Raw genomic sequence first — 143,932 nt, forward strand, 5'->3', positions numbered from 1 at the left:
ATGTAAACTACATATGTACGTCAACTTTTATTTATTTCTACCTTGTAATATTTTTAATTAAAGTTCAGTATGCTTTTTCTATATTAACGTAGTATAGAAAGTTCCTGGTTTAGTGTAAAGTTTTTTGGTGCATTACATTTACAGATCTAGATTATACTTATTTATTTATTTTGTAAGTATTATTTTCGAGCAGGATACGTCCGCTTTATTATGCACAGGCACTTAGTTCTGGAACTATGTACAGATATAAATGTAAAACATGGCAAGTCTAAAGATTTTAAGTTCTCAGTGATTTTTCAAGTCGATTGTTCTAAACATTTCAAGCACACCACAAAACACTAAACAATACTATAAGTACTTGAATGTGCTGCGTAAGATTGCTCATTGTATTGAGCATGGAATGATGGTTTGTAGTACGTATGGATTCTGCTGATGCTAGTCATGCCCAAAGACTTTGAGGGAATGAAGAATTTGCTGAAATACCTAAATGCAAGTACACACTTTACTGATGTAATCTCATTGCAATTTATACCATAAATCTCACTATAATACATAAACCAAATATATATTTGCCGACTGCCCAACGTAATCTAATACATTGCACAAACATTATAAAGGGGGTCTCATTGGGGGGTTCAGATCCCGCCATGATCCCGCTTACTGTTTTGTCAGATTCCCGTATCCCGCTTACACTATGTACGTAAGCAATTCTCTTTTTTTTGTCATTTCCCGGGTCCCGCTAGACTTCATTTCCCGTTTTCACGACACAATAATTTGTCTTTCCCGTGTCACGCTTACCAAAAATCGGCAATCCCGCGTCACGCTTAGACCCCAATGAGACCCACTATAAAAACCCAATTAAGATCTAGATATGAAATATAAATGAGAAACGATATATACAAATATCGTTAAGAAACTTGACTGTATCAGTGTTGGGTAGAGAGTGATTACTCCACGGGATTATTTCCCGCTCATTTATTACATGTACATGTAAACATGTGATAATCAATAGTGCCAAAATCCCTTGCATTGCAATGAAAAGCGGGACAATAGATAAAATATGATGTACATGTTGACAATAACTAATACTTTTGAAAAGCAATCGGAAACATGTATCGTATTGTATCACCTATTGAATGACAACTAGTAACTCGATATGTTGGTACATTTTTGAAACATTCCAACAATGGTTAATGTTAAATGTCTGAAAAACGTTATTATAAGCTTCCTACAACTTCCTAGTCCAAATTGTTCTAGCGTTTAAATTTAAGTAGGTCTGCTGCTGCCTTTGCTGAGCTTAGCATAATACATGCATCACAAACGACCAACAGCCAACTTAACCGTGAAAGAAGATATACATACAGAGACAAGCAAGTACGAACAATACATTTCAGATACAGCACAGTCATAAAGGAAGAAAAAGTGGAGAGGTAAAAACTGATTTTTAACGTTTTTCAGACCATAATGGCATTGATGGAATGTTTCAAAAATGTACCAACATATCGAGTTACTAGTTGTCATTCCTTTTGCAGAAGGATACTTGTTGGCCACTGGAATTAATTCAGAATAGGAAATTATACGGATTCCTGTTCATTAATTTTCATTGAACTTCAAGTACAAAAAGATTTTTTCAAATTGTGACTTTTTCCGATTTGCATGAAAATGAAAGAGACCCACCTTTTTGTAGATATAAAAATAGCATATAAAATTAAAAACCAATTGTTCAGAGAACAATTGAAGGTCTTTCCACTAGTAAAGAGTTATTTTGATATTGAAATATGAAAAATCAGTTTAAAATGTTAGTTCCTATGGCTTTATGATGTATTTATATGAATTTAAAGCAAAGGTCAAAATCTAGAACGTCCTTTTAACCTATGACCTTGACCTCAATTTCAAGGTCACAAACCAAGGACCTTAAATCATAAGACCCAAGGTCTTTAATATGTTTGGTTAATGAGTAATACCACTTTACGCGTAATTCTAAATGCAAGATGGACAAAAACTCCCATTTATTGTATGCGCACCCTTTCAACCAAAATATACAAGTAAGGACATGTCGCAACTAACAATTTAGGAAAAAATATTTGTCGATATGTCATACGGTATAAGCCAAAATCAAAATTTTAGAATATGACCTTGACCTTTGACCTTGACCTTATTTTCATTTTTTTGGACCAAGGATCTCAAATCAAGAGACCCTAGGTCTATATCACTTATGGTTTACCAGTTAGAAACGCATATCACCTATATCAAATACATAAGGGGGAATAACTCTCATATGGAGTCTCTGGATAGCTTCGGTCAAAATTAAAATCCTAATCCTGAAGATGTAACGAGCAATTTGGTAAAATAATTTTGTCGTAATCTTTTACGGTTGGGAAGGAGTAGTGGCCACAAGAAAAACAGTGATTGGGGAGATAACTCTTACAACGTAAAGTATTTTGTTACGCAGTTGTAAATTTTTAAAGCGTATAAACTATACGATATCATATTCCAAATATCTAAGCGACAACTTATTAAACAACAATACTACGCAAGAAAAAAATTAGGCGGAAGAAAAAAAAATATAATAATAATAATAATAATAATTAAAAACCAATTGTTCAGAGAACAATTGAAGGTCTTTCCACTAGTAAAGATCTATTTTGATATTGAAATATGAAAAATCAGTTTAAAATGTTAGTTCCTATGGCTTTGTGATGTATTAATATGAATTCAAAGCAAAGGTCAAAATCTAGAACGTCCTATTAGCCTACGACCTTGACCTCAATTTCAAGGTCACCAATATGTTTGGTTAATGATTAATATCACTTTACGCATAATTCTAAATGTAAGATGGGCAAAAACTCCCATTTATTGTCTGCGCACCCTTTCAATCAAAATATACAAGTAAGAACATGTCGCAACTAGCAATTTATGAAAAATTATTTGTCGAAATGTCATACGGTATTTGAAAATAAGTGAAAATAAGACAAAATCAAAATTTAGAATATGACCTTGACCTTTGACCTTGACCTTATTTTCATTTTTTGGGACCAAGGACCTCAAATCTAAAGACCCGAGGTCTCTATCACTTATGGTTTACCATTCAAAAATGCATATCACTTAATTTAATGGAAAAGGGGGAATAACTCTCATATGGAGTTTCCGGATAGCTTCAGTTAAAATTAAAATCCTAATCCTGAAGTTGTAACGAGCAATTTGGTAAAATAAATTTGTCATAATCTTTTATGGTTGCGAAGGAGTAGTGGCCACAAGAAAAACAGTGTTTTGGGAGATAACTCTTACAACGTAAAGTATTTGTTTACGCAGTTGTCAGTTTTTAAAGCGCATACACTTTACGATATCATATTTTAAATATTTAAGCGACATCTTTTGAAACATCAATATTACGAAAGAAAAGAATTAGGCGGAAGAAAAAAAATAATAATAATAATAATCAGAACAAAACCTATAGGTCTTTCAACCGAAAGGTTGAAAGACCTAATAATCAGAACAAAAACAATAAGTCTTTCCACAGAAAAGTGGAAAGACTTAATAATGAAATCAGGCAAGGCAATCTTAACTTTATGTGACATAGACATGTTGATGGAAGAACTAACATTCAGACTGAGTTACTACCATATGATAATTTGTTGGTTGTTTAACGTCCAGTGGCGAATATTTCATGCATGTTCAACACCAAATTATTACTATATTAGGGGCTTAATAAAAGAGTTAAACTTGAAATAGTCATCTATTAAACAGAGAACAAATATAAGATCGATTCTGGAGTAAAATGCTATTTATTTTTTACATATATGGAGGCTTAATGAGAAGATGTAAACTACTCACACAGATTTATTGTTAGTTACATTATGGACAACTTTGTGGCTAAACTTTTCTATGCAACTTGTATGCTATTTTAGCTATTTAAACTTTTCCCTTTTTCACCTTTGCTAAACCACAAAGGGGTGATCTACTTAAAGCAATAAAGTGTAAAGTATATAGACAGTGTGTCATATAAGACTTACCATTTAAAGCAGATTCTATCTAATCTTTTAGTCTAATAACACTTGAAAAAGAAGAATATTTCATCCATTTGATATGTATCTTAAGGGTCTTTCTTTTAAGAGGTTGCTGCTTGCAAGAAATTGAACCACAGGTTCTTAATGGAAAATATGAGTATTTTTTTTAAAGAAGTTGAAGAGACTCAATCTTACTTTGGTTGAGTTATAGAACATCTGTGACCTCAGACATGTTTCATAAATCCTGTTCCCTTTCCTTGTTTATGACATCAAAAAATAAATCACCAGAGTTAAGTTGCTTTATAAGCAACAACACAGATGACAAACTTCTTGCCTTTCAGGGCTCTTAGTTATAAAACTTGACTCATTAGTCTGAAAATAAAATATGCCCTTTAGACACCAAATCCAGTATTTTGATTGGTTGATTTCTGAGTATGAGCACAATAAATATGCTTGGAATTTTTATGACCACAAGGCACAAGGCCAGATCAGCTGAGTTGACTTTTGAGTTTTTTGGAGGTTTGTGTTGCTCTATTTTAAGTTTTCAGTGTAGTGTTTTGTGGACTTCTTTTCATTCCCCCCTCTGACAATGGTGTTATCTGTTTTCTTCAATTTGAAGGTTAGTAATGTTGTCTTGATACATTTTAAACATAATGCTAGTAAACCAAATCAACAATTTTACTGAAAAACTTTAATCACGTTGGTATAACACTAGCTTTCACTATTTTTATATCTTCTGCAGGCATATCATTTTCTCTTGTTTCTACAAGTCCTATTCTCTGTACAACCTGCATGCCACTAGAAACACGTCCAAATATTGTATGTTTACCATCTAACCACTGAGTGGGAGCTATTGTAATGAAAAACTGACTACCATTTGTATTTGGTCCACTGTTTGCCATTGATAAAATTCCTGCACCTAAAACATACATTAGATGAAATAATTCAAAGTAGCATTTAGAAGACATTAAAATATTTTTTTACATATACATTTATTACAATCTTAATATTCTTGACACAATAATTTGGATTAGTCTCATTTATATATTGTAAAACCATTAGAATAGTAATATAGAACTTCTAAAAAAATTTTACCAGAAAGACAAAAACACCTTATAGAATTCATTCACATTTAGAATTCAATTCATTTGTGGAAATATTGCTAGTCAAACTAAAAAAAACAAAAAAAAACAACATTTAATTTCTGAAGGACACTTCCGGGTGTGGGAATTTCTCGCTGCATTGAAGACCTGTCATCCTGTTGGTGACCTTCTGTTGGTGTCTGTTCTATGGTCGGGTTGTTGTCTCTTTGACACATTCCCCATTTCCATTCTCAATTTGAATACTAAGAATTTGAAAAAAAAATAATTTAATATTTAGATAGATATTGGAATTACTACAGAATTACAGACTTATTCATGAATCAAAGAACCAGTCTACTAGGGAAGATAATTTGTGCATGTATGTTCAAATCAGAGGGAGTTATAAATTTAAAGGATTTTTTAAAATTTCAACCAAACAGCAACTGTTTGAAAAGACGATTTAGGCTTGAGAATTTTCAGTAACTTGGAGAGAGAAAAAATATATATTTTTTAAGGCATTGCCACATAATTTTTACTTTCATTTTGCATTTAAAATTGTTTGCAGTATAATTTTGTAGGTCATGTTATATATTTTGAATATGATTTTTGACAAATTTTTTGCCTGAAGTTCTATTTGGGTCAAGTTGCAATGAAATTTTGTCCATATAAATAGTCTAAATGTATGCTAATATTTAACAAACAAAATCTTCGCCAATGTTTCTTTTCTCTATTTCCCATTTTGATACATAACATTTATCCTGTTGAGCTTTCAATTTCTGCTTGCTTGATTGATAACCGTTTATTTTCTGTGTAAACATAGTTGATTATTGTTGTTGAATGGTCCCCAAAATCTCTGAAAGTTTGATCTAAATACATGTATTATGCATTTGTTTCAGCTTATTACCTGTATGTTTCAACTCATTTGTGATTTCATCACCAAATTCCTTTCCATAAATAGAAGCTCCTCCTCTACCTGTAAATAAAGATTTTAATTCTACATTCAAAGATATAAAGAATAATATTTCCAATTAATTTTTTTACCTTGAAAAAAATCTGAAAGGTAAAATAGATAGTTCCCTGCTCTCACTTCCCTTTATCTTTGGGATGGAGCTGAGTTCAATAATGCCTGACAATTTATTTAAATATTCTTTCATAAACTCAGTGAATTGAACATTGATACACGTTACTTTTTTTCTAAATGCATGTCTTACTGTATATATACTAAACATTATTAAGGGGACATAACTGTTTAAAATTTAAATAATACAAGAAATGAAACAGTAGACAAATATTTAAATTTTGTTTGAGTAATTGCCTTCATTTGCACTGTAGGTTTAATAAATAGTGTGAGACATTGTTAACTTCCTAAAGCTAAACATTATTTTTTTTAGAACCTGGTTGTGTCGAAAACTATGAAGAATTATTCAGAACTGACAAAAATTCCTGTTTATTCAATGCATCTCTAACATGAGTTTAAATCGGTTGATTTGAAATTCAGGTTATCTAATATTTCATAATTCTCAAATCTCAATAAGTCCCTCACATCACTTTTTATTTTCTACTCATAAAAATTTATTGTGAAACATAATCCAGAGAATAAAACAAACCTGTTCCTGTAGGATCTCCTCCTTGAATCATAAAATCTCTGATGATTCGATGAAACTTTACACCATTGTAATATCCTCTTCTGGCTAATTCTGCAAAGTTTCTACATGTGTTTGGTGCATGTTTCCAATAAAGTTCAAATGTAACTGACCCTGCACTGAAAAAATTGAAAAGAAAACATACAGTTTTATGTTTCTATGTGCATAATATATGAGAATGAATAATTTATTTATATATTTGACTTGCATTTAATAATATGAAGATGTGAAACACAAGTCGAATATATATAAATCAAGGTAAAAAACAAAAAAAAATAGTATTTTAATGAGATCCATGGTGTTTGTGGTGTTTGGTGGAGAAAAAACTTATTTGTATGTGAACTATTATATAAATTAAACCTTTGTATGTAGCTCCATGACCATATATACTCCTCCCCCAAAATCTGCCAATGGGCTACTTATAAGAACATCAACCAGTTTCACAGGTATATTAATTTTTGGAAACCAGGTTTTTTATGTAAGGTTGTTTGGAATTGAAACAAGCTGAGCCTTTTTTCTTCTCTTTATTTTACAGTTTATACAGCTTAATTCGATATTGAAGATTACGAACTGTTGCATGAGAGGATTATGTGATTAAAAATATTAAAATATAGTAAAACAAACTTCAGCTATTTTTTGGAATTTGTAGATTACTTGAATGGTGATATTTACATGAAAGAAACAAAGAGAACAAGTGATTAAAAATATGTATATTGATATTTATAGAGTTAAATTATGTTTTGAAAACAGTTGATGTCAACTGTTCTCTAAAGGTTTAAATTTTTGGACATGCTTCCAAAAGTTTTCATGCTTGTGGAAACATGTTCTATTGGATTATTGTTTGTGGGAAAAAAAAATCAATTTTGAACTGTCTTTTGAGGTGGATATTTACCAAAATGATTTTCTTGTTCTAGTGACTGTAGGTATAAATGTAGGACTAGCTAGTGTTGGAATTGCAATGAGTCCATGGATGACTTTGTAGAACATAATTATCAGTCTGGTTTTGAGGCACCACTCAGCAAGTGAGGGGCCATTGGAGATTTTTTAACATAGATGTAACACTACTGGTCTAGTGGTAATTGTAAATACATAATGTTACATTCATGGATGACTTTGTAGAACATAAATATCAGTCTGGCTTTAAGGAACCACTCAGCAAGTGAGGGCCATTGGAGATTTTTTAATTTGGATGTAACACTACTGGTGTAGTGGTAATTGTAAATACATAATGTTACATTCCCGTCTGAATGGTTTTACACTAGTCATTTTTGGGGCCCTTTATTCTTTATAGCTTGCAATTTGGTGTGAGTCATGGCTTTGTGTTGAAGACTGTACTGTGTCCTATAATGGTTTACTTTTACAAATTGTGACTTGGATGGAGAGTTGTCTCATTAGCACTCATACCACATCTTCTTATATCTAACAATATTAACAGAGGGTGGTAAAGAACACGGAAACACATGAAATAAAAATTGCAAAAAATGTAGCACGAAAATAAAGATTGTGAAAAACGAAGGAGAAATAAATTGTAAATACTAAGAAAAAAAGTAACAAAGTTTATTACTCAGTTGTTCTTGGAGATCATGCAGTCATTTTCAAGGAGACCCTGTGGTCACCTTTTAGCTTCTGCTATTTCAGTGCATTCGATTTGAAAAAAACCAACATTATTCATGAGGAATAGGCTATTAATGAAGAGAGCTATTAATATCTAGGCTGACTTGAATTAGTCACGGGTTTAATTATTTTAAAATCGAATTCAGGACAAGCACGAGCAATAGGGCTCTTCACGGTTAGTTCGGCCATATTGGATAGGGGGCAGATTTTTTGGAAGGAGGTGGAAATGGTATGAAAGTGTGGGAAATCCTATGTGTGTTTCCATGCAACAGCTCTGTTTTAATGATGTTTTCCCTCATTTTTCACACCATTTTTACCTCTATTATGAAAATCTGCCCCCTATGCAATATGGCTGAACTAACCGTGAAGAGCCCTATTGCTCGTGCTTGTCCTGAATTCGATTTTAAAATAATTAAACCCGTGACTAATTCAAGTCAAGTTAAGAGTACCGACATGGGAAATAAATAAGGGGAAACACGAACCACGCACATCAAGAAACAAGAAGTAAAACATTGAAACACGAGAACACGTGAAATAAAGAGGTCGAAAAACGTTGCACGAAAATAACCCTTTACCACCCTCTTAACAAGCTGCTTGCCTCGGTACCATTTAAAGTTTATTTTTGTTTCTGTTTAGATCCCATAAGCTAAAGGTGTATTCAAGTTTTGGTCTCAATATCGATTAGTATGCATGAGATTTGATATTGGTGTGTGGATACTTTTACTTTTAAAAGGTTTCTCTTCAGGAAGCCACACTTCATTCTTCAGATTTTTTTAATTTGTTTTTGTTGGTCATTTACACTATTCAAAAATATTTATGATCTGTTAAGTTTGTCGTAAAAACATGGATTGCATACGTTGTGTCGAATGTTACGTTTGGGGGTTGCCAAGTTTTTGGTGGAATTCCAGAACTTGATGAAAGCGTCATATTTTAAATTTTCGATTTGTTTGGCTCGTTTTGAATATGAGTAACTTCCCTTTACCGGCGCAATTATTTTCGTAAAAACTTGAACTAGGTTTTTATTGTTTTGTAAATAATTGGTATCTTGGATATTTGAATACTAAATATAATCATTATATAATTAATATTAAGAAACATTTTAATACAATTTGTTCTCATTTAAATTCTCCGAAACTATCAGAAATTTCAAAACAAAGATGACAGGCTTCTGATGCAGATTTACCCTGCTATGCAGACTATTAATCGTTTATTTAACTTTAACTCTGAATTTTCTATCCATTCAGTTAACAAATCTTAATTTTAACAGATTTATGACCATATTTGTGTCAATAGAGTATTGTAGCAGTACAAATTTATAGGTAATTTTCAGAGAAATAAAGGCCTTTTGACTCGTGGGGAGGGGGGGCACTTCAAACTTTTTTTGGTAGGGGTGAGCAGCTGACACATCAAGTACCCCACCCTTTTCATATATTTTGTTAATCAAAAATATATAACTTGTCATATATTAATTAACAAAAAACAGACCTATAGATATATTTCAATATTTTCACCGCTCATCATCACGTTCTTGTTAAGAAGCAAAATAGTCGCAATAATATCACATTCTTTTCCAATAAATTCTTCATATCTTAAACACATTTTTCTTATTGCCCATTTTACATCTTTCATTATGAAGATATTTCCATTCCAAAATACAATACATATAAAAGACGTTTGGTCAGATCATAGATGGTATTACATCTATGGTCAGATAAATAATATCACCCCAGAGAGTAACACCTTCACTGATTTTAACATGTTTAAATATTAATTAAAAACTGATAAAAGGTTTCCTTGCCGTTCCCTGGTAAAGGACGCTGTCACAATGGAATTTTTAAAAATAATTGTTATCATGTTTTATGTATACAAACCCTTGAATGATAATTAGGTGCAAATGTCAAAATAGTTGGATTTATTGCATCTATCACTGGCATCAGTGGAAATACCACATCAGAATAAATAGAGTTTAATTGGTTTGACAAATAACTGATGCATTTACGACTGTGGTTTAACCGCATCAAGAATAAATGCGGACATCTGATTAGTTTCAGATACTTTTGATATAATCAAGCGAGTGATAATATCAACCTATTGATATATTTTATCTGAATTTCTCACCCTTTTCATATATCATAGAGCATGAAAAAGTGACCTATTCCAGCGGCTCATCCCTACCACTAATAATATAGCAAGTGGCCCCCCCGAGCCTTTTGAAGGCTTTTTTCACAAAATACTTCACAATCTTCAGAGGCCCCAACCCATTCATAGCTAAACATAACTAACTAGTACCTTAAGCCTGACTTTAAACTAACCCTTACACTAGCCCATACCCCAAACCTAGCAAGTGTAACCTATATATGGCTATAACTAACCATTTAACCCTAACCCTTGCTTTCATGTTGATCCAGCTCCAGTCCAAGTCAATCCATCCCAAGTCTTTCAACCCCCTGGCCCAAGTCGATCCATCCCAAGTCTTGCTGTCGCTAGAAGATCTGTTTCAAGTCAATCTGGCCCCAATATAAGAAATAATAATAATAAGTACTACAAATAAAGATATTTATACAATTATAATTCATAAATTAAAGGTTTACAAATTTTATAATAAAAGGCAGACCATAGGTGTTTGAGGATGGGACCATATTCCCTCCACCTTTATGATTATAAATCCACAATTTCTAATTTATATCATTTATTTGTACCATATGTATACGAATTGCAATTTACCATATTTTGACTACATATACATGATTACTATCAATGTGAATGTATCACTGGACTATATAGCTCCGCTCTATAAATCAAGACCAGGATAATAATATGCCTTCCCTCCTGTACCTCCTGATATTTATATTTCAAATGAACATCCTTTATTTGCTAGTGCCTATTTCATTTGTTTGATTTATACAATAACCTCTGCATTGATTTTTTAGCTCACCTGGCCCGAAGGGCCAAATGAGCTTTTCCCATCACTTGGCGTCCGTCGTCGTCGTCCGTCATCTTTAACTTTTACAAAAATCTTCTCCTCTGAAACTATTGGGCCAAATTAAACCAAACTTGGCCACAATCATCATTGGGGTATCTAGTTTAAACTGCCCCTGAACTGGTAATTTTAGGGAATTTTTGCCGTTTTTGGCTATTATCTTGAATATTATTATAAATAGAGATAAACTGTAAACAGCAATAATGTTCAGCAAAGTAAGATTTACAAATAAGTCAGCATGACCAAAATGGTCAGTTGACCCCTGAAGGAGTTATTGCCCTTTATAGTCAATTTTTAACCATTTTTTCGTAAATCTTAGTAATCTTTTACAAAAATCTTCTTCTCTGAAACTACTGTTCCAAATTAAACTAAACTTGGCCACAATCATCATTGGGGTAACTTGTTTAAAAAATGTGTGGCGTGACCTGGCCAATCAACCAAAATGGCTGCCACGGCTAATAATAGAACATAGGGATAAAATGCAGTTTTTGGCTTATAACTCAAAAACCGAAGCATTAAGAGAAAATCTGACAGGGTTTAATTGTTTATCAGGTCAAGATCTATCTGCCCTGATGTTTTCACATGGATCGGACAACCTGTTGTTAGGTTACTGTCCTGAATTGGTAATTTTAAGGAAATTTTGCCGTTTTCTGTAAGATCTACAAATAAGTTTACATGACCAAAATAGTCAATTGACCCCTTAAGGAGTTATTGCCCTTTATAGTTAATTTTTAACATTTTTCATAAATTTTTGTAAATTTTTAGAAAATATTTTCCACTGTAATTACTGGGCCAAGTTCATTATAGATAGAGATAATTGTAGCAACAAGAATGTTTAGTAAAATAAGATCTACAAACACATCACTATCACCAAAACACAATTTTGTCATGAATTTATCCGTGTCCATTGTTAGCTCACCTGGCCTAAAAGGCCATGTGAGCTTTTCTCATCACTTGGCGTCCGTCGTCGTCGACGTCGTCGTTAACAATTTTTCAAACATCTTCTCCTCTGAAACTACTGAATGGATTTGAATGAAACTTAGCATGATTGTTCCTTAGAGTATCCTGCACAAAGTGTGTGCTTCGATTTTTGATCAGTCAAAAAACATGGCCGCCGTTTCTTAAAATAGAACATAGGGGTCAAATGCAGTTTTTGGCTTATATCTCAAAAACGAAAGCATTTAGAGCAAATCTGACATGGGGTAAAAATGTTCATTAGGTCAAGATCTATCAGCCCTGAAATTTTCAGATGAATCAAACAAACCATTGTTGGGTTGCTGCCACTTAATTGGTAATTTTAAGGAAATTTTGCAGTTTTTGGTCATTATCTTGAATATTATTATAGATAAAGATAAACTGTAAACAGCAAAAATGATCAGCAAAGTAAGATCTACAAATAAGTTAATATGACCAAAATTGTCAATTGACCCCTTAAGGGGTTATTGTCCTTTAATGACAATTTTTCACAATTTGTTCATCATATTTGCTAACTTTAAAAAATCTTCTCCTCTGAAACTGCTGAATGGATTTGGATGAAACTTAGCATGATTGTTCCTTAGATTATCATGCACAAAGTGTGTGCTTCGATTTTTGATCCGTCAAAAAACATGGCCGCCGTTACTTAAAATAGAACATAGGGGTCAAATGCAGTTTTTGGCTTATATCTCAAAAACGAAAGCATTTAGAGCAAATCTGACAGGGGTAAAAATGTTCATTAGGTCAAGATCTATCAGCCCTGAAATTTTCAGATGAATCAAACAAACCATTGTTGGGTTGCTGCCACTTAATTGGTAATTTTAAGGAAATTTTGCAGTTTTTGGTCATTATCTTGAATATTATTATAGATACAGATAAACTGTTTATAGCAAAAATGTTAAGCAAAGTAAGATCTACAAATAAGTCAATTTGACCAAAATTGTCAATTGACCTCTTAAGGAGTTATTGCACTTTAAAGATTTTTTTCACAATTTGTTCATCATGTTGACTTACTTTAAAAAATGTTCTCCTTTGAAACTGCTGTATCAATTTCAGCCAAACTTAGGCTAAATGAGTTTTAGAGTTTCAGAGTATATAGTATAAATTTTATATTTCATTTCCTTGTATGTCAAGAAACATAGCTCCTATGGCTAAAATAGAACATAGGAGAAAATGATTTTTTTTTTGCTTTTGAAGAAAATAGGACGATTCAAAGAACATTTAAATAAATTGAAAAGCCAAAATAATCATTGATATGAGATTAAACCAAAAAAATTCAGGTGAGCGATTCAGGCTCTTGAGAGCCTCTTGTTTAATATGCACAAGACCAAGGTGAGCGACACAGGCTCTTTAGAGCCTCTAGTTTTAATTCTTTTAGTACTTTTTTACAAAAATTAAACACAGCAGGTTCTGCAAATTATGTCTGTTGCCATGGATAATAATATACAGTCCGCCAAAAGTTAAGCACCACCGAAATATAACTGGCAATATTTTTTTAACTATTGCAAAAAAAATATTAATGTTTGGTGTTATGAATTACCTTTAACATACACTAAAAAAATTCATTACGACCAAAAAGATTGCACTCCGATAAAGCAGTCAACCAACCTTTTATCAAAGGTCATATGTGCGTTTATAAATACACTGTTTCTCCAGGTGGTCGTGTAAGTGTTCGTACATTGGTCCGTCGACTTTATAGAGGCAAACGAAGAGCACGTCGTGGTGTATAGAGACCTGTACCTTCAAGCAGGCACTCTACCATCAGGTTTAAATGGGATAATGAACATCTATGCTTGAACATAAGAACCTGACAAAACACTCATTGGTCAGATGGGAGTCAGTTTCCTTTACTGCCAGAAGACGCCATAATACGAATTTCGCAGGGGAAAAAAACGGCCTATGACCAAAAACAATATTTGCACCAGGACTGCATGCATTGCTGGTTGTGTTCCAGTACGGGGTTGCTTCTTATACCGTTATAAGCTGGGTATGCATATTCTGCAGGTTGACATAAACAGACAGACATACAGAGATTTGGTGCCTTAACATATTGTAGTCCGTCATTTTAGTAATCCCCCACTTGCGTCAACATTGTCAAGACACTTGTACCTGAATGACAACGCTATACCGCATGCACGCAGGGCAAGAATTTTAACCGAGTCCAAAGAGCAACCAGCCATTTACACTAATTTTTGGCCTTCCTTGACTCCATGCATGAACCCTATCAAACATGTCTGAGATGCCATTGTCGGAAATCTCAATCGCAGAGATTCACCTTTACAAAAGTTTGTCGATTTAAAAGTGGCATTTGTTGTTTAATGCAACAGATTTCCTCAACTAAAGTTTTGAAGGCTTGTACCGAGAAAGATAGGTCGTGTTATGAAACTGTACCGGAAATGAGGTTGTTACACATGCTATTGACTCAAATATTGACATTAAATTTGCCAAACATGCCAAAGATTATGTGTAGAAAATTTTAATGGTATTGGGTGATTAATTGTTGTAAAAAAATAAAATCACAGTGAAACTTAAATTCCATTTCTTAATTGTGTAATTTACACTATTTCTATGAACGAAAAACCTATATGCATAGAACCTTCATAAGTGACCAAAATTATATTTGTGGTTTGTTTATGGTATACATTAGCAAAATTGCTATATGATTGTTTTCTATTTTTCGAGGAACAATTGATTTTTTAAATTTGAAAAAAAATCGATGCAATAAAAGTAGGTGGTGCTTAACTTTTGGCGGACTGTATAGAACAGAACAGAACAGATATTTCCAATTAAGGGCCCACAAGGGGCATACAGAGCATACATGAATAAGGCAAAAGAATATTGATTTGCATAGATACATAGATACAAACAATTTTTCACATACAGTTACAATACAATTACTAACTCATATTCACTTTAATAAATTTACCAACAGCATTAAGGACCTGATTGTCTTCACAGTTTAATAAATAAATAAATTTATGCTGATTATCAAGTATAGAAAAATTCGGAATTCTTTGGCAAACAAATTCAAAGAGAGCATCTCTATCCGATTTAAAATTTTCACAGTTAGTTAAAAAATGGATTTCATCTTCAACACAGCCAGAGGAGCATTTTTTGCAAATTCTTTCATTTCGTGGAATATTTGAAAAACGACCAACTTCAATTTGAAGCTTATGAGCAGAAATACGTAATTTGCATATAGATCTTCTAAAATCAAAGTTCTTAATTAAAGAGAGATAATTTTCATAACCAAAATTCTGCTTAAATTTCACATAATTAAATAGTTTTCCATCAGAAGCTTTATTTTGGCTAGCATACCAATTGCTAATATATTTAGTGTGAATTAATTTACTAGATATGTTCAAAAATTTATATTGTCCGAAATGTTTTACTTCTTGTTTAATTTCAAAAACTTCTAACACTTTTTTAACAAATGAGAACCAAGAAGTTATGTTAGATTTGTGAAGCTCTTGGCTGCATTTATAAGCATCTTTCAATAGACTGAATTCAGTTGTAAGATTTTCAAATCTATACCAGTATTTTACAATTGACTTTACAATATCATAATGTAAGGGGAAACGTCCCAGTTCTGATAATACAGCAAAATTGACACTCCTTTTGTGTACACCAAGTATAAATTTAGAAAATTTAAGATGGAGATTCTCACACTTAAGATTTTTAAAAACATTTTCAAGATTGAATGAGGAAGACTGTAATTTATTACAAGAGACATTATAACCTCCCCATACCTCTGAATTATATAACAGAATGGGTTTTAGGGTATGATCAAAAATATGAACACAAGATTTTATTCCAGGAGACAAATTGATGAAATCCTTTCTAAGTTTATAGTAGGCCTTAAGAGCCTTATTATAAAGTTCAGTTTTAGCTAGATGAAAACTTCCAGATGCAGTAAAGTGAACACCTAAATATTTGTAATGAGCGACACAGTCAATCAAGTTATTCTGCAGTCGAAAATTTTCCTGAATTTTCCTTCCAGCCTTATTAAAAATTATGACTTTAGTCTTTCTAATATTAACTTTCAGGCACCAGTCAGCACAATATTTTTCTAGCTGATCAAGTCTACTTTGAACTTTGAAGCCCTGTGGCTGATGTTGACATAATCACAATATCATCCGCATACATCAAACAATTTAATTTCTCTGAGTGCAGGGAAACTGCATCCAGACAGGAGTCAAGATAGGATGGGAAGTCATTTATAAAAATTTTAAATAATGAAGGACTCAAGTTGTCTCCTTGTCTTACACCTAATTTAATGCTAAAAGGGTCAGTGAGAGAAGCTCCAACTCTTACACATGCTTTACTATTATTATACATATCTGATATAATATTATAAAATGAAGTACCAACTTTCATATTAATAAGCTTATACATTGTGTATATATTAACGGAATGACTGTAATATTTTTTCTGTCTATGAAGAAATAACATGAAAAATGTGGTGCACACTGAATAACCTGTGGAGTCATTTCTTATAATTCAATTCTTAATTCCATTTAAAACAGGAGAAAATCATGAAAAAACATTGATGACGTCACGGTCACATGACAAAATTATGTCTATGAGCTGATTAACAAAACGACGTCAGCCAGTCAGAAGACGCTTTACATCTAAAATAAAATTATTAAAGTATACAAACTGTTTATTGATTTACTTCATTTTTACCGATGCAAGGCGACACTACATATTTGATTTCTCCAAACTGCAAACATGCATTACCCTGGTGCTATTCAAAAATCCTTGGGAGAACATTGTGGTTACTGAAAAGTTTTGTGAAAATTTGGTAAATGTTAATTTTTTATTCAATTGTATTTTATACAGATAATAAAAATGTCCTTAGGCTTAGACGATAAGTTACTTGGTGAAAAGGTAGACAACTACTGCAGTAGTGATGAAGGGGAGAGAGATGATGACAGTGATGATGAACCAAGATCAACCGAAGCAGTACAACCAACTTTTGTTCCAGAACCAGAGATCAAAGAATACAATGGATACTCTACAAATGTAAATTATGAATAACCGAGGATAAAAAACACCATTAATGTTGAAATTTATAAGTGATTCAAAAATTCAATTATTCTCATGCATACATCAAACTTTCAACCGCTGACATTTGATTTTGAATTCTATTGCAGCCAAGTTTATTTATGAGGACAATAACAAATTTGGAAAGTTTTGGAAAATATACATGTAGCTTATTCCATGTAGAAAAATATGATGCATTCATACAAAAATAAGAAGATGTAGTTTGATTGCCAATGAGAGTGATTTGACATATATTTTGTGGTTTACTGAAATGGAGCAGGGAATGGTATTTTATGGACATATTTTCTTGTTTCATATATGTATATATTGAAAGACAAACAAGTTTATTTGAATGTATAAGTGAATTAGATATTTTCTTTAGATGCAGTAAATTTATCCAATCTGTTTAAATCCTCTAAACTATATTACTTCAACTCAATTAACACAGTGTTATGGATTTTCTCTCTGTGTTGAAGACTCATTGGTGGTCTTCAGCTCTTTGGGTAGGTTGTTGTCTCTTTGACACATTCCCCATGTCCATTCTCAATTTTATTGATCCTGATATATATATATATGTAACACATTATTTGTTTTGTTTTTATTCAGACTGGTCCTAAAGGAGTAATCAATGACTGGAGGGAATTCAAGAGGCTGGAAACAGAGAAGAAAGGAGAACAAGAAAGAGAAAGACAAGCATTATTGAAGAAACTCTCTATGTCTTGTAGATCACATGTAATAACATTTTTATACGACCGCAAAAATTAAAAAATTTTTGGTCGTATATTGGTATCACGTTGGCGTCGGTGTCGTCGTCCGAATACTTTAAGTTTACGCACTCTAACTTTAGTAAAAGTGAATAGAAATCTATGAAATTTTAACACAAGGTTTATCCTCAAAAGGAAGGTTGGGATTGATTTTGGGAGTTTTGGTCCCAACATTTTAGGAATAAGGGGCCAAAAAGGGCCCGTATAAGCATTTTCTTGGTTTTCGCACTATAACTTTAGTTTAAGTAAATAGAAATCTATAAAATTTTGACACAAGGTTTATAACCACAAAAGGAAGGTTGGGATTGGTTTTGGGAGTTTTAGTTCCAACAGTTTAGGAATTAGGGGCCAAAAAGGGGCCCAAATAAGCATTATTCTTTGTTTTTGCACCATAACTTTAGTATAAGTAAATAGAAATCTATGAAATTTAAACACAAGGTTTATGACCATAAAAGGAAGGTTGGGTTTGATTTTGGGAGTTTTGGTCCCAACAGTTTAGGAATAAGGGGCCCAAAGGGTCCAAAATTGAACTTTGTTTAATTTCATAAAAAATTGAATAATTGGGGTTTCTTTGATATGTCGAATCTAACTGTGTATGTAGATTCTTACTTTTTGGTCCCGTTTTCAAATTGGTCTACATTAAAGTCCAAAGGGTCCAAAATTAAACTTAGTTTGATTTTAACAAAAATTCAATCCTTGGGGTTCTTTGATATGCTGAATCTAAAAATGTACTTAGATTTTTTATTATTGGCCCAGTTTTCAAGTTGGTCTAAATCTGGGTGCAAAATTAAACTTTGTTTGATTTCATCAAAGATTGAATAATTGGGGTTCTTTGATATGCCAAATCTAACTGTGTATGTAGATTCTTAATTTTTGGTCCCATTTTCAAATTGGTCTACATTAAAGTCCAAAGGGTCCAAAATTAAACTAAGTTTGATTTTAACAAAAATTGAATTCTTGGGCTTTTTTGATATGCTGAATCTAAACATGTACTTAAATTTTTGATTATGGGCCCAGTTTTCAAGTTGGTTCAAATCAGGATCCAAAATTATTATATTAAGTATTGTGCAATAGCAAGAAATTTTCAATTGCACAGTATTCAGTAATAGCAAGAAATCTTCAATTGCACAGTATTGTGCAACATCAAGAAATTTTCAATTGCACAGTATTGCACAATAGCAAGAAATCTTCAATTGCACAGTATTGTGAATAATTCATAATCAATGTTTTTTTAGCTTATTTTGACAAAATTGAACCATATTGGCTGCTAAAAGCAAATTATTATTTCACTATTTGCATTTCATAAATGATTGAGACGAAAAAAAATAATTTTAGATTTTTTATATATCTTTTAGCTAGAGGCCCTTTAATAAGATTTTGTTATATAATTTGACATTATTTGTGAAATATTGAACTAGATCACTGATAAACTGATTTTGTTTCAAATTAGCTTGATGATGAGAGAGAAAAACAGAAGGATGAACAGTTTATGGAACAAATGGAAAGAGAAATGGATGAAATTGAAGAAGAATTCATGAAACAGTATAGAGAAAAAAGAATAGAAGAAATGAGAAAAGCTTTACAAAATGTGTAAGTTTGAAGCAAACATGTGTTAAACTCTATCAAAATCCTAAAACATCTATTTTATTTTATAATAATCATCTTATTCTTATGAATGAAAACCTAAACAGTAAATGTTGAAATAGACATGCAAAGGAAATCAACTGTTTATTATTAACTAAGATATATTGACTTTATTATATGTTTTTTAACTCTCTCTTTATTATAAGTTTCAGTTAATGAGCTCTAAAATATGAAGAGACCTTAGTCTAATGCACATATTTTTCGTAAAAAGATGTTTAAATTCTAAGCTAAGTCTTACCCTACACGAAAGTATTTTCCCATATCCATTTAAGTGATCTTCAATATACATGTATTACCAATTAATATTTTTACAGAATTTATGAAGTATTTTAAACTTTATTTTTTCTGTGAACTATTGATGTTGTACTACCCATTGCATGTTTTTCATGACATTTAGGGAATGGACAGCAATATTCAATACACAATACTGTGTCCTACACATAACATATGCTAACTTCTAGGAATTGTTAAATCTCATTAGTGCCCTTACTGGGAACTCACAAATATTTTTCCTTTTGAAGGTACATACAGATTTTAGATATGTATGTGTCATTTTTAGGTACTTCTTTTGTTTGTTCCTGACTAAGAGGTTGTCAAATGCAATGTGTATTGTTTTTCTTTTAGGCCAAAGTTTGGTGGAGTTGTGCCATTAAGTTCCAATGATTTTGTTGATCAAATAGACAAAGAGAATCCACAAGTTTATATTATTGTTCATGTATATGAAGATGTAAGTACTGTATGTCATTGTTAATTTGTTTATGTTATACCCAGATGACAAGGTTATTATTTATTTGCAGTTATGTAAATTGGTAGTAACTCAAGAATACATGCGATTAATTTTTTTTGCAAAAGATAATGGCTTGCTTTAATTTGTTTTCAGTTCCATCTGTTTTGTTGTAATAAATGATTCAAGTCAATGGGATATTGGAATTCAATGATTATTATGTTTTAAATTCTACATGGTTAAAAAACCCGTTAGAAGTACATATGTAATGGCTAACTATACACAGCAAGAGAGACATATTGCATTGAAAACAATTTTTTATAATAAATATATAGCTATAAGCCATCCTTTTTAAGCTCACCGTTCTGAAGGAACGGTGAGCTTTAGCCATCACTTGGTGTCCTTCATCGTCGTCGTCATCCGTCTGGTGTAAACTATTTCAAACACAAACCTAAGCTGAATGATCCTTAGAGTATCTAGAATAAAGTTTGTGTTTTATTTTCTGTTTCTACAAAAAAAATGGCCACCATGGCTAAAAAAAAGAACATAGGGGTAAAAATTAATTCTTAATGTTCTTTGATATGATGAATCTAATAAAAAAAAAACTACGATGAAATTGGAAACTTAAACTCTTAAACGAAAGATAAATGCCAAAAAATCAAGGTGACCGATTCAGGCTCTTTAGAGCCTCTTGTTTATACACCCATTTACAGGATGTATTATTTTTTGACAGCCTCTTCTTTGTCCATTATCTACAACCTTCCAGTCCTTATGCAGGCATGGTTGCTTTTGATGTGAAAGACATATTAGAAATACTAAATTGGTCTTTTGTAAATATAATTAACCCATCAAGGTCATCTACTAATTGTCTTATGGTGGTTTCCTATTACAGTATGTTGAAGAAGTTATGTAATGTTATGCTAACCACTAAAATGTAACACTTTATTTCAGAGAAGCAAAGCTTGCAAAACCATGAATGGATGTTTAGAAAGTTTAGCCCAGGAATATCCAACTGTGAAATTTTGTAAAATTAGAGCCACAGAAACTAAACTGAGTATGAAATTTGTAAGTATAAAATTATGATCAGTAAATACTGGTTTCTTTTGTATAATATATCATTGTCTTCAACCATGCTTAAGACTGTTTCCTCATAACTCAACTATTATTCAATACTTAATCAGTTTTTGTCTCCCCTTGACTAAAAGTGAGACACAGGGGTGTTGTTTTTCAGGTGGGTATGGGTTAGCATTATTTGAACAGGCTCCCTCCTTCATGGTCTATATACTTTTAAACTTTTGCTCAGTTACATTTATAAGTTTACGATTAGGTCAGTTTGTTAGGAACTACTAGTGGTAGAAAAATGATATTTCGTATGCAGTTGTATTAGCATTTGCACTTCTCATTTCCATGAAGATTGTTTGGCCTGACAGGGATCTCCAAGGCCTGTTGAACAATGGCGCCCCGCCATCGTTCAAATGTCTTGCGCCATCGTCAAATGACCCGCACCATCGTTAAATAGTCTTCCGTCATCGTTCAAAACTTCATCGTTTTTTGTAGCCCGACGCCATTTTTTTTATCAATTATAATCAAATGCATGTAATTGCATAACCCTTAGGCTTTTATGTTATAATCCAATACAGTTCTAACGCCTGAGGGATATCCGGATTAAGATCGCTAATCACTAGTATCTGAGCTTGTACAGGTAGATCAACAAACCAGACAGGACAATACTATCTGAGGAAAGACGATCCATTTGTCGAATTAATCAACTAAGTTTCAGCAAATGATTATGATAACTTAGATTAAATAAATAAATTAATAATCCAGTTACAAAGAAAACAGTTTAACAAGTCCAACACGTGCTTTATTTTGACTTTATACGCAATCAGCATCCCCCTTTTTTAAGAAGTACAAAATAAGACGCAAAACAGTAAATATTATTTCATCGCAAATAACTCGAGTACTGCTGTAATGATAATTTAGAATTACTTTAAAAGTTTAAAAGTAAAAACTTAAATATTTCCTGTAAAGATATATCGTATCGTAATTTCGAATTCATTTCGTATATTACAATCAAATTGATACATCCACGTTTCCGGTTTCTATTCAGACTCGAAAGATGCATGTTGCACAGCATCAATTTGCCAGATAAAGTCACTAAAAACCTTTTCATTTGTCAACGTTTGCTTTACAAATCTCTTTAAACTTTTACATAACACGTACGAATCGTTTTGTTGTTGCTGCAAATCAGCCATACCGGTAATGGGTTCTGAATTTGACAGTGTCCATGAAAAATAAGCTCCACATCACTTGATTTTTCACCCCATAACAATTACCAAAAATACAAAAAATCTACACGTGGACCTTCATGACAGCTTTTGGTCATTCTCGACTAAGGGGGGACCATGAAGACTTGGCATTTGAATGGTTAAAAACGGCAATAAATGAAAATATTGATACTTCTAATTCTATAATGAAAAGTCAAATAAATATAATTTAAATAAGCAATGAATTAGCATGTTCACCATTCCTTGTATGAAGGGATGAAATACTTTCGATCGGGCTACACTGTACGGGTAGACACAGTTTGTAATGGTGAAAGTTCCTCCATCGTTCAATTTTCATCCATGGAGATCCCTGGGCCTGGTACCTTCAATCATTGTTCATTGACTTAATATATTTTGCAAAAGTTAAATGTTCAAGTATTGCTATTTTAATTTCAACATTTGTATTTTACTATCAAAATTACATACAAGCAAGACATTGTGTCAACAGTTTGTGTTTGGTAACATTATTTTATACTATTTTTAAGGCTAAGGATGGTGTTCCAGCATTGTTGATATACAAAGGAGGTGATATGATAGGGAACTTTATAAGAATCTCTGATGAACTAGGGGACGATTTTTTTTCCTCTGATGTTGAGAGTATATTAGAAGAGTAAGTATACATGTTTATAGTAAGGACTATTGGTAGGAAAAAAAACCCATTTATCAGCTCTAATCACAAGCATGTTAAAGAAAATAGAAAGGTTGACTGAAAAAACTAATAAAATCATGTAAAAAAGAGGTGTTACATAGATGTCAAAATCATTCAAACTCAAAATGTTGAAAGCAACTGACAATGCCATGGCAAACAATAATTTATAAAACACAATATAGAAAAGTGTGAGCAGAACCCCAAACAAAAACTCAAGTTAAGTGCAAGTTGCAACCAACTGTTTGGAAATGATATATTCATAATCCCTGTTGATAGCCTACACAAGTATTTATTATCTCATTAGGAACATTTTAAAATACAATATGGACAAAAAATGCAAAAGTTTGACTTTCAAAATGTAAAAGACTTCTTTGTGGTATTTTTATATATTTAAAAAAAAAACATTATTTCGCTGATTTGTTTATTTTATATTTATCATTTCAGACACAGTTTCCTACCAAATAACGATGTTATAAATAAATGTATTAAAGACAAAACAACGGGAGAGAAAAGATCTGTACTAGCTGAGGACGATGATACAGATAGTGATTTTGACATTGATTGATATCAAAGGGAAGATAATTCAAGATGTAACGAACTCTGAGGATAAGATGTCTCAGATACAAATATCAGTGTCTGCAGCATACTGTAAACCAACTTATTTTCATGGATACTTTATTTCACATTTTACCATTTTAAGTCCACTTAGCTGCTGTTCAATTTGGTGATTTTCTAATTTACTTCACTTTTAGTTTAATAAGGAATGATCCTAGTTTAAAATATTTGCGGCAATTTATATTCACGAAAGTCGCAAAATTAAATTGCTCGCGAAAATAAATCACCTACGAAAATAAGTTGGTTTACAATAATTATGTGTTGATCCTCTTACAAAAAAAAAACATTGTTAAAATTTGTATAATGCTAGACAGTTAACAATTGAATTTGATGTATAATTTTATTAGTTGATTATATAACATGTTAAAGTGTTATGTTTACTTTCAGTTACATTGATCTGAACAGTAGAATAATGAATTCAAAATACAATCTGTTAAATGAAAAACAGGTCTGTTCCAAATTATTTATGTGCAATTATATTTGAATCACTCCTTTTATTATGTGAACTAGGTTCTTAAATACTACAAATTAAGGGACAAATGGAATATTTTTTATCAATTCTCATTATGGATGAATTATTAAAATTTGTATCTTTTTTGGCTAGTTATATTCTAAGAACTGCATCAATCAACAACAGGGCCAGTTTTCAATTATTTGCTATGAAAAAAGCATCAATTTATAGTCACTATATATAAACAATATAAATTCTAGTGTGTAAAAAAATATTTGTTTGAAATGATAGTTCATAACTCTAAATGTTAGTTATAATTGCCTACAACCAGTTGCATGGTTATTGTAATTAATACCATGCTACACAATTCTGATATTATTTCTGTTTATAATTATACTGACAAGTTCAAGTTATTTGAAAAACAGAAATTGTCAAGAAAAGTTGCTTTTTACATTGTCAAAACCAAGACCTCGTGCTTAGTTTTTTTTCAGAATTTCTTTTATTTATAAGTAAAATAAGGTAGAAACAAGTAAGCTTGTTTACTGTTGTTAATTGTTATTTTATTATCTAGCTACCAGATGATGTTGCATGAAGAATATTTTTTTGCATATTCAAAAATTCATTTAAAATTTTTAAGGAAAAATCAATTTACAATCTATTTTGGGCTACCTATTTTAATTAAGTGGGTTGTCTGAAATACACACATACTACATATGATTTAAGTTTCAAACAACTCAATTTATTTGTAAAAAATACTGGTTATACTAAACTAAAAGAACTTGATCTTCAGTATGAATGAACTTAGTATCTTTCTATAATTGTAGCTTAAAATTCACTGTTATAGATGTTTATTGTACAAGCTTTAGTCATTGTTTTCATTTCACAAGTCAAACTGTTTATGTGGGATGCATATATATATGTACAGAGAACACTTATCAGAATGGATCCTTCACCTAGGTAATTAACTTTGTTTCACAGAATAATAAGATATCCAATTTATTTACTGTATAGGTAATTATATACATAATGTGCAATATTTTGTAGAATTATTTAACTTTTTTAGCTTTTTTCATGTTTTATCTTTATATCTATTGTATAATGGTTTTAGATGACATTTTTTAGGGGAAAGAGTAACACGATATACCTTGTTTGCTAAAAAACATTCAACACAGAAACCAGTATAAATAATAATGTTTAGCAAATTGATATGATTTTTTTACCATAAAATTACATGAATTTATTTTGTTGTTGCACTTTATATTGATTGTACCTATGCTGTTTACAGATTTATCCATATAAAACAACTTGTTTAGAATATAAAATCAATATTTATATGCTTGTTATTTTGCAAAAATTATCCAAGTCGATATGTAAGAAAACCCATAAAGGGAGACAATTTACTAATTTTGAAAGGACGATGATTTACAAAATTAAAAAGGGAGATAATTTACCAAATTTGAATGATTGTGAGATTATTTACAAAAAGGATATTTGAGTCATTCTCAACAGTTCATGTTTCATATTTTCATATTTATTTTAAAATCATAAAAGGTAAACAGTTTTTGTGACAGAGAACTAAAATTATTTATGAAAGTATGGACCCTTTATATTTAGAATTTACATATATTATCAATGTCGTCTTTTTTATATATTTTCTACATGTAAATCTAAAATATTTCCAAGATTTATCTGGACATGGACTATTTTTTTCAACTGTTCTTCTGAATATCAGATGTTTATATACATCTAGGCTGTATGACCAAGTGTTAAACTGTTCTGATCAGAAGGAAATGTTTTCTCTGACACTAATTTTTGTGGTATATATGTTTTTAAGGCTAAATCTGTAAAACTGATGTATAAAATTTATGTGCTAATGTATGAAATCAAACTCATGTTGTTAGTGAACAACTTTTTAAATAAATTTGTAAAAACAAAAGTTATTTGTTTCATGTCATAAGTGTTCATACAACAATTCAACATCTTTTTGAAACATCTTGCATCAAATTTAGGTGTTTCTTTAATTTTAAGTGTTATTGTTAATAATTTTATTTATTTCAGTCTTCACCTCCATTGCCTTTGACTAAAATGCCCTTTTTTTATGACATCTGATTGATTGATTTTTGTTTGCTTAACAACATGGACATAATCCACTATAGCTTTTACATTACTCATGGATCATTATACTAGATACTAGATGAAGCAAATCAGCATAACTTTAAAAATCTTTCAAACCTTAAAAAGCATTTGTTATGATCACATATTTTTGACGTAAAAGAAATATTCATTTCACAAAAAAACCTACAAGTAAAATTTGTATGGCCGTTCCTCAAAGGGGTTTAGTGTCATATTGTTTTACCCTTATCAGTCATTTTGCCATTCCGTCATTCCGTGTTGAATAGTTAAACGCCTTCACATATTGAGCTTATTTTAAGTACATGAGTCTTCAATGATAAGTTACAATAGACAATAGACAATACTTTATTATAAAACCTCCGACACAGATGTAGTTTACTTCTGATTGCCCTCAGCTGATTTTTGCAGGAATTACAGCCTTTATACATAATAACTTAATACTTTTATTTAGTCTAAAATCCTTAACATATTGATCCAAAATTTAGTATACGAGTCTCCTATGATGAGTTACAGATTGAGTTTATGTTTGGTTCTGGGACTCTGAGTTTTGCTGAAATTATTGGCTTTGGACTTTAAAATTCAAGAAAATAACAGTTATACTGACTTTCATTGTCAAGTTTTCAGTCCTTGAAATGACTTAAAGCTTTTTTTGCAAGCAAGGCCATTCGTGTTGATCCAACACCTTGTTACTTGTTTTACTAGATCATCACTAATAAAGGACTAAATTTACCTGCACAGTTCATACTGATGTCAAATCTGGTTGATATTTCAGCACACAGACACTAATCTATGAAAAATTATTCCTTAATATGACACAGGACTAAACTAAAAATTTTGAAAAATGTCACATGGTGAGGTAATTCTGTTGTATTTCAATTTCTCTGTTATCAGCCTGACTAAAACTTTTGCTGTAAATCAAAATTGATTTATCTACACAATTGTGTATAACACATCTTATTTATTGTCAGAATCATTTGTAGCAGGCCTCTCCAAGTATGCAAACTGTAATTATTTCTTCTACTAACACCCAATTGGGTATATAAGACTCGCAGTAAATTATAATTATACCAAGTATTTCCCAAAAAACAAGTGTAATTTGAGGTATATCTAATGAGTAACAAGTTTCTATTTTTAGATTTAAATTTTCCCATTCCATCAATGTCTTTCAGACCAATCAGAAACCAAGATACATAAAGAGAGGGGAAAGATGCTTTTATTGCAAGTCTTATATTTCCAATTGGCTGTTGGTAAAAATAGAAATCACAGTCCTACTCCTAAAGAGGTGATAATTTGCAATTAGTTTGTCTGTCCATTCATCTTAGTTTATTCATTTGTCAGTCCGTCTGTCCGTCCATTTGTTTGACAGATACTCTTTTCACACTTTTTTCAGGAACCGCTGAAAAGAACAACTTCATTTAATTATGATCATATAATGTGTCAGTAGCATGATAGTAAGGAGTTTCAAAGTTTAAGCTCTTTTTGGGATATCCATGACTCCTACTTCCTATTTGGCAATACTTTGAATATCATAATAACGGTATGTTGAATGGACTTCCTTTTACATTCCTTCAGTACACGCCATGTACTATATATAAGGAAAAGAATGACTTCATAATTGGTCATCAGCATGGCAATGATGAGTTGTAAACTTTGAGAGTTTTTGGATTAGGCAGACACCTACTTTCTGTTTTCCTATATGTTGAATTAGAATGACAACATGTGTATCCTTGTCAAGACAACAAATGGTACCATATAGCAGGAAAACTGCTTAATCTTCAGATGTGCTTGTTAACCACTGGTTATGCAATTTGTTAACGGTAGCTTTATATTTTTGGGATAATATTTTTGATGGTATTTTTTTCAATGTACCTTTTGGCCTGGTATAGTCTCTCTTCGATTTCCAGTTTCTTATTGTCTTTTTTTGTATCTTAAAACCTTTGCATGTTCAAGGTTATTTTTTTTTTATGGTTTTGCTGAAGACGCATTACAACATTATAGAAGAAAACATATTTGTAAAATGATTCACCTGTATTGATGAAATCCACAAAATTGGTGTCCAAGGAATAAAAATTAATCCACAGTTTCTGTTTTGTATAGATCTGATCCAATTTCCAAAAATATAGATACATCCAGAGTAAAATAGCTAGCTCCCATTAAAAAAAATGTTTCAACCTCATATATCTTAGAAAAACAGATTTCCTTGAGTGTTCAGTTTTATTTTGTGCTTATTTTTTTCCTTGAAATAATAACTTATGTCTTAAATATTACATTTTTTAGCTAACCTGGCCCAAAGGGCTAAGTGAGCTTTTCTAATCACTTGGTGTCAGTCGTCCGTCGTCCGTCGTTGTCCATCGTCGTTTACTTTTACAAAAATCTGCTCTGAAACTCCTGGTCCAAATTAAACCAAACTTGGCCACAATCATCATAAGGGTATCTAGTTTTAAAAATGTGTCCTGTGACCAGGAGGAAATCTGACATGGGGCAAAATTGTTTATCAGGTCAAGATGTATCTGCCCACAAAATTTTAGATGAATCGGACAACCCGTTGTTAGGTTGCGTGACTTGCTGCCCCTGAATTGGTAATTTTAAGAAAAATGTGCTGTGTTTGGTTATTATCTTGAATATTATTATAGATAGAGATAAACTGTAAACAGCAACAATGTACAGCAAAGCTAAGTGAGACCTAAAAATAAGTCAACATGACCAAAATGGTAAATTGACCCCTAAGGAGTTATTGCCCTTTATAGTAAATTTTTAACAATTTTCATAAAATTTGTAAATTTTTACTAACATTTTCCACTGTAACTACTAGGCCAAGTTCATTATAGGTAGAGATTATTGTAAGCAGCAAGAATGTTCAGTAAAGTAAGACCTACAAACACATCACCATCACCATAACACAATTTTGTCATGAATCCATCTGTGTCCTTTGTTTGATATTCACAGAGACCAAGGTGAACGACACAGGCTCTTTAGAGCCTCTAGTTTTAATAAATTTTCATCCAAATACTGCCCACATTCAACATGATGATGATGACTATTTTGGCAAATACACTTTCTTAAAAAAAAATGGTTATAAACAAAAAATCTGTCATCTACCAAATTTGATATTTAAAAGAACAAGTAACTTATATGACCATAGGTACAGAGAGATTTCAATTATAATAGAAAATTGTCTATACAATATAAAAAATAATCAATCTCAAAACAGTCACTATATGAAGGGGGACAACTACTATTTGCATAAGTAAACAATATCAAAATGATTTTCATATTTGTCTCTTCTAGGACTGTTATATTAATAGGATAATTTATTATGTCACAAGGTATCTGATGAAACAAATGAGGAAAAAGAGAAAGGATTTAATTCCGGATTTTAATCGTATTCATTCCGGCAAGATCTTTTTTTATTTAAAAAAAAAATCCATTGCGCATGCGCGTTGGCAGACGATGCTATCATGGCGAATAAGTTTTGAATCGCTTATTGTTTGAGTTAAAACGAGCCTGAAATTAGCATATGCAAAATGCCAGTGCAATTTAAGGTACAAGGAAGAATTGTTTACAATATTTAAAATTAGATGCAATTTGTATTTTACAATAATGAAGCTGAAATTGAGAGATTATCTCAAATATGCTGAAATGTCACGGTAGTTGAAATAAGAAAACAATAACAATCACTGTTTGGAAACTATTTAAATTATACTAAGTAAATGAACATAAGTTTTATCGATAAATCTTTAGTTATCACAGTTTCTCAAATTATTAATGCCTCTACAAAGCTCATAGGTTACCGGTTAAATCTGAAAAGTATGAGAAATAAATAAAAAAACATGTCCAGACAAATTCATTTCTAGCGGTAACATGACTTGATTTTTAGTTCAGTAATAAGATTAAATTTCAAAGATGCGGATGAAAAAGTTTGTGAGTATATTTTTTAAATCAATTTCTAAATTATCAAACATTGTTTTTCTTTATGCAACTTTGTGTGATATTCAAAAGATTTCTCCAGCTTCCCCAATTTATCATTTGTGAAATGAACAGATGAACATTCACAAAATATTAATATCCAGAATAAACACAACGAGAAATGACATAAACATTACAGTTGTTTATTTACATTTTATTGTTGGTATACAATAAAAAATAAAAAAAAAACATACACAACATGCACTCAACAGAAAAGTTATAAAAAGGGAATTTGATTAAAAATGCTGAATGATCTAGATCTTTTTCCAGGGAACATCAGAATATGTCAAGGAGTATAAGTGGCTTGACTCTTTCAAAAGTAATAGATTTGTACCAACACCAGAACAGGATGCTCCAGTGGCTGGTTTATCATCAGCAGAGCTAGGTTTTGAAAGTGTGTAAAATCGTAAAGCATGTCATTTCAATATGTACTCAGCATGCTATGTGCATGTGTACATGTACAACAGTTGAACAAGTGTTCTCTCCACAAATTTCATATCACCACCTGTAAGATAAGTTATCTTGTTAGCATCACATTCAAGTAATATAGCATCATATTATGATTTTTATCGTGACACAGAGGAGAACACTAGTTTAACAAAATGAATGCTTATACATGGGTCATGGATTTTTGTGTGTGTATTTTTGTCACTATAATGCATCTGTATATTAAACTCATTATATTTTGAAATTAAAAAATATATTCCTGAATATCCTTGTGCATTTATTTATATCTGTATAAAAGCTTACATTTTTGTAAATACAAAATTATAGAATTGTTTAATCTATTGATGCATTGTTTGTTACAGCTAGACGTATACATTTGTATATATTTTAAGCATGCTTCATTATATAAATTCATTTACAGAAAGAGAGCGAGTATCTTTCTTCATTTAAAGAATTATCACCTCCAGAGCAAGATAATTTTCCTGCTGGCCAGAAATCTACAAACTTAGGTATTTTGTTTAAGAAAAGAGTTGGTATTTATTGTTTATTTTGATTTTTTTCATGACTTGTAATATATGTCAAATTCAACAAATTGTCTCAAATCATTATTCTTTTTTTTTAATTGGTGTTTCTATTAAATATTTTGGAAACTTGAGGTGACATGGTTACTATTTAAAGCTGTTAATCACAAATGAAAAGGGTAAACATTTTTAATATTGTTAACTTCTAGTGAGGCTTACTATCTTATATGCAATGAAATGTTGTATGAAACTTTTATTGCAGTACTAGACAGGATAAAACTTTCTAATACCAGGAATTTGTTTATTTGAAACAAAGATAAATTCAGCACATTTTTTTTATAAAGTTCCAATTTAACAGACCAAAAGAGGGAAAATAACTGGTGTTAATCCTTTAAGTTATAGGGATAATATATAGTAGGGCTTGTGTTTATAGAAAAACAAATCTGGTATAATTTGACAATTTATCTTTTAATTAATTGTTATCTACCACTGAGACAGCTACAATTGTTTAACTTTAATAATTACAACTCTGTGTTTTTAAACACTTTTGAAGGAGTCCTTTATTAAATGAAATTAATATGGCATGGGGAAAACCAAGTGTATTCAAAGATAAAGTTAAGAGTATATATGCATTTTAAAACGTTAATATCTTAGCATAGTTAATGGTTGAGATCCAGCTAACATGTTTAACCCCACCACATTCTGTATGTATGTGCCTGTCCCAAGTTAGGAGCCTGTAATTCAGTGATTGTCTTTTGTTGCTGTGATACATATTTATTTTCCGTTTATTTTTATACAATTAGGCAGTTAGTTTTCTCGTTTAGATTGTTTTACATTTGTGATTTGGCAGCGTTTAATAGCTGACTATATGGTATGGTCTTTCCTCATTGTTAAAGGCCATACCAGGACCCATTATGCCATCTCTGTGTCTTTTGATCTCATCAATGTGAAGAGTTGTCCAATTTGCAATCATACCACATCTTTTTTATCTTAACACTTTTAAACTGGGCATGATCAAACTACATTGAACTAGGGAAATCATTGTTTATCATTTTCATAATGAAAAATAAAAGGTGAAGGACTGGACTTTAAAATGATGCTAAGATATTAAGAGTGAATTCTGTATAACCAAAAATATGTTTGGGTGACCTATATATTTCTAAGAATTCACCATAGTTTGATAGTACATATGTATATCCTATGTTTGATTGTAAGCTAGTGCATGGCATGATCTTTTGTGAATGTTTACTATAGAAATTATTATAAATGTTGATGAGAAATTAATATTGTTCATACTGTATAATTGCATTTACATTTGAGATCTGAAGGGAGTAATGAACATGACTCAAACATAATTTAAGGAAAAATAAAAAAAAAATATGGTTATGGTTGACAAGGAACAGTAAATATGCATTGACTGAATATTTCGTTCTTGTTGGATTGTTAGAACAACTACATTTGTAAACATTTTTTAATTTTATCATAATAATTGAATCACCTATTTTAATTGCATAAATATTTATAACTGATTTTCTAAATACATTTATTTGCACATTTTTATAGCATGCATGACAAATCTGTGAAACGTTTTAAAAATTTCTTTTTAATCATGAATCCTTTACTAGTCCATAAATTTTCCTTTCAAGATTGATATGTTGCTGAAAGAATCTGAGATGGACTTCTATTTTGATTACTTTAAATTATAAATGGGACATCCATTTACTTTGTATTATGTATTTTCATAATTCAAAGTGGAATAAAGGGTGCCAAAATGACACAAAACATCAATCTTAACATGCTGTTTTACAGCTGCAACACAGACATTTAAGATATAGTAGAAGAATGGTTGATACTATGCAAATATATATAATGTTGTAGGATTTAATAATGTCCCCCATGAAAAAATGTGTTCCGGACACATTTTCGTAATAAATACTGTCCATGGACAATATTTACTTATTTAAATGTGTCCTGGACACAATTTCCTATGAAAATATGTCCTCAGGTATGAAAAAGTGTCCATGAACATGGACATTATTCGCTACCATAAAATTGTCCAGGTGGACATTTTTTCGCAGGACATTGTGTCTGCCTGGGCAATTTTTGATTTGATTAAAGTATCAAATGATATCCATTGCCTTGTCATTACTGGACACATTTTAACCTCAATTGCGAACTTTAATTTATTGTTACTTTGTCCATTGTTGACATAGAGTTGTTTCATTGGCACTCATACCATCCTTATATTCATATTTATATCTTTCAATATAATTATATACATATATATTTCAAACACAAATAAGTATCAGATGCTGTTCAGTATTATTTTCCTTGTAGGACACAATTGTATAACATTGACTACGAAAAATTTGTTCTGTAGATGGACCATATTTCATAACTGTTGCTGTAAAATGCTGTCCACTTAGGAGACAATATTTCATGGCAATGGACATAATTTTTTTTCTATTGCTTTCTTCTCTGACATAATAAATATAGTAAAGTTCTTCAGATTTGATTTTACACTTCCTTCTTATAGTTATTATTTCATTGTCATCACCATTTGCAAATTTTTTGCAAGTGATAACAGCAAGCACCATGTTTCTGGTTTCAATGACAAGTGGCTGACTGAGTTTTCATGGCTTACAAATGTTAAAGGGGGTATAAGCAAAAGTTATTGTGAGAGGGGGTTTTCAACCCTAAAGAGGATGAAGACAAAATTGAGGAACAGACTGTCCAACAAAATAACACTATCTTGAAACATTATCCCTAGAAGTAGCAGAGAGTACAGAGATGAATATTTGTATTTTGACTTTATAAATAACTTTTGTGTTTAAAATCAATTTATTTCATTTATATATTACAAAAGTTCACTCTAAAAAAAGAGTTACGCGCCCTTGAATTTTGCGCCTTAAAAAAATCCTGGGGAGAACACTGTTATACCAAAATTCTATGAAAAATTCACAGGACACTATTATGTCTTACGACGTGACCTTTTGACTATTTTACATTAATTGAATTGTAATTTATGTGTTGAATCTCATCACACAAATATATATAGGCTAATATAACAAACACCTGTTTATTTATGACAATATAACTTAACTTCTTTAGTGAGTATACCATTTTGAAATAAATATTTGTTTATTGATAAAATTGTTGAGGTATAAACATGTGCATAAACAAAACCATGCATTGAACATATATTAATAACATACATTCACTGTAAGCTTATTTATATTATATACTTATGTATGTTTTAGGTGTTCCATTTGAACCACCAATACAAAGGAAGAAAAGGACAACTGGACCAAGTACATCACTAAGTAATAACTTTTATGAGAGTCCTGGTAGATTTAGTGATGACTATCAGCTGCTAGGAGCCAATGACAAATTTGTTACTAATGTGAAGTATAGAAGTAAAAGCCATGGTAGAGCACCGTCGCCACCCAAACAACAAAAACTTAGCAAGAAATCGGTAGGCTGTAGTCATATCTTTATGTATATGAATGAATTTTTTTTTTACAGAATTTATTTAATCACTATGTGTAAATGGAAACTTGATGCTACAGTTTGAAAAAAAACATGGGTTTACATTGAAATCACAGACATCTGCCAGTTGTTCTGCTATTTTTTTGCACATTAAGTTAAGTAATTAAACATGCCATAACTGTGATCCTCATTCAATGTTACAACTGCGGTCTTTTTTATTGTTCCTATACCCCTATTTAATAATCCTGATATGGTTTACTTTATTAAATTGTTATTTGGATGGAGAGTTGTCTCATTGGCACTCACACCACATCTTCCTATATCTATTGTTCCTGAAATTTTATTTTATAGATTATATATTCTTAGCTACCAGTAATATGTTCCTATATTTAATTCACACATTTAACCAGGATAGCTGATATTTTCTCTAAAAATCTATGTAAATAAACATTAACTTATAGTATAAACCTATTATATACAGAGAATTTTTTCACTGACTGTATCTATTCAGCAATGTATAGGGCAGTGAAGTATTTGGTTTTTAAACATGTCTGAATTCTTATTTTTCATATAGAAGGAAGAGAATAAAGAAAATTTGAGAAAGACAGCACCAGCTCCATATGTGAATATAGACAGATTTAGAGAACCTCCAAATGCTCCACGGCGAGAAAAATATACAGAACCTGTGAAAAGGCAGGAGAGAGAGTACGATGAACCTCTGACACCAAGAAAGCCAAAAGATTATCATGGGATTAGGAAAGAAGATTTTAAATCTAAAACTGTTGATGTCAACAGAGAAGTGGCATTCTCTAAACAATTGAAAGACAAAAATGTCAACAATATGAATGAGTTTGCTCAAACAGATTTGCAGAGAGGAATTATGGACTCAGCACCAGAGGCTCCAGTGAGTTTGATACATAATTTCAAAACAGCATGTTTGATCAGAGCATTTATTTGGCTCTAATTCTTGCAAACATAATTAGGAATATTCTTCAAGCTTTACATACAAGTACAAAGTTGTTTAAATATGATTATATACATGATAAAGTCAGACTACTTTAAATAAATTATGTCATTTGAAATTAATTCATTGTTTTTTTTTATTGTGGAATTAAATATGAACAACAGCCTTACACACATGTTGATGTTAAATTGAGTATATATACATTGTAAATGTGTATAATATTATCCATTAAGTTCTGAAACACTGTAGACTTTTATGTAGAATATGATTATATTGTAGGCTGAGTATGCATTGAAGTATAAAGCTGGTATTGCGCCATACAGACCAAGGAAAAAGACTTCTGAATATGCAAAAGCTTTTGACTGGAAGGAGAGAGTACCTTCATCACCAATGTTAGCTGCTGAACAGGTACTTGTCAATTATTGTCATCATTTTTATGGCCCTGACACTTGGTGGTCGGGCCCACAAATTTTAACCTCGTCAGTCATTCCAATTCCTTCATTCTACAACAAACAATTATACAGACTTTTCCCTAAACTATGTGAGTCTACTATAATAAGTTATTATTTGAGTTTTTGGCTATGAAACTTTCATGAAAATAGCATTTATACAAAAGTTTTATTCTAAACTTTATTCTATTCACTTATAGAGCTGATTTTAAGGATGAGAGAAAACTATGTTGAGTAAATGATTGAGTGTACGTTTTGTTCCACTCATTTATTTTTACATAAAACAATTTTAAATTTCCAATGCTTAAAATTGCTTTAAGCTTTTTTTGCGGGTCCAAATGTGTAGTTTCATCATGTATTACAATGCCATAATGTTAACATTCAACTATGTTCTGAGTTAAGAATGTATTCCTGTTTGTTTAAACCAAATGATTATTTGATACAGTTGCTAAAAAGAAATGTTATTGTAAAACTTTGCATTTCAGGTGGTTTACAATAATAACCCAGCTATGTCACCTTCTAAGAGAGACGTGGTTGCCAAGTCTTCTGAGTATAATGCACAATATAAAGGATGGAAAACAGTGCCATCATTTAATGAACTGAAAAAGGAGGAGGAGCTTAAGGAAGCTGACACCAATCAGAATCAGAGACAGAGTAGGAGTAAAAGGAGACCAAAGAAAAAGGTTGATACTTTTTATACAGTAAAAATATGTTTTGTATGGCTTTTTGCATTTTTGTGTACAATTTTAATTTTGAAATATTTTTTTTGTCACATAAACAACTTTCAGCAACTAATTGTTTAGCATCGGCTTCATCTCATCTTTGGCATTAATTTGAAATTTGATTTTACATCACATCTGTTAGGGCTACTGTAAATGTATGAAACTTCATTCTGTTTTAAAATGTTTTGGAACTATTGTTGGAAAGCTCCTAATAACTTGATTATAGTCTTTTAATTACAGAATTTTATGACCCATTTATGGGCATTATGTTTTCTGCAATGTGCATCCGTTTTGTCCATTCGTCTGTCCCGCTTCAGGTTTAAGTTTTTGGTTGAGGTAGTTTTGATGAAGTTGAAGTCCAATCATCATGAAAACTTACTACACATGTTCCCTACGACATCATCTTTCTAATTTTAATGCCAAATTAGAGATTTTACCCCATTTTGTCTATCCACTGAACATAAAAAATGATAGTATGGATGGGGCATCTGTGTACTATGGACACATTCTTGTTCTATTCATTTTTATGAATGTTTACATTATGCTTTCCTCTGTTTCAATTCAAAAAAGGGTGCAAATCATATGAATTGGTTGTTGGACCTGATACAAATAACAAACATTTTTTAAAAAGGTGTTAAGCTATTTTAACAAACTTTATAACTACAAAATGTATATGTTTTTATTTTCAGATACTAGTACCAAGAAGTAAAAGTGCTTGTAAGTAAACAATTTTCTAATTGTACTATTGTTAATTTCTAACAAATACATTTTTGTGAACTCAAGGGATATTTGATTGACACATTGTATAAACAGTTGTCTATTATTAAATCCATATTGACCACTTTTGTTTGTATTATTTAGTTGTTTTGTAGTGTTGTATACTACACATCACCTTTTCATATTTTCAGTTTGAATGTATATTTATGAATTTACCAAGTAAAGGCATAAGTGTTTTCATATCAGGGGAGACAACACTTTTCTTGTTAATCATATTTTTGTAAAAAATGATTAATATATTGTTTTAAAAATATAACCACTGACACTGTAAAAGAACAGTTGATAAAATGTCATTAAAACTTTGTTACAGAACTAAATATATTCAAATTAATAACTCAGGAAAGTTAATAGAAATGATCATAATGCATTCACCTTTTTTCCAATTTAGTATGACTTTTGTTTTGAAACTTTAAGTTTTACCCTTCCAATTAATTGTAGCTCCAGATAGACTACCACCAGCTGGTACTGAGAAACTGGTCACTAGTGATGATAAGAGAATGTTACGAGGATCTGGAGAAGTAAAGAAAGAGGTGCCAAAGGTTCCTAAAGGACCAGTAAGGTAAACAGCTATAGTATGATCATCAAAATTCTTCTCTTTAAAATGTGTTATTTACCATTTTATTTAAATCTGAGTTTATGAATTATTTAAAATGTTAAGTCTATAATTTTGAAGCAATGGAGACATTTTAGCATGTGCACTGTTTATTTATGAATGTAAAGTTCAAGACAATGCTATTATATTATAATATTGGTGGTCAATGGAGATCTGCCTTCCATAGTAAGAAGGGCAAAGCAGCATTAAAAACAAAACAAAAATATTAAAACTGCAAAGGCAATCAATCTTTTAATCATTTTCTTTCTTGTCAGATACATCAATTTAAGTATGGGTTTGGTTTAATTGTTTAACCAAAATGCTTTTAATATATTTTCAGACAAGTGAGAAGTGAATATGCAACAAACTACCGATCTCCAAAGAAATTTAAAGTTGTTCATGGTGCATGGAAGGGAGCTGATCCTCCTCATCTCCAGCCTCAGGTAAGATATAGATAAGTTTAACATTGAAATTTATTTCTTTCTCATCACATTTATGTTAAATTTCTCTTCTATAACTAATTTGAATATTTTATAAATTTTACTAAACCAATAAGGGAAGGAGGTAAACTTTCTAATTGTAGATTACCTTTATCTTTTATCAGAATTTCAATAGAAATTTGATGATCTAAATATTGCTTTGGATTAAGTTGATAATTATATTGTATTTCAGAACATAGACGAAGAAAAGGCTCCTGTTGTTTCCAGCTGGTTTGCTGAGGTTGTAGAGCTTAGGAAGAAGGCTCAAGAATATAAAAAAAGGGCCCAAGGAACTCATTTCTCTCGAGAACATCTAGTACAACTGATGGCAAAACAAGCTGATATGTGGGACTTAGAAACTGAGAGGTCTAGTACATTGTCAGCATTGTCATTAGAACTTGGTAGTGCTAGAGAACAGAGGAGGATCAATAAGTAAGTTTAACTGAAGGATTTATTTTACTTTTGTGACTGTTGTGGATGATGTAACTAATGGATTTAAAAAAGGGAAATTTGAGATTTTTTTTTGCACTGGGTTGGAAAAATTAAGTGGTACTTTCTGTTATCCAAAGATAATCTTACTTCTTGTTTTTAAGAAATCCATTCAAGAAGTGGAATCCTGATAAAAATAAAGATATGACACTCATTCAGAATCTAAATTTGTTTCCATCACCTCATGATATGTCAAACTTGGATGTCCATTTCTTATTTTGATTTGTGCAAACCAAAATTCATTATTTTTCTATTGACAATTAAAAAGTACAACTCAGAAATTTATTTAAAAAGTATAAAAATTGTCCAAGAAAGTTGTAATTTACATTCAAACTTTTTATTTGCATGCAAGTATGCATTATTGTGCATATTAAAATCACTGTGCTCATCTGTGTATCTTGAATGAGTTAGGACCATTTGTAACTAAATATAATGCCAATGTACAAACAAATTTGCAATGCTTTTAGTATTGTGAAAAGTGACAAGGGATTCACGAAAAAGTTAATTTTGATAGCAATATTTGTATGTAGCAATTCCTGAAATGGAAATACTTTACTTTGTATCTCATTTTTGTCAGTTGTTCAAGATTTGCAATAATCAATGCACACACACAAGTTTCTGAATTAACAGTGTTGCAAATTTATTCACTTTTGAATAGACTTGTCAGTTTTATGTTATGATCATCAAATATCTGTGCTGTTTTCATATAGTCTGTTAAACTAGAATGAATGGGTGAAAAACGATTGATTGATGGGTGTTTAAGATTCAGCAGCATATTTTACATTTATAATAATTGCAATACCGTTTTATCTTTATACTTGTAAGGCTTTCTAACTTTTTTAATTTGAGCGTCACTGATAAGTTTCGTGTAACAGATTATAAGATTGTTACCTTTAATAACTATTATAGTCTTCTGGATATATTTTGTATGTAACTAGACTGACATGTTGAATCAAATTTTATAACATGGTCAAGTACAAGGCTAACTGTCAAAGAGCTCAGAGTATGTCTTGTGTATTTTTGTCAGGTTACTCTTTTGCAATATGCTAATATGCGAGGAAGTCTTTGCAGGCGCGGATCCAGAGGGGGGGTTCCAGGGGTTGGAACCCCCCTTTTTTTTGGACGATCAATGCATTTGAATGGGGACATGTAATTGGAACCCACCCTTTGTCCTGGGTTAGGAACCCCCCCTTTTTAAAATGGCTGGATCCGCCCCTGCTTTGTAAAGGGGTGTTCAAACTGTTGCCAAATTGATGACTACCATCAGCAAGATATAACTTAAAGTGCTCATTTGTTATGTAATAATAAACCCTTTTGTTCTGTATTAGTGGAAGTATTGCATCATCTAGATCATCGTAAGTATTGATATCTACATTCTGATTTGTGGTTCCTGAGTGTTGCCAGAATGGCTTACCTTTTAATTTGCATGTGTTCTTATCTAAATTTTCCAATCAAAATTGTTTTCAATTTATATGTTGATATTGGTATTTAATTCCTTAAAGAATTGGCCTTTGTGTGTGATTTGCAGTATGATGTTTTAGAATTAGGTTTTTGTTATAAAGTTTTTGGTTTGTTAACAGTTATAGCATAATTATTATTTGCAGCAGCTTTAGAAGCTTATCTAAAAACAAAACTTAATGATTAACTTGTCCATTTTTAATCATGGTCAAAGTTGCTGCACTAACTTTGTTGATGCTGAAAAAATTAATTATAACTAAAGTAAAGTAGTAAAAGGAATAGGAACTTAATTTGAGCGACTGTCTCATAGTGATCAATAAAGTGCACAGTAAAATGTAGAAATCTAGAAATGAGTTTCAACTCATAACTTCAAACAGACAAGTACAGGATATCAATGAAGTTCTTGGTCATGTTGGTAGGAACAATTGACAAATAAAGTATGCTTCTGCTGGTGTCAAGCAGTTCATTGTGCTTCTGACTATTTAATATGAGAACTATTGCAATTTCTTCTTCCTCCATACCTGCATGTGGGTTCATGTAGTTTTAAGAAAATATGCTTAAGTGTGCAGATGCATCCTTTTTGTCGAGCCTGTGACTTTTGTCGCAAAAAGCTTGACAGGGATAGTATTCAGGCAGCGTCAAAGGGAGATCGTTAAAGGGAGATAATTTAAAAGTTAGCAATTGCAAGGGGTTACCAAGGGTAATTAAGTACAGATTTATCATAAACAAGGTTTTTACTTTAAAAAACATAGTTTTGGTGGTCAAGTCCATATCTCAGATAATATAAGCAATTGGTCTTGTATATTAGTTGTATGGAAGGACTGTGAGGTGTACATGTCCAACTGGCAGGTTTCATCTGATCTTGACCTCATTTTCATGGTTCATTGGTTATAGTTAAGTTTTTGTGTTTTTAGTCTGTTTTTCTACTACTGTATGCAATAAGTCTACTATATTTGGTGTATGGAATGATTGTAAGGTGTACATGTCTAGCTGGCAGGTTTCATCTGGTTTTTCATGGTTCAATGGTCAAAGTTAAGTTTTTGTGTTTTGGTCTTTTTTTTCTAATACTAGATGCAATAGGTCAACTATATTTGGTGTACGGAAATATTTTATGGTCTATATGTCAGTTGCAGGTTTTATTTAACCTTGACCTCATTTTCATGGTTCATTGCTCATTGTTAAGTTTTTGTGATTTGGTCAGTTTTTCTTAAACTATAAGCAATAGGTCAACTATATTTGTTGTATGGACGAATTGTTAGCTGTACATGTCTGCCTGGCATGGTTCATCTGACATTAACCTCATTTTCCTGGTTCATGGTTAATGTTAAGTTTATGTGATAGTTGTAATAAAGCTTTATATTTGGGACTATCAACATAATAACAATGATTAGTAAAGAAGGCGAAACATTTCAGTGTGAGCGCTCTTGTTAAAAACAAATATGTACCGCAAGATCATGGTCACATTTAATACACATTTCTTAGTTAAGTAGCTTGGATAAACTATAATAAAACTTGGTATTGTTATGATTATAATACTGATGACTCAAAAATCAACTGGTCATAATACATTATAATGGAGTTGGTGTTTTCAGCAAAACTGGAACTCCCTAGTACTGGGTATTTTTTTATTGACTGAGAGCCCAGATAAGGGATAAAACACTCCCTTTAAAAGGAAGACACAGAGACCTAAATTCAAACCTCATTGACTTATTTAAAGTTATCCATCCTGAGCTCAGATGTGAAATACTAATTGACAAGCAATCACATAACTTGATGCAACTTCAAAAGTGTGCATTTTTAAGGAGAATATCAACCTACAACATAAAGGAAGGTAAACTTATCTGTATTTTTAGATCAGATTCAAATCAAATTAACAAAGTAATTAACCTACAATCATAGAGTATCACAGACACCTGTGAAAAGTGGTTCACTCTTACCTATAATTTGTGTTAATTCATTCATAGTTTGTTAACATGTTATTTCATAACTTTAATATATAGTTGTCTTTCTACAATGAGGTTTTATTCCACTAAGGCACTCAAAAAAATGTATTAAGGTCAAACCTGTCTTGGCAGGTCAAACCTGTCTTGGCAGGTCACCTTATGCTTTTCTCACTGCAGTACCGGTAATATTTATGCATTTTGAACCCTAAATCAAGGATCAACTCTCTTGTATGATCAGCTTTCTCTGGTGTCAAGGGTGACCTTTATATATATACAGATTTGAATGTACTATGTACACAGAACAGATATAAAGTGATGTTTGAAAATCCTTTTACTTTTCGTTTGCTAACAACTCTTGGCATGCAATAATCTTGTGTGAATTTGCTAGCTTTAAATTTAAACATTTTACAACTCAGAATTTATCGTGACATATTTATCTAAATGTAGAAATAAATATTTGACAGTTCTACAGTATACCAAAGTGTTTACACATAAATGTTTGTGTTGAATGCATCTTTGACACATTGGCCTCTATGCTGGGTTGTTTGTGTATGAGTGACATTTTAGCGGTAAATGATAGCAACAGTATCTGCATTCTTTTTCAGCTAAAACTATGATATGATACCAGTTTTACAATTACACGAAAGCATTCAAACAAATTAAATAATTATTGTATGTCACTCAGAATTAATTGCATGTTGAATAAATTATTCTGCATTTCTTATACCATTTATTTTTTGGAAGAGAACACGATTTTTTTAGATTACAGTGCAAATATATACATTTGGACTACTGGTAAATAACAATAACTGTCATATCTTTAGTTTTTCTGCTATATTAAATCAAAGTTGTTTTATGCATAGTCTGCTTTATTTATATCAATCTACCTTTATTATACTCTAAACAAAGTAAAAGACACGTATAGCATTATTGACCTTTTTAAGGTATGTTCGCTAGATTTCCTTTCACAAAGAATATTTAATGTATTTTCACAACACCGTACTGAGATAGTGAAAAACCATGTCAAAAGTTTATTCATCTGTGAAAGAAGGATTCATTTTAATGAGGAAAATGAACTATGCTTGATATATTAAAGATATTTAATTGCTATTTTCTGTAATATCTAATGATGATTTTATGTGTCCATTACAATAGAGATGATCTTTACCCCAGGGAAATATTTTGATCGTTTTATCATGACTGTCTATACACACCAGATTTCCATCATGGTTTAAAGCTATCCCACATAGATCTTTAACATTATTCATTTCAACATTTTCATTTGAATCATTTCTGAAAACTTTCACCCTATTTTTATGATAATCAGTCATGAATATATTGTTTTCAGAATCCATTGCTAAACACCCAACTCCTAATTCACTGATTATGTCTGTAGAAACAGTTTTAAATTTCCCACTTAATCTGTCGTACATTTTTATGCAAACACAATCTTTGATAATATCATTTAACACAATGTCTCCTGTTTTATTGAGTACAATGTAATGTGGATTGTGTAAACTAAATCCATTCGATGCCAATCCACCAAAAGTTTTAATTAACTTTCCTTCACTGCTATAACAGAGTATTCTCCCTTTATCTTTGTCAGTAACATAGATTTGGTCCAAGTTATCAACACAAACACCAAATGGTTGATACAGTGGCTTCCCTTCTAAACAAATAGTCTTACTACCATTCCAATTAGAAATTGTTACTTTAGAACCCCAGGGTTGTGTATAGACAACTCTTTTAGATGACAGCCAGGCTACATCATGAGGTCTATGCTTTTCCAGGTTCAATAAAAGATAAAAGATAGATTTTGGTATTGTGCTAAAATGACAAAGGTATTCTCCAAAACTACTGTAAATGACTATAAAACAACTGTCACTGTCAGATACCACATATTCTCCTGTTAATGACACAGATACACAAGTAGGGGCAAATAGTTTCTCTCCAACAGGTCCCAAAAGTTCAAAACTTGATAGAAATGCATCTTCATCCATTCTTGAAGTACTGCCGGCCATCTTCATACAATGTGTGCAGCAAATCTCTGTTTGATGGTATTGAAAATGAATTGCCTGTCCCCTTTGGCTTTTTCAATGTTGAAAACGATCAAATTAATAGTAGTTATTGACACATTTCCTGTATATGATGATTTCCTGATGAAGGTTAACCACTAGGCTTGACGCAGGTACAGCTTTTCTTTACAGCTGTAAAACACAAAATATTTGCACTTTACATTAAAATCTTGTTTGAAGTACCTGTAAAATACATGTTTTAATGCACATTCAGTTACATAACTATCAAACGTGTATTGCCAATTATATAATAGAAGGTGTTAGCAATACTGTACACCTGAGGCTTCTAAAACATCTTTAATTTAAACTTTACTACAGCTTATAAATAAACAATTAAAGTCCTCATAAATTTATTTGCATCATGTTTTTATATGAGATGAATTTTTAAATATAAAAATTTATTTGTAATAAAATTTATTCTTGATTAATAAGTTTACTGGTAGATCAAACGATTATACTGATATATAATATATATATAAGTAAAAAAAATGTTGGGCATACAAGTTATATGTTTGATTTATCATATTACCATCACAATACAAGCCATTTAAGTATCACAATAGGTTGTAACATATTTATTTACATGGAGAAAAATGGATTTTGTGTTTCTCACAACAAGTTTGGGGTGAAATCCTCTGAAGACTTACCTGTATGAATCAGAAGAAATCGACCACCTGAGCCTCTCAGATTATCCATCAATTTTAAAGTTATTTCTTGGTGGATAATGATTTTGATCCAATTTTGTTATTGGTATATAATACACGTTTTGTATGGCTATGCATCATTTCAGTTGTTTTAGATATATGACATTTTGACAGTTAAATTATTTAAAGTAATTGTGGCTACATTGACATTTTAAATAATAATATATTAACTAATTGATCAATTACTTCATAACAAGTTTGGTTTGTGGTTGAAAACTGCTTGTGTTTTATAGGTTAATGTTTAAAAAAGAAATGATCTGAAAAGCACACTGATCATAACAAGAAGGAGGAAAACAGTTATGATTAAGTAAACCTCTTGAATCCAATTTTTGGAATGTATTTGACATAATTCATCCTTAACATTCAACTCAGATGTCCAGTAAAAAAATGCATTAAGAGCTAATGAATGTTTACTTTATGTTTTGACATTTCATATTAAAAAGATTCTGTTTTGTATGCATTTCAGAAGACCCTTTATGCATGATAAATAAAAGACCGCAAATTAAAATTCCTCCTAGTTAGTAGATACTGCAATCTTTTGACTGTAGTTTAGTTTAGATATTATGTTTAGAAAGAAATAAAAATATCTTACCAGAAATATTGTTTTTAGACTGCACTAAATAACTGACATATTAATAATTATATAGTTTAACATGGCGGTAGTGTACATCTGATGTAATCATTACTCCAGACATTATATCACCTATATCCTTAATCAAATCAAGATGTATTTTCATGATATGATATCATTTAAAAAACCCAGCTGATATTTTTACTGTTTTTTCTGGATGACAAGTTTTGTATTGGACTTGTTATGTTGTGTGAGATAAAGCTAATCAGAGCAGATCAGGGTTAGATAAGAAAATCATTTTAGCTAATTACTTGGACAGTTTCTGTGTCTTTAAGAACAATGATCTTTTGAACTCACAAAGATTTATTTTTACAAACTGTTTGCTTTAAGTGATTCGTGTTGAAAGGGTGGTGGATTGTGAATTACTTGACAGGCTACATAGAAATTGTTGTTGTTAAGATCTTGCTTCTAATTTTAGATGGAAACACTAGTCATCAAATTTTTCTTATAAATTATAAATGCATATGCATCATCATTTATGTGTTTATTATTTGCTCAACCATTCATTCAACTTACTTTAAACTTTTGGCTTCATGCTTAATACATTGACTTTGTACTGTTGTAGATATATTTATATTTTAAGGTACATGGAAAAAAAAGAGAAGAAAGGGGGGGGGGGTATTTTAAATTGAACATGTTGAAAGAAATTTATAAAAAAAAATGCAAAAATGTAGTTTACATCATTCTATTTTAAAAACCATAATTTAAAGTATATATCACTGGGCTCTTTTGCAAAATTTATATTTTTTCAGGGATGGACTTATTTTGTAGGTAGTAAGAATAGCTCCAAAAATGATGGAGGAAAAGAGGGGGGACATTAAATTTCATTCAAAAATGATATACTGGTATATGCTAGAAATTATTTTGCATTGCTTCACTAAAGTATACATTGGATGAATTCATAATTTATCTTCAATTCTAACATGACGTCCTTCAAACGCTTTGAGTACACACCCGTGGTAAAATATGAATATATTGCCAGTGCTGTTCCGATTGTACTCCCACGTCATATGCTTTTTTATGAATGAGATACCCGACGTCATAGAACAATGACGTTAGAATGTAAGCATTTTACGGGAAAATACACGCTTGTGAATCCGAAAATCATCACAAGGAAACATACACAAATGATGCTAAAATGTGGCAAAAGCCCTTTATTGTACATCATATAAGACATATAAATAAATTATCATTCAAATTCATCCAAAACTGTCTAAATACATTATTTTAAATAGTTTAAGCATGTCACTAATGCAGTTTGCTCCGTTCTTTTACGCTAGTTTATTAGTGCGTTTATTTATGGGAACGGCAAATATTTGCCTACACCTAGAGCGCTTCGATCCAAAAGAATTGCCGTATGTGTCCTATCAGAATCGAAATAATTCATGGGGGCTTGAATATATCTAGATTTTACCACGGGTTGTCCCTTTATGCCGATATTTTACCCCTCGCTATCGCTCAGGGGTAAAATATTTGTCATAAAGGGCCAACCCGTGGTAAAATCACGATATATTCAAGCCCCCATGAATTATTTCTTAATTTTCTAATCATATTATGCAGCCATACAAATGATGCTTTGGTCTGTAAAAAAGGCAAACAATTAATGTTAAGGTAGTGCAAAAAGACGGATCATACCTGTTTTAACATGAACATGTGTCTGAGGAAGCTTGTTATATTTTATGTTTTTCACAATGGTCGAATAAAAAGTATTTAATTATATTGATATATTTTGTCAGCCACAATGAAAAATACTTATATTGACTCAGGTGTTGCTGATTATGAAAGTTAATCCTCTGCATACACAAGAATACAATGCACATTTAAAGTAAATATAACTGATGCATGCATTCCAAAGTCAACTTACTGTCTACCTGGAAAAAAATGGCTTGTAGTCTTTTCTAAGTGGATGTCATTCTCACCTGCTGACAATGAAATATATATTACCTACATTCTCTTTCAATAGTTACTATCTGTTTAATTGCTAACAGAAATCAATGGTTGATGCTGTCAGTTACCATGGTAAGACAGCATATTGATCAAAGGTTTACCTGTTGTATACCTGTGTTCAGACTTTAATCAGTTTCATAGGGAAAAGATCATGTTGTACTTAGATTTAATATTTATCTAATCATAATTTATTGGTCAATTTTCTGAGTTATTAGATCTGAATAAATATAGCTGTAATTCCATTTAATATATGAATTTTGATAATCATGTCCCATCAAATTTGTGGATATGAATAAAGTTTAAGAAAATTAGAAGATACTATTAGCTATTCTTTTTAATACAAAGACTATTTTGGGTGCAAAATTTATTGCTTCATCTAGCTTTTTATAATTTTATTTTATAGTGCAGGTATAATTAATACAAAGGAAAGGGTCACACAGTACTTATTAAAAAACAGTTTCCAGCCAAAATGAACACTTGATGTGCAAATAATGTGCAAACAATCACTATACATTGTATATGTAAACTCAATAATCACACCAGTATAATGACACCTTTTGAAACAATCCCCTCAATTAAGGTTGCCATTTTGACTTTATTTAGATGAATGCTTGAAAGGGCTACAGAGTACAGACCTGGGTGATAATTAATCTTTTTTTTTCTATTTTCAGAAAGAAAGCATTACAATCAAGAGTATTGCCAGATAATGATAACTCAGCTGCAGCAACTATTGCCTCTGAGGATGAGGATTACAAACACATGGAGGATGTGGAAGAGGAGGACGACAGGGAACCAGTACAGCTTAGAGGAAGATTCCAGGAACAGCGAGAGGCCAGGAATAGAAGATTTTCTGATGAATATGTTAGGAAGCCGAGTCGACGACCAAAGAAATCTGCCTGGACAGAACAGAGAGGTGGAGAAAGGATGAGGTATGGTGTTTGCAAGAAGTGGGTACAAAATTTGTTGTATACTCAAGCTATTAAAAGTATTAACTCATTTTTCTTGCAACTGGTTATATTTTTATTAATTTTACATAAGCTATTTTTTTTACAGATACAAGTTGTTGAGAAGAACAATTTTAATAAAAGTTTATAATTAAACATAGATGGTTTTAAATTAAGTTAACTTTTTTTACAGTGAAGGCAGTCGCTCATCAAGAAGTACAGAAACTTTTGATGATGATGATGGAAGAATCCCTACTCCTGTCTTAGCATCAAAATCTTCTAAACCTCAACGACATCATTTTGACCTTACAACTCCAGCGGTGGGAGGAGCTCTGTTGACATCACCTCCTCAAGTAAGACGGCCAATGAGAAAGCCCCGTCCACAAACAGCACCAGTCAGCAAGTCATGGGCTCAACCTTTAAGAGGTAAACATATTTAGTAATTTTTGATTGAATTAATTACTTCATTACCTACTTTGTAACATTGAAGTTGTTATATGACATTTATTTTATCAGATCTGTTTGTTGTAAATCAAAATCAACATCAGATTCTTAAACATATGAAATTTTAAGGCTTGTTAGTAGATGCTTGTCGGTTAGTTCCAGTTATCAGTATATTTGATTAATTCAGAAAATTGTAATGTGAGAATTCAATATACTGGTAGTCTTTAAAGTAAGCAGATTTCGAATTCATTATTTTTATGCCCCACCTACGATAGTAGAGGGGCATTATGTTTTCTGGTCTGTGCGTCCGTTCGTTCGTTCGTCCGTCCGTCCGTTCGTTCGTTCGTTCGTCCGTCTGTCCCGCTTCAAGTTAAAGTTTTTGGTCGAGGTAGTTTTTGATGAAGTTGAAGTCCAATCGACTTCAAACTTGGTACACATGTTCCCTATGATATGATCTTTCTAATTTTAATGCCAAATTAGAGATTTTACCCCAATTTCACGGTCCACTGAACATAGAAAATGATAGTGCGAGTGGGGCATATGTGTACTGAGGACACATTCTTGTTTCAAAGAATCTTCTGAGAATTGCTATAAATATAATAAGTGATTCCAACAAATTTCATGAAGATGATGTAGAATGGAGACTATTTTCAATATTTTGTTTTTGCTTTAACATAATTATGTATGTGCCTTAACTTATAGGTGTGGATGAAGATTATGAAAGTGATGATACTTTGATAGAAGAACCTGTTTATACAAAATCTACAGCAAAACAGAAATTATTTAAGGTACTTTTTTAAATTACTTTTTATACAACCTCAAAAATTGAAAATTTTTTGGTCGTATATTGGTATCACGTTGGCGGCGTCGTCGTTGTCTGAATACTGTTAGTTTTCGCACTCTAACTTAAGTAAAAGTGAATGGAAATCTATGAAATTTTAACACAAGGTTTATGACCACAAAAGGAAGGTTGGGATTGATTTTGGGAGTAATGGTCTCAACATTTTAGAATAAGGGACCAAATAGGGGCCAAATAAGCATTTTCTTTGTTTTCGCACTATAACTTTAGTTTAAGTAAATAGAAATCTATGAAATTTTGTCACAAGGTTTATGACCACAAAAGGAAGGTTGGGATTGATTTTGGGAGTTTTGGTTCCAACAGTTTAGGAATAAGGGGCCATAAAAAGGGGCCCAAATAAGCATTATTCTTGGTTTTCGCACCATAACTTTAGTATAAGTAAATAGAAATCTATGAAATTTAAACACAAGGTTTATGTCCATAAAAGGAAGGTTGGGATTGATTTTGGGAGTTGAGGTCCCAACAGTTTAGGAATAAGGGGCCCAAAGGATCCAAAATTAAACTTTGTTTGATTTCATCAAAAATTGAATAATTGGGCTTCTTTGATAAGCTGAATTTAAACATGTACTTAGATTTTTGATTATGGGCCCAGTTTTCAAGTTGGTCCAAATCAGGATTCAAAATTATTATACTAAGTATTGTGCAATAGCAAGAAATTTTCAATTGCACAGTATTCAGCAATAGCAAGAAATCTTCAATTGCACAGTATTGTGCAATAGCAAGAAATTTTCAATTGCACAGTATTCAGCAATAGCAAGAAATCTTCAATTGCACAGTATTGTGCAATAGCAAGAAATTTTCAATTGCACAGTATTGCACAATAGCAAGAAATCTTCAATTGCACAGTATTGTGCAATAGCAAATATTTTCAATTGCACAGTATTGCACAATAGCAAGAAATATCTAATTGCACAATATAGAAATTTTCAATTGGAGTTATCTTTCTTTGTCCAGAATAGTAGTTGAATCTACTTAAATCATTGCTTTATACAATATTCAATGTATATTCACTTTTACTACCAACTGATAAATTAAAACAATCTTTACCATTCAGTGATAACAAGCACTTATTTTACATTTTAATATTTTATGCTGTATTTAAATGAGTAGTTATTGTTGCAAACGTCATTAGAAATTTGAATTTAGATCAGTTTTGGAAAAAGGGAAAGGGGGATGTGAAAAAAAATTGGGGGGGGGGGGGGTTCAATTTTTCTCATTTCAGATTTCATAAATAAAAAGAAAATTTCTTCAAACATTTTTTTGAGAGAATTAATATTCAACAGCATAGTGAATTGCTCAAAGGCAAAACAAAAATTTTAAGTTCATTAGACCACATTCATTCTGTGTCAGAAACCTATGCTGTGTCAACTATTTAATCACAATCCAAATTTAGAGCTGAATCCAGCTTGAATGTTGTGTCCATACTTGCCCCAACTGTTTAGGGTTAAACCTCTGCGGTTGTATAAAGCTGCGCCCTGCGGAGCATCTTGTTGTCAAATGTGTAGAAAAAGACTGTTTTCAATCTTAACTTTGATGTTTACATGCAATGAAAATTACTAAGAACTTTATTATACCCCTGCCACCAAGATGGGGTATGTAGTGATGTACATGTCAGTTCTTTCATCCTTTACACTTTTACTGTTCTTTCTTCCACCATTTAGTCTGGTTTCTGGTGTCTTGAGAATACAGACAATGTTAACCTTTTATAGAAGTAAACCTATTATATATGAGTAAATAAATAATTTAAAGTGTTGCATATTTATTATGCAGTAAATTTTTTGCAAGGTAGTTCCATTTTAGTTATTATTTCTATTTAAAATTACTTTTGTAAGGTAAATTTGCATAGGTTGACTTAAATAAACTTAAAACATTCCTAATTAGATCACTGACTACATCCATCTCATAAAGTTAAGAATTGTTCAATGTGACATCTGAATTTGTTTCACCCTTAAAAAATTATGGAAAACAAACATGCTCTTGAAAGAAGTAGACACCATATTACTGTATTTAATTATATTTTTCAGACCTATGATGTCAGTAAAACAAAACTTGCATGTAATCCCACCTTTGGTAAACCCTCCCCAGACACCCACCCACTGAGAGATGACGAAGCCTCTACAGATAGACCTATGTTGACCACATTTGTTGACACTCCTGCCAAACATTTACCAGTAGAAAATGGTGAGGTCAAAGCTCAGAAGACAGGGGAGGGTGAGTTAGTCTGGAATTTTAGTCAAATATATTTGTTTTGTAATGCTAGTTGACATTTTTGTATAATTTCATTTTTATAAAGAAATACTCTCTTTACCTAGAACTTTTTTTTTATTGATTATGGTAAATGTGTACTTATGAAATATCTGTCATTTACTTGGTTCTAAAAAGTACTTATGTTTTCACAAAAAATAATGGCCAAACTTTTTCTGCAATATCTGTAAAAAGTTAAATTTATTGTTTAAACCCTATGGAAAAGTTGTAATTTGTGTTTCCGTTAGTTTTTTTATTTCTAAATAAGAAAATCATACCAGCACAACACCTTATTTGTTAGAGAAAAGACTATATAATTTAAAAGTTAGTTCATATTCAAGGGGAGACCACTCCATTTAGTTCAGTATCTTATTGATTTCAAATAAACTACTACAAGAACTGTTATTTAATTTTAGACCACAAAGACAATTTAGAGCTTGGCATACTGTGGATTTATTATTATTCATGGGATTCTAGTTATTATAAATTTCTTAGGTATGGCTAAACCCATACATATGTTCAACATATTATATTTTTTTATGAGTTTGTAAGCAAACTTTTGCAAAACCATGAAAGCATGTATCCACTATTATACGATTGTTCCACATCCATGTATCCACTATTATACGATTGTTCCTCATCCATGTATCCACTATTATACGATTGTTCCTCATCCATGTATCAACTATTATACAATTGTTCCTCATCCATGTATCCACTATTATACGATTGTTCCTCATCCATGTATCCACTATTATACGATTGTTCCTCATCCATGTATCCACTATTATACGATTGTTCCTCATCCATGTATCCACTATTATACGATTGTTCCTCATCCATGTATCCACTATTATACGATTGTTCCTCATCCATGTAACTACTATTATACGATTGTTCCTCATCCATGTATCCACTATTATACGATTGTTCCTCATCCATGTATCCACTATTATACGATTGTTCCTCATCCATGTATCCACTATTATACGATTGTTCCTCATCCACGTATCCACTATTATACAATTGTTCCTCATCCATGTATCCACTATTATACGATTGTTCCTCATCCAAAAAAATTGGTACCTCACAAAAATGAATACAAAGTATTAGATATAGGGACTTGTATATGATTACCAATCTGAGTATGTTTTTCTGTAAAGTATTAGATATAGGGACTTGTGTATGATTACCAATCTGAGTATGTTTTTCTGTAAAGTATTAGATATAGGGACTTGTGTATGATTACCAATCTGAGTATGTTTTTCTGTAAAGTATTAGATATAGGGACTTGTGTATGATTACCAATCTGAGTATGTTTTTCTGTAAAGTATTAGATATAGGGACTTGTATATGATTACCAATCTGAGTATGTTTTTCTGTAAAGTATTAGATATAGGGACTTGTATATGATTACCAATCTGAGTATGTTTTTCTGTAAAGTATTAGATATAGGGACTTGTGTATGATTACCAATCTGAGTATGTTTTTCTGTAAAGTATTAGATATAGGGACTTGTGTATGATTACCAATCTGAGTATGTTTTTCTGTAAAGTATTAGATATAGGGACTTGTGTATGATTACCAATCTGAGTATGTTTTTCTGTAAAGTATTAGATATAGGGACTTGTATATGATTACCAATCTGAGTATGTTTTTCTGTAAAGTATTAGATATAGGGACTTGTGTATGATTACCAATCTGAGTATGTTTTTCTGTAAGGTATTAGATATAGGGACTTGTATATGATTACCAATCTGAGTATGTTTTTCTGTAAAGTATTAGATATAGGGACTTGTATATGATTACCAATCTGAGTATGTTTTTCTGTAAGGTATTAGATATAGGGACTTGTATATGATTACCAATCTGAGTATGTTTTTTCTGTAAAGTATTAGATATAGGGACTTGTATATGATTACCAATCTGAGTATGTTTTTCTGTAAAGTATTAGATATAGGGACTTGTATATGATTACCAATCTGAGTATGTTTTTCTGTAAAGTATTAGATATAGGGACTTGTATATGATTACCAATCTGAGTATGTTTTTCTGTAAAGTATTAGATATAGGGACTTGTGTATGATTACCAATCTGAGTATGTTTTTCTGTAAAGTATTAGATATAGGGACTTGTGTATGATTACCAATCTGAGTATGTTTTTCTGTTAAGTATTAGATATAGGGACTTGTATATGATTACCAATCTGAGTATGTTTTTCTGTAAAGTATTAGATATAGGGACTTGTATATGATTACCAATCTGAGTATGTTTTTCTGTAAAGTATTAGATATAGGGACTTGTGTATGATTACCAATCTGAGTATGTTTTTCTGTAAGGTATTAGATATAGGGACTTGTATATGATTACCAATCTGAGTATGTTTTTCTGTAAAGTATTAGATATAGGGACTTGTATATGATTACCAATCTGAGTATGTTTTTCTGTAAGGTATTAGATATAGGGACTTGTATATGATTACCAATCTGAGTATGTTTTTTCTGTAAAGTATTAGATATAGGGACTTGTATATGATTACCAATCTGAGTATGTTTTTCTGTAAAGTATTAGATATAGGGACTTGTGTATGATTACCAATCTGAGTATGTTTTTCTGTAAAGTATTAGATATAGGGACTTGTGTATGATTACCAATCTGAGTATGTTTTTCTGTAAAGTATTAGATATAGGGACTTGTATATGATTACCAATCTGAGTATGTTTTTCTGTAAAGTATTAGATATAGGGACTTGTGTATGATTACCAATCTGAGTATGTTTTTCTGTAAGGTATTAGATATAGGGACTTGTATATGATTACCAATCTGAGTATGTTTTTCTGTAAAGTATTAGATATAGGGACTTGTATATGATTACCAATCTGAGTATGTTTTTCTGTAAGGTATTAGATATAGGGACTTGTATATGATTACCAATCTGAGTATGTTTTTTCTGTAAAGTATTAGATATAGGGACTTGTATATGATTACCAATCTGAGTATGTTTTTCTGTAAAGTATTAGATATAGGGACTTGTATATGATTACCAATCTGAGTATGTTTTTCTGTAAAGTATTAGATATAGGGACTTGTATATGATTACCAATCTGAGTATGTTTTTCTGTAAAGTATTAGATATAGGGACTTGTATATGATTACCAATCTGAGTATGTTTTTCTGTAAAGTATTAGATATAGGGACTTGTGTATGATTACCAATCTGAGTATGTTTTTCTGTAAAGTATTAGATATAGGGACTTGTGTATGATTACCAATCTGAGTATGTTTTTCTGTTAAGTATTAGATATAGGGACTTGTATATGATTACCAATCTGAGTATGTTTTTCTGTAAAGTATTAGATATAGGGACTTGTGTATGATTACCAATCTGAGTATGTTTTCTGTAAAGTATTAGATATAGGGACTTGTGTATGATTACCAATCTGAGTATGTTTTTCTGTAAAGTATTAGATATAGGGACTTGTGTATGATTACCAATCTGAGTATGTTTTTCTGTAAAGTATTAGATATAGGGACTTGTGTAGTTATAAGACCAAAAGGAAATAGAATGGATCCAAATGTACTCTTATGCTTTCAGTTCAAGTAAAAAGACCAAGAAAACCTAAACAAGAAGGTATCCCCCCTACCATTAAAGAAGGGTTTGGTTACACATATGGTAAAGGTGATCAAGGACAAAGTAAATTGATGTGGACCATTGATGGTGGTGGGTATTATAAATGTTTCAATCAAACCTTTCATTACTTTATAGTATGACAAAAAATAATGTTTTATTATTGAGCACCAGTGAGATATTTACATTTATTCAGTACTGTCCTGAATATGTATCCAATGGTTTTCTATGAGTGATGATTTAGCAACCAATATCAATAAATTATAAATCAATTAAATCGTTGACTAACAATTTAGTTTAACATTCCATATTGTTCAAACAAATCAGTTGTACCCTTAGACTACCCTAGCAGTATTTTATACTTCAATGACAATTCCCACTTAAAACAAGGCCTTTTTACTGTATTTAGATACATATATTTCCACCAAGAAGGTATTCACGGTATATACATTTGTATATGCTGGAAAGAATAACACACACCATTGGTCTTCTGGCTATAAACTGTTTTTTATATATATATATCAAAATGCATGCACAGTTGGTTGGTATGGCATCAGTTCAAATCTTCTTGTTGTTACATATCCTTGTATTATCAATGGAGCTGAATCATCCAAGACCTCAAAACATATTTTTTAATTGAAATGTCTAAAGAAAACAAAAAGAAAATATAACATCGAAATACAAAAGAAATCAACTTTGATATAAATAAAATTGCATTTTCTTTGTATGCCAAATAAGACATTATGACATTATCTGCAAAGTTATCGCTATTTAATTTTGATTTTACTTGTTTGCAGGTATGCCTATTCCCAGAAGAGACCCAGATGATGATGTTTTGTCATTCTCAACTAGATCAGTGGCTTCTAGTTGTTCTCTAGCATCTGAAACATATGAACGAGCAAAGAAAAGGACAGAGGAATTCTGGGGGAAAACTGGCGTAGCCTCACGTTGAACATTATGGAAAGATTAAAAGTATAACTGTGTATTTATTGGTTAAAGATATTATAGATCTGTTATGTAGCGTCTGTTACTAGAGAATTTTAGAATGTTGTATGTAGAAGTTACATTGACATAGAAATATTTTGTGCAGAGTTTGGATGGGTGTTTAAATGCTGAGGACAAAGTATGTGCGATATGTGAACAATAAAATGTCAATTAGGCCAAGATTGATCATGGCATCTAAAGACATTTTGATCATGTTTCAACGATTTTCATTGGTACAAATATTTTGAATCATTGACAAAGGGTTTAATTTGCCCTGAACCAATTCCATAAACTTAGAAATTGAATTCTTATGTTAATCCATCTTATTTTACATTTTTCAGTTTTTGTGACAACTGAGTTGTTATGACTAGCATTGTACAATGTCAAATTAGTGGTTGAATTGATACATAATTATTGTAGATAAAATGCCCATCTGAACTCTGGCAGTTTTTGTTTGCTCAACAATTTTGTAATTTTATAATTATGTGTTTTCATGAATTTAAGCGAGTTGGTCATACAGATGATTAATTGTGTGCTGTGCATGATTATTTAGTGAAAGCAAAGGCAGCATCTTATTGAGTAAATTTGTTACAACTAAGCAAAATAATTTCAGAATTAACATTCATATCATGTGTATAAAACATTTTGGAAGAGCTTTGGACTATTTAGGTTGTTTTTGCCAGAATTGTAGTATCAGTTCATATTACTGTTACTTTATACAGGGTTTTGATTTATAAGAACTAATCAATGTGTTTTCTTTGTTTTATGGAATCAAGTTATTAAAATACACATTAACTATGAAGGAAAAGAATAAATTGATTACAAATAAGAACAAAACAAGGTAATAGAATTGAAATCTTTCGTTTTTTTTTTAATTCTTGAGGTTATTACTTTCAATAAAACTGCAAACAACATACTCAATACACATTAAAGTTATTTAAAGAAGCATTTCTGTGATAATTTTCAGTTTTAACTTGTTTTATGATATTGATTTATCTTTAAAGAATACTTTTTATTACTTATAACGAGGCATAACCCTTTTAGTTATCTGTAACATTAACATTGCAGTCTTTATATATTCTTTTAAAATAGTATTTCCAATTTATAATTTTTGGTTAGTTTCTTTTATTATATATTGTATATCAAGTTTTACCTTTCAGGTTAAAAAATGATGAATTATACTTTATTGGTTTCTTTAGCAAAAAAATATCAAAATGTCTATGCCTTGCATGTATTCTTTATGGTAATCTAATTACCCAAAACAAAAAGTAAAATGGCTGTATTATATATTAGATACATTAAAGATTTTCTTATATATTTTTGTTGTTGAATTTCAAAATTTTTGTCCCCTACCAATGAAGTCAAAGGGGACTTTAGGTTTGCACTCTGTCCATCTGTCTGTCTGTCCGTCAGTCCAGCAAATCAGTTTTCCACACTTTTTTTCTTCGTTCTTGAAGATATTGATTTGACATTTGATATATAGCTTTATAATGACAAGTTATAGATCAAGTTCGAGTTTTGTTCCTGTCGGATGATTTAGTCCAGTTATCACGGTCCATGTCTAATGTAAGAGCACTACATTTTGTATGTTAACCATTTTAATACCCTGCTTTGACCGTCATATGACAGGCGTAACCAAACCACTGTTATTTGGCTCCAATGGTGTTCCATACTTTTAGAAGTCGGCTTTAGGATACTCATTTCAAAGTTATGCATGTTCCGTCAACCTGATGCTATTTATTGTCATGTTTCTCGTGTATAAATTGTATTTTGAACACAAATACGGACTTGGGAAATTGAAATCGGAAGAAACTCTTGTTTTCTGGAGGTGTGGGCTTTCCTTTTGTGTCTTACACAGGAAATTCAGAGGCCTAAAACTTGCAACAATAGTGCAAACCCGCAGGCATATAACTACTGATCAAAATTATTATTGAAATACGCATATGGAATCGACTACTTCTGGTTTCCGGTCCATTTGAAATCAAAAATCAGAAAAAAAATTGTGAAATTCCGTATTTTTGGTCCAAATGACCTTCTTTAGACTCTAAACCAAGATCAGATTCACTCCCAGCTAACAACTGTTTGGATCAATTTGTTAACTGGGGTTCACTCTACATGCAAACTACAGCTGGATACCTATACAAATATGACATGACAAATTCTGAAATTCGGAAGACTGAAATAGTGTTTGGGATTTTGTTTCAGATAAAAAAAAAGTACATTCTGTCCAAGGTTTTTAGTTACCTATTTTGAAATAAATTTTGTTTGCAATGCTATATGTCAATAAAAATGTCACATACTTTTTTATGATAATCCAAAGTATCCTGCAATAAATGCTTTAATGCTATTATCATCAATTTGTTCAGCAATCAAAGTCCCATGAAAAGTTACTGTGTAACTACCTACTGTAGGGGGGATTCAGATGTGGTTTCTTAAAAAAACAAAATATCTGTAAAAGTACACACAATCTATGTCCTTCCTTATCAAAAGATTGAAAAACCAGTTGAACATTGTTTTATATAAAAGAAGTAAAAGTATGTCCAAAATAGATATTTTTTTCTCTTTGGTCGGAATGTGTCTGTCTGTTTGACACATTCCCCGATTATTTTCTCTATTTTTTTTCTCTATTTTGTTTTTGTATTACCTTACCATACATTGTTAAAAAACACTCTGACTCGAACCAAAACGTTTTCTGACATCATCCATATACTTGATATTTTGTTTGACAAACATATTTGACATGTCTTCAACAAGCAATCAGCATTCCCATGAGATCTAATTTTGCTCCTTACTTGCTTACTCGTTCCTTTATTCATATGAGACGGACTCAATACAGGAGCTTCTTTGGAAGAGTAAAAAGAAGCTACAATTATTCTTTTGCCAAGTGCCCCACTACATTGATGATGACCACTCACTAAATAATCCAAAGTAATGTTAAATGCATGGCTTGCATTGCTTGCATCTTGAAATTCATCTTCAAATTGACAATGAGGGTCGGTATAAAAAAAAACTTGATTAAAAAGGGATGATCCATGTAGCAACATTCCAGGAATACCTTCATATGGAGTTTACATCTCCCAGTTGATACCATATTTCAGAGCTTGCTTTTCCTATCATGATTTCCTTTTTCCAAGTGGTAAAATTGAAGATTTGAAGTAATCCATTCAAAAGTTTTATTGAAGCCATCACAAGTTGGTTGACGTTATGGAATATCTCTGTCACAAGTTAAGACAGATATGTTCCAATTTTCGTCAGCACAGTCACATCTTTTTTTCCTTGATTTCACATCAATGTGGTAGACTTTTCATCAGATTTGTACTTCTATGATATTCCTGGTTCCAAAGAAAAGACCTGAAACACACATCTGTCCGAGTTCCTCTGATGAGCATGCTTCCATAACAGAGGACATGAGATAAATATCTGTCGGATTTCCTCAAATGAGTTAACTGTATAAAGCGAACCACAAAAGAGCATACATGCCTTCTAGTTGTAGTTCTTGTAAGAGCACTATTTAGTAGAACATCAAACAAGAAAGAAAAAAAACACACCTGCAGACATAGCTTTGCTAGCTAGTACAAAATAGAATTAAATAAATTACTGTTTTTTCAAGATAAGGGCACTACGATTGATTAATATATGTATGAATCAACAGCACATATTACAACTGTATTAGAATTTCCCTCAGCAAGGTTGACCTTGAATGAATCGACCTATTTTAGTACCTTTGCTATATTGCTCTTCATGTCTTAATTTTTTAAGCGTTTATAATGAATGTAAATCTATATAAAAACCGTCTTCGGATGCACGAAATTGAAATGCGATTTTCCTGTTCTAACTGATTTATGGGTTGTCGAATCTAACGCCTTTGATGCAGCTGTTTCATGATTATCCTTTGTAAAGAATACAAAAGAAAAAACAAATGGAAATGATGTGTTCATGACACAAAATGCGGTATGACTGCCAAACTCTTCACCAGAGACCAAATGGCAAAGAAGTTAACAACTAGAGGTCATCGTATGCCGTATGCCCTTCAACAATGAAGAATTCATTGGAATACAAGATCAATGCATTTAGGCTGGGAACCTTACAAATATTTCCATTTACAAAGTAACAAATTTGTCCTCACCGAAAGAGTTAGTAGATTCCTTATGGGTTGGGTAAGAACTGTTTCTTATCTAACCCTGTCCATAAAGTATTGATATAAGAAGATACCTTCAAATATAAACTAATCACAACAAAGTTTAACAAGAACCAGAGTTTTTATTGAATCAAATATATTATGACAAGGTGCGATCTCTTCACTTTCAGTTAATCCTCATTGTGTAATTTGCATCAAAAAGTCTATCTGCCGGCGACCATATTGTAGGGTGAGACACACGTGGTGGCGAACTGGTTCCAGACCAATCCTGAAGGACAGGATAACACAAATGCATCACCAGCAATGTCACATTGGATAAATTTGGTAGCATCTGGATGGGAGAAAAACTGATGGCTTGTTGCAGATCCTCTACAAGGATTGGCTATACCTAAAACAGAAGATGGAATTGTATATATTGACACAATATTTACTCCATACAGAGCTGGCACGGTTTTTTTTTCCATACATGAGATAACTTTTACATGATTTTTCATATACGATTTGAGATTTTCCTTTAGGTTGGAACTTCCATTATCAATTTTTTAGTTGACATAACATCATGCAATAACCAATACTGAAGAGAAGATCGATATCAAAACAGAAATAATTCTAATGACTTAAAAAAAGTTACTTTATATCATTTTTCAAGAAAATATGAAATAGTTAGAGCTATTTTCCTAATGCATGTAGTTAAATGGTTTGGTTGGCTTGTTTGCTTTGTTTGTAAAAATGTTTGCTCAATCATTGTAATTAAGATAGACACCTGCATCAATAGATAGGCAGGGCTTCGGATTGTCTATAATGTCTTGGATGCTTGAGCAAATATTTAAACAAACAAAGCAAGCAAGTCAATAAAACCTTTAAACATGCATTAGGAAAGAAGCTCTAATTTTTCAAATGATTACATGATTATGGAATATAATGAGATGGTTTGACACTCAAACGAGCAAACGAGCAAATATCGATAAAAAGCAGGCCATTTTGCCAATTTATAATCAAATATACCTCCTAAGCCACCATTTGGATTGGGTGTTGTAACCACAACCCCAGTCTGGAATTGATAAACACATGACAGACGGTTCTCGTCCCAGAGTAACTGTGATGGACATGTTAGGATGTTTGCGTTTCCATTGAGATCACATTCAATGAATTGATGACTATCTGTAGCTACAGAGAAGTAAATTTTGCCGCTGTTGACGTTAGCAGTCGTACAAGGATTTTGTACTCCGGTGTTTGTTGTCTGTGAGGTTGTGGTCTGTAATAGAAAAACAGTACTTACTCATGCGAAACTATTAGTATTTCTACCCATTTACATTTGTACTCAGAAAACCCACCAATTTAACAATTAATTTCGATTTAATCAAAATCTGTTTCTGAGATATAGGATGCATGTACTAAAATAAAATATTTTAAGTACTCCATTTTAACCAATCAGGTATGGCAGTCATATACTTGACTTGGTATGCTTTGTATACTTGAAGCAAGATATACTTTATATGAAATATAAATTGTACATAATTTACTAAAATATATTAAGTAAATGTAATAATTTACTTAAATTTATAAAAAAAAAAAAAACATATATGAAACTATCGTTCAAAGTTACACTACACTTAAACATTGAGATGTCTAAAATTGAATGGTAAAGTAAGTTGCGAAAGTGTTTTTCTAAATGTCCTATGACTCATTGTCTTAAGTTTTAGAGAGGTTCTCCTGATATATTACCTGTTGTCTGATACATGTAGTAGTAGCTTGGTTATAGATCTCACCAGCTGGACACTGAATTACAAACATTCGTCCAAATACATCACATTGGAGGAATTTTGTTTGGTCACGTGGGTGAGGATAGTATACTCTATTGTTAGCATTACTCCTGCAAGGGTTGACTACATTCTGGTATGAATCTGAAATACAACATGCCGTAGGTCAAAACTTTTTTTTTTCAAAAGCAGCATAAAAAGTCATATTGAAATTTAGTACAATTTGTATAAAATATTTATCTACCGTGATGGCACAAATATATTTTATTGAAATTTATAGATACACATTGTTTCTTCACGGTAAGATATTATTTAAAAATTGCTAGGTTCACAACAATGTTTGTCTTTTAAATATCAAAGTATAAACTTATTTTTCCAGGTTGCAAAATACAATAACTGTTTACTTATTGGGTTATAAAAGTAACATTGTGCTGTATTTGAATCAGAACATGTTCGCTTAACATGGACACACATTTAAGGAATCATAAAATATTGTATTTACTCACCGACACAGTTTGGTAGCACTTGTCTTTTCTCTAAAGTGAAAAAGAAAACCATTTTGTCAGGAGTGCTTAGATATTATGATTGTCTGTTACATTTTTTTTTATCTTGTCATATATATGCGTAATAACAACTTAACCTTTATTCAAACTTTGTAAACATAAATAATTAGGCAACCCAAAGTAAAATGTTACCGATGGTCCTGTATTTGGTATGAACATTTTGGTTTTAACCTATATTTGTGGCAAAAAGAGTCATCTTTCATGTTAAATTATCTAGTTATCTAATAAAAAAATTGAAACGAAAAATAAAGAGTGAATTCTTTAATGATATTTGATCTTCGAAAAGGAAGAAGTTAAAACGTTCGATAAAAAATGTTGGCATTTTACTACTGAACAGTATACTATTCTTTTTTTCCCCATCTTTCAAACAAGTAAGTTGGAAATCTTTTATTTGTACCGTAGATTGTGGATTAAGCTTTGCTAGTAACCAAGCCAAATAACAGGAATATTGTCAATGGGAGAACGCTGTTCAAAAAGCATCAGTCAGACCCCCTTTTATAATAGAGATTTCAGTGAAATGACGCATATATAACAGTAAACTTTTTACGAAAAACCATTCACTGCGTTTAGTTTAAACATATTTATTTATAATGGATTAGGAAACAAATTATTACAACTTATATATTAATCCCTTTCCACTGTGCGATTGCTGCCTTGTAGTGAGCGGCATTATCCTGTTCTTTTTTTGAAATCTACAAGGGTACTTCGTTTAAAACACGCAATAGACAAAAACAATATAATGAGGTCGTTTGATGAAAAATTAAACAGGTTCAGATGACTCTAAAAAAAATTTCATTCCTCAAAATGAAATGATGTCCGTATAATGTTACAATAAAATGGCTGTGTAGAATAAAGGAATCGTGTTAAAGAGCATGATTAAAATCGTCTGTTTAAAACCCTATGTTGATCTCTAGGTGTCTTTTGGTTTTTATTTTTATCTTGTGTTGCTGTCTCACCACTACTGCACACCTTCGTTTCATTTTATTCACACTGTTTTATTCACAAGTTATCAATCCAAGGATTTGATTAGCTGATGAGCTAACGTATGAGCGATCATCAGGTGCAAGTCACGCCATATTCAGGCAACCCAACCAAAAGGCGCCTATTACACATTAATTTGATAGTTGTATCTGCACAAAAATGAAAGATTTATTTTACATAAAGGGTTTTGCTCTGAATTAAAAATACATGAGAAATGTTCACAAAACAATAGGTTAAAGACTTACCCCTTTTATTTTCAGATGGTGCTGCAAGAGCTACTCCGACAAAGAGAACTATAACCAAGTACTTCATGTTTGTGCCTGTATTAGTCCTACAGATGTGCTGATTGTAGATCCATTCTTTACTTATATAGGACATACATAGCAGGGTGTACAGACATGGTGTACATCAGTCAATATTGCGTCACAAGGTTTATCCCGGTTTGTTGTCAAACGCATTAAGGTACATAGCAGCGTTCCCCTGTATCTTCATAGGACAGTTTGCCCATTTCTATTTACCTTAAATCATAAACATCGATTTGAAAGACTAAATCCCATTTGTTTAGGTTTATTTAAGATCTATCGGCTTATAACCTTCTAACAAACAACATGATCAAGCATCACGTACATAGTTTCATTAAAAGACTAAATGCACATACTAACATGAATATAGCGGATTTGCTTGCATGATACTATTTGGCCGTAAAGAGACGAATCAAGAGTTTTTGTTTTAGTATTAAAATTTTACGTTGTATCACGAAAAATATATTTTGATAGCAACATACTAATGTAGGACGATAGTTTGACCTCTAAGGACAGCTTTGTTAGTGTAGGGCGATATAACAACCTACCCTGGTATTCAGTTAGGTCATAGATCTTAAACTTTAAGTATATCTTTATTGTGTGATAAGAATCGGTTAAGGGTGCATTAACGAAAAAGGATACCCTCATGTGTGAGAGATATAGCTAGACTTAAGGGCAGTAGCTGATGACAGCTTTACAAGCTAAATATATGAATAGATTCCTAGTTACAACTTTCGATCTTTTTGGTGTGTCAATTATCAAAGTTTCTTTTAATTATGGTGTTCTAGTGCATTCGACAATAATTACATTAGTACATAGTTGTTTCGCAAGATTTCATTATTTTCATTGACGGACACAAATTCAAAGACTTTTATTAATTCTGTTTTATTTCCAACAAAAAACACTAATTTCTAAGATTGCACGTGCATGCATCGTAATCTAATTTTTCTTGATCGTTATATAAGATAGGTTAACATAACAATAGAAAGCTTCTTTATAGGGTTGTAAAAACGTTGATCGTGTGCACAATTTAACTATGAAGCACGAAACCACTTCATACAAAATGTGCTTCTGTCAGGCAACGTCTTTAGATCCAAACAAAATTACATAAAAGCAATATTCATTTCTTAAAAAAGTATTAGGACTTGGAAAAATCTAAGATATGCATTTGATTTTGATGTGTCTTGGATCATTTACTGCGTTTGTTTTAACTTATTTCTTAGTTACGGTTTGATAAAATAATATAACTTGACATATTTTTTGAGATTCACATATCAGTAATAAAAATAATAAAGTCGTATAATTTTACAAATTGTGACTTGGATGTAGTGTTGTGTTATTGGCACTCATATCACATCTCCTTCTATCTGAATACTATTCACTTGATCTGAAAATGTCAATTAATCCTGGCGTTTCCTTGAAAATGGTAATTCAAGTCACCAGAACAATTATGTACCCTCACAATTAACTGGAAACCAATTCATAAACAAATTCGTCGTACTAATAATGGTATTAAAATACAACCAATTAGATACAAGGCTAAACAATAGGTTGATGCAGAAATCATGCCTCATTAAGTTCTACGTAATTTGTATGAAAGTAGAGTTCGGATATTTTTTTTTGTTTGTGATGTGCTGTGCTGTTAAAGGAAGATGTCCGTTGTTATTCTGCGGTTTACATGTTGAAATATACTACTAGTATTATATTATATATTATTAATGTATGCGTTTCTCTTTGTTGAGTGTTCTTGCGTTTGTTTGTACTGCATTCATGTCACGTGGTGTTGTCATTTTAGCGATTTAATTTAACATTGTCATGTAAGCCGGAGGTATGGCTAACCATAAAACCAAGTTTAACTCACCATATATTGCAGTTGTCTATTTTTCTATATGTGTTGGCGTTTGTTTTCCTCTTGTAATTAATGTGTTTCCCTCTGTTTTTATTTGTAACCAGTATTTGTTTTCTCTCAATCGATTTATGACTTATGAACAGCGGTATACTATTGTTGCCTTTATCTAAATAATCCTAAATCCATAAAATTTGAGAGTTTTAACAAAAAGAATCAAATATATCGGTCAATGTACCCATAGACAACACAATAACACAGCATGTAGTTCAAGCTGTGGAACATCCATGTTCTGTAATCACAATTTCATGTTTTACGTCATATACCTAATTTCATTAACCGAATTCGCAGTTTTACAAACAAGTGGTTAACCAATAGATCAAAGACATACACGAAGTCGAAGCATAAACAAAAATGACTATCACGATCACATGCATGGCCGTACGATGACCAGTACTTGTTCACAACAAAACCTACGATCTTAGGTGCTTAGTTGTATCATCGGCCGTGCAATGAACTTAAGTGTTCACACGTACTGAAATTGCTCCGCAGTTGTTTTCGTTTCCTTTTCCATATCGATATTCAAACTTGAAATTGTTTTCTTCAAAAACATGTTTCTTCCTCAATTTTTTTGGGGTTCTTATTTTGATATTACATTGAGGTATACTTGGTTATTTAGTTTTCTGGTATATTGAATGTTCCTGAAGTCATCAATACATCATCTTCAACGATTAATACACACTTTGCAATAGTTTCAAAGCAAATTAGCAGGAGAAATGACATATGAAAACTTAGATGTCCGAATTTTTAGACACAGTTTCATTGCTGAATTTGGCTAATGTTCTTAGTTTTATTGTTGTCATATAGCTTCCAATGATTCTATATATTTGAATTTACTACCTTGTTTCCAATGCTTGTGTATGAGGGGGTTCCGTATGAAGGGAAAATGACCGACGGTGCGAAGTGTTATCAATTTCTGAATATTAACGTTTAAAATGGTGAATATACACCTAGTTTTATACTAGCTAAACCTGTCTGCCACTTAAATTATATTTCTTCTCTAAGTGTTTTTTGTTCAAGTTTTCTTTTTCTTTTTCTTTCCGTGACTTGATGGTAAATCTTGCAGTCTTGTTTTTTTTTTTATCATAGAGAATTCATTTCACTATATTTCCTTTTTTTAGCATATAACCAAACTGACTGACTATGCAATTGATATAAATAAATAACCCAAATCAGATGCGGATCCCGGATTTCCCCAAAATGCAGCCACTATGCAACAAAAAGATTTTTATGTGTTAAAAGTCTATGCATTTACCATAGATGTAGCTCCATAAGGGAGCTCCCCCTGCCCCCTTAATCTGCAACTGTTAATGACATTCTGAAGTGTTAGACTAAGTATGTCGTAAACAAAGCATTGCTTACTCAAGATTCTATGAAACTGACATTATCAAGATGATTGATTTCTTATTTGACAACATATTTGTTACGTTGGGATGACGTGTTTTTCAACTTGCAATCGGCATTCCAATGGGAACCAAGTGTTCCTTTAAAAAATGTCCTGTACCAAGTCAGGAATATGGCCATTGTTATATTATAGTTCGTTTCTGTGTGTGTTAAAATTTAACGTTGCGTCGTTTGTTTTCTCTTATTTTTGAGTGTAAATTGACATTACGATAAGACGTGTCACGGTACTTGTCTATCCCAAATTCATGTATTTGGTTTTGATGTTATATTTGTTATTCTCGTGGGATTTTGTCTGATGCTTGGTCCGTTTCTGTGTGTGTTAGTTACATTGTAGTGTTGTGTCGTTGTTCTCCTCTTATATTTATGCGTTTCCGTCAGTTTTAGTTTGTTACCCCGATTTTGTTTTTTGTCCATGGATTTATGAGTTTGAACAGCGGTATACTACTGTTGCCTTTATTTCTGTTCTTCATGCCGACCTTTTACCTTTATTGATATGAGGCTGACTTCATATAACAGTTTCTCATGAAGAATACAAAGAAGGTAGCCTTCAACTTCACTTTCCGCTAAGCAGATGATGTCCTCTAACTAAATAATCTAAAGTTTGGTGACTATGTTGAACGCATCTATCACATCGAACTTGGGATAGAGGATACAACATATACAGTTAAGTTCGACTCATCTCTTAACTTAACATCTAGATAAAGAAAGGCAACAGTGGTATACCGCTGTTCAAAAGTCATAAGTTGATTGAGTGAAGCAAATCTGGGTTACAAACCAAAACCGAAGGAAACACATCAACTATTAGAGGAAATCAGAGTCCGACAAAAACAAACGCCAACATACGTAGAAACGGACTTCTAGATAACGAAAATTACAATCAGGGTCGGTTAAAAATACGACAAAATAAGATGATTTCAGCTTCCCAACTGTGAACTTTCTGTTGTAATGTAGCAACATTCCAGCAGCGCCTGCATATGGAGTATACATCTTCTAGTTGGAGCTTGTATTTTTTATCATGATTTCCCTAAGCTTGACAGATGTGGCAGATGTAAATTCGTAAAATTTAATGGCATTATCATGAGTCGTTTGACCTTTATGGAATATCTGTTCCAATTGTCATAACCAAAATGTCGTCCCTTTTCCTTCGAATCTGACCTAACGAATGAGACGTCTCACCGTGATTGTACTTACATGGGCAAAACGACATGCTACATGTGGACTAGGATCTGCTTTGTCTCTCGAAGCACCTGATAACACCCCAGCTTTTGTTTGGGTTCGTGTTACTCAGATTTTGGGTTTCTATGTTGTGTCTTGTATACTATTGTTTGTTTTGGTACTTTTCGTTTTTTGTCATGGCGATGTCGGGCTTATTTTGGACTTATTGAGTTTGTTCTGATTGTTGGTGATTTAGTGATGAATCAAGCCTTTTCAAACTGAATTTGACAGTCTTTTCTGACTGTAATTGAACTAGGTATGAGTCGGACCTTCTCGAACTGAATTAGTCAGTCATTTCTTACAGTTATAAGTGAAATAATGATAAGTGAAGCCAGTTCGAACAGAATTTGACAGTCCGTTCTGACTGTTACTACAGAAATAGTGATGAATCAAGATCTTTGCATCGGAATTGGACAGTCTGGTGTGAATGTATTCGTAACGAATTAAGTCATTTACAATTGAATTTGAAGCCTGTCCAGATTATAATTAGTTTAAACATATTTTATTTACTCAAAGTTGATATCGATTCTACATGTTGATCGTGAAAATATAATGACCATAGTTCATGAAAGAATTGAAAAGACTATAATTGATATGCTATTAGCACATACTTACAACTTCTCGTCCAATCAAATTGCTTGAATTTGCCTTCTAATTTTCATAGTACATACTTTTTCCGTGTACTAAGTAACTACGCATGAATGACCACAAGGGTAAGATTTCATTGTATCGCAATCAAGATGTTAGAACAACAATTGCTACTGGCTATTTTGAAAAAATTCTGTGTTCCAAATTTAACTTAATAGTTGTAATTAGTTTTCAAACAGATTCTTAACATCCTACTAATCGTCTTTTGATCCATTTTTTTTACAATTAAAAGTTTCTTTCATTAAGATAAAGAGTAACACTTATGGTTCTTTATACCTTGATTAAAATACAACTCCATCTAAAATCTGTAATCCTTTATCTTCCATGCAATTACTTTTTACACAAAACGAGTCAACCATGAATCTTTTGAAGCGAAATTATTTATAAAGCAATTTGATATATTTCGTCATAAATTTGTCGATTATTGGTTGCCTAATGACCAGTGACAAATATTTCATGAATGTAAACTCTCCACTGGACTACCTATGGGTACATACCAGGGGCAGATCCAGCCTTTTTTAAAAGGTGTTTCAACCAAAGATTAAAAAAATGTATGGGAGGGGGATCCAACTGTTTGTACTCATTCAAAAGCATTTTCAATATAGTTTTAGTTTTTACGTGAATTTAAAAAATGTTTTCAAGAAGTTAAAGCTTTCACTGCAATTTAAGAGTTGTCTGCTCTTGTTCAATTTATTTTGTCATCTTACCATGTAAATAAGTACATGTATAGTAAAACACCGCTTTATATCAATAAACATACTTACACCAGCAGCTACCTAGCTTCTTTTCATTCTAAAGTCAAGGGTCTTTTGAAATCCCATTTTTACAATGATATTAGTGAGTAGATTTACAAAACTACGTGAATGAGCTACATGTAGTCAGCCAAAACATGTGAATTACACTAATTACAGGATTACTCAAGTTGTAAATATGTGCTAAATTTGATATTGTATAGAAAGGTATATAATATGAAACTAAGAGCTCGGGGGCAAGCCCCTCGCTCTAAGTTTCATATTATATACCTTTCTATACAATAACCGACACCAACACATGTCTTTTGCTCGGAATTTGCAGTCAATTTGAAATGACTGATTAACTAATTTTTAAATAAACACGTAAAAAGTAAAATCACAAAAACACAGAACTCCGAGGAGAATTCAAAACGGAAAGTCCCTAATCAAATGGCAAAATCAAATACGTTTTCTTCGTGTGTCAAAATCAATAATAAGTGTCTTCCAAATTTACATTGTGGTGACAATAATTGATTTTTATTAGAATATTGTGCTAAAAATGTTACTTTTATGTTTCTAGAGATGTTTGAATATGAATTTATAAAATAAATTATATATCGTTTATTCATTGTCAATACAGTTTTATGTATAATCCCTGACATCTTGTCTGGTGATAATGTATAATCCCTGACATCTTGTCTAGTGATAATGTATAATCCCTGACATCTTGTCTAGTGATAATGTATAATCCCTGACAACTTGTCTAGTGATAATGCATAATCCCTGACACCTTGTCTAGTGATAATGCATAATCCCTGACATCTTGTCTAGTGATAATGCATAATCCCTGACATCTTGTCTAGTGATAATGCATAATCCCTGACATCTTGTCTAGTGATAATGCATAATCCCTGACATCTTGTCTAGTGATAATGTATAATCCCTGACATCTTGTCTAGTGATAATGTATAATCACTGACATCTTGTCTAGTGATAATTCATAATCCCTGACATCTTGTCTAGTGATAATGCATAATCCCTGACATCTTGTCTAGTGATAATGTATAATCCCTGACATCTTGTCTAGTGATAATGTATAATCCCTGACATCTTGTCTAGTGATAATGCATAATCCCTGACATCTTGTCTAGTGATAATGTATAATCCCTGACATCTTGTCTAGTGATAATGTATAATCCCTGACATCTTGTCTAGTGATGATGCATAATTCCTGAAAATGTTGTTAGTTATTATATATTATCACCAAAGTAACCAGTACGTAAATCTTTTTGAATTTGAAGAATTATTCATGATCCCGAGTAATAGTACAAATTTACAGTAACATATACATGCGTTTATTATAAATTCCAACAATGTCATGTCATCTGTATGAACAAAAATGCATTTCGTTAAACATAATATTTAATAGAAAGTGAAGCATATATTTGTTTTTATGAAACAAAACTCTTTATGTTTATCGATGTCCATATTGCAAATTTTATAAATAGTATTTTAAAATTGTAATATTGTATCAAAATTGTCATCGGCATCAAAGAAAAGTGCTGAAGTTGTTTTCCCTAAAACACACGACTAAGGTTGATAATTGGTTATGACGTTAATAAGAGTTAATAGGGTTAGACGTAATATTTTTTTTTGTTCAAGTTATTCCAGAATGTCATTTTGATTTTCTGCCTATAAATAAAATTGATGAAAAAACTTTAAAGTAACTTACATATACTTTTTGATATTGAATTTCACTACGTTTGATTAATATACATATATAATGATCATTTAGTTGAAACAAATTCAAGAGGAATTGGCCATACCCCTTTGAATAATTTCATGCCAAGTTGTTAACTGGATTAACATTTAAAACCTTTCTGAAACGTGTATGCTATGTCGCATCCTTTTGATGGGACGACATTCTCCTCTGCAAAAACGTCTAGTACATATCGAATCAAAACATATAAATGGACGATAAGAAATCAAACTCCTACAGCAACGTTACTGGTAAGTCGTCTTAAAATTAGAATTGAAACTGCGAATGTTGCGTAAAGTCGTTCAAAGCATATAAAAAGAGTTTGCAAAAGTGAAAATGTGACTGTTCCTGATGATAAGTTATATAGAATGATACACTGTGTATGATAGCTATCGCGGGTACTTTCAGTTAATTGTATTAGTTTCAAGAGTATATATACGCCACTGTTGGTGTTGTGCGGTGCTGCGCTGTTAAAGGAAGATATATGTTGTTATTCTGCGGTTTACATGTTGAAAAATACTACTAGTATTATATATTGCATTATTTTAAAATGTCTGCGTTTCTCTTTGTTGAGTGTTCTTGCGTTTGTTTGTACTGTATTCCTGTCACTCAGTGTTGTCATTTTAGCGATATAATTTAACATTGTCATGTAAGCCGGAGGTATGGCGAACCATAAAACCAAGTTCAACCCACCATATATTGCAGCTGTCTATGTTTCTATATATGTTGGCGTTCGTTTTCCTCTTATAGTTAATGTGTTTCCCTCTGTTTTTATTTGTAACCAGTATTTGTTTTCTCTCAATCGATTTATGACTAATGAACAGCGATATAATATTGTTGCCTTTATCTAAATAATCCTAAATCCATAAAATTTGAGAGTTTTAACAAAAAGAATCAAATATATCGGTCAATGTACCCATAGACAGCACAATAAAACAGAATGTAGTACAAGCTTTGGAACATCCATGTTCTGTAATCACGATTTCATGTTTTACGTCATATGCCTAATTTCATCAACCGAATTCGCAGTTTTACAAACAAGTGGTTGACCAAAGACATACATGTGGTCGAAGCATAATCAAAAATGACTATCACGATCATATGTATGGCCATACGATGACCAGTACTTGTTAACAACATAACCTACGATCTTAGGTGCTTAGTTGTATCATCGACCGTGCGATGAACTTGAGTGTCCACACGTACTTTGGTCTTCAGTCTTTGGTATATAGTTTCATTGTCCATCATGCCACATCGTCTTATTTTATCAGACACAAGTTGTTTCCTTTTTCCTTTTTCGATTTTCAAATTTTTCAAAGTCCAAACTGAAATTTTTTTCTCACAAAAATGTTTTTTCCTCAATTTTTTTTTGGTTATTATTTTGATATTACATTGAGGTATACTTGGTTATTTAGTTTTCTGGTACATTGAATGCTCCTGAAGTCATTACATTATCTTCAATGATTGATATACAGCTTGCAATAGTTTCAAAGCAAATTAGCAGGAGAAATGACATGAAAACTTAGATGTCCAAATTCTCAGACTTAGTTTCATGGCTGAATTTGATAATCTTCTTAGATTCTTTCTGGTCATATAGCTCCCAATGAATATATAAAATTAAGAATGGAAAGGGGAATAGAACAAAGAGAACAACCCGACCAAAGAGCAGATAACAGCCGAAGGCCACCAATGGACTTCAATGCAGCGAGAAAACACCGCACCTGGATTTTAATACAGTACCTTGTTTCGAATGCTTAAGTTTGAGCGTTCCGAATGAAGGATAATTTTGAAAAGCGTTTCGGTCACACGAAGTTGACAAAGTGTTATTTTCAATTTCTAAATATCAACCTTAATCTATTTTACTGAATTCGACATCAGTGTTTACAGAGTAAATTATTAAAATGATAATTTGTTAAAATGTTCACGATCAAAGGGCGTGCAATATTCTGCACAGATTCATTTAGAAATTTAGGAGTGATAGACCCTTACAAATTATATTCATATGTATATCAAAAAGTAAAAAATCAATCATACCGAACTCATGGAAGAATTCTAAAGGGAAAGTCCATAGGCAAATGGCAAAATTAGAAGCTCAAACAAATCAAACGAATGGATACAACAACTGTCATATTCCTGACTTTGTATAGGCATTTTCTAACGTAGGGAATGGTTGATTTCACCTGGTTTTATTGCTAACTAAACCCCTCACGTTTAGGAAAGTCGCATTAATTTATATGTCTTCTCTAACTGTTTTTTAGCTCACCGTTCCGAATGTGAGCTTTAGCCATCACTTGGCGTCCGTCGTCGTCCGTCGTCGTCGTCGTCGTCCGTCTGGTGTAAACTATTTCAAAAAATCTTCTCCTCTGAAACTACTGAACCAATTCAAACCAAATTAAGCTGAATGATACTTAGGGTATCTAGAATCAAGTTTGTGTTTTATTTTCTGTTTCGTCAAAAAACATGGCCGCCATGGCTAAAAATAGAACATAGGGGTAACATTCAGTTTTTAGCTTATATTTCAAAAACCAAAGCAGTTAGATCTAATCTGACATGGGGTGAAAGTGTTTATAAGGTAACGTTCTATCAGCCCTGAAATTTACAGATGAATCTAATAACCCATTGTTGGGTTACTGCCACTAAATTGGTAATTTCAAGGAAATTTTGCAATTTTTGGTTATTATCTTGAACAGTATTAATGATAAAGATAAGCTGTAAACAGCAAATATGTTCAGCAAAGTAAGATCTACAAATAAGTTCATATGACAAAAATTGTCAATTGACCCCTTAAAGAGTTATTGCCCTTTAAGGACAATTTTACACAATTTGTTTATCATGTTTTCTAACACTTATTAATATACATTAAATAAAAAAAAAAACTACTAAATTGGACACTTAAACTCTTAAACGAAAGATAAATGCCAAAAAATCAAGGTGAGCGATTCAGGCTTTTGAGAGCCTGTTGTTCTTTGAGTTTTCATTTTTTATCTTTCAGATGCGGATCCCGGATTTAGAGAAAAATGTGGCGACTGTGCAACATAAGGATTTTGACATGTTAAAAGTCTATGCATTTACCATAGATGTAGCTCAATTAGGGAGCGCCCCTACCCCATTAATCCGCCTCTGCAACTTGCATACTGAAGTGTTAGTATGGCGTGAGCAAAGCGCAGCTGTTGGCTCTTTTTTAATCAGTAGTAATTAACTGAATATTATAGTATTAGCATTAATCTAATAAGGTGTCACTGTGTTATACTAGTATCGGTTTTTGTGTCATTTTCTCTTTTACATATACTCGCATGCAGAACAACGTGAATTTTATCATGGAATGTAAATAACATAGTAATATGAATCTCTCCCTTCATTTGACATGGATTATCATTGATATAGTCATAGTAGCAATTTGACAATTTTTCTCTGAAAATTACATTATGAAGATGATTGATTTCTTGATTAACAGCATGTTTGTTATGTTAGGATGACGTGTTTTTCAACTTGTAATCGGTATTTCAATGGGAAGCAATTGTTCTGCTCTTCATTCCGACCTTAACCGTTATTGATATAAGGCTGGATTCATATAGCAATTTCTTATGAAAAATGTTATGAAGGTAGCCTTCAACTTCACTTTCCGCTAATCTGTTGATGACCTCTAACTAAATAATCTAAAGTTGGGTGACTGTGTTAAACGCATCTATCACATCGAACTTGGGATGACGGATACAACATATATAGTTAAGTCTGCCTCATATCTTGACTAACATCTAGATAGAGAAAGGCAACATAGCATACTGCTGTTAAAAAGTCATAAGTTGATTGAGAGAAAGCAAATTCGGGTTACAAACCAAAACCTGAGTGAAACACATCAACCATAAGAGGCAAGCAACGGAAAGACACAGAAGTCCAACAAAAACAAACGCCACATACATAGAAACGGACTACTTGATAACGAAAATGTCAATCAGGGTCGGTTGAAAACAAAACTTTACGACAAAAAAGAGATGATTTCCCGAATATGAACTTTCTGTTTTAATGTATCAATATTCCAGCAGCGCCTGCATATGGAGTGTATATCTCCCGGTTTGATTTCCTTAAGATTGACCGATGATTGCTGCTTATCAGGAAGCTATGAAATCCATAGTTCTAAGTTTTTAAGTTGAGATCATCCCCTTGTAATCTTAAGGACACCACCCCGAGTTGGTTGACCATAATGGAATATCGGTTCCAATTGTCGTAACCAAAATCTCATCCTTTTTTCCTCGAATCTGGCTTACCAAAATGAGACGTCTCATCGTGAGTGTACTAACATGGGCAAAACGACATGCTACATGGGGACCTGTATCTGCTTTATCTCGCGGAGCACACGAGAACACCCTCTGCTTTTATTTCGGATCGTGTTACTCAGTCTTTGGGTTTCTATGTTGTGCCATTTATACTGTTGTTTGTTTTGGTTCTTTTTTTTTTTTATCATGGCTTATTTTGGACTTATTGAGTTTGTTTTGACTGTTGACGATTTAGTGGTGAATCAAGCCCTTTCAAACTAAATTTGACAGTCGTTTCTGACTGTAATTATTGAACTAGGTATGAGTCAGACCCTCTCGAATTGAATTAGTCAGTCATTTCTCACAGCTATAAGTGAATTAATGATGAGTGAAGCCCGTTCGAACTTAATTTAACAGTCTGTTCTAACTGTTAGTACATAAATAGTGATGAATCAAGACCTTTTCAACGGAATTGGACAGTCTGCTTTAAATGAATACGTAACGAATTGAGCCCTTTACAACTGAATTTGAAGCATGTCCATACTATAATTAGTCTAAACACATTTTTTATTTACTCAAAGTAAAATGGATTGGATGTAAATCATACTTCTGAAGTCCGCTCTAAGACTATAATAAGTGAACTAGGAATCAATCGAGCCCTTTTCAACCAATGTTTAAGTTTATTCCTATGGTGTGCTGTTACACCACTATCCTTAACTTTATTGGTGAGGGGTGAACTTAATTATCTAAAACCCTGTTGTATTTTAGATGCCTGTCGCATATTATGAGTCAGTGGTTGTTGTTAAATTATGTCCTTTGTTTTTGTTTTCTATTAATGATTTTGTTATAAATGCCGTTTTTTTTTATAGTTGACTATTTATGTACGGTATTGATGCTACCATTAGTCCATTCCAATTACTTATTATGAACGTAACATTGTACATGTTATTTCTGTAAATCAAATGACAATCAAGGTAACTATATATCTGTTTTATGTTGTTTTTTTAATAAAAACAATGACTTCAGACTTATAGTGAAAGTTTTACGGACGCCAAAACGAGATGGTTGGCAGTGAATGGAGTATTAGTTTCACAGATGCAACTGCCAACGGATATGTTCCAATTGTTGTATTCACAATCCTTCCTTTTTCCTCGAATATGACATCACCGAATTAGACGTATCAGATGGTTTGTGCAAACATGAGTATTACGACAGATTCACATGTGGAGCAGAATCTGTTTACCCGTCCGGAGCAAATGAGATCATTCCCAGTTTTGTTGATTGTGTTGCTAAGTCTTAGTTTGCTAAGTTGTGATTGTATGCTGTTGTTTTTCTCTGGGTCGTACTTCGTTTTACGCTATGGCATTGTCAGTTTGATTTCGACTCATGCGTTGGAATTTTTCTATGTAGTCTTTCGCCTCTGTCTTAGCAAGCCAATGAAACTAAATGTACAGGGAAAGAGGCAGAAAGCATGCTTGACAGATCTTGGAGGTTTTCAACATTGTTTGTAATGTGTTGATACCGATTCTACATGTTGATCGTGAAAATATGATGACCATCGTTCATGAAAGGGCAGGAGAGATTTGCTACAACACATGGTCTTTTGCTCGTATTTTACAGTCAATTTGAAGTGACTGATTAACTTTTTTTGCATCTTGAGTATTTCGTATAAACACGTAGATTATCTTCGTGTATCAGAATCAATAATAAGTCAAATCCAAATTTACATTGTAGCGACAATAATTGATTTTTATTCGGATACTGTGCAAAAAATGTTAATATTTATGTTTTAAATATGATTATATGAAATGAATTATTTAACGCTTATTCATTGTCTCTTCAATCCAGTTTTAGACATTTTGTCTAGTGATAATGCATAATTCCTGAAAATGATGTTAATGATTATATATAATCACCAAAGTAACCAGTGAGTATAAGTCATGAAAAATTTGAAGAGTGGTGCCGAATTAACAAATTTACAGTAACATATACATATTTTAAATATGTTTCCAACAAATTTATTTCATCTTTCCGAACCAAAAAGCATTTTCGTCAAACATAATATTTAAAAGAAAGTCAAGCATATATTTGTTTTCTGAAACAAAATTCTTCATGTTTATCGATGTCCTTTATTGCTATTGTTTTTCTGTTTGTCTTTTTCATTTTTAACCATGGCGTTGTCAGTTTGTTTTAGATTTATGAGTTTGACTGTCCCTTTGGTATCTTTCGTCCCTCTTTTATTGCAAATTTTATAAATAGCATTTGAGAATTGCAATATTTTTTCAAAATTGTCATCGGCATCAAAGAAAAGTGCTGAAGTTGGTTTCCTTAAAAACATACGACTAAGATTGATCATAAGCATTCATAACTGTTCATGTGTAGCGATCAACTTTAATCATAATAAATTTGTTTTGTTCAAGTTATTCCAGAATGTCATTTTGATTTTCTGGCTATGAACAAAATTGATGAAAAATCTTTAGAGTAACTTTAATATACTTTTTGATATTGAATTTCACTACGTTTGAATAAGATACATATATATTGATCATGTAGTTGAAACAAATTCTAGAGAAAATTGACCATACCCCTTTGAATAGTTTCAGGCTACGTCGTTTACTGGATTAACATTTGAAACACTCAAATTTAACGTTACTTTCTGATTCGCAAAATCACGAACACTTTCCCTTAATTTGTTCAGCCTTAAAATGTAAATAAAGGGGTCACATACTGGATTCAATAACAAAAGACAATTAACTACAAAAGCAATCGTAGGTATTTCTTCGTTTGAAACTGCAAAGTTTTGTACATACAATCCATAAACTGTTCTGGGAATTATTGAGCAAACAGAAACAACAATGATACAACTTAATGTAATCACATTGCTGCGCATTTTTTTAGCAGCTTTTTTCCTTTTCTTTTCTTGTAATTCAGTAAAACCATCAATGGTGAATACTTTGCTTTTACGTTTTACTATTCTAATTATTATCGTCACGTAACATCCAGCAATTAGAAATACTAACAAAACTTTCGGTATTTCATTAAAATAAAAAAATCCTTTCTGAAACGTGTATGATATGTCGCATCCTTTTGATGGGACGAAATCTTTTTGTGCAAAAACATCAAGTAAATATGGTATCAAAACATATAAATGGACGATTAGAAATCCAACTCCTACAGCAACGTTACTTGTAAGTCGTCTAAAAATTAGACTTGAAACTGTAAATGTTGCGTTAAGTCGTTCGAAGCATATAAATAGAGTTTGCAAAAGTGAAAATGTGACTGTTCCTGATGTTAAGTTATACAGAATGATACACTGTGTATGGTAGCTATCTCGAGTACTTTCAGTTAATATTCTTCTTACTACTGCTTGCCAAATCGTTTCGACCATCATGACCGCATCACTTATACTAAGGTATAAAGCTAAAGATAGAAACCTACTTGCTGACCAGTTCTTGGTTTTTACCACAAGTCCTATAACACAAATATGCACAACAAACAGTAGAGAGCAAATCGTTACAGCAACAAAGTTCGATATATTCATTCCGATACTGATTTTAATATAGATATGATAGTATCTAAGTTCCTAGATCTTCACTACTAGTATATTAAAGATATATCCGACATTGTCAATCTGCTCAAATAACGTGACTTGTAAACAATGAAATGATTTTGAATGTTTACGTTTATATAGGAAATTATACCTATACAATTATTGTTCTTATATTAAAAGAAAGAAAAAACTGATTGGTATCCACGGTAATATAACTGATGAGGGTGTCTTTACGTCATTCAAACACTTACATCGGTGTAGTCCATACTCTTAATTAAGAAACAAGACTTACTTAATGACAGGTATTCAAACCTCAGGTGTAATTCAGGGTCAGAAAAGACCATATCAGAGACTTGTAGAAATAACAAACCAAAAGAACAAAATGTATAGTAAAAAGTCAAATGATTAAAATACTGAACTCGGAAGAAAATTCTAAACGGAAAGTCTCTAATCAAATGACAAAATACAAAATCTCAAACACATCAAACGAATGGATTATAACTGTCATATTCCAGACTTGGTACATGCATTTTCTTATGTAGAAAAAAGTAAGGTCACAAAAATACTGAACTCCGATGAAAATTCAAAAAGGAACTAATTCCGTAATCAAATGGCAAAATAAAAATCTCAAACACATCATACGAATGGATAACAACTGTCATATTCCTGACCTGTTACATGCATTTTTTCTCATTGCGGATTAAGCCTGGTTTTAAAGCTAGCCAAAGCTCTCACTTGTCACGATGACAGTCGCATCAAATTCCATTACATTGAAAATGATGTATGAACAAAACAAACAGACATAATAGGCAAAAAAGTCAAAAATAGGGGTGCATCATTCAACATTGTATTATAATCTTAATCACTATAAAAACAAACAAATATGTAACAAAGAAGCACAAAATGGCACACAGACCAAGCATATTAACTAAAATTAAAGACAACAAGAATGTGTCCTCAGTACACGAATGCCCCACTCGCACTATCATTTTCTATGTTCAGTGGACCGTGAAATTGGGGTAAAATCTCTAATTTGGCATTAAAATTAGAAAGATCATATCATAGGGAACATGTGTACCAAGTTTGAAGTCGATTGGACTTCAACTTCATCAAAAACTACCTCGACCAAAAACTTTAACATGAAGCGGGACAGACGGACGAACGAACGGACGGACGGACGAACGAACGAACGGACGCACAGACCAGAAAACATAATGCCCCTCTACTATCGTAGGTGGGGCATAAAAATACAAAAATGTTTTACAATATCACGATAATAGGATGTAAAAAGTGGGTGAATCTTCCAAGAGGTAAGAAATCGGTAAATAAATAAATATCTTATTTTATGATTTTTTTATGATATTTTACCGAAATCAGTTAGGGAAATTATGATTATATTAAATCTAACCAATGCAGAATTTCTGTGGTAGAGCTGCCACATAGACACACACACAACAGACACACAAATATCTGTGACATCGTGGTAACACAGTTTGCTTTAATCCACTTACGAAAGCTAAACGTGATATATTTGTGTTGGTCGAGTGGTTTAGGTCACTATAGACACAGTGCAGATGGTATTGTTACTATGTCACATAAATTAGGATTATTGTAAAAAGAAAAGCTATCGTCTGAAATTAGATTGTGGGCAGATTTAAGCATCAATATACTTTACAAAGTCGTCGCTTTGGTTGAATGACAAAAAACAGGGATGTATTAGACAATGTATTTGAAAGCAAATGCACGACGAGTTTGAAGTATTTTATCTATTGAGGTATAGTAGATTTTAAACTTAAATCAGCAAACAGTTGTGAGAGTAATAAGCCCCAAGTTACAAACATAAATGCTAAAATCACTGAATAGTACCATGAAAATAAATTTTCAAATAGTAAATAGAGGCATTTGTTGGAATAAGTATCCAATCTATCGTTAATGTCATGCATAATGAATTCATTAATTGTTATTTCGAAATTTTCCTTTTATTATAATTTTATTTCCAAATTATGCCCATATGTGTCAATCAAATTAAAAAAAACCACCACACACACTATATAACCCATTGATTAAACACAATACCAACACAACAGTCATATTTTCTTTTAAAATTTATTGAGCATTCTTTGACATTTTTTTGTACATTGCTACTTGTTGGAAGAGGGACGAAAGATACCAAAGGGACAGTCAAACTCATAAATCTAAAACAAACTGACAACGCCATGGCTAAAAATGAAAAAGACAAACAGAAAAACAATAGTACACATGACACAACATAGAAAACTAAAGACTAAACAACACGAACCCCACCAAAAACTAGGGGTGATCTCAGGTGCTCCGGAAGGGTAAGCAGATCCTGCTCCACATGTGGCACCCGTCGTGTTCCTTATGTGATTACAAATCCGGTAAATAGTCTAATTTGTTAGGTCACGTTCATGAAAGGGAAGGGGATTGTAGTTACGACGTAAGGAACATATCCGATATCATTTGTGAAACGGTTATTCCATAAAATTTACGAAGGGATGATTTCAACTTCACCATTTGAAACTCTTGGTTTAATAGCTTCCTTGTGAGCAGTAACACTCTATCAAGAAAATCATGATAGGAAATGCAAGCACGGAAATAGAACTGAGTACACAAAATTTGAACATACCAACAAAGCAATCGAAAACCATATTTTGTAGATAGTCAGACAACAAAATGCCGACAGAGAAAGATGGATAGACAAACAACAGACCCTAAAATACTACACAAAAAACTAAAGAGTGGTTTTCTTTTTATCTAACAATCTCTACTGACACATGAATTTAAAGTGTATTAATATTCGAGAAATATATTTTTACATTTTTCGAACATTATTTAAAATACAGTTGGGTAACTCTATACTAATGTGTACAATGCTTGTCCCACGCATAGCTAACTCACATACGTTAATTAATCCTTCAAACGATCCATAAACCTGCGTGATTGTTAAAACTGTATAATAATAAAATTACATATGTTATATTGGCAAAGATAAAGACATGCGCATATTTAACATTTTATCACGTTTTAAGATATAAATTTTGTTTAAATATAGCAAATAATATATTGAACTCCACTCGAGAAAGATTTGTAGTTTATTTAGTGAGAAGCTGTGTACTTCAACTGGGTTTCCGGAACGTTAACAAGAAAATCAAAATGTGTTTCAAAGTAACATGCGAATCATGTAACAAGCCAACATGGGCAGGTAAGCTATTTACTTGTACTCATTTAAATGCATACTATTCATTTGTTTACACCTGTCCTACGTCACCTATTGTTCAGTTGTTGTCGTTTGTTGATGTGATTAATAAGTGTTTTTCGTTTTTTGTTTTTATATAGATTTGACCGTTTTCTTTCCTGTTTCAATAGTTTTACACAAGTCATATTGAGCCCTTTATGGTGGTACGGTAGTATTTCCTGGCCCATAAGGGATAATGATAGCCTTTTTAGAATTTTCACCACTTTCTAACACTGCAAAAAATTCTACATTCACAGTTAACTGAAGTACTTTCATTTTACTATTCAGAAATGAATTTGAATATGTATCATGACCGTTTACTTTTTTTGCTATTTTTAAAAACCTAAGGCCACTAGTACTCTTAGGTCTTTTACGGTGCAGTGAATAAAAAATTTAAAAAAATTTAAAAAAATTCATTTTCATCTGTATGTAAAATTATCTCATATTTTTCTACACCTGATTCATCCCTCAGTTTGGGAAAGTATGTTCAGTTGATACTGTATTTTTTGTCCAATCACGCTGTTTAGATACACTTACCTAAGTAGGGTACACAAAAGAGCAACCTAAATTCTGGAATGCAAATACTACCGTGCCACCTTAAAGCTTGCTCTTCCCAGGCCACAACATTTTCCAAAAAAATATCCGACTTGCGTTTTCTCTCTCGTAATTTGACATTTGCTGTATGGTAGAGGTTCTTGTGTGTTCTCATTCAAAAATTGGGGATTGAAAAACTAGAATTATTGTCCCAACCACAAGAATTGCTTTCTGGACATTTACTTATAAACAGCTTTGTCATATGCAGATAGTGAACTAAATGCTTACAACTTCCTCCCCTGTATCATCGAACGTATACGTATTTATTATACATACCAGTTTGAATTGCGGGAAAGTAATGGAAAACACATTACCTTATATTTTGGGATCAATTTTTTCATTATATTTTTTAATCGAAAAGAATAACGATATACATTTTGCCGCTAAATAGAATCAAAATAGTTTTCAACATTGTAGCTATGAGATAAAAAGGCTGGAACATGTGTTGTTTTGCAATCAAAGCATATTTTGTAAATATTGATCATCACCTTCATACCTGCCCACCAAAGAACAAAAACAAATGTAAACTGTATTGTGTTTTCCTGCTATTACTCCATATCATATAAACAATTTATATTTTTGTGCGATTAAATAAAAAAAACTTCATTTCTGTATCCTATGCAAAAAGGAAAATCATTTAAAAATTGACTAACATTCCCATTGCTTATCATAAGTTCCTGATTTATCACCGTTGCTTTTTTTCAACTAATGTTTATTTGTCACCATATTTTCTTCGAATACAATTGTTGGTACCCCTGTGATTGTTTATGAAAGTATCATACAAGCTTTATTTTAACTGACATTAAAATTTTGTTAAAAAAAACTTTCTGTGGTACATTTTTTTTTACATTTGTATACCTTGTGTAGAATTAGTAACTAACGTTTTGTATCGAAAGATAATAACAAGCGATTCAAAAATTAGAAAAAAAACACTTCGAATGTCTCAAAAATATAATTCTTCATTTTTTAATTTTCCAATATACTTGATTTCAACCAACAATTGGAACGGCAATAGGGTAGTGTCAAAGAGACAACAACCGACCAAAAGCAGGAAAACAGTCCAAGGCCACAAATTGGTGTGCAATACAGCGAGAAAATCCCACACCCGGAAGAAAGCTTCAGCTAGCCCATAAACACAAAGAGTACTAGTTCAGCTAAAATGGACGTCACACTAAACTCCAAAATATATAAATGATATAAATATTTGAAGAAAAAAAACATATAGACTTACAATGGCCAGAGGCTCCGACCTTTGGACAGGTGCAAAAATGCGGCGGGGTTAAACATGTTTAGTGAGATCTTCAACCCTTATCTTTATCTCTAGCTAATGTAGAATAAACAAACACACAGCATTACGCACAGTAAAAAAATCATTTTAAAAGAAGTCCTAGTCCGATGTCAGAATAGGTAACAGAAGAAAATAAGCAAAACGACGATGATACATAAATTAACAAAAGTTTACTAGGAGATACTGACGACCCAGCTCCAACCCCAATTAATCTGTATCTTCATCATATGAATATCAAGCACTAAACCTCCCGTTAGGGGTTTACTACCATACCATCATAATATATATTTGAAGGACATACTAGTGACTCGTGTCATGCCAACAACTATGCATAGATCATATTAATGGGTCAATACTTATTTCAGTATGTAATCATATCCCTTCTGAATATGTTTTTTAAAGAATGGTTAGCGTTCATATCAGTTAAAACAATCTAATAATTAAAAAAAAAATGTTTACGTTAACGGCATTATTACCTTCCTTGTTACTGTGTCGTATGCCCCTTTCAAGCGAATAGGTAGTATCAATTTGTCTACACACGAATCGATTAGTAACTCTTTAAAAAGACGAAAATGGTCATGAGAATTACAAAATATTTCATACCATAATTGAAGAACCAGTCAACTGTGAGACAATGAAAACTCTGCGTATATATTGTTTGTATTTTTCAGGATGTGGAAATCACATTGAAAAATGTTTGAAAGATATTCCACCAGAAGAAAGATGTAAATGCCCCAAAAAGTCAAATTAACGGTGATTTTTAATTCAAATTCAACTACGTGTATAACTTTCTAATGTCTTATTGCAATCTTAAATAAAAAAAAAACAAAAGCAACAGGTCACATCAAAAAGTAAGATCACAAAAATACTGAACTTAGAGGAAAATCAATTCGGAAAGTCCATAATCACATGGCAAAATCAAAAACGAATGGACAAAAACTGTCATATTCCTGACTTGGTACAGGCATTTTCAAATGTAGAAAATGGTGGATTAAATAAAGGCAACAGTAGTATACCGCTGTTCAAAACTCATAAATCTATGGACAAAAAAAACAAAATCGGGGTAACAAACTAAAACTGAGGGAAACGCATTAAATATTAGAGGGGAACAACGACACAACATTAAAATGTAACACACACAGCAACGGACTAAGCATTAGACAAAATCCGATGAAAATAACCAATATAACATCAAAACCAAATACATAAATTTGGGATAGAAAAGTACCGTGACACGTCTTATAGTACACTCAAATATAGGAGAAAACAAACGACACAACGGAAACACAACGTAAAAATGATTAAACCTGGTTTCATAACGCTAACCCTCTCACTTTGATGACAGTCTCATCAAATTCCGTTATATTTACATTGATGCGTAAACTAAACAGACACAATAAATAAGTGGTAGACAATCAATAGAAAAAGTTAAAGGCATGCAATAAAAACATAAGATGAACTTTTGCTGTGTTCAATGGAAGTATAAGCTTTTACTCTGAAAAATAACTAGCTTCATAAATGAAACTGTCTTTGTTTTGATTAAAACACATTTTCAAAAGTGTAAGTAAAGTTCTGAATATACATTGAATATTTGCTGGGCCTTTTGAAATTTCCTTTCAACTAGTCAAAACAAAAATACGAGATGCGGAATATACCATAGGGACATTCAAACTCTTAAGTGGAAAATAAACTGACAACGCCATGGCAAAAAAAAAGGCCAGAAGACAAACAACTGCCTAAGAAATACAACATAGAAATAAAAACAGCCGCCATGTGTTGACGTGAACATATTTAACGGTCTGGTTTTAATTATGAATCATTTATATATATCTTTTGACATCGACAAAATGTTGTTAAATTAACTTATCTTATATTTTCAGGAAATATTTTGCAGTTTTGTGTTAGTAACACGAGTGAACAGAAGTGCCAGAATCCTTTTTATTTGTAACTTTTAATTTTATTGTTATGTCTATTCATCATGAGTATTCATTAAAATATTCAAATGCATCGCCTACTATTGCATTAAATGTGTTTTAGACCCTTACTGTAAAAAACCTTTGGTCATAAACTCTGTATAATTGGTGTTGTGGATCTTGTATGTTGCTTTAGCATTACCTGATCTGTTTCCTTCATTAAAAAGAGGGACGAAAGATACCAGAGTGACAGTCAAACTCTTTTAAAAGTTGATATATGATATGTTGTTACATATGCATACTCTCTTACCGTAACATAACCTACAGACAAATTATTTTTTTTTTTTTTTGTGGTATAACAGGAAACCTCTGATCATAGTATTCTTAATGATAATGATATTTTCAACTCTACGAACTCCGTTCTAATATTATTGACTGTTCAAAATACTACTATGGAGTACTATCTGTTAGTTATACGTGACAAATAAAGAAAAAATAACAAAAATACCGAACTCCGATGAATTTTCAAAATGGAAAGTTCATAAACAAATGGCACAATCAAAAGCTAAAATACATCAAGTGAATGGATAACAACTGTCATTCCTGACTTGATACAGGAATTTTCTTATGTAGAAAATTGTGGATTTAACCTTGATTTATAGCTTGCTAGACCTTTCACTTGTTGCACAGTGCATATGCTCCACCTGTGATAGCATAGCCCAATTCACAATCTTTTGGCACTGAATTATGACCAAATGTCACAAGCACAGCATATACTGCAGAGCACACTAGTTCCCATCACTGGATCGGTGCCAGTGCTGGTGAATATTTCGCCCCTATTAACCTGTTGATCTGTTCCTACAGGAAATATTATTAATGCAGTAATTTTTTTTACATATACTAGTCAACAAAAGAAACGATACATGACTTTTTTTCAAATTAAAGATGAAGTTTTCCGTTAATAGGACCAATATTGAAGGTAGTAATACTTAATGACCATGGAAATATAAATCCGTTTAAAAAACAAATATTTTGCTTTCATGACGTCATTTGACGAAATTTGAATTTTTTGACAAAATTTACATAAAACGACAATTTAAAAAACAGAAGTTCCAAATAATGATGCCAACCTCTCATTTAAAGGTAAAGACAATGTTTGCCATCAAATCTTTTTTTTTTAAATCATACAGTTTCTTCGTTTACTTGTAAAGCAATGTTCGGCCCTATACATTAGTCAATAGATTTACCATAGACAATATGTGTAAAGTGAAATTCAAAAGACAGTAACAAATTTAAAACTAATTCGAAAGGTTCCAAATTTACAGTGTGCTGTTTTCATATCTAAAGCAGTGATTTGCGACGAAAATATTTTTTTAAAATTTTTTTTGCATTTTTTGAGATTTCAAAAAACCCATTTTTTATCAAAAATTTGGAAAAACGATATTTCAACCCATTAGTTTAAAAAACATGAACATAACTTGATGAGCATTTTGAATATTTTTAAACAAATTTGAAAATTCATTAAATACTTTGAAAATTGTGTGGTGATTTTTTATCCACTTTTCCGCAAAAATAATGTGCAACCTATGATCGCTTACACGGAATTTAGTTACTTTCCGACAAGTTTTGGTATTCATTATCATATGTGCATAGATTGCAAAGGAAAGCTTTTAAAATAGTTTATCTCTTTCTGTTTTATATTTAATATGTTTTGATAAATTTAATTTATTCAAAAGTCGTGTATCGTTTCTTTTATTGATTATTATATATACTGCTGTGAGATCATTTTATTTAATTGAAATGCTCTGATCTATCATACATACTAGTAGATTGTCTTAGCTGGTTAATGCACATCCTTCTGTGATATTTTAGTTGTTGCTTTTCAGCCTCGTTATTTGTTTTATTTGACCTCCCAACTGTCTTTTTTTGAGTGCGACTGATTAATCTCGTGAAACGCAACACAAGTCTAGCGCATTAAATTGTAGGTCTGCTGTGGTCTTTGATCTTTTGTTCTATTTTTTCTCTTTATATCTTATTGAAACTGTGTTGTTTATACGGAGTTTCTTTCTCAGTAGACCTTATGGATACAAAAATACCACTATCATTCAGCAATTGTCTATCACAGATCATGACTTTTCATTTGGTTTTTAGCAAGAGTATCACTAGTGGAGCAGGATTTGGTTAAAGTTTTAAATATACGTATTAGTATCACTGACAATGTCAAAACTTATATTGCATGGTTGGACGACTTGTTTAGTAACAAAATACTCCAAAACAGAATTGAAAGTTTTATTGAAAAAAATACATTTGTATTTAAAGATAATTACTAACAGTTTATAAAATCATGGTTAATAAAAGAAAATAAAAATATCAATACTATCACAGAATTAAAGTGATTGTTGAACATGTAATACTGGAACTCTTCACAATAAATCTACATACATTCATTTTTTCATATAGACATCATTGCGGTTTTGAAAAATTATAAATTTGAGTTAATGCTAATGTTCTTTTGATAACACTATCATGCTTTGTAATTTGCAATTCTAATAAATTTCCTCCAACTGTAAAAAAATATATATTGAATATAATGTGTATTACATATTGCACACAGAGTAATCTCTATTTGTAGATTGCAAAACGTCATCTAAACTTTTCTACAGCTACTAAAAGAATATGTATAAGACATTAAATACAAGACCATATCAATAATGAATATATTACAGACTTGATAGACTTAGAATAATCATTTTTCAAATAATTCGGTAAATTTCAGAGCTGTATACTTATGAACCAGAAGTTAATAAGAAAATCAACATATTACAGAATGTTAGTAAAAAAAGGTAAGAATAAAGATAAATGCATTCTCTATGAAAATATGTTAATAGATCTGAAAAGAAGATAATGCCGCTTTATTATTTTTGTAAACATATTTTGGCAGCATATTATCATGCAGCTTATATGAATAGTTTTATAATATATAAGATACATCCTAAATATATCAGGTAAAATAAAATACTTCTTGAGATTTTCATTAGTCTCGTTTTGATAAAAACAACACATAACAATAAAATAAACAAAATCAATCAATAAAAGTGATTAAGGCATTTAAAATCGATAACACCTTTTTTGTATATGATTATTTAAAAACAATAGCTCTTCAATACATAATAATATTTCGTTTTTACCCAATAGCATAATCACAATACAAATACAGACAGACATAATAATAATTCTTCAGACTGTAATTATATATATTCTTGGTTTGATACGTGATTGAATACTAAATGAAAAAATTGGTTTTGACAGATCCAAGCAGGCAATAAAATTTTACTCAAAAAACCCAGGTAAAGAGAAAGAACGTCAGGAATCCTTTTAATATCTGAAAATTTACAATATAGAACATCCCCAACAGCATTGTTGAGGGTAGTCGGGTGCATGGACTTTTCTTTCTAGTCCATAGACCCAGAATCTTGAACTAAAGTCTTCCCAGGTGTAGTTAGCTTCAGTTACTGGCACAGCACGCAATCTTTGTCTCTGAAAATAAAATTTATTTTGAAATGAAAATCAATGAATCATTTCGTAAATGTGTCAAGTTATAAACATGTTATTCCCCTTTGTCAGCTACACGTCTTGAAGAAAAAACAATGATTAGATATTCGTACACATACAGGACTTGTGTGTTACTCGCTGACAAGGAGCACTGTAATTGTGATTAGATATTCGTACAAATACAGGACTTGTGTGTTACTCGCTGACAAGGAGCACTGTAATTGTGATTAGATATTCGTACAAATACAGGACTTGTGTGTTACTCGCTGACAAGGAGCACTGTAATTGTGATTAGATATTCGTACAAATACAGGACTTGTGTGTTACTCGCTGACAAGGAGCACTGTAATTGTGATTAGATATTCGTACAAATACAGGACTTGTGTGTTACTCGCTGACAAGGAGCACTGTAATTGTGATTAGATATTTGTACAAATACAGGACTTGTGTGTTACTCGCTGACAAGGAGCACTGTAATTGTGATTAGATATTTGTACAAATACAGGACTTGTGTGTTACTCGCTGACAAGGAGCACTGTAATTGTGATTAGATATTTGTACAAATACAGGACTTGTGTGTTACTCGCTGACAAGGAGTACTGTAATTGTGATTAGATATTTGTACAAATACAGGACTTGTGTGTTACTCGCTGACAAGGAGTACTGTAATTGTGATTAGATATTTGTACAAATACAGGACTTGTGTGTTACTCGCTGACAAGGAGCACTGTAATTGTGATTAGATATTTGTACAAATACAGGACTTGTGTGTTACTCGCTGACAAGGAGCACTGTAATTGTGATTAGATATTTGTACAAATACAGGACTTGTGTGTTACTCGCTGACAAGGAGCACTGTAATTGTGATTAGATATTTGTACAAATACAGGACTTGTGTGTTACTCGCTGACAAGGAGCACTGTAATTGTGATTAGATATTTGTACAAATACAGGACTTGTGTGTTACTCGCTGACAAGGAGTACTGTAATTGTGATTAGATATTTGTACAAATACAGGACTTGTGTGTTACTCGCTGACAAGGAGTACTGTAATTGTGATTAGATATTTGTACAAATACAGGACTTGTGTGTTACTCGCTGACAAGGAGCACTGTAATTGTGATTAGATATTTGTACAAATACAGGACTTGTGTGTTACTCGCTGACAAGGAGCACTGTAATTGTGATTAGATATTTGTACAAATACAGGACTTGTGTGTTACTCGCTGACAAGGAGCACTGTAATTGTTATCATATAAATATGTGATCATGTTGATTTAAATGAATCCATGCACTCCAGAAATATAAATTTACCATGACATTGTCAGTTTCTCTTAAACATATGAGTATTACATGTCCCTTTGGTTTGTTCATCCTCCTTTTCCATGTCAGTGGTTCTGTTGTTTTTCTCTTACAGTTGATGTGTGTCCCTCGGGTTTAGTTTGTAACCAGGATTTGTTTTCTCTGAATCGATTTGTGACTTTTGAACAGCAGCATGCTACTGTTGCCTTTTTTTATATACATCTAGAGCTGATGACATATCTAAGTATCACCTTGTAAAATCACTATAGACGGACTTGGCTCAAATATCAACATTTAATGTGTCCTTCCATCTGAGCTGATTTAGATCAACACACAAAAGAATCAATCATGGAGGAAATTCTAAATCGTTTAGTAATAACTTTTGATTTTTCTAATCTGTTGAACAATATTCCATGATGAGGGGGAGGACAGGGGGTACACTTCTCCCTTCTCCCACACCTCTTCTCCTTTCTCCTACCCCCGTTCTCCTTTCTCCCATTAGAATAAAACATCTCCTTTTGAGATATTTTTTCTTGAAATATTAGAAAAAAATTTAAAAGGAGAGATATTTTATTTTTTCTCCTTTCTCCAACTTTTTCTCCATTCTCCCAGCCTTCCTCTCCTTTCTCCTACCCCCTTTCTCCTTTCTCCCACCCCTTTCTCCTTTCTCCTACCCTCTTTCTCCCTGTCTCCCTTACCCCTGTCCTCCCCCTCCATGATTGTTCATGCGTATAAGAGAATGCTTATGTCTGGGAAAACTTTGAAAAAGTTGAATCTGCATCAAGGGCTACATGCCATTTTTAGATAATACTAGTGGCATATTTCAATATAACACCCAAAAGATTTTTTCTAACCTTCTAGAGATTTTTCAAGTATAAGGTAAAATTGAAAATAATAAACTAACCTGCTGAAGCTGTCTTTCATTTGGAAATGCACTTCTATGAGAATTGACCAATCGAACAGAATTATCATTAATCTCCCTCACAGGGTATGACGTAATTGGGAAAACCTAAAAAGGAACAACGTTATGATTAACAAACTATCAGTTAGTAAGCGTTAATTTACAATTTACTTTTCGTATGCTACAACAATTTAACTTTAGTGTTAATCAATGTTATTTTTTTTTGGGGGAACAGTCTTATACATGAGACTGGACTGTTGATGTATTATTGATGTGCTCAGTCCTCACGATAATATAATAAGACAAAGGGTAATTATAAAGTTTATTCTTTTTTAAGCACATCAAATACTTCAATTGTAAGTACAATGGTATATTTCCAATGCCAATATGTACAGGTGTGTCACCAGGTTTCAACTATCGCCTTATTTAGCAAAAATGATGACAAGTATTATAATGTAATTCGTTAGATTCCTATTTGATAATTTTCGTTGGAAAACTTTTAACGCCTAGTTGATTGAGTGGTCTAGGGTGTTTGTCACAGTACATGTGGTATTGCCACGATGTAACAGAAGCATGGGTCCGAATGTCACGAAGGAAAGAACTAACGCAAATTTGCTGATCTGACATTGTTGGGCTACGTTCGAGACCAAATATAAAACCTTGTATTGGCAATAACAATATAAACAAAGATGAAAACGGTAAATGGTTTACATATTTAAAACATTTTTTAAAACATTTTGATGCCATCATCACATCAACTATTTTTTTTTCCTGTCAATGTTAATAACAAACCTACCTGAGTCATCACTTGTTCAAAAATGGTTTCACCTTTAGCGTGTCTAACCAGTTCATCAGGCATGTCAGTTCGCTCTATAATGTGGTCTTCGTTGTGATTGGTACTGAAAAATACATAATACCCAATTTAAGATTACACTCCTTTATTAAAATGTCTGAAACTATGATGAAGGAAGAAGGTAGATTAATAAAATCAGGGGAAAGTTCAGAAACTGTAAATCTGACGTTAAATGGAGAAAGATTATTAAGTAAATGAAGAATGTGTCTGAATACACAAATACTCCCGCTCAATCTTTGCAATTTTCAGAGTTTATAAAGGGGAATAACTATAGAGCGGTAATTAAGTGACTCACTGCTAAAATTTGAACTTTGTCTATTAGCTTTGGTTCGTTTCATTGTGTATGAATTTCATGAAACTTGGATGAGGAAAACTGTAGTTATAGTGCCGAAACGAGAATGGGACGGGCGGACTAAAGTAAGGATGGACCAAAGTACCTTAATTGCCTATGACAGGGGCATAAAAAACTGCAAGGGCAAAATATCAGATATTTTAAATCTAAGAGAACAATATAACATTCACGACATGTAGATGAAAAAAACATGAACAATCATTGACACCTAACCAGAACGTGTTCATATCTTGTTAACAATTCGTCACAATACCACTACATTTGGTATCTCATCAACGCTACCCTAGCAATGATATCGTTTACTATTCACTTACTATGTAACTGTTAACTTAATGTAGCATTTCATTTGTCTGTATCCATCACAAGTATCACATGTTATACGTCCATCTCCACCACATGTATGACAGCTGAAATATAAACACATGGTTTACATACAAAATAAATAAAAGTATATTTGATTAAGTATTCAAGCAAAAGTTCCTACAGCTTTATGAATACGTCTTAACATATCTTTTCTGATATTTTTCTTTTATTTGACACTGATATAATTATATGTTTCAAGTAAGAAACAATATGTAGACTTTCTAAGACCTAAATGTGAATACTATGAAAACAGATAGATCTAGGAACTAGGTTTCTTATGATGTTTTGCATTTCTTTACAACAACAATAACAACCGTAATAAACTGGGGTTTTGATGGGATATAAAGATTAAAAAATCCGAATTTGCATTTAACCAGGTCACCAATTTACAGTTACAACTTACCTACAACGGCCATCTCCTCCACATCTGTGACACCCTTCCATACGCTGGTTACCCTCGTGGTCAGTTCGCATCACTCGTCCATCTCCTCCACAACTGTCACAATGAGTCTGACCCCATCCACCACACCTCCAACATCGGTGGTATCCCCGGGCATCACAGTCATGACAAGGCTAAAATTATTGTTAACATTGTAAATTAACATTGTGATTATTAAAAGTTACTGTATGATAAATATAACTTCAAAACGGATTTTTGTAAAAAAAGAAAACCAGAGAAAAAGAGAATAATTTTCTTGTATAATATGTTATGAATAATATATTTTAAGGAAAAACACACTGGCAGTTATAGTTGGTAGATATAACAGGAAATTATATAAATAATAAAGGACATTTACCCTGACTGTAGCTGTATGTGGAACTTCCATTTCCTTTGTGTGGGTTTCAAACATTCCGTTTGGTTGGCATGGAATTGCCCATGGTGGCGGTGGTGGACCATTCTGGGGTCCATCCACAGGTCCACCTCTATATGGTTCATTGACATACCCCGTGTCCCTTCCTTCACAGAAGGTCTCAAGTGTATACTGAAACGAAATTGACACATCATCGTTTATTAGAAGTCTTCGTTTTAATCATCAAATTATATAATAAAAAATCGCATTCCTGTTACATTTTAATTCGTGCCTAAAATTGAACTTGGCTTACATAATACAAGTTTGAAAAATATAAAATGTATATTGTATTTGTATTGTAACTGAACTGGTGACAAAACAAACCATCATGATCTTAATATAGAATTTATAGCATGGCCGCTTTTAGTCTGAGTAAGCTTTGCATTTTCTCTCCAAAAACTGTAAATCTTGACATTTCATGTCATAATGATGACAAATAATCCCGTTATTCTCTAACATTACTATAATTTTCACTGACAGGGACACATTACATCAATAATTTGCAATAATGTATGCTATATATAGACATCTTCGTTATAAATTCCAAAGAAACCAGTAAAAGCTACCCACGACAAAGCGTTAAATATGATAAGATAACACACTTTTATTCTAATTAAAGAGCCCATTGAGAGCAAAGTAATCTATTACCGTGAATGATTTAGATAGTTGACCCTCAGAATTGACCCAATATGTGATTGTAAAGCAGCACAATGTACTCACATGTAAAGCCGTTAATCCTATGGCTTTAGAAAGATTCATTTCATTGGCTGGTTTCTTGCCATAGCAACAGTTTTGGTTGACATGTTCAATCATAGCTGATTTACATGCTGCTTCATCCAAGTTGGCTAAACTAAAATCATGGTTAAATTGTATAATATAGTATATGTTTACTTAGTATATAATACCTACAGTTTTGGGAAGTATAGTGTTATTTTTTAAGTGTGAAATTATTGAAATTCTTTTTATCGTTATGTTTTGATGTACAATATCAGCTTTGATCTTGATAAGCCATGTCAATTAATACGTCCCATATAAAAAAAATCTTCTTTCAAAATGCTATACTTTTATTTCCTCTTATGAAAATGTTCTACAATATAATATGTTCGTATACTCTGCTGAGCTTCACTGAACAAGCTATGGATATGACCTATCTAAGCTCTTTTTAATTGATCCCGTACCCTATAAGGGTGAATGGGAAATACAGATAAGGTCACTTTGGTCTTCTTCCTACCAGCTGTAAAACCCTCGCAAAAGTGGGGCGTCCGTTTGGTTGTACAGGATATATCAAGCGCGCAGCCACGTCCGGTCAGAATAGGGACGTTAAATCCGATGTCTAGTGTAAAGAGAGTGCAACACTCTCTGCACATTAAAAACCCTTGCAACAACTTGATGAGGGGTTCGTAGGTGACCTGTTGCAAGGCTAAATTTCTGTCCCTATCATGCAATATACCATCATTTTCAAATGACAGTCAAAATTTCCACAAACTTCATCCCGGACGGCCTTTTGCATTTGGTGTTAATTTGTTCTCGTCCTGAACATGAAATATTTGCCACTGGACGTTAAGCAACCAACAATCAATAATTCGATTCAATTAATTCGATAACACTTTAGCGTAGGAACCTTAGATGCAGTAACCTTAAATAGTATGAAAATACAGTTACATATTAAATAAACTTTAAAATTTGTTCGGAAAAAAGTAATTCAACAGTTCTTAGTGAGAGCTGGATTAGAGATTATCGTACAAATATGTTCTACCTAACGTTTTCGATAGTGATTAATAAATAAAGGCAAATAAGACTGATGTCTGTATATAAAGTAGTTAGCGCTCGGCCATTTACGAAGAAATGACACTGAAACATCGTTTAACTTTTAGACTTACTCTGTAAATTCCATTGGAGGTGGTTTTCCTTGTGGGGGTGGAGGTGGCGGCGGTGGAGGCATCGGTGCCACTGAAATAAATGTAATCAGTTATACACTTGAATAAAACAGATCATTTGACTCATTAACGAATGTAGAATATGATAGAAAAAAATGTCTTACTTCATTTAGAAAATATACCGAATGGCGTAGTTGTAATTGTTTTTATTCGAAAAAATAATTAAAAGAAATTATCATGAAATTTCATAAATTCACAAGTGAACAAAATCAACAATATTGGATTGATATATAGTGCATGGTTCGTGTTTCTCAGTATTTGATTTCTATGTTTTGTTTTGAATACTGTTGTTTGTCTTCTGGTCTTTTGGGTTTTTTGCCATGGCGTTGTCAGTTTATTTTCAACTGAGTTTGAATGTTCATTTGGTATCTTTCGCCTCTCGTCTAAAAATCATACTAGCAAAACCCGCTTTAGTCAAATACTTTACACCGGCATAAAAGCGTTGCAAAATAGATAATTACACAATTAACAATGCCTATGTTCTATTTCATACTTACTCTGTCCGAAACCACCGACTTGACCATATCCTTGAAACTGTGGCATCCCTTGCATTGGTGGAGGCCCTCTCTGAGGTGGGCCTTGGGCCAGTGGTTGCCTTGGTGGTCCTTGACCTTGTCGAAAATCGGACGGCGGCGGTCCCATGCCGGCATTCCATTCTAAAAAAAAAAGTACAGAAAAATGTTAATATTTATTTGTTTCAGCATACAGCGATGAATATTTTATTGAATGGTTGGTTGAAAAAAAATCAAATCAGCGTGATAATATGCTATATTGCAACGAATATGTAACTGAATATATTGATTAATTAAAAAAATAATATTAAAGTTAATAAGTTCATCGCTACATGTTCAATTTTTTCGATCGAAATGTTCACTTTGTCAATGATAATAGAAATAAAAAAATATAAAACAAAAAAAAAACGTTCTATAACGAACGACTGAAAAGTTTGAATGTCTTGTATTTCATTAAATGGGTATTTTAATCATAACTGGTGAAATATTGGAGCTGCCATTTCAGACTTTAAAACATGAAATAATAGAAAATACTTACGCTGAGGTGGAGGTCCTCCATAACCACCTACAAAATAAAATACAGTAATCAATTCATTGGACACACATATCTTTGATAAACAGAGATTTCAATGCCAACAAATCGGAAGAAATAAAAGAAACGTGACACATATAAACACTTTCAGTACCATTGAGAATGAAAGGAAACAAAAAAACATACAGTTATTACATGTACAACTTGTGAAAGATGGCAAAAACCCTAAATTCCAAGTATGCAAATAGTTGTACTGCTCAAATTACACTTTGAAAAGCGAAATACTTTATTCTATGCCATCACAACACTGTGTGGTATCTGGTTTTAGTAAGCAATTATTCTTGGAAAGAATTGGGATTGGAGAAGTGACGTTTAGCACTAAACAGCCAGTTATTCATTGTTATATGTTAATCTGTTTGAATTTGTGGATGGCCTCACATTTGGAATCAAGGATTGTTGAAAGTTCACTTGTTTAAAATGCCAAGTTTGGTGTCTATAAATCGCATTACTAAAGGGATCCTACCTTTATTCATCGATATTCAATGTAAATGTTTTATTTCTATATAGGCTTGAAATATATAATATAATATAAGAAAACTTGACTCGAAAACTTGATACTTTCATCAAATTAGTATTATATATGTTGGCGGTTTTTAGTTAATTGGTCTCATTGTCCATCATCGAAAATTGGCAATATTCACAGCACAATTTTCATCAAAGTTATTGATTTTTGCTATATTCTTTTGTTTTTGTAATGCAAAGATTAGATCGCATGATTTGCATGTGAGTTACGTAGACAGACCGGCAGACATCGAAGGATAGTATGCGTTAAAAAAAAGAATACGTTACTATATTGTTCACAAATATTCAACAAAGACATACAGTAATCAATATTGATTTTTCACTTGCCGATATGGCCAGTTTTGTTTGCTTTTATTTTTATCACTCAATGCTAATAAACAAATGATATAACTGTTTATCCCTACTGCATACAAAAACAAATATTCAATTTTGCATTGCACAGTTCACACAATCGACCAATGGTCAATGAATGATAATTTACGTTTATATTTTAATTCAACACACTGAAATGTCAGAAATAAAGACAAACAGATTGATAGAGACTACATGGTGAATGTTGACATTTTTTTGTTAAATAGCAGTATTTTGGGTCTGAAATTTTGTTATAATAATATAAAAATGTGTGACTTTATATTTAAAAAAACAAACATGTAAAAACATAGTCAAGTTTCAGGTTCCTTTGTCGGCAACACCTTTAAAATTATCATTATTTAAAATGACCTGAGTAATGAACTAGGTAGATTATCTATTTAATATAGAATCTGACACAGTTTGTTTGAAATATGAACTGGTATTTAATTTTAATTGATCTTATTTTGGGACAGCACTGTCTAGGAACAATATAAATATTAGACCAAATCGTACATACTTCTTTAACCTTTTAAATCAATTAGTTCATTTACACTAACTTAGATTTCAGTGGAATATTACTGTTGAAATGGCATTTACATAATTATGATATAAAATCGAGCATGCAATACAAAAAGATAATAAAACTGTTGGAATTATGCTCCATCTGTCAAATACTTAAATGTATGTGAACAATATATAATATAAGTCCCGGTAGAAAATTGACCGTTTGAGGTCGCTTTAAGTCGTACTACTCTCCACGGGTACAGGTACTTATTCAACATTGGCTTTCAATTTTTTGGGGTTTTCTGGTCGATGAAAGTGAACTTAAAGTCCACGAAAGTGTTTCGGACGCACACAATGTATACATTTCATTTCCATTCACTGTTACTATTGCATTATTTGGTTCGTTAGACAAACGTCTCGTCTAAAAAAAACATGCAGTATTCAAGGCCATCTAATAAATTACAAATAATAAAAAGCAACAAACAAAGCTGTAATGGATGAAGTTGTGTTTTTGGCGACTTTTATTGAAAAAATATAGCACTCAATCTGGCAGTATAGAAATACGTATTTTGATCAAGATTTATAGAGTAGTGCAGCGAGTTGGTGCAAACATGAAACTTTATTCTGTACATGATATGTGCATTTATGTTTATCATATGGTTTTTGATGAAGCAAACTGGATTACAAAAATCATTCAAATCAATTCAAACCCTCATTCAATGTATTACATATATAAAGAATAGATATACATGTATTTATTAATATACAAATTAAATTTAATAGAACACACAAGTAGCAAACACTCACGGTTATGTACTAAATAATGGCATAATTTAATGCATGACTAATTAAGGGTAAAAAAAATGCGTAGCCTTCCTTTACAGTCTTTTTACAAAATGCCAGTTAATTATGGCCAAACCGGTCAATAAGATTATATTAAAATCTGAAAAATGATATAATAAATCGATTTCCAACCTCTTGATAGATAATTGATTTATTTACAGTTTTTGGTATAATTTCTTGTCATTTATGATACAAATTTAAATGAAGAAAATATCTTACCGGGTGCTGCCATATTTGCAGGGTCAATTCTTTACAAACACGTGTCCATGACAGTACGCAAACAAACGGGTGGTTGTATATGAAAACAAACGTGCCGTGTGCAATTAACCAGGTATGCTATAAAAGAAAAACTATTTATAGTACATTGTATATTGATTTATAGAAATACGATATGATTGAAAATATTCCATTCTATTTAGATACGTCATGAAATCTAGATGACGAAGTTTAAAGAGTCGGTGTATTACATTTTTGGTGACTTAACAATGTATTTTAAAGCTACAAAATCTCAAAATAGAGTCAGAGCGACAAAGCACACGAGACAATCGAGAAATAACTGATATCGCAAAGCAGTAATAATTTTTTTAGGAAGAAATTACTCAATACCACTAAATAAATAAGAATGAGATTGTTTGCAAAGTAATATAGGAATACGTAAACGCTTTAAAACGTCGAATAAATTAGCTATAAAAAGTCAACAATTTTGTTGACTTTTCGAAAATCCGAACTTTCTATAGCATTTTAAAAAGAGAAAAGGGAAAACTATGCCGATACAGAAATATAGGTTATTGTAAAACTGTCATATTCTCCCTATGTAACTAAAAGTTGCTCCAACTTTTTAACTCTTAACGCAAGAGATAAACTGATATGGCTTATGAACACAGAAGATAAGTCTATTCTCACTGCTGCATGTTGTACTATTACACCACTGTCCTATGTTAGGGAGGGTTGGGATCTCGCTAACATGTTTAACCCTGTCACATCATGTATGTATGTGTCTGTCCCAAGTCGGGAGCCTGCAATTCAGTGGTTCTTGTTTGTTGCTGTGTTACATATTTGTTTTTCGTTCATTTACTTGTAAATTAATAAGGCCGTTAGTTTTCTCGTTTGAATTGTTTTACATTTGACATTTCTGGGCCTCTTAAAGCTGACTATGCAGTATGTGGTTTTCTCATTGTTGAAGGCTTTATGGTGACCTATAGTTGTTTATTTCTGTGTCATTTGATCTTTTGTGAAGAGTTGTCACATTGGAAATTACACCACATCTTTAATTTTATATGATGAACAAATTGTGCAAAATTGTCTTTAAAGGGCAATAACTCAGAATTCTTTAACTCCTCACGTGGTCAATTGACAATTTTGGTCTTTTAACTTTGCTAAACATTTTTGCTGTTTACAGTCTTTATCTATAATAATATTCAAGAAAATAACCAAAAACAGCAATTTTTCCAAAATTTACTATATACATGTAGTGGCAGCAACACAACAATTGGTTGTTCCATTCATCTGCAAATTTCAGGGTTGATAAATCTTGACCTAATGAACAATTAAATTTTGATAACATATTTGCTCTAAACGCTTTAGTTTTTGAAACATACATGTAAGACAAAAACTACATTTTTACCTATGTTCTACAGTGGTGGATCCAGCCATTTTAAAAGGATGGGGTGGTTCCAAACCCAGGATAAAAGGGGGGTTCCAGCTATATGTCCCCATTCAAATGCATTGATCCAACCCCCGGAACCCCCCCCCCCCCCCCCCTTGGATCCGCCAATGTTCTATTTTATTTTTAGCCATGGTGGCCATGTTTTTTTTTACAAAACACAAAATTAAACACTTAGGATCATTTAGAATAAGTTTGCCTGCAACTTGTTCAGTAGTTTCAGAGAAGAAGATTTTTGAAAGCTAACAAACATAATGAACAAACTGTGTAAAATGGCTTTTAGTTTTCTCGTTACCTAATTTATTCAGTCTAATTCATTATATTAATACATAGATGGTAGTTTAAATTGAAACTTTCGCAATTCGATTGGATGAAGCTGTTATTGCATATAGTTGTCGCAGTGAAAAAAAATAGTTTTAGGCTTTTTTGACATTTTATATCTTAAGAATTTTGTAAAATCATTTTTTTTTCTTGTATTTGCAATATTTCATCTAGGGATTTTGTTAATTTTTCTCGTGAAAGGATATTATATCTATGTTTGGTTGGACATGCTATATTATTTTGGACATAGGACTTCGTCCTGGGTAAATATAATCTAAACAGGACCATATATTACGTGTTAACCTCGTCAAAAGTCCGTAATTGATAAGTGTCTTTGTATGTTAAATGTATAAATTTACAATGCGATAAAAAAATAATAAGCGCAATATTTTGCTAGATAAACTATTTCGTTTATTTTTTGTATCGCAGTTTAACTTTTTTTTTTATACTTACATACTGAAAAGTGAGTTCAAATTACTTTGTGATTGTTAGGCAATTCATAAGTGTCAGTAAGTGTATGGAAAGGTATATACTATGAAATTTAGAGCGAGGGGCTTGTTAGTATGTGCTAATTTCATTTGTGTAATTGTATTAATCTTTGTACGGATTGACAATATGAATCTTTATTGCATTAGCAACAACATTGCTGCGTTTAACATAAAACAAGGTATATACATATATGACAAATATGACAAAATACAGAGAACAATTAAATAAATTTAATAATGCAGAGATAAATTATAATAATATGAATAATATATTAATTGATAATTTGAAATCTTAGTTTAGTTTAAACATATTTTATTTGCTGAATTAAAGCAAAATGGATTAGACACAAGTAAATCATACTTATGAAGTCTTCTCCATAATACAATATAAAGTTACAATAATAGTATAATATAATGGACATGCATATAAAACAAACAGTTTATACAATATAATACTAGCTTTCATAGGTGAACAAAGAGGAGACAAAGTAAATCAAAGTACTGAAGTACTGAACATCAGAGGACCTCAAGTTGTGTTGAATTATTGATAAATGACAGGTGTTTATATTATACTTGCCGGACAGATATGTTCACCTTACAATAAAGTACAAATAATATAATTTGCTATGCTATATATATATATATATATATTTGTATATTATATCTGATATACTGACTTGAACTAGGATACTTAACTTTGTGAATTATCAATGATTATGTGGTCAAATGAGAACTGTTAGATTGGCATTATAACCATATAGTTGCACACATACAACATGTACAAAAATAGTTAGCATATAACTTATAATAGAGAATCAACATAGCAAACAATTCTTGGAGTAGCTACATGTATATAGTCACTCACCAATGCTCACTGAACTATGATCATGTGATAAAGAGGTTTAAGACAATCATTATATTAAAACAGACAAATTGTAATATTGGAGCTAAATTAAAGATACCAGATGAACAGCAAACTTATAAACCAAAACTTACAATTCCATGACTAAAACTAAAAAAGATATGCAGACAAATAAAAGTACACTAAAAACAACATAGAAAACTAAAGACTGAGCAACATGAACCTCACAAAAACTTGGGGGTGATATCAGGTGCTTTGGATGGGTAAGCAGATCCTGCTCTACAAATGACATTTATTAACAATGTTTGTTCATGTAGTATCCATGGCCAGGTCTTCTACTTTCTGGAACATTTAGCTTTTGGATCAATCACTAATGGAGTGGATGTTAACACAGCAATATTACTATCCCTTATTCTAGATTTTTGTTGCAGTCAACAAAAACTTTTTTAATGTTCAGAAATAGCTTCACTGAGTTATCTTGGTTTTATTGCAACACAGTCAATTATTTATCCATTATATTTAAAAGAATAAAATAAGAATCTGCAGCTATACATGTACATTGTACGCCCCCCTCTGAATCCGCCACTGACAGTATAATATACATGTTACTGTGTATAATCTCATTCCATCATTAATATTGGTCATTGTTGGTATACATTTATCTTTAAGTTTAACAATGTACTGTGAAAGAGCTATCTTCTAACAGATATCATACTTAGTATTATCTATATATAGTATGGTTATTAGTGTGAAACCACTGATTCAAAGGACAAGTTTCACTTCTTGTCCAAAATGGCCTAAAATATAAACTTTAACATAAAGCTCCAAAAAGTTCACAATTTGGTTTCTCAAATGGGTATATTTCTAAAGTCTTAACGCTCAATAAATCAGTTCTTTTCATAAGAGTACATTTTATGTTCCAAATTTTGTCAAAACATGATGATTTTGGGCAATTTTCAGACCCGAAAGCTTTAAGCCTATAAGAATAAAAATTTGGCCACCACCTACAGTGTACCATCCAAAATGTTTTGTGACCAAAAGAATCAAAATCTGATATATTATTCATCAATATAAAAACTTTTTGGATCTTGGATGGCAGCCATTGCTGCCAAGTTTAATTATGCCAACAACAATTCAAGTTTTACCATAGTTATGTGTGGTATAATTTTCACAATTATTCAATAGTTTTGTTGTGTATGATTTACAAAAAGAAAAATAGAGATGGCAAGACCCGAACAAGGCCGCCTGATTTTTTTAAGTGACATATGAACAACAGAGTCAGTGTGGGGCCACTAAGCTAAACTGCCCGCTTTGCACCAGCCAATATAAATGAATGCCTAGGGTGGGAATCGAACCCACATACACCAACTCTGTTGTCCCTATTTTTTTAAATGAACAAAAAATTGTCAAAAACAAATTTAAAAAAATGTATAAATTGGTTAAAATAATTATCAATTTATACATGAAAATATCTATAGATAGCACAAAGGTGTCAGTATTCACCTCAGAAACTAACAAAACCTTTGAATAGTAACGATACTGTTATCAGGTCATTAAAGATTGCATATTTTGGCGTTCATATTGATTCACTTATAGGGTCTTTGCATTGGAACTAAACACATTTATTCAAAAAACAGTTGTTGGCATGACACTGGTTATGTTCTTCTCATATATGTTATGATAGTATCATTGGTATGATACTAAACCCCTAACAGGAAGGATTGTGCTTGATATTCATACGATGAAATCATAATCTTTCAGTCAGTTTTATTGAAGTCTGGAGCTGGCATGTCAGTTAACTGCTATAAAGATTTGCTAAGTTTACTCATGCAGAATCCCAATATCGCTCTCATTAGTGTAAATAGCCACATGTGTGCTCAAATAACCATTTCGATTAGTCTCAAAATTGATATATCTAACTCAATTGAGTAGATATATCAATTCTATAATTCAAATACCTAAAATTTTACATTCATTGATATGGTTACACAACTTAATAATTTTGGCAATACATGTACATGTGACATGTATTTTATGGTCCAAAATTATACAATACTACAAGGAAGACTTAAAAAACATGACAGTTAATCTACATTTATACCTCTAAAACTGTAAGGATTCTCTAAATATATCTAGAGGCTAGTAAATGGTACGGACAACGCCATTAATTGTAATTCAGTAAATGTGATTTACCCAAATTCTGAGACTAAAATAAGACTTTTGCTTTTACGAGAGAGCAAGAGTCATAATTCACACTCAAAAATAATCCATCTCTTTCATTCTTTTGGAAGAATAAGAAGTCGAAGAATCTCTGATTATTACATAAAATACAATTATTTCAACCAATAATTATATATAAGAATTACTTACAAATTCATTCACAAAATCCGCTTTTTTTTCTAGTCAAGGGACATAATTATTCAAATATACAAATGCAAGTAACCAAGTCGGAAAAGGAGCGAAAATCCGAAACAGTACCTTAAAAAACAGAAAATAGTTCCACGTGTGTGTCCAAGTGATCAATCTACTTGTTATTTACGAAGAAAAGAAATTTAACTTAAAAAAATGTTGAGATCTTTTAAAAAAAACAAATAGTTGCATTAAAGAATATGAAGAAAGGAACTTATCTTTAAGGGCCTTGTAGGTATTTTCAACCAACACTCATCTCACGAGGCGTACGTAGTATGTCTTGTTAGATATTTATATAAACATTATTCGTCATTGTGCGAAGTGCTCCTTTGAAGGAGGGATTTTCTCAAACAGAACAGAATGGCTGCTGGGGACGCGGCCTGAAAAATATTTTAATATTGTGTCAGATTAAATATTCCTGATTTTGCTACGTTAATATTATAGACAATTATGCTACAACCGGTTTAAAGATGTTACTCTAAATCAAATAATTGAAATATGATTACCTTTCTGTGTGTAATTGCGTGAATTGATTTTCTCTCTCTCGCTCTTGCTCACTTGATGAATATGCATTCGTGATATTCATCCGCAACAACAATTTTTCGGTATATCATTGATATTGAAGATCGTTTGATTAATATACGAATATTTCTAACGACAAAACATTTTCATATAATAATTTGCATTTAAAAAAATCAAAAAAATCTTAGTATCCATTGAAAACATGAACTTAAAAGAAGCGACAAGGAATTTTATTCTGCACTTTAATGTCCGCGGGTTCATAATGTCGGTTATTTTCCCAACACTAATTATGATCAATTATATATGCATTTCTTTGATCTTTGAAGATCTTTGAAAAGTAGGCGATGGCAATACACCCGAGGCCCCTCAGGGGCCTCTGATGTAAAAAGGAAAAAGAAAGTTTGAAAAATCGTATACTTCTGTGACGATGACTTGTGGATTGATGGCAACGATGACGTCCTGTGTCAGCAATAATAACGCTCTATCAAGGCATAAGAAATCTGTTTGACCTTTTAATGTAATTCTGAACATGTTTGAAAATTTGAATATTTTGTTCGTTCGAAAGTTCCAAGTGTCCGCAAATTAATAGTTTTGTATCTAAAACAAAGTTTTCAGATAGCCAGTTAAGGTTATCGAATAAGTTTTTCCTACATAATGTGTATTTTGGGCAAACGAAAAAGTAATGGTAGACATCCTCAATATCGGACCCACAATGACAAGAGGGATCATTTATAATGTTAGCTCTAAATAGGTCATTGTTTAAGGATGAAGCGGAACATCGCAATTGCGTTAAGATAATATTTAATTTCCTTGGGCCGTACAAATAAAACGTTTCAATTTTACATACTAGACTATCGTTTTTTAATTCTTTCTTAAATTTAGAAATAGAGTCGACACTGCGAATTTTTGGATCAAGTACCTACAAAAACGATTGTCTCTAGGAATATTGTCATAGCGACCTGTTTCTAAATATAATTTCAAGCTTCCACTACGTAGTTTTGTAAGTATATTAGTATTAAAATCATATTGTAAATAATTCTCCAAACAAAAATCTAGTTTGAAACATTTATAGATAGACAGTTGTTCACAAGCATTAATATTAGCATACCAGCTTTGATAATATTGATCGTTGATACGTGATTTAATAAGGTCAAATGATACATTTATGTGATCCTGGTTAATCTATATATAATTCAAACCTAAACTAAACAAAAGGTCTCTTACATTGGATGCCCAATTTGTTTTGCCATTATTAGCATCAATACATAAAACGTTATATACACCATACACAATATTTGGTTGGTCCTTAATTAAATGCAACCACTATTTAACAGTTCTATATTTTAATCGACACTCACTGTTTATAGGCAATTATAGATCTTATAAATAGTATATACGTTTGGAGGATTAGGCTTATATAATTTCATGTCTTAATTTGATTTCCAACTAGAGATATTTACTTCAATCCTGTTTATAGTATAGTATTCTTGTACTTTTTCTTTACTTGATTTTATGATTACAAACAAAATAACTAAAAAAATATGTTCATATGAATACAAGTGTGGACACAGATGAGTGTGGATAGTATCTTTGGATGTTTGACAATGTTTTATGATAAATGTAGTTCTATGATTTTCCTATATGTTTTATTAACTGTGTTGCACGATGACAACCAACCTGAGCATTATGAGTGTTGTTTATTTTATATTTAGTTTAGTTTTTATGTTCAAGACGGGCATGGAAGAGACACTAATTGCATTAGTTATATATATAATTACCAAATGATTATGATAGAATATGTTCCACATCTTTGATATTATGAATATAAAACCAGAGGAAGAACATATTGTATTGCCAATTATTTAAGAGCCAACAAAGGGGATAAAGGTCATATACATGCATAAGGAAAAAATAGCGATTAGCCTAGATACTACTTTAAGAATTTAAATACACAGTCACAATACAATTATACATAGAACCCTTGTTCTATGATATAATATATAGAGAAACGAAAAATAAATCGATCTTATACTCATATTGACTTTAATAATTTGTCCAACAGCATTAAGGACCTGATTGTCCTGACAGCTTAAAAAATAAACCTACTTTTGCTGATAATATAAATTGGAAGATGTGCCAAAGAGACAAAAACGTTAGCCAGAAAACAAATGTTTTTATGAAAGATGCACTAGTGGTTTCAAGCAAAAAGACTTTTGGTAACCACTTAGCTTTTTTTTTAAAAAGACTTGAAATTCACGCATACACAAGAATTGCGGACAGCTCAGCTGGATGGCCTTATCAACTATCCCACAGAGAGCAGTTATCATTGAATTTTTTTTAACGTTATTGTCTACGGGGAATTATGACCACTAGTTAAATAAACGAATACTATGCCTATACTATAGATATCATATAAAATTAACAAATTATAAAGATTGCACCATTTTTCTAGCTTTAAAATGGTGTAATAAAATTCACTTTATCTTGAAATTTACTGGTGTCCTCATCGTGTTGAACGTTGGGTCATCTTCTGGTTGAATATATAGCAAATACGAGGTATACATGTCTACTAAAAAAATCATATTTAATTCATGTTTTATTGTAAATTAAATTAATACGTTATACAATATTGGCAAAACGTTTTCCTATCAAATGGTATAAAAAATATCATTTTAAAATAATGTTTACTTGTGTCCGTATGCTTTTAAAAGTGGAACTTCATATTTTTTTGTTATACAACGTATATTCAGACAACTAGGATTGACCGTATTCAAAGACGAATTGTGGTTGGTGTTATAAGTTGAATTCTCCATTTTATGATGTGAATTTCCTTTTTTTGACATCCATTATTTGAAATATCTAGTTAGGTTTTAAGCAATACATTAATTTCTGTTATACCAAAGATGTCTTTAAAGTAACATCAAAGTTAAGTAGTGTGGTTCTGTCGACATCTTTGAGAAAAGTACAGAAAAAGGATTTTTTTTCTAAAAAAGGCTTTGTCTTAATAAACTTATTTAGTTTCAAGTAACAATAGCATTAATTTGTTATCAATTAATTGAATACACAATGATTGTATTGATGAAATTTTTTTTTACATAATCTGAAAAATTAAATTCAAATAGAATATAGATGCCAACGTGAAATTTTAATGTTATTCAAAACATAAACAATGAATGAAAATGACAAAATACATCGAAAATCGTTTTTAAGAAAAACTCCATAATAATCGATCTAAATATGGAAGTATTATATAATACATTTTGTACTTCCATGATCTTAACTGCCATATAAACACAAATGTGTCAATATTTACATAGTATATAAGCGTCCCATGGGGCCACGACAAATCCTTTCCAGTGCTGTGTCCCAAATTAATACCATATGTTGCTATTTTATCTTATCATGGAAGTATTATATTGAAAATAAAGTATTTCACACACAGGCTCTTATTGAGTGCCCCCCTTTTTTTCATTTTATTTTGGTTAAGTTTTATTTGAAAATATTCTTTTCATATTTCATTTTTTTTCTTTCTTGTATAACTCTTATTCTGGCGATATAACCATACTTATTTATATTTGTTGTTTTCTATTCTTTTGTATAAGGGCATTCTTATTTCTACACATAAGAATTATCAATATACAGAGGGTTATACATAAAAAAAAACGTATTTTATTAAGTGAAAATAAATTTAGAAACGTTGAAATATGAACGAATATTTTCAAAAATTGATTAAACAAACAATAAAAAAGGAGTGAACTAAACGAGCACCTGACTTTCGGATGTCATGACATTCCTTATTGACAAATGTTTTGCGCTATTAGATATTTTGTTTCTGTTTTGAATTATTTCCGTGTATTTGCTTACTGACAGCGGTTGTTGGAAATACTTGACCAATAAACCCACAGGAGGGTTACAATCTTTCCTAAATCACAACAATTTTGTGTCAGGATTTCTGTTTATTTGCGTTCATTACTGGTTCTCCGTTCATAAAATGTATTAAATTTCTGTTCCGTGTATATTTGGTATAATATGCCTATGGATTCAGAGGCGGATTTATAGCCCCCCCCCCCCCCCCCCCATTTTGGGAAAAAAATTGGTTGCTTATATAGGGAATCACTGAAGCGTGACTGGAGCGGGACCCCTCTAAGGTCAGTCAGTGGGCCCCCACTTATGAAAATTCCTGGATCCGCCACTGGGATTCTCTCTATTAAACTTGCGAAATAAGAAAAATTCCTACTCTGTGTTTATCACTGTTGAATTAGGCCGTGTTCACATTGACCCAAACTCTGTGTTGTGTTAGTGTAACTCACACATAAACTAAACATAATTACGTTCCCATTGATAAAATTCAATGTTTACGTTACATGTAGTTTAAATCATTAATAGTTATCCCATAAGGACGCGGTGTGTCAGTGTAAGATCATCCCGAAGGCCGGAGGCCAGAGGGTGATCTTTCACTGACACACCAAGTCCGAATGGGATAACTATTTTACATCCGAGCTGTTTTAGATTAGACCGAAAACCATTTACAATTCATAAAATCTAGTTTAGAACGCCACACAACCATTATAATATACTTTATATATTACTATATGATGTATACCCTTTATGAACCCCTAACACGATGAGTAGATATCAAACAATGTCAACTCGCCCCACTGGCCAATCGGCCCTCACTATATCGCCACTTAATGAAAAAAATCGCCCCACTCTTGTAACCGACTCGCCCAACTTTAAAAAAGTGTAAAATCAAATTGAACAATCAGTCTGACAACTCATTTATTTAACGAAAAGGGTTTAAACCCCACTGAGTAAAGGTCTGCCAACTCGCCCAAGTTATAAAAATATCTTGCTTCCTTTAAGTATGTTAAATTTCTGATTGTTCGTATCCAGTCGTCCTGGTGAAGTGGTATGTGCCGTGGCTTGATATGCTAAAGGTCTTGAGTTCGAATCTCAGCATATACACTGGATTTTTTCTACGTGAATTTTGATAGATAGTCTTCCCCGTATAATTAATTATAAGTTTTATACTGGATTTGACATTCCCGCCAAAATGTTACAGAACAAAGGAAAGCATGCTTAACAAAGAAACTTAAACTGGGGTGATCTGGTTGGGGTGATCCGGCTCAGATCACCCCTGTTAGAACAAAGGAGCTGGGATGTAATGTTTTGTCTACATGCAGTCGATAGTCAATGTAGGCCTTGTGTAGGTTCAGTGTACACAAAACTAGACATTCCGAACTGTAATTTTTCCATTTATATGTAAAAAAGAAACGATTTTTATATAAAATTGATACTTATAACACTTATTAATAAAGTTCTTTACAGAAATATTTGTCTAAACTTGATATATTTATTTGTTATAAAACACTTTACATAGCCTTATTAACCCATTATCAAGACTCATCCATCATCATTGCCGAACACATAATTCATTAGAAAAGGTCTTCCCGAATCGACTGGACGTACGCACTGACAGAAATATTTGCCACTGGTCTTTACTCAAACAACGATTCACTCATAAATGCATTACTGAAAAAGGGTGGGGTTAATTGTTTGTTTGTGTAGAATCTCAGATCCGTTAAAATACAATTTTAGATAAAAAAAAAATATATCACCCTCTCCTTTTGCCAAAAAAAACAAAACTTGTAGAAGCAATACTATTTGAAACAAACAGAAAAGATAGAAATGTAATAATCCAGAATGACTTTCTTAAAGGAGCAACCACTTTACTTTAAAAAAAAAAAAAGGGGGGGGGGACTCGGAGTCCGATTTTTTTCTCGCGCGAAAGTTAATATTCAATTTTTTTCGATGGTACCAATTCAAATATTTAACACTATAATGTATGGGGAAACTTTGGATTCAGACTAATCATCTGTATGACCCGATTTGTTTTAATCAAATTGTGGGAAAATCCATTCCCCCTTTTTTTTTAAAGTCAAATGGTCGTTCCCTTACTGCTAGAAAAGTTGTTCGGAAATTTGAGTTCGGTTCTACGTAATGAACATTGAAATGACATTTAGTTTACAAGTGTGAACAAATCTTATGTACAGGTAACTAAACAAGGTGTATAGATGTGGACAAATCTTATGTGAAACTAGTGTAGATTACATTAAACCAAATGTAAACATGTTTACTGTACAAGGCATTTGGTGTGAACACGGCCTTAGTTAGGTCTAGTTTAACCCGAATAATTCAGTCGTTATATTACGATCACTTCGATCACACCCTCGAGAAAAGTAGTAGATAGAGGGCACTGAATAATTCGAGTTGGGTCTAGTTGAGTTTCGAATGTTTGTGAATGAACTAATGAAAATCGACGTCATACTAAACTCCAAAAATTAAACACATAAATGAACTATACAATTCCTTGAATTAACTAAAATTAAAAACAACCCACAAGAATAAAAAAGACAGACAAGGTGCTCCCGACTTGGGACAGGCGTAAAAATGCGGCAGGGTGAAACATGTTTTGTGAGCCGTGAATTCAACCCTCTCGCTATACATAATTGTACCTCTGGCAAATGTAGAATAAACGAATCAAAACTTGTTGATACATTTGTCTTAAATAAAGTATATATATATATATATATAGAATTAACAATAAACAATAAATACATAGTTAAGCAAATAATTTTTTTAATTTCAATGACAAAATCAGACTTTACAGCTTCAAGTTCTCTATTCCACAACTTTGTTTTACACCGTTACTTTTCAAATACAATTTAATAGAATGGTCTGTATCATATAACCTCCTTGTTTATATTTACAAAATCAACAGATAATTTATAATGGATATCTGCTTCGGATATTTCTTCTTAAATCAAGGATCATTAACCTTTATTTGGCTGACCTAGAGTTTTTAAAGTCATAGTGGGGATCCCTTCTAAAATCTATTGCTTCTGGAATTATCGTGTAATTGCTAATAACATTAATTACGCAATATGCCTAACGGCAAATCGACATCTATTGGTGGGGTGTTTGTTTAGGGGAGTTATCTTTTCTTATCTACTGGTCATCAGACGATCAGAACAAATTGGGAACCAGAATAGAAAATTAACACGAGTTATCTCGCCTTGAAATGTCCATAATTCTTGTACATGGTCATTAATTTTAATTTTAAGGGACCCAGGGAAGGTCAACTTTATTGTTGCTTACGGCATTATTAATATTTATTTCTTTAATGTTTCTTACTGTCCAATTACTGTTTATGTATGTACATAACGTTTTACCTAACTGTTTAATACATAATGCAAAAAGAGCCAATAGTACCTTATTTATAAATCTGTATATTTCTCCTGAAATGAATAGCCTGTAACCTCTATTTCTCCAATGAATGTCACTACGTTGCCAGCGGTGTATTATGACGTCAACCTCGCCCGTTCCATAAATAGTTATCAAAGGTACCAGGATTATAATTTAGTACGCGCGTTTCGTCTACATAAGACTCATAAGTGACGCTCATATCAAAATAGTTATAAAGCCAAACAAGTACAAAGTTGAAGAGCATTGAGGATCCAAAATTCAAAAAAGTTGTGCCAAATACGGCTAAGGTAATCTATTCATGGGATAAGAAAATCCTTAGTTTTCGAAAAATTCTAAGTTTTGTAAAAAAGAAATTTATAAAAATGACCACATAATTGATATTCATGTCAACACCGAAGTGCTGACTACTGGGATGGTGATACCATCGGGGACGAAACGTCCACCAGCATTATTCTTATTCTTCCTGTTGGTCGCAAGTGTTTCCTTGTTGTTATTTTTCACATTTTTCTTGTTATTGTTATTTTTTTTGGCGACGTCTCTTTTTTTAAATGACATTTTGTTTAATTTTGTAATTATAAAATTATAACGGTACCAATTTTACTGCGCATTTCGACAATAAATGTCGCTTCAGTGATGCTCGTAGTGTAAGATATTACCAATGTTTACGAAAAGAAATATATTATTGTTTTGAATTAGATGAATATAAACAGCAAAAATGGCCGTCTTTTTCTGATATCATTGAAACAAAACAAAAAAAAAGCTTTATATTAATGTAAATTGTAACACTAATGTAAAGAAAATATTTTGAAAGACAAAACAAATTACGCTTCTGTATATCGGAATTGTAACAAAAATTTAGACATCCCCCCAATCCCCGCCCGTAATTTTGAGAAAATAGCTAACATTTTGACCCCATTTATCTCTAAATGTAGCATATAAGCGACATGAAGGTGTATTTTAAAAATAATATTTAGAAATAGACTCGACGAAAAATTGCTTGTTTGCTTTTGTAGTAAAACCACCGTGATGTCAAATCCATAACGCATTTTAAGCGGAACAAGTGTTTTGTCTACGTCTTTTTTTTTTATTTCATCATTATGCATATAAATTTAAAATATAAGTATCAATACCATATGTCAAGCTACTTATTATCCTGCGTTTATACAAGATGTTAATAAAGAGGTATATTTCCCCAGAATTTATATCTTACCAAGCCCAAACTAAAAACAATAGCAAACATTTAGTTAGTCACAACATGACAGCTTCATGTGTAAGTACTTTGAAGTTGTTACATTATTGCAGTTCAACCTGAACTCTTAACCTTATTTTGAAAGTCTGGAATTGACCCAAAAATATTTTTTTGTAACTTTTGGAATATTTTGATTAACACAAAAATTATATAACTTACTATAAAAAAAACTGGATTTGGGGCTATATTAATGTCGTCTTACCTTATTACCTTATGATGGTTTTAGATGTTCTTTATTGCGAGATTTTACACCAGAGAAGATGTTTAATTTGCGACTGTCTTTATAACATACAGTGTAATATATTGCAATGCAACACGTTTAAATGTTGTTGATAGGTGAAAACCAATGTTAAATGTATAGTATTTAGAAGGATAAAAAATGAAAGTTGAATATATGTAACTCGGATGTAAATTAGAATCTATGAATGAAACACCAGACACAAGTTGGTTCCTTTTTCCTTTTTCCTTTTTCGATATCCAAACTGAATTTTTTTTTTCCTTCAAAATTTTTTTTCCTCAAAATTATTTTTTTCTCAAAATTTTTTTTCCTCAAATTTTTTTTTTCCTCAAAATTTTTTTTTCCTCAAATTTTTTTTTCCTCAAAATTTTGTTTTCCTCAAAAAAAAATTTCCTCAAAATTTTTTTCCTAAAAATTTTTTTTTCCTAAAAATTTTTTTTCCTCAAATTTTTTTTTTCCTCAAAATATTTTTCCTCATAAAGTTTTTCTTCAAATTTTTTTTTCATTTCCTGATTCGTTTTCTTTTTCCTTTTTCGATTATCATCCTTATTCGATTTCCATTTCCTTATTCGATTTTCATTTCCTTATTCGGTTTCTTCTTCCTTTTTCAATATTCATTTCCTTTTTCGGTTTCTATTTTCTTATTCAGATTCTATTTCCTTATTGGATTTTCATTTCCTTATTCGATTTTCATTTCCTTATTCGGTTTCTTTTTCCTTTTTCAATATTCATTTCCTTTTTCGGTTTCTATTTCCTTATTCGGTTTCTATTTCCTTATTCGGTTTCTATTTCCTAATTGGATCTCCGTTTCCTTATTCGGTTTCCATTTCCTTATTCGATTTTCATTTCCTAATTCGGTTTCTTTTTCCTTTTTCAATATTCATTTCCTTATTCGGTTTCTATTTCCTTATTCAGTTTCTATTTCCTTATTGGATTTTCATTTCCTTATTCGATTTCCATTTCCTTATTCAATTTTCATTTCCTTATTCGGTTTCTTTTTCCTTTTTCAATATTCCTTTTTTTCCTTTTTCGGTTTCTATTTTCTTAATCGGTTTCTTTTTCCTAATTGGATTTTCGTTTCCTTATTCAAATTCCATTTCCTTATTCGATTTTCATTTCCTAATTCGGTTTCTTTTTCCTTTTTCAATATTCATTTCCTTTTTTGGTTTCTATTTCCTTATTCGGTTTCTATTTCCTTATTGGATTTTCATTTCCTTATTCAATTTCCATTTCCTTATTCGGTTTCTTTTTCCTTATTCGGTTTCTTTTTCCTTTTTCAATATTCATTTCCTTTTTCGGTTTCTATTTCCTTATTCTGTTTCTATTTCCTTATTCGGTTTCTATTTCCTTATTCAATTTCTATTTCCTTATTGGATTTTCGTTTCCTTATTCGATTTCCATTTACTTATTCGATTTTCATTTCCTAATTCGGTTTCTTTTTCCTTTTTCAATATACATTTCCTTTTTCAATATACATTTCCTTTTTCAATATACATTTCCTTTTTCGGTTTCTATTTCCTTATTCGGTTTCTATTTCTTATTCAGTTTCTATTTCCTTATAAGATTTTCATTTCCTTATTCAGTTTCATTTTCCTTTTCCAATATTCATTTCCTTTTTCGGTTTCTATTTCCTTTTACGATTTTCATTTCCTAATTCGGTTTCCATTTCCTTTTTCGATATTCAAATTTTGAAAAATATTACAAGTCCAAACTGAATTTTTTTTTCCTCAATTTTTTTTTCCTCAAAATTTTTTTTCCTCAAATTTTTTTTTCCCCTCAAAATATTTTTCCTCAAAAAGTTTTTCTTCAAATTTTTTTTTCGTTTCCTTATTCGTTTTCTTTTTCCTTTTTCGATTATCATCCTTATTCGATTTCCATTTCCTTATTCGATTTTGGTTTCCTTATTCGATTTCCATTTCCTTATTCGATTTCTATTTCTTATTCAGTTTCGATTTCCTTATTGGATTTTCATTTCCTTATTCATTTTCATTTTCCTTTTCCAATATTCATTTCCTTTTTCGGTTTCTATTTCCTTTTTCGATTTTCATTTCCTTATTCGGTTTCCATTTCCTTTTTCGATATTCAAATTTTGAAAAATATTACAAGTCCAAACAGAATTTTTTTTTTCCTTCAAAATTTTTTTTCCTTAAATTTTTTTTCCCTCAAAATTTTGTTTTCCTCAATTTTTTTTTCCTCAAAATTTTTTTTCCTCAAATTTTTTTTTTCCCTCAAAATTTTTTTCCTCAAAAAGTTTTTCTTCAAATTTTTTTTTCGTTTCCTTATTCGTTTTCTTTTTCCTTTTTCGATTATCATCCTTATTCGATTTCCATTTCCTTATTCGATTTTGGTTTCCTTATTCGATTTCCATTTCCTTATTCGATTTCTATTTCTTATTCAGTTTCTATTTCCTTATTGGATTTTCATTTCCTTATTCATTTTCTTTTTCCTTTTCCAATATTCATTTCCTTTTTCGGTTTCTATTTCCTTTTTCGATTTTCATTTCCTTATTCGGTTTCCATTTCCTTTTTCAATATTCATTTCCTTTTTCGGTTTCTAATTCCTTATTTCGGTTTCTATTTCCTTATTGGATTTTCATTTCCTTATTCGATTTCCATTTCCTTATTCGATTTTCATTTCCTTATTCGGTTTCTTTTTCCTTTTTTAATATTCATTTCCTTTTTCACTTTTTATTTCCTTATTCGGTTTCTATTTCCTTATTGGATTTTCATTTCCTTATTCGATTTCCATTTCCTTATTTGATTTTCATTTCCTTATTCGGTTTCTTTTTCCTTTTTCAATATTCATTTTCTTTTTCGGTTTCTATTTCCTTATTCTGTTTCTATTTCCTTATTCGGTTTCTATTTCCTAATTGGATTTTCGTTTCCTTATTTGATTTCCATTTCCTTATTAGATTTTCATTTCCTTATTCGGTTTCTTTTTTCCTTTTTCAATATTCATTTCCTTTTTCGGTTTCTATTTCCTTATTCGGTTTCTTTTTTCCTTTTTCAATATTCATTTCCTTTTTAGGTTTCTATTTCCTTATTCGGTTTCTATTTCCTTATTGGATTTTCATTTCCTTATTGGATTTTCGTTTACTCATACGATTTCCATTTCCTTATTCGATTTTCATTTCCTAAATCGGTTTCTTTTTCCTTTTTCAATATTCATTTCCTTTTTCGGTTTCTATTTCCTTTTTCGGTTTTTATTTCCTTATTGGATTTTCATTTCCTTATTCAGCTTCTATTTCCTTATTCAGTTTCTATTTCCTTATTGGATTTTCATTTCCTTATTCGATTTTCATTTCCTTATTCGGTTTCTTTTTTCTTTTCCAATATTCATTTCCTTTTTCGGTTTCTATTTCCTTTTTCGATTTTCATTTCCTTATACGGTTTCCATTTCCTTTTTCGATATTCAAATTTTGAAAAATATTACAATTCCAAACTGAATATTTTTTTCTTTCAAAATTTTTTTTCCTCAAATTTTTTTTCACAAGACTTTTTTTCGTTTCCTTATTCGTTTTCTTTTTCCTTTTTCGATTTTCATTTCCTTATTCGGTTTCGATTTCGATTTCGAAGTGGCTGTTTTTTTGTTCGGCTGCTAATAGGCTTTAATTTGGTGTATAATATGAGCAGATGGGTTAAGGCAGTCCGTTCAATTATTCAAAATAAGCCATTTCTCAAAGTTCATGCGTATTTCGATATTTAAGTCCGTCGGTACTCTTCTACTAGAGGTTTCCAGATTTGCTACCGTACCAACCGTAGTACGAAGTGGGAGCCGTCATTTAACTTTTGAAAATTATTGATGCATACACTGTATATCAACACATGTTTAAGCATCACATGCACAACTGTTTTGAGAATTTTTAGCTGTAATTTGGAACTAATTTCATGTGGTTTCTTCTTGTATTCGTAGGAAACAATAGTGTGTGCACTCGATTATGCTTTCAAGCAACCGTTGCAAGTAACCGTTGGTACGAAAGGTTTATAGTTAAGAGTTATTTCCCCATGAAACTACATAGATACAAAGAAGCTAAATTACAAAACAAATTTAAAACTTTATAAATTTTGTTTGTAATAACTTTATGTATCATTGTAAAATGTTAAAGTTTTGTATTTATTTTGGTAAGTTTTTAGAAAACATGATCAAATAAAATGAATTTGAACAAAATAAATTGACCTTAATAACAAAAGAAAAATGACAAAACTAATATAAAACCAAATCGTTGTTCAGTCTATCCGCGTGAGGTCTAAAACCCTTATCAATGAAGATAAAAAAAAAGTCCAGGGAGACATCTATAATACTAAAATTACGAAGTCCAATTTTTCAGCCGTCATCACGTAAAAACGACGAATCAAAGAATTCAACTTTATATATCATTAATATAGTACAAAGGTGAAGATTGAAAATTACACCACTCCAGGCCCTTTTGTTTTCCACGTAATTAATATTGCCAATAATTAAGAAGTTCCGGGTCGAGTCCGATACCGATACCAATAGTATATTCACCTGTTACCTATTACCTAATCTGTACGTTCCGCATCTGACAGGCGCACCACCAAACGGTGTATTCAGGGTTAATATGCTATATACACGGGTCATAATCACAGGGTTGACACTACTAAATTGTCAAATAGCTACCTATTGTAGTATTTTAATCAGTAAGACTTGCTAAGATAACAAGACTAAAAATGAGGAACAGTTTTCAATTTGTTAGTGGGCATACATGACGTAAAAGAGCGAATCAAAGAATTCATCTTTATTTATAACTAATATAGGACAATGTTGTTGATTAAAAAATACTCCATTCCAGGACCTTTTGTTTTCCAAATAATTAATATTACCAATAATTGATAAGTTCCAGTTCGACGGGTTCAAACAGAAAGATTTGAAAGCAGAGAAAAACTGTGTATCTTATAATCGGCATGACTTTATCAGATGACAATACTAATACTAAAATAAGGCTTGCGCATAGTTATATACCTTAATTCAGTCACGGACCCGCGATATCACGGGTGTGTTCTAGTACTTTATAAAAATTAATACTCTGTTACCAAAAACCGAAGGTGTCAAAACGTTTGATTTCTAATTATTGTACTGATTATGTATGTCATTATACTTTTAAATAACATTGCCTTGTGATAATTTTGTGTTATATGTAATTTATCTGTTGTATATATATATGGTGAAGAATTAAATAAAGACCAAAAAAAAATCAGACGTCTGGAAAGAAATTATAAAAAATACAAGGTCGTTTACATCTTCAATTTGAACAATTATGCATAAAGATATGGCTGATATCGTATTTACTTGACATCCTTCCTTTTTGGACAATTATCTTTACCGTCGGGCTTAAAGTTTTTCTTAATAAAAAACCCTCATAAAATCAATATGCTCTATAAATTTTAGAAACATGCCCTTTTTATTAACACAACTGTTCATTTATCTTTTTCGCAGTAAGCCGAGAGAGAAAACTAAGAAAAACTGGAGTTAACTATTTTAAGAAGTATCGTATTCATGATACTAGTACATATAAACCTGAACAAATTACATAGAAACATTTACCAACCGATGAAAATGATCCTTAATTTTGAATCCACAAATCAGTTGTAAATGGTGCAAAAGACATTATATAGCAACATAGTATTTTCCTTGCAACATTACGAAGAGTTAGAAAGACATATTCATATTGCATTAGACTAAGTGTAAATATAGCGTCAAGTTATTGCCGTTATTAGTGAACAAAATACGCTGTGTTGTACGAAGTTTTTTTGGCAATGCTGTACGACAAAAGGATTAATGGATGGATATTGGTTTAACATTACCCCTCGTAGATTATATTATACTACTCCCAGGCACGCGTACGTGCAATACACAATTTTACTCGTGACAATATTTACAAATATTAATGTAATAACAATATCTAGTGACATAATAATAATAAGCGAACACGATGAAGTAACATCGTGATGATAAATATTTCGACTCAAAAAATGGTTTTCGTTAGTGTCATAAAATTTATATTTATTCTCTAAGTAATTAATATAATCAACAATTTTATTAAAAAGTTCAGTGACAAAATATAAGGAAAAAGATAGATCGATGGTTTTATAATGTGTGTTGCGTTTTATGAAAAAATGTTGCTCAAATGATCGAAAGGATAGCTTAATTAATACAAATTTATTTTAATGAGAAATCAACACAATTTTGAACTCATTTTTGCCATAAGCACGTGTACTAGTTTAGTGACGCATCCAGAACTTTTCATGAAAGGGGGGGGGGGGGGGCGCTCCATCCATGCTTCAGTGATTCCCTATATATAATCAACCAAATTTTTGCCACGAAAAGGGGGGTCGGGCCCCAAGCCCCCTCCCCTGGATCCGTCTATGTAGTCATTAACGACACCAGTAAGGTACAAGTAAGATATTAATAAGTAATTTCTAATTATTCCAATTTATATTTGAGTATTAGAAAACATTCTTTATTCTAATCCTTTTCTTAATATATACAGAAAACAAAAAAACATAGCCATACAGAAACGCAAATCTATTTTTAGAATATAAAGGTCGAGGCAACTCAGTTCCAGTAACGTAAGGACTGTTTGATTCATTCTCTTGTGAACAAAATAAATTTTATCGTATAAAATCACGTGCATGGTTTTCTAGAAGCAGAGAAATCGTCATAAAATAAAAGATTAAGGTTTTTATCACTGATATGCAATTTTGTTTCTTTATTTTCATCATGTTACATACAATAATCTCATGCATTAAATGAAACCTCCCAAACAACACCAACGGTTGTGTTACGTACCAACCGTACCTGATACGTAGCAAATCTAGAGGTTTCCCGATTTGCTACGTATCTGGTACGGTTGGTGCTGTTTTGGAGAAATCATTTAATGAATGAGGTCATTTCATTCATCATGATAACATCAAAAGAATTGAAATGCATATCAGCAAAAAAACTAGCTTCACGTTTTATTTGATAACGATTTCAACGTTTCTAGAACACTTTGTTTATGATTCCCTATGAAATTATTTAGTGGTACATAAGAGAATTAATCAAACAGACCTTAAACGAACTGAGTTGACATGACTTTGATATTCTAAATATAGATTTGCGTTTGTGATTGGTATTGGTATTATGTTTTTGTTTCGTGAATTTAGAGAAAGAAAATTCTTTTGTTTCTTATCTATATTCGTTAACGTGTCAAATTTGTGTTAATTTCATTGTATAATTATTTCTTGCATGAATTTGAAATTAGACATTAAATATTAAACAATAAATTTCGGTCGTTTCATCAAAAGATTTTGTTTTGATGATTGGAAACCTGAGATTTTGCATTGTCTCAGGGAGAAAAGGACACTCTTCTCATGTTTTTATTTTATCAACAACTTGAGACTTTTTTCTTGAAATGCATTCCAAATAAAAGTAACTGACAATTTATTGATAAATAAGACATATTTGCCTATTCTGTCGTCGATGAAAAACACCAATATAAAAAGGAAGATATGACATTATTGCCAATGAGACAACTCTCCACCACAGGCACTTGTCTGAGGCAAGTGCATGTGTTCTCCACATGAGACCAAATGACACCGAAATAAACAACTATAATAGATCACCGTACGGCCTTCAACATTGAACAAAGCCCATTCCGCATAGTCCGCTTTAAAAGTCTCCGAAATGTCAAGTGCTAACAAATTTCAAACAAGAAAACTGACAGCCTAATTTATGTACAAAATATGAACGAAAAACAAATATGTAACACAGCAACAAACGATAACCACTGAATTAATTTACAGTTTCCTGACTTGGGATAGGCACATATACATACATAATGTGGCGGCGTTAAACATGTAACTTTGACAGTGGTGTAACAGTACAACATAAGAGCGAACTATAAAAATCAGTTGAAAAAGACTTAAGCCTGACTTAACTCAGATCATGAGATACAAATAGAAATACACCTTGCTACAACACAGAGTGTACGTGGCCTGGTACATATCTGAGAGTTTTTCCAGTTATTAACAGCTAGTTCAAAGCCAAAAACAAATAATAAACGAAATCATGCATCCTAGACTAAATAATTAATCATCATAGAATTAAAAAGACTAGAATAATTATTAATTAAATTGTACTGACATTGTATTCTTTAAATATCTTATAAACGATCTTTTAATTGAAGCTTTCCTTCCACTTTTATTGGTAAAATATCGCATACGTGTGTATTACGATTTATTTTGAAAATGCTGAAAATATATTGATTGATTGATTGTTGGTGGCAAATATTTCATGAATATTCAGGACGAGAACAATTTAACAATAAATACAATAGGTAGGTCTCGTAATAATTGAGGTCATCCGGGATGATGATCAAGGAAATTTTGACTGCCACAGGAAGATGAGGGTATATTGGATAGGGACATGAGTTGAGCATGACTTTCTCTTAACACGAGGCATCGGACTTAACGTCCCCATTCTGACCGGACATGACTACATACTTGATACATCCCGCACAGCCAAACGGACGCCCGACTTTGGCAAGCGTTTTACTGCCGGTCGAGAGAAGACCTAGTGGCCATATTTCTATTCCCCAGTCACCCCTGGGGTCAGCAAATATTTGAAAAGTAGACACAATGAACTTCAATTTTTAAATAACTTACAATATTAAATTAAATAAAAAAAGAATGGGAAGAATTGATACTCATAATGTAGTTAAAAGTTTGTTGATTACTGCTGCGGTATATGATTAATAGACATGCTATTACAGGTCTATATGGTTGAATATTTCTATCTTAAATATGTATTTGTTTCTAATAAAATGCATAGTTTCAGCTTTCGCGTATGCAGTACGCATATGTTGTACTATGTTTAAGATGAAACTCACAATTGGTTAATTTAATAGACCTTCACAGTCCTTGTTTCACAGTTGAAATACAACAACTAGAAGTTTATAACGACCTTGGCTGGCTATTGAAACATCTAATTGTTGTATTAGAATTGTGATTTTAAAAGACCTTCACAGTCCTTGTTACACATTTGTATTAAAAAAGGTTTTGTATTTATGTTTATCATAATATACATTTTCAATAAGGCCAATTTTATATGTTAAAATAGCTCTTATTCTATCATGGTTTTGAAAGCCTACCCCAAAAAATTGCCAACTTATTCAATTTAAACTGTTGTATCTGTATAACAGGCGATTATTTGAAAAAAATATGAAAATATTTTATTTTTAGCTTGTTTATGTCTGTGCAATTTCAAGGGAAATAAATCTTAATCACAAACCGTTCGTTGCAACGGTTACTACTTGCAACGGTTGTTTGAAAGCATAATCGAGTACACACAATGTCGTTTGTTATGAACGTTGCGAAATATATTGCTTATATACCTTTTGTTCCTCTCTTAATACGCTTTCGAATGAGGTATAAAGTTTATCTGTAAATACGGGCTGAAGGGTCACAGCAGTCCATTCAATTATTCAAAATATCCATTTCATTATTCAAAATTGGCTTTTTCCTAATTTTCACGCGTGTTTGGCATTAGGTCCTCCGTAACCCCTCTAATGGTCATTGCCGCACATATTGTTTATTATCAGTGTATTTATCTATCAATAAGCTTTTTATTGGTGTATAATTTTTATCGTAATTAGGAGCTGACGGGTTGCAGCAGTCCGTTCCATTATAAAAAATAAGCTATTTCTCAATGTTCACGCGTATTTCGATATTAAGTCCGTCGGAACTCCTCTAATATGCGTTGCGGAACATATTGACTATATACCTTTTGCTCCTCTCTTAATAATCCTTTGAATGAGATATAAGGTTTATCTGTAATAACGGGTTGAGGGAGCACAGCAGTCCATTGAATTATTCAAAATGTCCATTTCATTATTCAAAATTGGCTATTTCCTAATTTTCACGCGTGTTTTGTCATTTAGATCCTCCATAACTCCTCTAACGGTTATTGCGGCACATATTGTTTATTCTCAGTGTATTCCTCTTTCAATAAGCTTTAAATTGGTGTATATTTTTTTCCGTAATAAGAGCTGACGGGTTGCAGCAGTCCGTTCCATTATTCAAAATAAGCTATTTCTCAATGTTCACGCGTATTTCGATATTAAGTCCGTCGGTACTCCTCTTATATGCGTTGCGGAACATATTGACTATATACCTTTTGCTCCTCTCTTAATAAGCTTACGAATGAGTTATAAGGTTAATCTCTTGTTCGGGGCTGAAGGGTAACAGCAGTCCATTCAATTATTCAAAATATCCATTTCATTATTCAAAATTGGCTATTCCTTAATTTTCACGCGTGTTTTGTCATTTAGGTCCTCCGTAACCCCTCTAATGGTCATTGCTGCACAATCAACTTGTTATATCTTTAATCAGAGGATGAAGAATAGCAAAGGTCCAGAGAATATAAAAAAAGACAACGTAGAGTATTTTAATTTTGATATATATGTTTTGGTATTCAGGTTGTCCATACATGGAATTTCTTTTAAAAATAGTTAAGAAAAAGCCATAAGTTTATATCCTCCGAAACTAAATAAATAAATGAAATTAAAGATTTACAGAGTGTTTTTTTATAATAATTTGAATGATCGTTTGATAACACTAAAATGACGAATTTAAAAATACGGAATTTAGCTACAGTGTCAGTTATTTTTATTTCACTATTCACCGCTCCAACTTGAATAATGAAACCTAAACTATTTCATCATTCATTACTTAACATTGAATAGTGAATAGTGAACTAGTTCATTATTCATTATTGAATTTTGAATAATGAATAATGAATAATGGACGTACTTCAGCGCGGTAAAAATGACAAGTATGATGGATTTTTTTCTGTGCCCGGTAAAAATACCACCTACATAATGTAGTGTTCTAGTGCTTCCCAGATATATGGACAAACCGACAGGCAGGACGGAACACTCTTAGTTAATCATATGTACATACCACCTAAAACTTCATTTTTGAGGGATTATATATATACATACAACCTCTAGTAACTTACCCTGTATTTTACTTTAAATGTGTCTCGTTTTATACTAATGTATAAGTGAAATAGTCGGGCAATCCATGACAGATTTTGCCAAGTAGCCTTTGCCAGCTGTTCATATTAAATTGTTCATATTGCCTCCCATATGCGTGTCTTCTATGCCACATACAACTGTGACGATATTGACTTTAGCAAACAATTCTGCTCAAACCGGTGCTAGGGACTGTCTTTCAACTTTCATTGAAACGAGAATGATTTCTCTGTGTAAAAGATCTCAATGTATTTGTCAAGAGAACAGCAATAAAGACGCTGTTTCTTTACTGCAAATGTATTGTGTATATGTCTTGATTTTGATGTCGGGCAAACTTATGAAAGAAAACGGAAACACAAAAATCAGTATTTTTTTTTTAATTTGTTAAGGCGCATAACCCTAGAATGGTATAAATGACGCCACCAAAATTCAAATGTGATCTGTATTTTGTTGTAATACGGATTGTGTATAAGTTTCTTAACATTTTGTTGAGGCAAACTCAAGATAAAAGAACGGAAACTAATTTCTTGACGTACGGACATACACACAGACAAAGCTGGAAAAACTTAATGCCCCCTCCACTATAAGTCATATTTCATTGAATAACCCGATGTTTTCATCACTTAGTAACGATAATTGCTATCTATATTCTATTCTTTTTTATTTATATAAAGTTCCGGAAAAAATTTCCCTAACCGATATTAATCAGAGTCTTTTATAACTAGAAGGAATTCCGATCTATATATAGAAACTTATTGACCTGGCTACTGAGGTTGTCATTTGTCGCTTCTGTAAAAGGAGTAAAAAACAGGGCATGTAATATCAAAATCGGGAATACGCTGGCATTTCATAATCTATCATGTATTGTTACGTAGGGACATTTGTTCTTACGAAACAGCTTATAAATGCACATCTTATACAGGGGCAGATCCAGCCATTTTAAAAAGGGGGCGGGTTCCAACTATATGTCCCTATTCAAATGCATTGATCGGCCGAAAAAGGGAGGTTCCAGCCCCCGGAACCCCCTTCTGGATCCGCCACTGTTACAACATTTTGATGTCTCATATAGACTTTCCAGTTCGTTTTTCATTGTATACTAGAAAGATCTCATTTTTGTCTGAATTGGTGAACCCTTTTTTAACGATAAAGAGTAATAAGAAAATGAAAATTGAATAAGGAAATAGAAACTGAATAACGAAATAGAAACCCAATAAGGAAATGAAAATCTAATATTACATGTATAACAATGAAATAAAAACCCAATAAGGAAATAGAAACCGAACAAGGAATGAAAATCGAATAAGGAAAAAGTTATCGAATAAGGAAATGAAAATTGAATTAGGAAATGAAAATAGAATAAGGAAATAGACACCAAATAAGGAAATAGAAACCGAATAAGTAAAAAGTTACCGAATAAGGAAATGAAAATCGAATAAGGAAAAAGAAACCGAATAAGGAATGATAATCGAAAAAGGAAAAAGAAAACGAATAAGGAAACGAAAAAAACTTTTTGAGGAAAAAAAAAAATTTGAGGAAAAAAAAATTTGAGGAAAAAAAATTTTGAGGAAAAAAAAAATTTGAGGAAAAAAAATTTTGAGGAAAAAAATTTTTGAAGGAAAAAAAAAATCAGTTTGGACTTGTAATATTTTTCAAAATTTGAATATCGAAAAAGGAAATGGAAACCGAAAAAGGAAATGAAAATCGAAAAAGGAAATAGAAACCAAAAAAGGAAATGAATATTGGAAAAGGAAAAAGAAACCGAATAAGGAAATGAAAATCGAATAAGGAAATGAAAATCCAATAAGGAAGTAGAAACTGAATAAGGAAATAGAAACCGAATAAGGAAATAGAAACCGAAAAAGGAAATCAATATTGAAAAAGGAAAAAGAAACCGAATTAGGAAATGAAAATCGAATAAGGAAATGGAAATCGAATAAGGAAACGAAAATCCAATAAGGAAATAGAAACCGAATAAGGAAAATAGAAACCGAATAAGGAAAATAGAAACCGAATAAGGAAATAGAAATTGAAAACAGAAATGAATATTGAAAAAGGAAAAAGAAACCGAATAAGGAAAAGGAAAGCGAATAAGGAAATGGAAATTGAATAAGGAAATGAAAATCCAATAAGGAAAAAGAAACCGAATAAGGAAATAGAAACCGAAAAAGGAAATGAATATTGAAAAAAGAAAAAGAAACCGAATTAGGAAATGAAAATCGAATAAGGAAATGAAAATCGAAAAAGGAAACGAAAATCCAATAAGGAAATAGAAACCGAATAAGGAAATAGAAACCAAATAAGGAAATAGAAACCAAAAAAGGAAATGAATATTGAAAAAGGAAAAAGAAACCGAATAAGGAAATGAAAATCGAATAAGGAAATGGAAATCGAATAAGGAAATGAAAATCCAATAAGGAAATGAAAATCCAATAAGGAAATAGAAACTGAATAAGGAAATAGAAACCGAAAAAGGAAATGAATATTGAAAAAAGAAAAAGAAACCGAATAAGTAAATGAAAATCGAATAAGGAAATGGAAATTGAATAAGGAAATGAAAATCCAATAAGGAAATAGAAACCGAATAAGGAAATAGAAACCGAAAAAAGGAAATGAATATTGAAAAAGGAAAAAGAAACTGAATAAGGAAATGAAAAATCGAATAAGGAAATGGAAATCCAATAAGGAAATGAAAATCCAATAAGGAAATAGAAACTGAATAAGGAAATAGAAACCGAATAAGAAAATAGAAAACGAATAAGGAAACGAAAAAAAAATTTGAGGAAAAAATATTTTGAGGAAAAAAAAAAATTTTGAGGAAAAAAAAAATTTGAGGAAAAAATATTTTGAAGGAAAAAAAAAATTCAGTTTGGACTTGTAATATTTTTTAAAATTTGAATATCGAAAAAGGAAATGGAAACCGAATAAGGAAATGAAAATCGAATAAGGAAATGGAAATCCAATAAGGAAATGAAAATCCAATAAGGAAATAGAAACTGAATAAGGAAATAGAAAACGAATAAGGAAACGAAAAAAAAATTTGAGGAAAAAATCTTTTGAGGAAAAAAAAAATTTGAGGAAAAAAATTTTTGAGGAAAAAAATTTTGAGGGAAAAAAATTTTGAGGAAAAAAAATTTTGAAGGAAAAAAAAAATTCAGTTTGGACTTGTAATATTTTTCAAAATTTGAATATCGAAAAAGGAAATGGAAACTGAATAAGGAAATGAAAATCGAAAAACGAAATAGAAACTGAAAAAGGAAATGAATATTGGAAAAGGAAAAAGAAACTGAATAAGGAAACGAAAATCCAATAAGGAAATAGAAACTGAATAAGAAATAGAAATCGAATAAGGAAATGGAAACCGAAAAAGGAAATGTATATTGAAAAAGGAAATGTATATTGAAAAAGGAAAAAGAAACCGAATTAGGAAATGAAAATCGAATAAGTAAATGGAAATCGAATAAGGAAACGAAAATCCAATAAGGAAATAGAAATCGAATAAGGAAATAGAAACCGAATAAGGAAATAGAAACCGAATAAGGAAATAGAAACCGAAAAAGGAAATGAATATTGAAAAAGGAAAAAGAAACCGAATAAGGAAAAAGAAACCGAATAAGGAAATGGAAATTGAATAAGGAAATGAAAATCCAATAAGGAAATAGAAACCGAATAAGGAAATAGAAACCGAAAAAGGAAATGAATATTGAAAAAGGAAAAAGAAACCGAATTAGGAAATGAAAATCGAATAAGTAAATGGAAATCGAATAAGGAAACGAAAATCCAATAAGGAAATTGAAATCGAATAAGGAAATAGAAACCGAATAAGGAAATAGAAACCGAATAAGGAAATAGAAACCGAAAAAGGAAATGAATATTGAAAAAGGAAAAAGAAACCGAATAAGGAAAAAGAAACCGAATAAGGAAATGGAAATTGAATAAGGAAATGAAAATCCAATAAGGAAATAGAAACCGAATAAGGAAATAGAAACCGAAAAAGGAAATGAATATTGAAAAAGGAAAAAGAAACCGAATTAGGAAATGAAAATCGAATAAGGAAATGGAAATCGAATAAGGAAACGAAAATCCAATTAGGAAATAGAAACCAAATTAGGAAATGAAAATCGAATAAGGAAATGGAAACCGAATAAGGAAACGGAAATCCAATTAGGAAATAGAAACCGAATAAGGAAAATAGAAACCGAATTGAGGAAAAAAAAAATTTGAGGAAAAAAAATTTTGAGGAAAAAAAAATTTTAAGGAAAAAAAAAAATTTGAGGAAAAAAAATTTTGAGGAAAAAAAAATTTTGAGGAAAAAAAAAATTTGAGGAAAAAAAATTTTGAGGAAAAAAATTTTTGAGGAAAAAACAATTTTGAGGGAAAAAAAAATTTCAGGAAAAAAAATTTGGAAGGAAAAAAAAAATTCAGTTTGGACTTGTAATATTTTTCAAAATTTGAATATCGAAAAAGGAAAAAGGAAAAAGGAACCAACTTGTGTCTGGTGAATGAAACAAACTCATAAATGGTTTGACTTACCTCTTTAACTTTTTACCAAAAAATTACCTAAAGATATACCCTAAATTATGTGAAGAAATATACATTACCATATTTATCAATTTCAATGACCATGTTTCGGTTTCCTTTATGACTGTCACACGGATATATGGTTTAACTATGATTTTCTCAATTTCCCGCTTTTATTTTGATCAATGGAATGACAAACATTTTTGTTTGATTGTTTGTTTGTTGCTATTATCCACACTCAATGACCTCGGTCATATTGTAGTTGCTTCGAGTTTTGGTGGAGGATACAGAAAGGCAGATAGAATCAACGACCATTGGCAAGAAAACTGTCGGTCAATTCTTTCAATAAATATCTAATTCAGGTGAACTTATCTACCCATCATTATCTAGCCACGAGCAAAATTCAATCTCATAACCTAAGAGTTGTCAGGATGTGAGTGGTCAGTTTAGATGTATCACGCTTGACCACCGATTCCCAAATGTTAAAAGGTTAGTAGAAGGACATACAATCGGTTAAAAAAACCCACTTTGAACTCAATAACAGCAGTGGATCTTATCATACTGTTCAAATTAATAACAGGCCAGTGGTCATTTTAGATGAATCGCGCTCGCCCACAGACGCCACAAATGATAAAATACCAATATGTAATAAAAGGACAAACAATCTGCTCATAAAAGTTCTCAAACTCCATAACATCAATTATTCTGGCATAGAAGTAATTTTTTTTAATTAGGTTTAAAAATATCCATGCATATTAAAACATTATGTTGCTAGCAGCAATCCAGAAATCAGTTTCATTTACAAACTTATTTCTTATCTGCAATTGTGTGTGGCATAATTTGAACGATGTTAACTTTTGCATCTGCAATACGAAGAGTTGGTCATATGGTGTGATATAGTTGATTTAAACCATTATCACTGGTTCAGCGCCGATACGCATAGACTGTCAATCCCAAAGCCTGTCAACTGAACTTAAGCAAGTGCTTCAGTACTGGCACGATTTAAATAATAATGATTATAACAGGAAACTTTAGTCGTATACAATAACATAATAGAACGTAGACTAAGGATGCAACTCCCTCATTAACAGTTATCGGTGTCTGTCGAATCTTTTAAGTATTGATGTTGTTTATGTTGTAAATGAAATGGCCTCCCCAAACTCTATGCATCAGACGTACACGACAAAGGTAACTTAAAATTTGACATACCGTACTATACATTTACAATATAAAGGAACAAGGTAATTTTATTATCGTTAAATCTAAAATTTAATACGAAGTCATTTTTTTTCTATTTCAAAAGTATGTTTAGAATGGGTTTCTCTTCATTTGTGAATCAATGTTTTATCTATGGTGGGACACACGACTTAATGTTGCTATTTTTTGGACTCACAACAAACAAATAATTTGTGACATACCAAGAAGAAATACAAGTCGTAAGTTATTTCACTCTAGTATAATATAACAGCATATTCGCCAGAAGAAAAGTGAACTGATGATAAGAACTGTTATATTTTTTTTCTAGGAATATTGAATAAAACAATTACTGTTTTTTGTTTATGGAAATAAGTAGCTTAATTTACTTAAACAAACTGCTATTCACATCGACCGTAGGATTCAGTGAATATCAGTAATTTTTTTTAAATACTGCAAAACAAAAGTAATTGTATAAAATTTCATCACGAGTGCTTTTGTGAAAAACCAGATACGGAAGTTATTTATCTATTTGCAGCACATATGAAATATTTCCTTTTCTTTTCTCCATCTGACAAAAGACAAGTTTTAACACTTATATTAATGACAATAGCCTAGGTAATTTTTCTGACAGTTACAGAACAGAACTTGACATCTTTCAATACACACTATTTACAGAAGTAGTTCTTGAGGTATTGATCATATACTGTATTAAAATTTAATTTAAGTATTTTAATTTATTTTCGTTATCAGTGCTATCATACTTCTATTATTGTTATAATTAAAAGAGTTTTGTTTTGAATAGATTTGATAGTGTTAATTCAAAATTTGACAAAACGAAATACATATCAATGATACATATCAATGAATTATTTATTATTATTATTATTATTATTATTATTATTATTATTATTATTATTATTATTATTATTATTATTATTATTATTATTATTATTATTATTATTATTATTATTATTATTATTATTTTCGGCAAAAGTTTTATAATCGGTTGTTTTTTCCGTCGTAACTTTTAAAAGAAAATATAACATGGTACTATTACTTTGTTTCTTTGTTAGTTGGCGTTGTTACTACATTGTATTTACCATAAGGGTTTTTTGTGTGATGAATTATCAACTGCAATCTTGTGGAGATAGCGCCAAACATTGAAGAAGCTTTCCAAGATTAATAACAAGAGACAATAAAAATCGCAGGCAAAACACAGGGTTCCATGAAATCATAAATGTTTTGTTTTCTTCGAAAATGATGTGCTGATTTAGGTATAATCAAATGTACAGACCGTTGATATTCTATTTTGACAACTTATTACTTTTATTTTCAGCATCAATATCAACGAATTATGTACAAATATATACAGAACAGTATACTGTTAGTTCTGTTAATTTCGACAACTACCACCCTCTGTTCGAAATGTCCATTTGATTCTTCTTGTGATTGTATTGTGAATGCGTCAACAAATTTAACATCAGCATTATGCTCCAATAGAGGTTTGGATACCCTTCCAAACTTTCGTACGACTGCACGTCTGTTAGAATCGTTTGACGCAAGCCACAATAAGATTGATCAGATACCAAACTACACATTTTCGAACACAAACAATTTACTTCACATGAATTTATCGGACAACAACATTTCAGTACTTTTTTCCGAATCATTTTACGGACTAGAACAATTGATAACTTTGAATCTTGAGCGGAACGGTTTAACGTATACATTTAACACCATTCCACCGACTTGCTTCAAAAATTTATATCATTTGAAATCTCTGTATCTAAAAAACAATATCGGGTTTTATCCGACTGCTCAAAGATATCCAAATTTGTCAGCTTTGTTTGAACTTGAAACTTTAAAAATTGATGGATTACCAAAGGACAGTTTTGAACAACGATTTGAAACACTCAAGGAACTTAAAGTTTTGGATTTGTCTGGTAAAGATTGTGATATCAAAATCGTTAGATCAGAGTTTTTTCTGTCAACGCCAAATCTTCATTATATAGATATATCACATTGTCAAGTAAAAAAGATTTGGAAAAATACATTTAGCGATTTGAAAAATTTAACTTATCTTGATGTTTCTGAAAATGAAGATTTGAAGTTTGCTGGCATTGAAAATGTAACTCACGACTTACAGTTTACAGCTATTAAAATATTCAAATTTAATAAAGTGCATAAAACATTCGAAATGAACACAGAAATTGGTCGTAATACATGGAAAGGTCTTCAACATACAAATATAACAGAGATGCACATGGATAGTAACAGAGTTCAACTTGTCAAGACTGGGGTGCTTTCAATACTGCCTAAAACACTTGATATATTATCAGCCGCTGACAATATGTTTTCGTTTGGAATATACATATTAGAAGCAAAAACCCTAAACATCAGCTTTATAAATGTTTCATATCAGTTTTCCTCACACCAACCCGAGTTAGGGTCTGCGAATGAACCAACTTATAGAATAAACCGCTGGAAAAGAAACCTAAGAGTTGACTTTCCACTTCCGTTTCCAAAGAATCTTCGCATAGCTCACTTTCGGAGAAGTCAATTACAGTATGACATTCCGAGAGTTGAAATTATGAAAAACAATCTAGAATATTTGGATGCCAGCAGTAACCTGCTTGCGCGCTGGAAAGGTCCAACGGTTAATTTTCATCATTTGAAACATTTGAACTTATCGAGTAATTATTGTTCTAACATATCAACGGTTTTCTTCAAAGGAACGGTTAACCTGGAAAAGTTGTATGCACAAAATAATTTGCTTGGGTTTAGCATTCAATTTGATGTAGATGGTCAAATTTTAAAACCGCTCAAAATGTTGCAAATAATTGATTTTTCACAGAATAGAATACCGTTTTTGCCACCCTTATTTTTCGTATTTCTTAAACGGTTGGAAGTGTTAAAGTTATATGATAATCTATTTGAAGATATTGATTTCAGATTGACTCAAATGAAAAACTTATCACTTATTGACCTATCTAGAAATCGTATTCAATTCTTTGGATCTGTGGCAATTGATCAGTTGGAATTAGTTGCGAGCGATCACATGCTGTCATTGAATTTAAGTGAAAATCCGTTTATTTGTTCATGTGCTTCTTTAGAGTTTCTTAAATGGATGACGGAAACCAAAGTTGTTTTACTAAATCGTGAAAACTATTCTTGTAAATATGAAAACGGCACGAAAACATTACTTTTAAACGTAAATAACATTTATAATAAACTAAAAAAAGATTGCTCATCCTACCCTGTAATAATTATTGGAATAACCGGCGCAATATTTGTGTCTGTTTCGATCGTCTGCTTCGGACTATTTTACCGATATCGATGGAAACTACGTTATATCTATTACATGACTAAGAATAGGTTCCGTGGATATGTTCCAGTCATAGATCATGCAAACAAAACTTATCTCTATGACGCTTTTATTTCTTACGCCGAACAAGACTGTGGTTTTGTTCATAACGATGTCATCAAAAATTTAGAAAAAGAAGGCAGTCTGAAGCTTTGTTTACACAAGCGAGATTTTCTCCCAGGAAACGAGATTGCTGCAAATATTACAAGTGCGATTCACAACAGTCGCAAAACTGTTGTAATTCTAAGTCCTCATTACTTAGCTTCTAACTGGTGCAGGTTTGAGTTTAATATGGCAAAAATGGAAAGCATGTACACAAGAGAAAATGAAAATATTCTTTTCATGGTTTTTCTCACTAATATTCCTCCCAGAGAATTGCCTTTGATGATGATGGAATTTATTGATTCCAATTCTTATATAGAATACCCTGATGATGAATTTGGGAACGTCGTATTCTGGCAAAAAATGCTGGAAGCTGTAAGTGCTTGAATTCAATAAAATTACTGAATTGTTTGTGTCATTTGATAATATCTGTTTATGGTAATTTGGCTTACTAAAATACACTGTGACTGTTAACGATACATCATAAGGACTCATGTAAAAATGATAGAGTTTGATGTCTTTATCATATGAGTTGTCGATATACCTATTGATACGGGAGGACAACGTTATCGTCTAATGATGTCTATGATTCTAAACATTATCATCCTAAATTTCGACACAGAGTTAAAAAAATAAAACGGTAAAGGTCAAACGATGTAATAGTAGGGTCATATATGTCATATATTTGATATGTAACGCCATGTTTTCGCAACTTTACAAATGATAAGCAACAAAAAGTCGTAGAAAAATCTCTTTAATCATCAAATTAACCGGTTACATGCATTAAAATGCATCTGCAAAAAAAAACAAAAAACCTCACTGCTTTTAGACTCGCTGCTTTAGCACACCTAATTATATTCGGATTGAATGGACATTAAAATTAAAGCAAATAAAGACTGTTTTAAATAACAGTTCAAACTATTGATAGTAATTCGTATACCGTTTTGATAGAAGGCGATGTTACATAAACACAAACACTGCGACATACTAGTAGCCCCTAAAGGAAAATGAGATCTCAAACATTTAAAAACAAGGGTATCTGTTTGGAGATAAACAAGTGATCACAAGTAAGCCTCTGAGTCTTTGTTTCCTTTGCATTCGAATGTGTTTGCTTGAAGGAATTAAGAATAAATTAAAAATGAAAGAATTTGTTCATACTTCATATTTGTTTAGGGGCCAGCTGAAGGGCGCCTCCGGGTGCGGGAATTTCTCGCTGCATTGAAGACCTGTTGGTGACCTTCTGCTGTTATCTGTTCTGTGGTCGGGTTGTTGTTTCTTTGACACATTCCCCATTTCCATTCTCAAATTTATTTTTTCAAAACGTAGTATATATTATGATATGTTCAAAAATATAATATATATGGTAGGTAATCGAGCATGTTTTCAAGCCACAGATTATGACAAGATAACACATGCATGGATTATACAGGGAAATTCATTATAATGCGATTAGAAGCTAAACCAAATGATATAATTGTTAAATACAATACGAGAAGAAAGCTTTTAGAAAATCCTTTGAGAATATCAAAATAAAAAAAGGGCTAAACGTACGTTTTTTGTGGCTGAAATATGAAATATAAAACAGCAAAATTTCACGTAGATTCCTTCAGAAAATGCACTATATCGATCAGAGTTACCTCCCGTCAAAATGACAATTTAAAAACATTATAAATTTAGCAAAAATAATATACGCTTGTAAAAATATTTTTAAATGAAAATTCACATTAAGAGTGCATTCATCTTCAAATTTTGCTAATTTTATTTAAATGTTCTCTGTTAACTTATTTACATTCCAAGCTGACTAAAGACACCATACCACCCTGGTAATAGAATATCTTTTATATATGTTTCTGTACCACCTTAGGTGAAACGATACAGTTCCATTTAGGGTAATGACGTCGCTTACGTGAAATGTTAATTTTCACGACGTCAAACTGTGACATATCTGGAAAAGATGTATTTTTCGACTTTTATTTTAATCGTGAGTTGAAAAGGAGTACATTGACCTCTCTTTTTTAAATGGACATTGGAATTGATTTTGTATGAAAATTCTTTGTACTAACTTTTGAAAAAAAAATTACCGATGATTTTTTTTTTTAAAGCGAACAAAGATCCAAAAATGCCCCTTTTGTCCTAAATAACGACAATTCGTATAAAATTATTTATTTTGAAAAAAAAATGTCTCACAAATTGAGAACATACTTCTGTATGTAAGATTTTGCAAACCCGCATGGGTTTTTCCATCTTCCCTAGCCAAGGGTAACGATCCACTTCCCTCCGCAGAGAGGAGGGAAGTGGATCGTAACCCTTGGCTAGAGAAGATGGTGTTTTTCTTTTGAAACAAAAAGATAAGGTCTGTTTAGTGGAAAGACATTTCAAAGAAACCACAGTTTTTACTTTACCTCTGAAATAAGCACATGACGTTACTAGCATATATATTTTTATTACATTTTTGAGATAACTGTATCGTATGCCCTCTTTCAACAAAATGGTGAAATGTGTCAATATGCTTAATGCGTGCAAAATTCTGTGCCTTTCTGTTTTTCATTTGTCGAAAGCATAAAAAAACGTAATAGTTAGATATGTTAAGTCACAAACATCGAGCTGTCGTATGGGCTTGCACATGAAATGCAACCATATTAAAGTAGCGACACCATATTAAATCAATGGTATACATTTGTAGTGGCAAGATAACTTAAAAAGATGATTTCTATTACCAATAATAAGTCTATGATAGCAGAAAAATTTTACGCACTCATAATTCGTATTGTACACTAACTTATAGACCTATTACACTTCTAACGGAACGCTTTAGGAAATTATGTGGGAACATATCTCTTATCGGTTTAAAAGCTGTGTTATATTTTAATTTAAGTATTGAAGTAGGATTTTTACTGAACTATGCAAAAATCAAACTGAAAATATTTCGAATAGTAAGTTTAGATAAGATCAGATAAATTTAATTTCAGTCTGTATATATGGTTATTAAAAAAAACCAAAAACATAACCAATAAAATAATTCACACTTCCATTTCCATTCCAATTCAGTATCATACTTTTAATTTGATTACGATTCGTTTCCTCTTTAATAGTGAATTCCATAATATTGGACCAAAGTGTTGAATCCCTTAAAAGCTTTTAACCAAAAATAGTTCTTCTATTTCAAATAAAATTAACATATCTGGATTTATACTTTGTGTTTGTTTGTATAGCTACAATATTGTTACAGGCGGGCGAGTAGGGGTCGAGTGTACTTTTAATTCCGTATGATTGCTTATTGATAGTGTTCCGTTACTTTGTCTTGTTTTGAGTGTAGTTTGTTGACTCCAGCATAATCATATATAAATGAAGAATCCAGCGTAAAAGAGTGACTTTTATTCTTGTCCAGTAGGCATGTATATCTCAATAAATAACGCATGCAAATATCAGCAATAACATAGTATAACCATAAATTGTAATAGTAAGATGCTGGCCTTCCGAACCCCAGATATAACTTATAAATACAGATTTACAAGACTTTATCCTATCAATACAATAATGAGAGAATGAAATATACGTATTTCATTAAACTACGATATAAGAAAGTTGTCAACGTGGTGGGACATCGTATCTTTACATCTTTAATAATTTGTGTAATTTGCCAAAAACTGCTATGAGAAATTGTAAACATTGAACTGGTTCCTCATCTTGTCTTAATATGAAGCCACTTCCTGTTGAAGACCTGCTTAAGCGGGAATATTTATAAAAGCGATATTTGGTTCCTAGACGTCCTTATGTGAGCTTTTAGTTAAATATTCCAAAAGATGTAAAAAGATAAATAAAGGCTTGAAATGCTATCGCATAGCTTAAGGTGAAATAGCTGTATATCGAAATGCATCCTGTACCTAAATAGCTTGCTTGACTTTAAGGGTTTGTTTGGTTTATTGTACTGCTCTGCTTGATAGCCAGATACGATATGCCAAAGTGCTAGTGCGACGCCGTATTTATACTTGACGGTGAAATACATCCGCGACTCACAGAACTGAAAATCTACTATAACTTTGAAATACTAAGGAAAACTCTGGCTCATGTACCGAAATGTCGTTATAAATACATAAAATCGCGAAAGTTTGCCCTTAATTCCAATAAATAAGTGACATAATAAATATAAACCTTAAAATTCCATACTCGTAGCCTTATCACCTACGTTACTATATGACGTCATTGAAATCACAAAATAGTTCCTTAACGGCGCTACACAAAAACGTACTTAACGTAATTATTTCCTATTATTAAATATCCTACACAGTAAAAGGAAGGCCAGCAAGTAATTTAATCATATCTTAATAATACTTTTATGTATTATTATAACTTTATAAAGAAGTACCGTTACCCGGAAGTGACCATTCGTTGGAATGGCAACTTCCTATATACGTAAACAAGCACTCGCCACGATGGAATTTAAGTGAAAGCTACCCAAAAGATGTGTCAAATAACACTGAGACTGAATGAATAGGTAACGAAAAACATGTTTTATAAACCCATTATCCCCTGAAAGTGTGAATTTAATGTAGACCCGTGAAAATCGTGATCGAAGTGCCTGTTCACTGACAGTTGAATTTTACCGCTATGTCAACTTGATAAGTTGATAGACGTTATGTTAAATGTTATGTTATTTGATAAAATTGGTACTTATTATAAACATATGCAATTTGATCTCCCCAAATTGAGTTTGCCAAAGTTGTCTTAGTGTATGAAAATCATCTAAGACCATTATTTTTCAGGTTTTCAGATATTGATCCCAATAAAATTTAGAAATATAAAATGTGTTGTTTCTTTGAGATTATTATCAATACCCATTTATAACAATATCATTGAGACTATGAGAAAATAGGCCGTTTCTGAAAAAAATGCCTCCGACCACATTCCAATACGTCCAATTCTAAGGAAGGGCATCCAATTTATATTCAGCAATTTCTTATGATATGGAAGATAGCGACATGAAAGATGGGCGAAAGATACCAGAGGGAGAGTCAAACGCTTAAATAGAAAAAAGACTGACAACGCCATAGCTAAAAAAGGAAAGACAAACAATAGAATACAACACACAACATGGAAAGCTAAAGACTAAGTAACACGAACTCACCAAAAACTTGGGGGTAAGCAGATCTTGCTCCACATGTGGCACCCTTCCTGCTGCTCATGTTATTATAAACCAGGTAAATAGTCTAATTCGGTAGGTCATATTCGTGAAAAGGGACGGGGATTGTAGTTACGAAATAAGGAATATATCTGTTATCATCTGTGAAACGGTTATTCCACATCCGTCAAACAACTCGTGATGACGTCCGTAAATAAAAGCAACAGCAGTTTACCGATGTTCCAAACTCATGAATCGATAGAGAAAAAAAAACAAATCCGGGTTACAAACTAAAACTGAGGGAAACGCATCAAATATAAGAGGAGAACAACGACACAACAGAAACACAACATTAAAATGTAACACACACAGAAACGAACTATAATATAACAATGACCATTTTCCTTACGTGGTACAGGACATTTAAAGAAAAAATTGTGGGTTGAACCTGGTTCTGTGGCATGCCAAACCTCCCGCTTTTATTGCAATGTTAGTTATAACATTAAAATGACAACATTACATGATAGGACTACAATACAAATCAATTGGAGAACAGATAGAACAGAGAATCACACGAATAATAGCTAACAAAAAGTACCAGGTATAAAATTTGATACGCCAGACGTGCGTTTCGTCCACACAAAACTAACCAATGTTGCTCAGATGAAACAAGTTCGAAAACCAAAACAAATACAAAGTTGAAGAGCAATGAGAACCAAAAGTTCCAAAAAGTTGTGTCCAATACGGTTTTACGAAGGAATGATTTCAACTTCACCATCTGGAACTCTTGGTTTTATAGCTTCCTTGTGAGCAGCAACCCTTTATCAAAAGGAAACACGATAGGAATGCAAATCCGGGAATATCCTATCAATTGAGAGATATATGTAACACTCAGAAACGTGTCCTTCCCCCCAAACGTGTCCGATTCCGAAAACGTGTCCACATCGACGTCACTGAACTTCAAAACTTTTCTAGTTGTAAAAGGGCTCCAAGTCTTGTCATTTGTATAAACCCCAAACGTGTCCAATCCACCAAACGTGTCCATATCAATCTTTTTCTTCTTCTTTAATTGGAACTATCATTCGTGTTCATTTTACAAATACGTACGTTATTTGGTTATTACTTTTTCATTATGGAAACTCATTTTACTATTTCATCAAAAAATAGAAACAAATTACTTTAGGTCTTTTTTAAACCGGCAGTATAACATGGGAAAAAGTGGGGGCGTCCGTCTGGCTATGTAGAATGTAATTGTAAGCAGCCAGTTAAATTGTAGATATTAAATCAGATACCTTTTATAGGGAGTATGTCACTTTCTATGCGCATTAAAACCTTTGTAGCATTTCAGTCTTTCATGGTGCCGTAAGTTGTATTTCTGAAGGCAACATTTAAAAAAAAATTACCGCACATTTTATTTAAAACAGCATTGTATAACATAACGGAGATTGAACTAGTTTCTTACTGAAGTCATAAAAAAAAAATTGGCTCTTAAATGGTTCTAAAAAAATTCTATTGTTAAATCCAAATTTCTGAATAACCGTAAACATTTAGGTCCAATCCAATATTTCCCGGTATGATAATGCATTTGTAGAACCTATCTACAGTATATGTGTATTGTTAACATGATGTTGTTCAAATAATACATGAAATATTTGGCACTGGACGTTATGTCTCTTGATCGTGTGACTTAAGTGATGCTGGAAACCTAAAATTTATCAAAAAACCCAATAACCCGTTCATGATTTGAAGAGCTTTTACAGTATCAGAACTGTTGACAAGAGTGAAGCCAATTCTGCTGAAAGCCCGCCGTGCAATATTCGGATTGATATAAAAGGTATCATCGGAGTTTATTAGTACAGAATAATTTATATAGTAAACGATTAATTCAACTCTGGTATTATTGGGATGTTCGCTCTAAATGAGTATGAAATACTTGCAACTGGACAATAAGCAATTTCAGTCTAAAGTTAATTCATAGTTACAGATTAACGTTATCTATTTCATTTAGGAAATACATGTATTAGCGCTAAAAGATGTGAGGCGTTCTGGCGTGTCAAAGTGAACACGTTTCGGCGAATAACAGTTATCAGACCCGTTTGGGGTTATGAAATCGGACACGTTTGGGGAATATTGCATATTATGGACACGTTTGGGGAGAAAAGACACGTTTGGGAGAATCAGACACGTTTTGGGGGAAGGACACTTTTGGGAGTGTTACATATATACTCCGTATTCAGGCGCTGTAATGTTGCTTCAAAGAAATGGAAAGTTCATAATTGGAAAGATGAAATCATCACTTTTAACGTAACATTTTGTTTTTAACCGACCTTCATTGTCAACCTCTAGATATAAGTCAAGATATGAGGCCGACTTACCTGTATCTGTTGTATCCTTTATCGCTAGTTCGATGGAATAGATGCGTTCAACATAGTCACCAAATTTTGATTATTTAGTGAGAGAACATCATCTATATAGCG

General features: G+C 31.7%; 7 protein-coding genes and 1 long non-coding RNA gene across 15 annotated transcripts; 4 read left to right on the forward strand and 4 right to left on the reverse strand.

The window, feature by feature from the left end:
• Positions 1 to 4,683: 4,683 nt before the first annotated feature.
• LOC139528164 (peptidyl-prolyl cis-trans isomerase-like 1) lies at positions 4,684 to 9,347 on the reverse strand. Its single transcript, XM_071324027.1, has 4 exons — positions 9,203 to 9,347; positions 6,697 to 6,851; positions 5,994 to 6,062; positions 4,684 to 4,926 (listed from the first exon to the last, which is right to left on the reverse strand). The coding sequence occupies exons 1-4, from the start codon at positions 9,271 to 9,273 to the stop codon at positions 4,703 to 4,705; spliced, it is 519 nt and encodes a 172-aa protein (XP_071180128.1). The 5' UTR covers positions 9,274 to 9,347; the 3' UTR covers positions 4,684 to 4,702.
• A 129-nt stretch (positions 9,348 to 9,476) lies between these two features.
• LOC139528156 (phosducin-like protein) lies at positions 9,477 to 26,457 on the forward strand. Its single transcript, XM_071324014.1, has 8 exons — positions 9,477 to 9,665; positions 17,144 to 17,326; positions 17,954 to 18,079; positions 19,562 to 19,701; positions 20,380 to 20,482; positions 21,431 to 21,544; positions 23,292 to 23,416; positions 23,900 to 26,457. The coding sequence occupies exons 2-8, from the start codon at positions 17,153 to 17,155 to the stop codon at positions 24,018 to 24,020; spliced, it is 903 nt and encodes a 300-aa protein (XP_071180115.1). The 5' UTR covers positions 9,477 to 9,665; positions 17,144 to 17,152; the 3' UTR covers positions 24,021 to 26,457.
• Positions 26,458 to 30,059: 3,602 nt separating this feature from the next.
• Positions 30,060 to 58,724, forward strand: LOC139527544 (nuclear protein MDM1-like). 6 transcript variants are annotated; one of them, XM_071323068.1, is made up of 17 exons: positions 30,060 to 30,196; positions 31,489 to 31,576; positions 34,849 to 35,063; positions 35,652 to 35,981; positions 36,321 to 36,449; positions 36,976 to 37,173; positions 37,902 to 37,929; positions 38,428 to 38,548; positions 38,922 to 39,024; positions 39,254 to 39,492; positions 40,878 to 40,904; positions 48,979 to 49,236; positions 49,445 to 49,677; positions 50,398 to 50,483; positions 52,579 to 52,765; positions 56,393 to 56,518; positions 57,223 to 58,724. In XM_071323068.1, the coding sequence occupies exons 1-17, from the start codon at positions 30,179 to 30,181 to the stop codon at positions 57,375 to 57,377; spliced, it is 2,541 nt and encodes an 846-aa protein (XP_071179169.1). In that variant the 5' UTR covers positions 30,060 to 30,178; the 3' UTR covers positions 57,378 to 58,724. The 6 variants fall into 6 exon arrangements, with proteins under 6 accessions (XP_071179169.1, XP_071179185.1, XP_071179156.1 ...); XM_071323055.1 differs by lacking the exon at positions 31,489 to 31,576 and adding an exon at positions 30,891 to 31,014 and having other exon boundaries at positions 30,086 to 30,196; XM_071323076.1 differs by lacking the exon at positions 30,060 to 30,196 and adding an exon at positions 30,492 to 30,575.
• Positions 43,770 to 48,378, reverse strand: LOC139527585 (tripartite motif-containing protein 2-like). 3 transcript variants are annotated; one of them, XM_071323113.1, is made up of 2 exons: positions 48,225 to 48,378; positions 43,770 to 45,157 (listed from the first exon to the last, which is right to left on the reverse strand). In XM_071323113.1, the coding sequence occupies exon 2, from the start codon at positions 44,975 to 44,977 to the stop codon at positions 44,051 to 44,053; it is 927 nt and encodes a 308-aa protein (XP_071179214.1). In that variant the 5' UTR covers positions 44,978 to 45,157; positions 48,225 to 48,378; the 3' UTR covers positions 43,770 to 44,050. The 3 variants fall into 3 exon arrangements, 2 of the variants coding, with proteins under 2 accessions (XP_071179214.1, XP_071179202.1); XM_071323101.1 differs by lacking the exon at positions 48,225 to 48,378 and adding an exon at positions 45,673 to 46,519; XR_011665391.1 differs by lacking the exon at positions 48,225 to 48,378 and adding an exon at positions 46,322 to 46,456 and having other exon boundaries at positions 45,019 to 45,157.
• A 2,925-nt stretch (positions 58,725 to 61,649) lies between the features above and the next one.
• LOC139527594 (uncharacterized) lies at positions 61,650 to 65,245 on the reverse strand. The gene is made up of 5 exons (XM_071323127.1): positions 65,097 to 65,245; positions 63,814 to 63,843; positions 63,273 to 63,451; positions 62,553 to 62,802; positions 61,650 to 61,935 (listed from the first exon to the last, which is right to left on the reverse strand). The coding sequence occupies exons 1-5, from the start codon at positions 65,227 to 65,229 to the stop codon at positions 61,751 to 61,753; spliced, it is 777 nt and encodes a 258-aa protein (XP_071179228.1). The 5' UTR covers positions 65,230 to 65,245; the 3' UTR covers positions 61,650 to 61,750.
• An 18,395-nt stretch (positions 65,246 to 83,640) lies between these two features.
• LOC139528173 (uncharacterized) lies at positions 83,641 to 87,765 on the forward strand. The gene is made up of 3 exons (XR_011665537.1): positions 83,641 to 83,842; positions 86,429 to 86,510; positions 87,638 to 87,765. It is a non-coding gene; the product is annotated as an uncharacterized lncRNA (long non-coding RNA).
• Positions 87,766 to 89,945: 2,180 nt separating this feature from the next.
• LOC139527603 (protein SSUH2 homolog) lies at positions 89,946 to 114,749 on the reverse strand. The gene is made up of 12 exons (XM_071323137.1): positions 114,643 to 114,749; positions 101,325 to 101,441; positions 98,832 to 98,858; positions 98,279 to 98,437; positions 97,725 to 97,794; positions 96,565 to 96,694; positions 95,791 to 95,976; positions 95,397 to 95,566; positions 94,945 to 95,037; positions 94,222 to 94,324; positions 93,429 to 93,533; positions 89,946 to 91,207 (listed from the first exon to the last, which is right to left on the reverse strand). Exons 2-12 carry the CDS (start codon positions 101,335 to 101,337, stop codon positions 91,061 to 91,063), a joined length of 1,203 nt encoding a protein of 400 aa, XP_071179238.1. The 5' UTR covers positions 101,338 to 101,441; positions 114,643 to 114,749; the 3' UTR covers positions 89,946 to 91,060.
• Positions 114,750 to 133,458: 18,709 nt separating this feature from the next.
• LOC139527613 (toll-like receptor 4) lies at positions 133,459 to 136,747 on the forward strand. The gene is made up of 2 exons (XM_071323148.1): positions 133,459 to 133,559; positions 134,207 to 136,747. Exon 2 carries the CDS (start codon positions 134,225 to 134,227, stop codon positions 136,721 to 136,723), a length of 2,499 nt encoding a protein of 832 aa, XP_071179249.1. The 5' UTR covers positions 133,459 to 133,559; positions 134,207 to 134,224; the 3' UTR covers positions 136,724 to 136,747.
• Positions 136,748 to 143,932: the final 7,185 nt, after the last annotated feature.

This window comes from Mytilus edulis, chromosome 1 (assembly GCF_963676685.1).
Source record: "Mytilus edulis chromosome 1, xbMytEdul2.2, whole genome shotgun sequence".
NCBI lineage: Eukaryota > Metazoa > Mollusca > Bivalvia > Mytilida > Mytilidae > Mytilus > Mytilus edulis.

Coding starts and splice junctions, on each gene's coding strand:
- LOC139528164 (XM_071324027.1), bottom strand. CDS start 9,273: ATGACGCTTTCATCAAGTTCTGGAATTCCACCAAAAACTTGGCAACCC. Junction 6,063..6,696: donor AGGAGATCCTACAGGAACAG/GTTTGTTTTATT, acceptor CTTTATTTACAG/GTAGAGGAGGAGCTTCTATT. Junction 4,927..5,993: donor AAATGAGTTGAAACATACAG/GTAATAAGCTGA, acceptor TGTATGTTTTAG/GTGCAGGAATTTTATCAATG.
- LOC139528156 (XM_071324014.1), top strand. CDS start 17,153: ATGTCCTTAGGCTTAGACGATAAGTTACTTGGTGAAAAGGTAGACAAC. Junction 19,702..20,379: donor AGAAAAGCTTTACAAAATGT/GTAAGTTTGAAG, acceptor TTTTTCTTTTAG/GCCAAAGTTTGGTGGAGTTG. Junction 20,483..21,430: donor TTGTTCATGTATATGAAGAT/GTAAGTACTGTA, acceptor ACTTTATTTCAG/AGAAGCAAAGCTTGCAAAAC.
- LOC139527544 (XM_071323055.1), top strand. Junction 35,982..36,320: donor ACTCAGCACCAGAGGCTCCA/GTGAGTTTGATA, acceptor ATTATATTGTAG/GCTGAGTATGCATTGAAGTA. Junction 49,678..50,397: donor ATGGGCTCAACCTTTAAGAG/GTAAACATATTT, acceptor CTTAACTTATAG/GTGTGGATGAAGATTATGAA.
- LOC139527585 (XM_071323113.1), bottom strand. CDS start 44,977: ATGAAGATGGCCGGCAGTACTTCAAGAATGGATGAAGATGCATTTCTA.
- LOC139527594 (XM_071323127.1), bottom strand. CDS start 65,229: ATGTCCTATATAAGTAAAGAATGGATCTACAATCAGCACATCTGTAGG. Junction 63,844..65,096: donor ACCATCTGAAAATAAAAGGG/GTAAGTCTTTAA, acceptor TTTTCACTTTAG/AGAAAAGACAAGTGCTACCA. Junction 62,803..63,272: donor CTACATGTATCAGACAACAG/GTAATATATCAG, acceptor TTTCTATTACAG/ACCACAACCTCACAGACAAC.
- LOC139527603 (XM_071323137.1), bottom strand. Junction 97,795..98,278: donor AGTCGGTGGTTTCGGACAGA/GTAAGTATGAAA, acceptor CATTTATTTCAG/TGGCACCGATGCCTCCACCG. Junction 95,977..96,564: donor TAGGATTAACGGCTTTACAT/GTGAGTACATTG, acceptor ATTTCGTTTCAG/TATACACTTGAGACCTTCTG.
- LOC139527613 (XM_071323148.1), top strand. CDS start 134,225: ATGTACAAATATATACAGAACAGTATACTGTTAGTTCTGTTAATTTCG.